The 144179-nt window shown below is 40.1% G+C and overlaps 2 protein-coding genes across 3 annotated transcripts; both read left to right on the top strand.

Moving 5' to 3' along the window:
• Positions 1 to 44447: 44447 nt before the first annotated feature.
• SEMA3B (semaphorin 3B) lies at positions 44448 to 93798 on the top strand. Of its 2 annotated transcripts, none has more exons than XM_039333649.1 (18): positions 44448 to 44982; positions 60908 to 61042; positions 66561 to 66718; positions 68118 to 68180; positions 75824 to 75943; positions 76065 to 76158; positions 76497 to 76616; positions 78755 to 78900; positions 80167 to 80281; positions 81348 to 81417; positions 81737 to 81881; positions 82844 to 83063; positions 84203 to 84294; positions 86807 to 86848; positions 87407 to 87564; positions 87722 to 87777; positions 89512 to 89651; positions 91157 to 93798. In XM_039333649.1, the coding sequence occupies exons 2-18, from the start codon at positions 60952 to 60954 to the stop codon at positions 91619 to 91621; spliced, it is 2295 nt and encodes a 764-aa protein (XP_039189583.1). In that variant the 5' UTR covers positions 44448 to 44982; positions 60908 to 60951; the 3' UTR covers positions 91622 to 93798. The 2 variants fall into 2 exon arrangements, with proteins under 2 accessions (XP_039189583.1, XP_039189589.1); XM_039333655.1 differs by lacking the exon at positions 44448 to 44982 and adding an exon at positions 45016 to 45279.
• Positions 93799 to 95985: 2187 nt separating this feature from the next.
• On the top strand, positions 95986 to 143574 carry LOC120303407. Its single transcript, XM_039332914.1, is given in 14 exon segments — positions 95986 to 96208; positions 101808 to 102096; positions 105516 to 105700; positions 106639 to 106871; positions 111039 to 111189; positions 125420 to 125736; positions 128345 to 128462; positions 132938 to 133159; positions 135426 to 135447; positions 135450 to 135713; positions 137135 to 137319; positions 138513 to 138760; positions 139317 to 139467; positions 142530 to 143574. Coding segments are annotated over 14 exon segments (3051 nt in total). The 5' UTR covers positions 95986 to 96043; the 3' UTR covers positions 143031 to 143574.
• Positions 143575 to 144179: the final 605 nt, after the last annotated feature.

Here is a 144179-nt window from a genome sequence, read left to right as displayed (position 1 = left end):
TTTAAAGAAAAGCACCTTGAAATGTAATCAAATCTTACATAAACAGTTTTTTTCAAATATAAAAACACTGCAGCTTCAGTCTAAAAGTTCATTTCTAATTCAGCAGCAGATTCCAAATGTAGCTAGTCAGATGGTTATTTTTAATTGTATATAATTCTTGCTCCTGAAAGTTTCCAGAGTAGTGAATAAAAACTTTAAGTTTGATTTAAAAAAATAAATAAGATGATAAAACATGAGGAACACAACAATAGTAATGGTTCAGTTACAAAGCCAGTCATAAGAGAGTCCTGGGGCAGGTGTTGCTTTGCACATGCCAAAGTGAACAAGACAGGAGAGGGCCAGCAATTATTCCTGAGAAAGAATTGGGATGCCACCACTGAGGTCCTATGGATCAAGGATGCCTAGAACTATAGTGCAAGAGTGCCTCTTCCATAAAACATAGGACATACTTTCCAATCTGTCTTCCCGAAGCACTTTTTTTCAAAATTCCATTTTTTCTTGAGTATTTTTATGATGGTTTTTTTGGGTAATGGTAGCCTCTGTATGTTACAGAATTTGGTGTGTTTTAAGGTTTCAGTACTTTCAATTCCACTTGCAGGAAACTGCTCTAAAGAAGATCCCATTGTCTGCACCCTTTGTGACTGGGGGATTTGGGGAGCTGAAATTCACACATCTTAAAGTCACCAAGGTTGAGAAATATTGAGCTAGAAAGTAAATAAAAATCCAGGGGAGAATAGGAGGAGGGCTGTCCCACTGTTCTTTTCTTTAAAGCCTGGGGCTCAGAAATATATTAATTTCTCTTAAGGTATCTTACATCAAACATGCATGTTTATTTATGGAAGCTAAGTTAAAAACAACAGCAACAACCACTGAAGTTTGCAAAGGCACACGGTCTTTTTAACTCTTCCTATTTCTGTAGCAGTTACCATGGTAGATAGTATGCTGTATTTTTTTATTTTGTATTGAACAACAATTATGTTCTGGGAACTTTGAAAGCATCCAAATGCAAGTAGATAAATAGATAAATAGGTATCACTTCGATGGGAAGGTAACAGTGTTCTGTGTTTCACTGCATGCTCTGAACTATAACATGATGTCATGCTGGCCACATCACCTTGGAAACATCTTCAGACAGTACTGGCTTAAAGAAACAGAGATGAGCATTACTCCTTAAAGTCAAAGATACCATATACATGATGACATACTCCAAGAGAGAATTGCCTCATATAAGATATGTTGCATACATCAGGGATAGATAATTACTCAGAGCCCTTGAATTATGTTTCTCTTAGACCCTAATTATCTCCCTGGTGTGTGTTTACTTACTACTTGAAAATCCCTTTGCCCTATCAAGTATGTTTTCTTTTTACAGTAACAATCTAAAATTCTCCAGAGCTTCATACCAGCACTGGGTGATGGGTTTCCACCCTGTGGATGTGGTGTGTGCAGCTGAAGTTCCTGCTGGCCCAAAACAGGTTTCTTGAAAGCCTCAGGGAGTCTAAGCCTCCCTCTCCAAATAAGAGAAACAAAACATGCAATAGCTTTACATGCAAAAGCAGCAGGATCAAAAACTAAGTTACAAATGTTCCCTCCTTATCCCTTCATTCCAAATTCATCTTCTCCCTGATCAGAATCAGAATGTACATTGTTGCTTGCCAAATTGTGAAGTTTCAAGGAGGAAACTTATTAAGGAACTGATATTATAGGGATTGTACAAAAGGGTATTCTTATTATTAGCCTAATGACCGCCATTTTTCTGTACACTGTGCTTGCGTTAGGGACGCCATTTTGTGAAGGCAGGAAGATCATGTACACAGACCCAGAGACAGGGGAAAGAGTGGGAAAGTAATGAAAGATGATTGGTTAATATTCTGTGTGCCAACAAGTGTCACCTTGTGATTGGACCACAGTGTGGCACTTCTGAACGCAGCTGCCAGTGTTTCAGACAGTGTTCCACCCAGCAACTTCACCTGGCCAAATAAAGTTCTGTTTGACTTGGAAGTCTCCACTTGAATCTCCTGATTTGCCCTCTTGGAACCTCAAGTTCTTTGGGTAGCTGCTGACCCTTATAATATCATGAATAGCCACTTAAATGAATTGATACAGATTTCATTGTTTACAGTTTTCTTTCCTTCTGCAACTTACTGCAGTCTTTCAACAGTGCCTTCAGGATGTGCTGGACTTCGCCTCCATTATCTTCAATGAATGTGGCCAATTTGGAATTCCTCTGGAAATTCTAGTATCAGATAATTACAATTATGGCCCTTTTTATGAAGTATCAACATACAGTATTCTAGTTCAGCTTACTTCTGCTCAGTTAGTGGTTCTCTTCCCTTAAGTCTTATTAATGGAATATTAACTACTTCCATCAACTTATCAGGAAAATATCTTGCAAAAAATCTAGTTAGGATGCTGCTACCATGATTTGAAGATGCAGGAGAAAATAGGAAGGATTGTGGTAGAGGAGAAATTTCTTCAGAAAACTATAGAACCTCTCTAGACAAATGTTGTTATTTTGTGAATGACACAAGCTTGTTAGTGTTGCAAATGTGCTAGGTTTAGCCAAGGATTGTGGACGAGGCAACACAGAGATCCAATTGGCAGGTAGGAACCAGGCACATGATATTTATGGAACCTTCATACATAATTAAATAAAGCAAATGCCTGCTATAAAGACTAATGATTTGCTAATACCTATCATCCTACCTTATTTAGTTACTCATAGAGTAAACAAGCAGATTCGAAAGGAATGTTGTAAAACTGTATGAGTTGTTTGCATACCACATTGAGATACAAGCAGTTGGAACTTCCTCCCAAGTCTGGCGCCTGGAACTGTATTTTATCTTCTTTTGGATTTTGCAAAATTATCCTGCTCTTTCTGAGGCAGGACATGCCCACTGTCACAGAGGCTGCTGATTGCTTCCTGCATCCTGTACATGAGCGTGATGACATGTGCTCTGCCAGTCTGTTCATACAATCAGGTTGTCTCAAAGAAATGGTAAATAAGTAAAATAATTTTGTAAACTCTGGTTGCTGCAGAAAATGTTTATTAAATAAATTCTATCTGCTGTGTGGTTTCCACTTTTTCTTCCAGAACCCAAGTCAATATGTATAACCAGAGACACCAACAGACCTTTGGTAATTTTTCCAATGGATTAGCAAGATATAAATCAGATAATGAGTCACAATTCATCATACTCTTTCTTATTGTCATTTCATAGCTAAGCATCTTTGTATGAATACGTTGCTTTGGTTTAGCTTGCCTCTTTGCCCATAGTCTCTTTTCCTCCTCATTCCCATCTCAGCCTTTGACACACAATCATTCCATTCCCCATGGCTTGACCTGCACTTAGCACAATATCTTAGATCAGTTGAGAACTAGTGAATAAAAGATTCAACTTTTTCTCTTCCCACAATCTCTTTGCCAGTATTCAGCCATGTTCCCTCTGTGCATTTTGCTAACCAATAGGCTGTGTTTAAAATGCCTCCAACCTGGAAAACCATAACCCACCTTGCAGATCTAGACAGCAACAATAAGGAATACTACTTTGTAATCAAACAAAGCAAAAATCGGCCCAGGAAATAATAGAGTATTGCAATTGTCAGATATAGCATCATCTGTTCTTGACAGCTATTTGCTTGTTAAATGTTGACTGTTTTATACTGTTTTTAATTGTTATATATATATATATATGAAATGGATAGCTAATATTAATTAATTAATAATACTTTGGACACATTGTTGAAAGACTTAGCTCTTTGGAGAAGGTGCTAACAGTGGGAAAAGTAGAAGGAAAAAGAAATATAAGGCAACCAGCAGCAAGGTGGATAATTATAGCGGTGATGGGTGCACCACTGAAAGATATGAAAGATTGGATTAAGAACAGATTGTCATGGCGAAAATCTGTCTGTATGGTAAGTAAGAGTTGACAATGACTTGATAGCACATAATCAATCAATCAATATGAGGATTGCATCTGTTACCATGTACACAGTCAGTTTCATTATCATCATCATCATTCTAGCCATTGTCTAGCCACTGCAGGATGAAGGTCTCTTCTGCATGTTTCCAATTAACATGATCCCGAGCTTTCTTTTGCCAACTGGGTCCACAATATTTGTTAATGTCGTCAATCCATCTTGTTTTTGGTCTCTTTTGTGGAGGCTTTTTATCTAGTGGGATCCATTCTGTGACTTCCTTGGTCTACCTGCCATCAGTTCTTCTTGCTATGTGACCAGCCCATTTCTATTTCTTTTACTCTCTTGGTGATATTGTATACTTTTGTTTTTTCTCTAATGCATGTGCAGGTCTTTCCATCTTGTCTTGTCATGCCGAGCAAGTATCTTTCCATGGCTCTTTGTGCCACTCGTAGCTTTTGTATCAGTTGTAAGATTAGTGTCCATGTTTCATCAGCATATGTTAGAGCAGGCAGCACACACTGATTGAAAACTTTTCTCTTCAGGTATGGGGGGAAGATTGTTCTTGAAAATTATGCTTACCTTGCCAAATGCCTGCCAGTCACATTTAACACGCTGTTCAATTTCCTTTATTGTATCACCTACCATTGAGATTTGTTGGCCAAGGTATATGTAGTGGTCTATTATGTCTAGTTCTTCTCCAGATATATAAAAAAATCTTTCTTTGGTGAATTTATTAAAAATAACCTGGCTCTTTTTCACTTTTTTTAAAAAAGCCAAATGGTTCTCCTACTTTGTGCAGCTCTTGTATGTGTCTTTGTAGCTCTTCTGTATCTTGTGTGAAGAGAATACCATCTGTAAATCCTAAGTGGTTTAAATAGGTGCCATTGATTTTTATTCCATCCTTCCCCTGTTAAGAGGTTTTATATAGGCATGAAGTAAGGGTGAGAGTACACAGCACAGACACAAACTACTTTATTATTCATTCTCTCTCTAAACATGCTGCACATTTAAGGCAAACTATAGTTTAACCAGTTGTAGAAATAAACAATAAACTTATTTTTGTTGCATACAAATAATTCAGTCCTGAACTTCAAACTAATATTGTTAAATTTATTGTTGGCTTGAGGGTTTTGTTCAATGAAGCACTAGAAATGTATTAACAATTTACAAATAATTGGGAATATTATTTTCAAAAGTAGAGAATTTAAAAAAAACAATAGTTTTTTTCTAAATGTCTCTAGAACATTTATTTACGAGGGGAGGGGGGGGAGGACAGATCTTTGTCCAGTTTCTTACATGAAGCCATCAGTTCATTTTATGATTTTGTGGAATGTCTGAGGCCAAACTCTTTGGCTTTTGCCTTACATTCTCTGATGATGCAAGCATACTTGTTTCCTTTGGCACAAATCCATATCTCTTTCCATATCATCATGACCGGGCAAGGAACTTTCATTAAAATCTATTACTGTACCATGTCATTTGTAATTTGACTCTCTGAAAACATCCACAAATTTCTCATTGATGTTGTGGGTGGCAGGACAACAGTACTAAGAAATAAAGTTTACTGCACATAAAGAATGTTATTCTTGACATTGCTGATGAACCTGAGTCAACTCAAACAATAACACTGGCAGCTCCTTTGGCCCTCACAAAGGTCTGCTTGCTTCTCTGCTCTAACATGTCATGCTGAAATTGCATATTCCCTGGAGAGAAACATAGAAGACTTTTTTCTTTTTTTCCCCTATATTCACTGGACATCTATAATCTTCCTTCATTTAACTCAGGCAGGGTTACAATTTTGGGGTCTCTGCATTATGCCTGAGGAGAAAAAAATAACTAACATCTTTCATTGACCATTACCTAGTATTTATAGTCAATCCACAGCTACTTCATTAAGTTCTTTCGTGAGAAAAGAAAACTATATGATAAATACGATTTCCTTCAGAGCCCATTCCCATAGGAGCATAGCAATTAGGATTCAGCTAATCTTTAGGTTTCCCTATTCAGCCCCAAGCATCCCATCTTCAGAGTCCATTTCAATGCCCCTTTCATTTGCAATCTCCTGGACTTGTGGTTTTTTTAATGATAATAATAATAATAAAGTTGAAGGGACCTTAGAGGTCATCTAGTCCAACCTCCTGCTCAGGCAGAAAACCCTATATCAGGAGTGTCAAACTGCCAGCCCGCAGGCCAGATGCATCATGCCAAAACCGCACCCACCCCATTGCCGGCAATGGGGGGAAAAGTCATAATACATCGCAACATGTCACGTGACATTGCGAGTTTGACACCCCTGCCTTATATCATTTTAGACAAATGTCTATCCATTCTTTTCTTAAAAACTTCCAGCATTGGAGCATGCACAGCATGCACAGCTTCTGGAGGCAAGTTGATTAATTGTTTTAACTGTCAGGAAATTTCTCCTTAGTTCTAGGTTGCTTCTCCTTTTGGTTAGTTTCCATCTGTTGCTTCTTGTCCTACCTTCAGGTGCTTGACTCCCTCTTCTTTATGGCAACCCCTGAAATATTGAAACACAGCTATTATGTCACCCCTTGTCCTTCTCTTCATTAAACTAGACATATCCAATTCCAGCAACTGGTCCTTATATGTTTTAGCCTCCAGTCCCCTAATAATCTTTGTTGTTCTTCTCTGTACTCTTTCTAGAGTCTCAACATCTTTTTTACATCGTGATGACCAAAACTGGATACAGTATTCCAAGTGTGACCTTACCAAGGCATTGTAAAGTGCTATTAACACTTCACGTGATCTTGATTCTATCTCTCTGTTAATGCAGCCTAGCACTGTGTTGGCTTTTTTGGCAGCTGCAGCACACTGCTGGCTCATATTTAAGTGATTGTCAATTAGGACTCCAAGATCCCTCTCACAGTTACTACTATTGAGCAAGGTATCACCTATATTATACCTGTGCATTTGGTTTTTCTTGCCTAAATGTAGAACCTTACTTTTTTCACCATTGAATTTCATTTTGTTAAATAGCGCCTAATGTTCAAATTTATCAAGATCCTTCTGTATTTTAAGCCTATCTTCTAGAGTGTTGGCTATTCCTGCTAGCTTGGTGTTGTCTGCAAATCTGATGAGTTCCCCATCTATCCCCTCATCCAAATCATTGATGAAGATGTTGAAGAGCACTGGGCCCAGAACAGAGTTCTGGGGCACCCCACTACAGCAATTCTGTAATTGTAATTCTGTAATTGCTATTATGTCAGTTATTTTTCAGTGTGGGGAAACTCAACAGACTTGATCTGGATCATTTCCACATAAACCTTGTGAGAAATGGACTGAAATACTGAACATTAAAGATTTCTGTGTGAAGACTATTCCAACCAGGGTTTAACTGAAAGGGGCTTGCCTCACTGCAATCATACACAAATGCAAACTCATTTTCTACTTTGTTGTAACTGGTTATGGTATCAAGTGACAATTATCAACATATCATTTCTGAATGAAATAAGCAATATAAGTGGTCATGTATGCAGAAAATAGAAAAGGAGAATAAAAGTGATTTGATATTCAAAACCTTCTTTATAATGGGTACGTTGCAATGAGTGATGGGGAAATATTGGCTGAATTTATCTATTGTTCTAATCCTTTACATAATCAGTTTGGTTTATGGTGTGAACCAACTATGGATGTCAACCTGTGGCTTACTCAAGAAATTATAGTTAAGCAAAAGTCAACAATCATTATGTTAGAATTTTTTTTCATTTGCTGAGGAAAATCTTTCCCCCATAATATTTTTGAGCCTGAGTCAATGGCTCAGAAATCACTGGGGAATAGAAGACCATTTCCCTCAAATCTGTCAATAAGTATATGGAATCGATGTCAATGAAAAAAAAACTTCTAACTCTTGCCACTGATTTAGATCTGTAGTGAAAAAGAAATAAAATAGGACCCCCCTGTCCTGTTCCAAAGGTGCTTCTTCTAAAAGGCAACTGTACTTTCTTGGGTTTTTTCTTTGAAAATGTTTCATCTTTCATCCAAGAAGCTTCTTCAGTTCTAACTCTTGAAGCTTCTTGGATGAGAAGTGAAATTTTTTCAAAGGAAAAAACCAAGAAAATCCAGTTGCCTTTTGGAAAAGCACCTTTGGGACCATCCTGACCTGGATGATTGAGAATCTCCATAGACATTCATTTGTCCTTTGCCCGTAGAAAGCAACATGGAAAAAAAAACTATTCTGAAAAATCAGTGTTGAGGGGGAGTTCACACAAATCTACTATGTAAGTCAGATTTTTGCTAGGCTAAGGACTTTGCAGGACTGTTCACATCATTTGAGTATTCTATAACTTCATTAAAAATTGTGACTGCCTCAATAGTCATTCTTATCTCCAGAGCTGAAAATAATAGGGAACTTTAAAAAGAAGAAATCACTGAGTTTTAGATTCAGAGAAGAATGTCATTGCTTATATAGCTAAAGTGGCAATATCATACATTACAGAGCAGTATCAAAAAGCTTCAGAATTTTCTAGGGCTTGTAGAAGGGTTTGTGTGTTCAGGTACACACACACACACATACTGATATATTTTAGAAGGAAAAATCTAAGAGAAGTTCCCTCAACAATGTTATGAGGACTGGGTATGACTTAAGAACAATGATTGACTATTAAAGGGGGTTAAGTTAAAATCAAGTGAGAGAGTAAATGAATGAATGGAGCACCTTGGACATCACTAGCAGACTTAAATAGGGTGGGCTATTCAGGGTCAACAGGCATCCTTTCATCCCCATTGTTGCTTGGCACCACCAAGTTTACTGCCTGGAATTCAGCAGCAAATTTTCCATCTTTGATGACAAGGTGTGTGTGTGTGTGTGTGTTTAAGAAAATAAATGGTAAAATAAAGGGGTTAAATCGGTGCTGTTTTTCTTTAAAACAATAATAAACCCCCATCATCTTTCTGAGGAGGAGGAGGAGGAGGAGGAGAATTGTTTTCAGAAGATAGTTGTCTACTAATAATCTAAAACTACATGTTGTTGCAGACATCATTTGCCAAGTTATATAGAGTAGCAAAAAACATCAGGGGAAACTATTCCAACTAAGTATAAAAATAGGAACAACCATTAATTAAACAGATTGTATAGTTTAAGTAGTATAAGAAACAGAAAAAGAGTTACCACCAAATCTAACTCAAAAAAAAAAATAAATAAATAAAGTATCACTGTTACATGCCAAAGCAAAACCTGCACTTTTATTTTCCTTTGTAGTGGATTTTCCTAACATCCTTATTCATCCCATAAATGTCTCTGTTTAGAATATCTGTTTTAGTTTTTGTTATTTTCCTGATGACCCCAAGCCAGTTGCTCAACTAAAACAAAAGTCCCTTTCTTAGTAATAGTAATAGTAATAGTAGTAAAGTTGGAAGGGACCTTGGAGGTCATCTAGTCCAACCCCCTGCTCGGGCAGGAAACCCTACGCTATTTCGGACAAATGGCTGTCCAGTCTCTTCTTAAAAACTTCCAGTGTTGGAGCATTTACTGCTTCTGGAGGCAAGCTGTTCCACTGATTAATTGTTCTCACTGTCAGGAAGTTTCTCCTTAGTTCTAGGTTGCTTCTCTCCGTGATGAGTTTCCACCCGTTGCTTCTGGTCCTGCCTTCAGGTGCTTTGGAAAATAGCTTAATTCCCTCTTCTTTATGGCAGCCCCTGAGATATTGGAATACTGCTATCATGTCCCCCCTTGTCCTTATCTTCGTTAAACTAGACATACCCAATTCTAGCAACCGTTCCTTATATGTTTTAGCCTCCAGTCCCTAATCATCTTTGTTGCTCTTCTCTGTACTCTTTCTAGAGTCTCAACATCTTTTTTATATCGTGGTGACCAAAACTGGATGCAGTATTCCAAGTGTGGCCTTACCAAGGCATTGTAAAGTGGTATTAATACTTCATGTGATCTTGATTCTATCCGTCTGTTGATGCAGCCTAGCACTGTGTTGGCCTTTTTTGGCAGCTGCAGCACACTGCTGGCTCATATTTAAGTGATTGTCTACTAGGACTCCGAGGTCCCTCTCACAGTTACTACTATTGAGCATGGTGCCACCTATGCTGTACTTGTGCATTTGGTTTTTCTTGCCTAAATGTAGAACCTTGCTTTTTTCACCATTGAATTTCATTTTGTTAGTTAGTGCCCAGTGTTCAAGTCTGTCCAGATCCTTCTGTATCTGAAGCCTGATATTGCAGTAGCTCAATTTTGCTAATGAACAAAGCCCCTCATTTGAATGGCAAGGTTACAAATAATTAACAACCTTTTCCTAGCTTGAGTCTGGAAAAAGACCAGAGGCATGTTGTGAACTCAGAGGACAGGAAAGTCAGAAAAAAGTATGTCTGCTTACTCTGGCAGAGAATAAGAGTAGAAATAATCAACGTACTGAATACAAAGATTCCAAAGGACTTGTACATTAAGATAAGTCTTTTATTATACAGAGGAACATTTATTGACATTTTCACACAATAATGCTTTCCTATTAATCCACAGAATATATTCTGACAGGCATATGAAAGTAAGCAACTAAGAACTGTTTTAAAATGATGAGTCAAAACAATTTAGGGTCAAGATCATCTGATGACTTTGCTACATGGATAATAAAGGGTTTTTTTCTTACTAGGAAAAGAGATTCTATTCCATACTATGTGTCAAGGACAGACATCTATTTTTCTACATGTGCCCCATTCTTCGTTGATTAATATTACCTGTTACTACATTTTATACTCTGCAGGTATGCATTGCACAAGATAAGGAGAAGATTGTAAAGATAATGAAGATTTCTCTGTTGCCTTCCATAGAAATTCATCTATAAACAAAAGCTCTGCCATTTTTAGGATAATGCACATATTATAACGTGTGTTCTCATGGATGCATTTAATTGGTAATTAATTGGCAAAGATATGTTTTCAGAATGAGTGAGGGGAATCTGCAACACTTTCAGGAAAAAAAGAAATTCTTCTGTTACATCAATAATTGCCCACAAAAACCTGACAGGGAATTCTAAAATGAGACTTCAAATTCTTTTTTTAAAAGAATACAGAATAACAGAATTGGAAGGGACCTTGGAAGTCTTCTAATCCATGGGTCCCCAACCCCTGGGCCATGGCCAGTGGTGGGATTCAAATATGTAAACAACCGGTTCTCTGTGTGGATGCCACTTCCAGAAGTCCATTCTGGGCCTGGGTAACAAAAAATTAGCTACCGGTTCTGCCAAACCCTTTTTTAGGTTGATAATTGTCTACATGCAGTTAGATGTCTACCACCCAGTATCTTAAAAAGTATATTATTGCCCAGTATGACTTGTAGCTTATTAATAACCTGTTAAAGCTTGAGCTGTAGCTATGAGTGGCAACTAGTGATGTTCCACTATTCTGTTTTTATTATCTATTTTTTAATAGGGATCATTCATCCCTGGAACTGACCTGGTTCCATTGATTTTGTTATTGATCTCACTGGATGGGTGTTATAGTCTCTTGAATTCCTGGTTTAATTCCATCAGTTCAGCATTTCTGTCAAATGGGTCAGAACAAATGAAGTCCTGTCATTTGCAGGTGATTCTGCAAGGAAGCTGGAAGCATGATGATCGGCAGGTGTTCTATATACAAGAATCTGTAGTGTTTCTTGCAATCTTCATATACAGGATTAGAGATTCCAACACATGAGATATATGCAGTGGTGGGATTCAGTCGGTTCACACCACTTCAGCAGAACCAGTAACTAATTTTTTGTAGCCCAGGTCCAGAATGGACTTCTGGAAGCAGCATCCACACAGAGAACTGGTTCACTTATTTCAATCCCACCACTGGATATATGCCACCATCTGCCAGCAATGCCTCTCTGGACTCTATGTGGGACAAACAAGACAGACTTTACACAAAAGAATTAATGAACACAAGTTTGACAACAGGACTTCAGACTCTCTCAGAAAAAGATAAGGGAAATGGAAAGGTGTCCCTGCTAGTTGTAACTGACTATGGTGGGCAGTGCTCATTTCCATTTCTTAAACCAAGAGCCAACATTGCCCAGAGACATTTCCTTAGTTATGTAGCTGGCATGATATTATGCCGCAACACAAAGCATACAGCAAAACACAGAACACTGTTACCTTCCCTCATGCTTAAATGTGGTACCTATTCACCTACTTGCATTTGCATGCCTTTGAACTGCTAAGTTGGAAGGAGCTGGAACAAGTGATGGGAGCTCACTCCATCTTGAGGCTTTGGGTCTTGAACTGCCAAGCTGTAAACCTTTAATGGTCTAAGACTCAGCATCCTAACTGACTACTCCCTCAGAAGGCCTTTATAAAATCCCACAGTAGGATTTTAACACATTACAACTGTTTATTGATAAGGTACTAGTAATCTGTCTCATGTGCATTTATAAAACTACCCTGTCTTCTTCTCCTTCTGACCCTCCCATCCCAGTTTAAATCCTACATCATTTTACTCACCCTGTGCATCTGATGAAGTGAGCGATGTTTCCCAAAAGTCATGCTCTTTCATAAATTTGTTAATAAAAGGTGCTATCTTCCAATTTTAGGCTACCATGACCATAAAGAATCTGTTCATTGATGAACCCTGAGAAATGCCATTTTCTAATTTCTTCAACCAGCCTCCCCCTTTTCAGGCCTGTGTTTTAAAACCAGATGGCTCTCTGCAGTTGTGCATCATAGTTTTTCACTGAAAATTTGAGGCTCCTTTTTTATTTGCCTTAATCCTTTTGGCAGCAACTAAACATAATGTTTAAGAAAGAAAAGCTCTGTTAAATTCTCTCTAATCTCCCATCCTTGATTCAGGCATTTGTTCTGAAAATCTTCCAGCCAAGGACCATGGCATATTCCCAAGAGATAGACCCTTTTTGTGGTGGCCCCTGGATTCAGACCCCTGGACAGGTGTTAACGTGCCCTTTTTTTCTGGCATCACAGTAAGATCTTTTTGAGGATAGTTTGTGCTGTTTTTTTAAGAAAAAAGTTTTGTTGTGTTTGATATCTGTATTTATATCTGCATCTATATATGATATTTTTAAAAAGAATCCTGCTTGTACATAGTGCTTATAATGAATAAAATTGGATTAAATAAAAGGTTAACAAATCTATATGCCTGAATTGGCAAGGCTTCCATTGGTTTAAAAATTAGCTGCTGATGTCTCTTGACTGTTTAAAATTGCTTTATTGGCTGCTGGTTCACTTGAGACCACATATAAATACTATTTTTCTTCCAGTCAAATGGCTTAGAGCCTGATTATTATCTGATTTCTCCTGCAAGAATCTGGCCACATATTAAATTTGTCATTTAAGGTCTTTGAATTCTCCATGTCTTTTGCAATTAGAACGGTGATGCTTGGCACCATCTGAAGTTATTTTGGCATGACATTTAATACCTTTCTTTTTATTTGTACATTTATCCTGGCAATGTATTTCACTATTTCTGAATTGGTTTTAACTGCTGGGTTCTTTTTAAAATGGCTCTGAATTGTTTTTAGAGATCTACTGTTTGATACTTTATTGCTGCTGTTTTATAATTTTATGAGGGCTGAGGGATTGAAAAACATGGAACAAATATCACTGTTAATGAATGCTATAAACCAACAAGTAAATATGTTCTCCTCTGTCATAATGAGAATTCAGTCAGAAAGCACCTGTGACTATATCAGTTGTAGGGGTAGGACCAACAGCTGGTTTTATGAATAAAGATGACAATTTTTCCTTCTGATTCTACAAGCACATTCTGCATTTTAAGTGTGTATTTTAATTTGAAACTCTAACAGATGCACATGCTATGATAATTTTGAAAGTTTGCTATGCCAACTCATTTCTTAGCCAAATGCTCCTGCTCAGATCTGAGTTATTCTGAGTTATTCAGTAATCTACCCATTTTAGTGGACAAAAGCATAGTTTAGGGTCAGCAGCTGGAAATTCCTGGGTTAAATCTGAATGGGCCATTTCCATTATCAGCTTGCAATCAAAGCTGGAGGGAGGCATCTGTTTTAGCAGGACAGAGAAAAAGGGTATTAGGCCTTTGTTGGATGACTGCTGAGTCTCCACTTCCTTGCAGGGGTCTTCTTCAAAATCAGTTGTTGCTGACCAGGAATATACATAATAATGTTGCATTTTCAAAAACCTAAAAATATTACAAGGCATTCCAGAAAACATTCCAAGAAATGCAGCTGCTACAGTTAATCTAAACCAGTGGTGGGATTCAAGTATGTGAACAACCAGTTCTCTGTGTGGATGCCACTTCCGGAAGTTCATTCTGGGCCTGGGCAACAAAAAATTAGCTACTGGTTGTGCCGATGTGGTGTGAACTGGCTGAATCCCACCACTGATCTAAACCGTAAATCAGGGGTGTCAAACTGGCAGCCTACAGGCCACATCCACCCCAGCTCCACAATGGCAAAAATGTCACAATATGTCACGTGACGTGTTCAAGTTTGACACCCATGCTGTAAGTGGTATGAAATTCAAGATACCAACAGAGCTTTCATCTGATTAAAGAAAGCTGGCTAATCCGACTGATTTTAATTAGATTTATGTTTTCATTGGAATAAACGATGATTTTTTGGGGAAAAAATAATCCTTACACTCAGAAAGAAAAATGGTTTTTTGAAGGGCATCTCTTACCATGATAGGTTTTTTTAAAGAACTCGTATAAAAATATCCATTTAAAGTACTGTATGATTCATCAAGGATGCTTTCTTGCTGAATGAAAATCAAGCAAAATTTAATTAATTAAACATTGCAGTCCAAGATATGAAATAACATTTTTATTAGATAATTATTTTTCAGTTGTTTCAGCAGCATGAAACAATTTTGTTGTAATTCTGTAATACTTTAATTTGAGAAAATCTGTTAGATCTGGTTTTAATTTCTTCAAGAAATACATGAAGAACCAGATGTTGAGAACAATTATTACTCAGGCTAGGCCCGAAGTCTAGAACATTAGAAATGACTGAGTGATAATGGACCATACTATATGATAGAAATGAGCAAGGCCCTCTACCACAAAAGCCTAGAACCTGCTGCTTGTCTAAAAGTGTTCAGTGTAAATCAATATAAATCAATATAAATTCTTTGTACTGCAATCCTTTTCATCCTTCACTTATGAAAATAATGGTTCTGACCTGAAGAACATTAAACAACCGGCACATTGGAATTTGTACACAGTGAGATTTTCTTAGATCTATGGTAATTGAGCAGCTTAAAATGGAACCCTTGACTTGATGCTCTGGATATTGAATATATAATCTGAAGATAGTCAACAAGAAGTTTGGGAGATGATGTTTTAGTTATACTGAACTCAGTTTCTCCATCTAACTGTATTTCAACATGTCACTCTGACTGGAAAAATAATCAGAGGCAAGAATTGCTATGTTTCCATTTGAAAATGGAATCTGGCAGGTGGGAGTATTTTTAAGTATGTTCTCTTCCTTTTTTCCTTATACACTCCACACTCTTTTCTTTGTTTCTTTATTGTCTGTGTGGAAATTAGCTACATCTTTTTGTAACCTTATTATCTGCCTAACAACTTGCTATCTTCCCCTTAAAGATAACAGCCTCTCAAGCATGTGGATTGCTTTACTTTTTGTTTTTCTTTCTTCTTTCAGTCTGCTACATTTCTGCCTACATTTCTTTTGTCAGATAGATTTTTAACTTGTTGAGTGTCAGAAAGATAGGGACTTGATACTTCCACATACAGATTATGGTTTAAAGGAACTTTTTCTGCTGACTATTTAGGATTTTTCTTAATATTGTGATGCTCTGAATATCATTTAATGCATTACTGTCATTGCTCTGGAAAAATGGGTTTGGCATTCTGTATGAAATGCAGTTTATTTTATCATGAATCCATATGACTGAAATAATTATTTCAGACATGATAATGCATGCAAACTAGCTTTTAAATACTTTGGAACTGAGCCTATCAATCAAAATAATGCCTTAAGTGGTTCCAAGGGGAAACGCCTTTAAGCAGCTAGATAACTTCTCTTCCAGTTTTGGCTGGTTCCCTATTCAACTTCTTGTTGTCAGTGTTTCTTCATAGAAGAATCACAGATTCCTGGAATCCAATAATTTTGTAGCCATTAACCCTGCCCTTTGCTAACAAATGGAGATAAAATGAAGGTGAAGACCAGATACTGTACAAACAGACAAAGGTCATTTATGAAATGGCCCATCTATTATTTTCTCTTCCTGCATAAAAGGAAGAGACAAAATATCTTGAAGCTGAATGGCAAAAATATCCTCCCCCCCCCCATTAATCCTACTAGCAGTTCTTTTTCAGAAGTCAGCGGTATAATCCCAAGAAAGATAGCTAGTTAGCAGCACCTAGTGCCACTTCAGTGGGAAGTTAACAGCATTTGGTGTATAGTCATGCTGGCCACATGACCACAGATACATCTTCAGACAATGCTAGCTCCCTCATTTAGGAAACGGAGGTGAGCGCTGCTCCCTAGAGTCAGACTCGATTGGACAGGGGAAGCCTTTACCTTTACCTTTCTTTTATATAACATCAGCTGATCTTCAAAAGCTAAGGCAGGTCAAACTTTGTTAGATGGAAAACTACGAAGAAATCTCAAGGCTGTAGCCTAAACTGGGGTTTGGAAGAAAGTGATATCTAACAAGCCCCTTCCGTGCTTCTGCCAATTGAACTGCCTGGATCTGTCTACCAAGGAGGTGACCATGACTCCAAGGTCTCCCAAGCTGCTGACTGTGGCATGAAAATGTGCTCTGTGGTGTTCCTTTGCTACTCCGACAAAGAAACCCTTAACCCTTAAATAAAAGCAAGCTCATCCTCCACAGGTATATTTATAGGGTAGATTCCCTCTTCATGAAATATCAAGAGAACACATAAAGTAAATCAGACCTTTTGGTTTAATAGTCGCAACAGCAGGGACAAAGAGAACGTGCAGTCAAAACTTTTTCCCAAAAGCTATTAATAATCAAGATGAGCCAATGGCAATTGGAAGCTGTGCGCCCTGAGTGCTGTGTTGTTGAACATGTCCTGAGTGATATTGTGTTCATTCTTATTAAGATGGTAACAAACTAGGATTGGTTGAGGGCATCTCAAACTGTAGATCATGGCTCCTATATTGAAACTCTGTTCCCCAAAGCGTTCTCAGTATCTTAAAAATTGCATTGTCAAAAGGGGGCCTGGTTAGAGACTTTCTTCCTGATATCTAATTTTATATAGTGGAGCTTTCAATCACTGAGCCTTTGATCCTGAGATAAAATTGACTGGGTGAAGGCAGGCTTTTTTTTATAAAGTTGAATTTGCTTTGAAATTAAATATCCACAGGAATTGGAGAAAACTCCTCCCCTGGAATAATTTAATAGGACAGTTCCGAATCCAGATTTGAAAGGCAGAATGTAATTTAGAGCTGTATAGCCATGCATGGACCGTCTCTCAGAGACTTAAGACTTAAACCAAATGTATCTTTTCCAGGGAACATGCATCAGCTGCAGAGGTCAGCAACCTGAAATAAGGAAAATACAGAGCAGGTGTAAAGAATTCCAGACAAGTACTATGTGTCTGTCTGGATGTAGCCAATGGTGTTTCCAGCACACCAGGATCAAGTAAGTCAGAGGGGGAAATATCTGCTAATTATGGTTCTGCAGCAGAATTGATGATCCGTTATGGAATCTAAATAAATGTTTTTCAAACTGGGCAAACTTGGCAACTTTAAGATGAGTGGACTCAAAACCTTTTCCCTCTGATATCCCTTCATGTATCAGAAGATTGCTGTCATGTCTCTCCTTAGCCTTCTCTTCTTTAAGCTAAACATACCAAGTCCCTTTAACAACTCTTTATACAGTTGTACAGTTAGCATCTTCGGGGCTCTTTTCTGCACTCTTTTCAGTACTTTAGAAGCCCTTTTGTATTGTGGCAAGCTTAACTTATCATGGTATTCCAGATGTGAACTGACCACTGCAGCATGAAGCAATACTATCAATTTTCACAGGCAAAAAAAAAATGTTGATTTCAACATTTTTCTTTGTTCAGACAGACCCTGTGCTCAGGATACTCTTCATTTCAGTAATCTACCATGTCAGCCCATTATACTTTTGTACACTATTTCCCATTACAGTCACATTGTTACACTATTTCATCATGATTATGCGATTTCAAGCTAAAGGGTAAAATAGTTCTAGGGATAAGATGTTTGTAATATCATAGGGACGTGATGGAAAAAAACATTGTTCCATGATTAAGAACAAGTGGAGAAAGTAATAAGCTTCGTGTAAGTCCAGAAGCTCTTTGGAATAAAGCTCAGAAAAACAACAGCCACAAACTGATGTATTATTTGAAGCAGAAAAAGTTATCCAGATGATCTGTGCAAACTCAATCAACTCTTCACTTTACATCCCAGCTTCAACTCACCAACCTGTCAGCCACACTGTTTTTCTAGCTTACTGTTCTTCCAGAAGACTCTTAGACCCATATTCAGAAATTTCTGAGAGGTATGAAACATCCCCATACTGTGAAATTTCTCAAGCAATTTGAAAAGAGGCTAGAGGCTCCATCCCAGGCACCTTCCTCACATGCTTGTCCAAGAGTGCTTTGTTGCATGTTAAGAAGAGAAGTTGATGGGTGTTTTTTCCTCATCTTATAGTCTAGACAAATGAAGAAATAAAGGTAACAGGATTTAACAGCTATTTACCTTAAATTGTCCTGCAGTTTGGTATAGTGATTAAGGCACCAGACTTAGAAACCCTGGGACAGTGAGTTCTAGTTCTGCTTTAGTTACAAGGCCATTTGGGTGACCCTAGACCACTCACACCTTCTCAACCCTAGGGAGCAGGCAATGGCAAACAACTTCTAAAAAGCTTTGCCAAGAAAATTGTAGGGATTTGTCCAGATAGTTGTCAGGAGTCAACACTGACTTGGAGGCACACACACACAAGCTCTATGAACAGGACCACTTTCAAGTGTAATTTTGACTTTCAGGGCAGCACAGTATATGCCAGCATACTGTTCTGCTGACTCAAGGACTGGAAAAACACTCACATTAACAGGGCCATAAGAATAAAGCTCTGAATCTCGAGCTTTAATCCCCCTTGCTTTCTATTTGGAAATACGTGACATACACAAGCTAAATACATGCAAGCAAGCCAAACTCATATGGAACTAATTACTTTTTAAAAAGCATGAATAAGGCTGAGTTCACTCTCAACTCTGGGTGAATCCATCCATGTGGCTTGCAAACGAGTTTTATTTTAGTGTGTTGTGTAATGCTCGGCATACCATGACTCCTAGTCCTTACAATGCAGTCTCTGGGGATTAAGAAAGAGGATGGATGCATGGATGGATAGATAGATGGATGGATGGATGGATGGATGGATGGATGGATGGATGGATGGATGGATAGATATTATGATAGAGGAGAGAGACCATGAAAGATAGAGAGAGTTTATTATGAGAGAGAGAGAGAGAGAGAGAGAGTCCTATGCAAACAGAGTCAGAATAGATATCCTACAAATAAAAGACTATACATCTTAGAGGCCCCTACTTTGAGAAACATTGTCCTAAAGCATTTGCCATCAACCAAGTAAGCAAGAATAGCAGCTTTTGCCTTGAGACAGTGATGTCAGACTATGCAGTGTGAACTAACTGTGAAGTCATAACTGCAACAGATCAGCAGTGAAGTTCCCATTCTGCCCTCCATCCCAAATGAAACATCAAACTGGGAAGAAATAAAACTCACACACAGTAGCCTCTTACATCCCCACTCTGGCAAGGGCTCTTCCAGAAGGCTGAGATTTCACTCAAGCAGAATAATTTTCATTCTTCAATCTATACTGGTTTAATGTTGTGGCTTGTGGCACCACAGTGCTTCACTGCATAGCTGGTGTGCAGAATCTGCTATTTCACCAGTCAATTTAAGAAGAGGATTAGATGAGTTCTTAAAGGATAAGTCTACCTAGGACCAATAATGTCAGAAAGTCCCTGGGGAACACAAGCATTAGTGTGCTTTTGGCTCCAGGATTGCAGGATTCCCAGGGGCTTCTGGTTGACAAGTGTGGGAATACAATACTGGACAAGAGAAGCCTTCAGTCTGATCTAATGTTTATTATGTGCTTCGCATGCCATAAAGAGGAAGAAAGAGGATTCTGGGTCACAGATACATGACTGGAGAAATATATAGGAGGTTATTTTTCTGCTGTCACCACGTTTGTATTAATGAAAACTGCAACAGTTGAATTTTCACTTTGTTCAGCTACTAAGAGAACGGTAGTTCCAAAGATGCTGCTGCTGCCGAGCAGAGATCGTTTTTCAGAATGAGCCAAGTGCAATAGGTGGACCAAATCCTGCAAGAACAGAAATACGGGACTTAAATCATAGTCTGGCAGAGTTCACACACTGCAGTAAAGCCATGCTCTATTGTGTCTGGTTTCACTTAAGATATTTGTATATCACTGTACACGGCCATAAAGAAATAAAGAAGAATCTGCTTAGAAGAATCACCCAGTGTCCTTTTTGAAATTTTTTTGGGGCCTGACATCATTTCAATGAAGGATTACTGCAGTGAGATTATTATTTGCACAGAGATGGGAAGATTTGAGATTATTCACTATTTTTTATTTATTATTTACTATGAAATGTATTTGCCACCCATCTCGTATCCAGCTCTTGGCCTCTGTGGAGGAATGGCTGGTGAAATTGATAAATTTTGCTCAGATGGATAAATTAACTTCTTCAATTAGAGAAAAGAAAAGAGAAACTTATGGATGTCAAAATGGAAACATGGACTTGTCATTTATGGCTTTGATGATTAGGATTATAGAAACAAGAGTATCATGCTGTAACCTTCGAGAAAGAGTTTGAATTTATAACTGTTGTGAAGAATATCAGAAGTCACTTTTTGTATCTTTTTCTTTTTTTGTTTTTCTTTAAAAAAATTTCTTGCACTTTTTTCTTTCTCTTTTCCCTTTCTTATTTTTATCTATTTGTTATTTGTTTTATTTACATCCAAGTGTGCTCTGCTACATGTCAAGAAGAAAAATTGATGGTGTTTTCTTCTCACCTTAGGGTGTTGCTAGACAAATGGGGCAATAAAGGTAGGAGGATTTACCTTAAATTGTCCTGCAGTTTGGTGCAGTGATTAACATTAAGCACCAGGCTAGAAACCCTGAGACAGTGAGCTATGATCCTGCCTTAGGTACAAAGCCAGTTGGGTGACTCTAGGCCAGCCACATCTTCTCAGCCTTAGGGAGTAAGCAATGACAATTTCTAAAAAGCCTTGCCAAGAAATCTGGCTTTCAGGCTGGACCTGAATTTGTAGTATCTAGCTTTCTAGTCTAATGCCTTAACCACTAGACCAAACTGGCTCTCCTTACTTTAAATTCCTTATTTTATATTAGTTTGCATTAGATTTTATCTTTCTCTTAAAAAGTTTTAATAAACTCTCTCTCTCTCTCCCTCTCTCTATCTATCTATCTATCTATCTATCTATCTATCTATATATATATATATATATATATGTATATAAAATTAAGCTAAAAATCAAAGAATGTCGATTCCTGGGTACATACATGTTTGAAGAATAAAAGACGATCACCAGGAAGTAAAAAAAAAATCAAGTTTTTAATAAATAAACGAGCTTTCGATGGCTATACTACTGCCATCATCGTCAGGGTGTAAAAGCCAGAGGGTGGGGAAGTTCGCTTATGAGCGCAGCCGTGCCCGCATTCGGCTCATAGACCTCGTGACGGGTCCTGGCTGGCTGATCCTTGCATCACTCATGGTATCGTACGGTGCATCTTTGAATTTTACGCTCCTATGGCTAACTCCTTTTTTGTTGTTCATGGTTCCTAAATCAGGGGGAGAGCATCCCGTACTACCTTGCATTGAGGTAACCTGCATAGTGTTAGATCGATCATCTGGCAGAGCCTCAGAGAACTCATTGACAACAGTAGCCCATCCCTAGGTGTCCTAGATGCTCCGGATACCCCCCCTCAACATCGTGCCGAATATTTGGTGTGTACTCCTCTCGTTACGAAGCAGGACTGTTCTTCTTACGATCACATTGACTCACACGCTCCCAAGGATGCCCTTGTCATGACTTGTTTGGGCACTCGTTTGAACACTAATGCTCCCGGAACACACAATGGTTGCAGCCACCCATTGAGGGCGTGGTTACGCGCTCCCGGAAGGCAGCACGACGAATGCAGGGGAGCGAAAGTGTGGCAATCGGACTTGAAGCTCCTTTGAAACACGCTCGGGGGGGGGGAGTATTAAATGTCATTCGGATGCCAAACCGACACAGACATTGACCGCAACGAAACATCGCGAATCCCATACACAGTTATGTGGTGCATTGAGGGTTGCGGGAGGGAATGAAAATGAGGACGCAGGTTTGGCCATGCATCCCCAGAAAGTAGTACGACGAATGCGGGGAAGAGAGGTGGCCGGACCTGAGGCTCTGCCAGATGATCAATCTAACACTGTGCAGGTTACCTCAGTGCAAGGTAGTACGGGACGCTCTCCCCCCGATTTAAGAACCATGAACAACAAAAAAGGAGTTAGCCATAGAAGCGTAAAATTCAAAGATGCACCGTACGATATCATGAGTGATGCAAGGATCAGCCGGCCGGGACCCGTCACGAGGTCTATGAACCAAATGCGGGCGCGGCTGCGCTCATAAGTGAACTTCCCCACCCTCTGGCTTTTACACCCTGACGATGATGGCAGTAGTATAGCCATCGAAAGCTCGGTTATTTATTAAAAACTTGATTGTTTTTTACTTCCTGGTGATCGTCTTTTATTCTTCAAACACACACACACACACACACACACACACACACACACACACATATAATATAAATATGATATTGCCAATGGAGAAACAGCTATGTGCATTGCAGCATGAGGCAAGGTTTGCAACACATCACAAAATATATTTCCTCCTTTTGGTCAACCCTTAAATTCAGTGGATCACTCTCAGTTATATAAACCATGATTTATAAACCACAATGGCTGGTTCAAATACAATGCTAAGCTCAAGCCAAACGAATGCCTTATAGTGCAGCATGATATGTGAACTCAGAATGTTTCTGCTCCTTGTGGATGGTGCTTATAGTCAGCTCTCATATATGGGCATGCAGAGGACAGAGTTTTCAGAAAAGTATTTCCTTATAAAATACATCCTCGGGATGCTTTACTTAATAAGGTCAGGCGCACAATTAACAGGGAAGGTTCCAAAAGGAGCTAACGTTAATGTATAAACCAGGATTTTTCAGGCAAGGCTGGAACAGGCCAGAGCTTGTAGGAGAGCCAACTTGCATTCCTAGGCAACAAACAAGAAATTAAATCAACAGAAATCTAGGCTTGTTGGCACAGAATCGCCCTCCTTTGCATTCCTCTCTCCCTAACTCCCCTCTGGCTGAGTGTTCTAATCATTGTCCTCCATCCACCTTGCTACTTTTTTTTTATTTAGGTCACCTCCAATACTCCATTTAGCAATAGCAATAGCACTTAGACTTATATACGCTTCACAGTGTTTTACACCCTCCCTAAGCGATCTCCAGAGTCAGCATATTGCACCCAACAATCTGGGTCCTTATTATACGCGGAAGGATGGAAGGCTGAGTCAGCCTCAAGCCCAGTCAGGATCAAACTCCTGGCTGTGGGCAGTGTTTGACTGAATACTGCATTCTAACCACTGTACCACCACGACTCCTCCATTTCCCCTTCTTCCACCTATGAAATCAAAATGTGTTGAATAATCCTGATTAAAAAAAAACAAAGCTGGATAGCTTAAAGAGCCCATTTTCAGCAGGTTGTATCCTGCCTTGGTCAGTGCCAAGAGAAAAGTGGTGGAAGGCGACTTTAAACCTCTGGATTAAATTTGTTTTTCCCTTTGCTAGGCCATGGTACACGTACGTGGAACTCCATCTGTGTACGTCACCACTAACCATTCCCTGTACATTCTTTGTAAAGATCAGTACGTGCCATGAATGCTGCTAATGCATCATCCTACTTGGAATCCACAAAGCTGATGAAAGCCAAGCAGGAAAAGAAGCAATAAAATCTGGAGCTCAGAGTTTAGAGAATTAAGAATGTTTCCACATATGAAGCTAAAACAGCTAGGAAGTCTTGACCACTCACTCATTGTGTGTAGCTGTCTGTATGGCTAAAAATCTATAGAAAGTGGATTCATGTGAAATTAAGTGGTTTAATCTCCTTCAGATGTGATCAGTGTCACACAGTAGTTATTGGAGAGACTTCCCCATATGTGGCATGCACTAGATAGGGGAAGGCAGTGCTAGCCAAAAATCTTGGACTTTGGATTCTCATCCCAGCTGTGAATACAACCTAATAGCTAAAGCAGGGCAGTCAGACTCTAGAGTAAAGAATCCTTGATTCTGTGCTAGATGACAAACAGGCTCTTATGCTTTTTACATTGTCCTGTATTGGCTGTAAATTGATTCCATTTCTTCATCATTTAGGTACATTCTCCCATATCTTTAAGACAACCTTGCCTGTTATAAAGCAACTTGCATTCTTTGACCAAGTGACAAAATTAGTGGACCAGAGGAATGCTGTGGATATAATTTACTTGGACTTCAGTAAGGCATTTGACAAAGTAGATCACAACCTACTACTTGATAAGGAAAACATATAAGGAACGGTTGCTGGAATTGGGTATATTTAGTTTAATGAAAAGAAGGGCTAGGGGTGACATGATAGGAGTATTCCAATATCTCAGGGGTTGCCACAAAGAAGAGGGAGTCAAACTATTCTCCAAAGCACTGAAGGCAGGACAAGAAGTAATGGATGGAAACTAATCAAAGAGAGAAGCAATCTAGAACTAAGGAGAAACTTCCTGACAGTGAGAACAATTAACCAGTGGAATGACCTGCCTCCAGAAACCTTGAATGCTCCAACACTGGATGTTTTTAAGAAGAGACTGGACATCCATTTGTCTGTAATAGTGTAGGGGGTTGGATTAGATGACCTCCAAGATACCTTCCAACTTTATTATTATTATTATTATTATTATCATTCATTGCACAGTCAGCCAGATGTTCAGACTGGATTTGGCATTTTGTCTACCTATCGAGTCCTTACCCAGGACCTGGGATAGGCAGATGTGGATGTTTGATGGTATTACAGGTATCGTCGCAGGATGGAAGCAGTTCCTAATAAGGCCGCCTTTTGCAATTGACTAATAGCAAATTTGTCAATGCCAATGGTGTTCAAGTGGTGCTCCAGTTGTTTTGGGATTGCACCCAAGGAGCCTATGACTATTGGTACTACCCTTGCTTGCTTTTGCCACAGTCTTTCTATTTCTATTTGTAGGTCTTTGTATTTTGTTATCTTCTCCAGTTCTTTCTCTTCTATTCTGCTATCTCCAGGCACTGCCACGTCCACTATCCAGACTTTTTTGTCTTTCTTATCGACAATTGTTAAGTCTGGGGTGTTATGTTGCAGGTGCTTGTCTGTTTGAATTCTGAAGTCCCAGAGCAGTTTAATTTTATCATTTTCTATGACTTTCTCTATTTTATGATCCCACCAGTTTTTGCTTACAGGCAAATGATATTTTTTGCAGATCTTCCAATGCACCATTGTTGCTACTTTGTCATGCCGCTGCTTGTAATCAGTCTGTGCAATCTTCTTGCAACAGCTTACCAAGTGGTCCACTGTTTCTTCAGCTTCTTTGCATAGGCGGCACTTACTGTCTGTTGCTGTCTTCTCAATTTTGACTTTGTATGCATTTGTCCTTAAGGCTTGGTCTTGTGCAGCCAGAATTAGTCCCTCGGTCTCTTTCTTCAATTTTCCTGCTCTTAGCCATTGCCAGGTTTTATTATTATCTGCTTTCCCAGCTATTTTTTTCATGTATTGGCCATGTAGTGCTTTGTCTTCCCATGCCTCTATTCTGTTCTTCATTTGGTCTTTCTTGTAGGCCAGTTTGGTCTCTCCAGTAGTTAGTAAGCCTTCCTGATATACTAATTTCAGTGCATCTTCATCATTGTTCTTCAGATATTCTTCCAAAGCCATTTTTTCTTCTTCAACCATCTGATGTACTTGTAGCATTCCACGCCCACCTATTTGCCTTGGTAGATAAAGTCTATCAATGTCACTGCGTGGATGAAGGGCATGATTCATTGTCATTATTTTTCTGGTCTGCCTATCCATTGCTTTTAGTTCTGCTTGAGTCCAGTCCACTATTCCAGCTGTGTACCTAATGACTGGGATTGCCCAGGTGTTGATTGCCTTTATGGTATTTCCTCCATTGAGTTTGGACTTTAAGATCTTCTTCACTCTCTTGATGTATTCACCTCTAATCTTTTTCTTGACTTCAGTGTGCTTGATGTTGTCAGCTTGAAGGATACCCAAGTATTTGTAGTATTCTTCCTCATCCAGACTCTTAATGTTATTTTCGTGGGGCATCTTGATTCCTTCAGTTTTCACTATTTTTCCTTGTTTGATAGTAAGTGTGGCACATTTGTCCAAGCCAAACTCCATTACAATATCTTGGCTATATATACGGACAGTGTTGAGCAGCGATTCTATTTCAGATGATGTTTTTCCATACAGCTTCAGATCATCCATGTAAAGGAGGTGGGATAGTCTGGCAGATGTTTTTGATGTTTGATAACCATGTCCTGAGTTATTCAGTATTGTTGACAGAGGAAACAGTGCAATAACAAATAGTAATGGTGATAATGAATCTCCTTGAAATATTCCTCTCTTGATATTAACCTCTCCCAGCCTCTCACCATTGATCTGCAACTGTGTCTTCCATTGTGCCATCGATTTTTGCACAAATTTTCTGATGTTTCTACTTACTCCTGTTATTTCTAGGCACTTGATTATCCAATCATGTGGCAGAGAGTCAAATGCCTTTTTGTAGTCAATCCATGCCACATTCAGGTTGGTCTTCCTTCTCTTGCAGTTTTCCAAGATCATTTTGTCTATTAGGAGTTGATCTTTTGTTCCTCTGCTATTGGGGCGGTTTCCTTTCTGCTCAGGTGGAAAGAGATTGTTTTCAACTAGATGCTGTTGTACTGCATCAGCTACCACACCAGTTAGTAATTTGAATGTTGTTGGCAAGCAGGTAATTGGCCTGTAGTTACCTGGTGTTGCCCCTTTTGCTGGATTTTTCATTATTAGGTAGGTTTTCCCAGTTGTTAGCCACTTTTCAATTTCTCCTCCTTGTAGTATATTGTTGAATTGCTTGGCAATGAGTGGGTGTATAACAGTTAGATGTTTCAACCAAAACCCATGCAGTTCATCTTCACCTGGTGCTGACCAATTTTTGATTTTCTTTGCTCTTTTTTCTACCATTTTTGTTGTTATTACTAGTTCTTTCATTTCAACTTCTGTTTTATTTGCATCCACCTCTTTTAACCAAGCCGCATCCTTGTTGTATTTCTTTGGGTTATCCCATATCTGCTTCCAGAACTGCACTGTTTCTTCCTTGTCAGGTACTGACTGATTCCTTGCAGTTTCTCCATTGATGGATTGGTAGAAACGTTTCTGATTGGATTGAAATTGGAGGTTCTGCCTATAGTTTGCAATTCGAGCTTCATATCTACTGATTTTCCTGGCTATAGCTGTTATTTGTTGCTTTATTATTTCCAGTGCTTCCTTGATCTTCCTTGTTTCTAAGTGGTATTTCTTGATTAGGTATTCTTTGGTCTTCTTGTTCTTCAGCTTCTTTTCTTTCATCTGTTCTAGCTTGCTTGCATGTGATCTTAACTTGCTGATCTTATTTTCTAGTCTAACCTTCCATTTTTCTGGTGCACTGTTTGTTTGTTTTTCTTTTTGTTGATTTTGCATCCCAGGTATTCTGTTATAACTGCAGCTGTGCTGTACATTAGTTGGTTTGTTTCTTGCAGTGAATTGGTGCTTATACTTGCTATTGCAGTATTTGCATCTTTTAATGCTTGTGCTAGCTGTTTCTTTGGAACAAGCTTCAATGCAGGCAGCCTTATTCTGTTGTTTTTGTGCTGTTCTAGATGCTCAGTTATTCTTTGTTTCAATTCTTTTATTTCTTTAGTTAGAGGGTTTTGTTCTTCCTGAGGAAGAGGTGCCTGGTTTCCAAATGAGAACAGTTGTATATCTCTGCTGGATTCCTTCACTGCCAACTCCCCCTGGTTTGCCTCTACATTCTGAATTACTTCTGGTAAGGCTTTGATTTCTTTGCCCTGGGTAAACCTTTGCAGTTCGTCCAATTCTGTTTCTGTGAATACTTTATTTCGTGTTATAAATCGGCGTTGATCTGCTAGTCTCTGTTCTGTTATTTCTGATTCTGGATGTTGTTCTTTCCAGAACTGGTGCATTCGTTTTAGATATCCTCTTCTTGTTGGACTTGATCTGTAGTAACAGATCATTATTTCTTTGTTTTCCATCACTGTGTATCTGCGACGGGTAAACACCTTTTCTTCCAGTAGTTCTGCAGCTGCTGGCCCTGGTTGCTCAGCCAACAGTCCTGAGTCCTGTAACCCATTTTTCACCAGATATCCAGGAACTCCAATATCTAGCGGACCTTGTTAACCCGGGCGACGTCCGAGCCGGTATGGCATTCTGAAATTTACGTCTCACCATATTTTTTATGGGAGAGACACTCTTTGTCTGACTCCTCTGATGAGACCTGTCCAGTATGGTTGAACCTCTGGCATAGCTCTCATCTTCCTCAGAGTACACAAGCCCCACAACCACGTCAAGGTAGTGCCTCACTGGGGGGGTAGTGCCTCACTGGGGGATTATTATTATTATTATTATTATTATTATTATTTATATTATTATTTATATTATTATTATTATTATTATTATTATTATTATTATTTCTGTGGTGTTGCAGCAACAAAAAAGAGGTAGCTTTAGTCTCCTCTTCTGCCCAGTGAGTTGAAAAATATCAACCTATATACATCAACAAACCACATTTATACAACCATCTGGAAAGTTTTGCTGTGGAAACCAAAGTTCTCAGAGTCATGTAGAGATAGATGGAAATAAAGCATACAAAGATAATACAGGTGGAGCTGCTTTGAAGTTTCATGTACAATTGATGTTAATCCTTTGATAATAAACTATGAGAATCCTGGTCTGACATTTAATCCCATTTGATGTTTTTCGGTCAGCCAAGACTCCCTGTATTGCTTAGTGTAGACATAGGAGAAACCTGAGGGATGAAATAACCCAGGAAATTATCTTATTTCCTCTATAGAAGTCTGTTCAGATATGACCAAATTCAGTGGGACTTTCTTCTGGATAACTTTGTTAGTTGTAGCCTAAAAGAAGCAATTCAAATATATGCTGCTAGTTTCCAAGTTTTAGACTGGAACTAAAGACATGGTCAAAAATGGAAAATAAGCATAAAGCATGAAGTGTAAAATAATGTAGCCACAGTTCCTGAGCAATTCAAAATTGTATACATTAAATCAGAGAAGTGAAGGCTTGTAGTTTTATTGACATATTACATTACTTTGTATGCCTCATGGAAAAAAAATCTATGTGGTCACCAGGAGTCCAAAATGACTTGATGGTGGCATAGTCAGTCAATTTGTATGTCAGCTACTCGTTGGATTACATGGTTTTACAATATTAAAATATTAAAACAACACTATATCATTAAAATATATAGATCACCACCTCTCAATTAAAATTCTTCCCATGCAAAAACTCTGTGTGAGAGAACTCTTTTTACCTTTTTTTCCCTAAAGAAGTAAATCTGACCTCTCAGGAAGCAAGACTCTGCAGCAGGATCTTCTCCCAGCTAGGCCCAAGGTAGACTAATAACAAGGGTCAAAGCCATAAATAGCTTTACAGGTATCCATCCTGTTCCTTGAATTAGGCTTGGAAGCATACAACAACCAGTGCAGTCCCCCAAAATTAGGGATTAGCTCTGGTTAACTAGTGGCACCTACATTCTAGAGAATCTGCAGCTTTTGAGACTGCTCATTGGACAATCTTTCTCTGGCCTGCCTTCTTGGATAAATAACAGACTCTGGAATTAAGGAGGGGGGAGAAACAAAGAGGGAGGATAAGTTGAAATTTTCCAGAAGTAGCCTGGAACCCATTAGACCATCATTCATTTTCTAGTACATTCCTGCCCTTTGGAATCTCGAAGACTATGGCAGGAAAGAATAATACTGTGCACAGTAGAAATTTACACTGATACTTATTAACCAGAATTGGCTCATGTAGGTTCATATTAAAACTGCCTCTCTCAAGACAGCTGAATGGAAAAAGATTAGATGATGGCACGTTAGCATTGATTTGTACCAGATTTTTATTATTTTAATGTTTTATATTTTAACTGGTTGAATTTTACAGTTTTTAAAATGATTTTATATGTTTTTCAATTTTTAATTGTTAGCTGCCCAGAGTTAGTTAGAAGATGGGTGGCTACATAAATGTTATAAGTGAATAAAAGTTATAAATATTTTTTTCTGTAATCCCTTAATTCAGGGAAGAGTCGGGGTGACTGAATGGAGCTGAGCATTTAGTGGCTGGATGCCCTTCCTGACGCCTATGTGGAGCTTGCAGCAGATATGTTCTCTTTGTGCACGGAGAGAAAAACATCTGCCACTACCTAGGATTGAATCTCAACCTTCCAAGTGGGAGGCAAATGTATTCACCACTAGGCTACCACGCTCTCCAAAATGTTATAAATAACTAAGAAATTCTTCCTTAAAGAAGCGTTCTTTCATATAAGTACTGATCCAAGCTCAACCTTTGATTCATTAGCCTGTGCAAAATGTAAATAACAACCCTGAGAGCACTGCGTTGATGTCATAAACACCAGATTGTAAAAACACTTGCACTGGAAAGGTATCTTCCAAATCCCAGGTCTGATCATTACTCTGTGGCAAATCTGGTTTTAATAATAATAATAATAATAATAATAATAATAATAATAATAATAATATGCACAGACTGACTACAAGCAGCGGCATGACAAAGTAGCAACAATGGTGCATTGGAAGATCTGCAAAAAATATCATTTGCCTGTAAGCAAAAACTGGTGGGATCATAAAATAGAGAAAGTCATAGAAAATGATAAAATTAAACTGTTCTGGGACTTCAGAATTCAAATAGACAAGCACCTGGAACATAACACCCCAGACTTAACAATTGTCGATAAGAAAGACAAAAAAGTCTGGATAGTGGACATGGCAGTGCCTGGAAACGAGAAAGAACTGGAGAAGATAACAAAATACAAAGACCTACAAATAGAAATAGAAAGACTGTGGCAAAAGTAAGCAAGGGTAGTACCAATAGTAATAGGCTCCTTGGGTACAATCCCAAAACAACTGGAGCACCACTTGAACACCATTGGCATTGACAAATTCGCTATTAGTCAATTGCAAAAGGCAGCCTTACTAGGAACTGCTTCCATCCTGCGACGATATCTGTAATACCATCAAACATCCACATCTGCCTATCCCAGGTCCTGGGTAAGGACTCGATAGGTAGACAAAATGCCAAATCCAGTCTGAACATCTGGCTGACTGTGCGATGATCATAATAATAATAATAATAATAATAATAATAATAATAATAATAATAATAATAATAAAATAAGAAAGAAAGATAACAAAATACAAAGACCTACAAATAGAAATAGAAAGACTGTGGCAAAAGCAAGCAAGGGTAGTACCAATAGTCATAGGCTCCTTGGGTGCAATCCCAAAACAACTGGAGCACCACTTGAACACCATTGGCATTGACAAATTCACTATTAGTCAATTGCAAAAGGCGGCCTTATTAGGAACTGCTTCCATCCTGCGACGATATCTGTAATACCATCAAACATCCACATCTGCCTATCCCAGGTCCTGGGTAAGGACTCGATAGGTAGACAAAATGCCAAATCCAGTCTGAACATCTGGCTGACTGTGCGATGATCGATAATAATAATAATAAAAAGTTGGAAGGGACCTTGGAGGTCATCAAGTCCAACCCCCTGCTCAGGCAGGTAACCCTATACCATTTCGGACAAATGGCTGTCCAGTTTCTTCTTTAAAACTTCCAGTGTTGGAGCATTCACCGCTTCTGGAGGCAGATTGTTCCACTGGTTAATTGCTCTGTCAGGAAGTTTCTCCTTAGTTCTAGGTTGCTTCTCTCCTTGATTAGTTTCCATTCATTGCTTCTTGTCCTGCCTTCAGGTGCTTTGGAAAATAGTTTGACTCCCTCTTCTTTATGGCAACCCCTGAAATATTAGAACACTGCTATCATGTCCCCCCTCGTCCTTCTCTTCATTAAACTAGACATACCCAATTCTATCAACCTTTCCTTATATGTTTTAACCTCCAGCCCCTTAATCATCTTTGCTGCTCTTCTCTGTACTCTTTCTAGAGTCTCAACATCTTTTTTACATCATGGTGACCAAAACTGGATGCAGTATTCCAAGTGTGGCCTTACCAAGGCATTGTAGAGTGGTAGTAATACTTCGCGTGTTCTTGATTCTATCCCTCTGTTAATGCAGCCTAGCACTGTGTTGGCTTTTTTGGCAGTTGCAGCACACTGCTGGCTCATATTTAATGATTGTCCACTAGGACTCCGAGATCCCTCTCACAGTTACTACTATTGAGCAAGGTACCCGCTATACTCTACGTATACATTTGGTTTTTCTTGCCTAAATGTAGAACCTTATTTTTTTCACCATTGAATTTCATTTGTTAGATAGCGCCCAGTGTTCAAGTCTGTCCAGATCTTCCTGTATCCTAAGCCTATCTTCTGGAGTGTTGGCTATTCCTGCCAGTTTAGTGTTGTCTGTAAATTTGATGAGTTCCCCATCTATCTCCTCGTCCAAACATTGATGAAGATGTTGAAGAGCACTGGGCCCAGAACAGAGCCCTGGGGCACCCCACTACACATTTCTCTCCATGTAGATGCGGTTCCATTGAGGACCACACACTGAGTACGGCTGATCAGCCAGCTACGGATCCATCTGGTGGTGATGCTGTCTAACCTACATTTTTCTATCTTATCAAGTAGTAGGTTGTGATCTACTTTATCAAATGCCTTACTGAAGTCCAGGTAAATTATATCCACAGCATTTCTCTGATCCACTAATTTTGTCACTTGGTCAAAGAATGTAATAAGATTTGTCTGGCATGATCTGTTTTTTGACAAACCCATGTTGGCTTTTAGTAATGACTTTATTTGCCTCTAGGTGTTTGTTGATTTGTTGCTTGATTATTTTTCCAGGATCTTCCCAGGTATTAAGGTCAGGCTGTAATTTCCTGGATCCATTTTTTCCCCTGTTTTGAAGATGGGAACTACATCAGCTCTTTTCCAGTCCTCTGGTAGTTCCCCAGTGCTCCAGGATCTTTGAAAAATATAGTTCAGTGATTCTGAGATCACATCTGCCAGTTCCTTGAGAACCTTTAGGTGTAATCCATCTGGTCCTGGTGATTTGAACTCATCTAGGCTGGACAGGTGCTCACTTACCATTTTCTTGCCTATATTAACTTGTGTTTCTAATCTGTTTTTTACGGTACTGTTTTTGATAAGTTGGACTGTTTTTTTTTTTCCTTTGTGTAAAGACAGATGCAAAAAAAAAATGAATTAAATAGTTCTGCTTTCTCCCTGTTGCTTGTCACCTTCTTGCCCCTTTCCCCCACTAATGGAGCAATCATTTCCTTAATTTTTTTCTTGTTTTTTACATGTTGAAAGAAGCTTTTTTTGTTATTTTTGACTTTGGTCGCAAGCCTTAGTTCATTTTGAGCCTTAGCTTTCCTCACATAAATATGAGTGAGGAAGCACAATGTGATCTATATGACAAGATTTAATTGTACTATGTAAATAGAAATAACACTTAGACTTCTATACCACTTCCCAGTGCTTTACAGCCCTTTCTAAGTGGTTTTCAGAGTAAGCACATGGCCCCGAACTCTCTTTCTGAGAGTTATTGGGGCCACTTGGAGGTTTATCTGTGCCCTCAGGGTCACCTGAATAGTGCAAATGGAACTCCTTTCAGTGAAACATCTTCAAGTCCAGTTGCCTTTTGAAAAAGCACCTTTGGGACAACCATGACCTGGATGACTGAGAATCTCCATAAACATTTATTCATCTAGCCCATATCCTGTTCTCCAGAACCTTATACTCAGGGACCATATCAGTTAAGGGAATAAACATCTACCTTTTCTGAAGTGGGCAGACATAGAGAGACTCTGACTATGGAAAGGTTTTGCATGCTTACTTCAGTCATGATGCAATAACAGTATTTTGGTTCGTTACAGATAATTATTACCATGCAAATAAACTTCATGGCAATTAAGATGTCAGTACTGGATCTTTTCCCTGGAGAAATGTAAAGAAATATACCATCTACCAATCTGACTTCTGACTTTTCTTAAGGAATGTGTTTGAGGGACAAACGGTGGGGAGAGAGATTCACAGTTCAGCAAAGATGTATCCAAGAAGTTCAACAGGGTGCCTTTAGCCAAGTCTTTTTCCATTTTCAAGCCACTCTGTTCAATCGCTTATTTTCTGTGCAAAAGAACAAAAGACAGCTGACACCAAAAACATTCAGAAACAAATGGTGCATGTCAGACTCCCACGGAATTCTATTGCCAGTCTCAAAAGTTGTCATTTCTTGACAAAAAGATTTCAAAGGAAATCTTATAGATTGCTTGAGTAGAATATTATCAGCAAGTTTGAATCAATTCAAATTAAATTAGGGGCAATTTTATCACAGAAACTAAATTAGCATGGGAAAATACAGAGGTACTGCACATCTTAGCTCCTTAAGTGCAATCTATGAGAATGAAGTAGTAGTAGTAATTATTCAGTATTATTTAAAACCAAGTTTCTTCTACATTCTTGTCGTTTAAAAAGAAAGGTTGATTTTGGATACTGAATGGAGGAACATATACTTGAGAGTAAATTGGGCTTATCATGTAAAAAATGGTTGTCACAGAGTCAAAATATTAAAAGTCCACTTAATAAAGTTAGGGTTCTGAATTCAAAACTGTTTTTTTCTTCGTTTCTATCTCTGGCTTTTCCAGGGTTACTATTAATACAAGATTAATACTATTAATTTTGTCTTTATACTGCTATTAAAATTGACTTATAGTATTCATACATGGTGATAAGCCCTTGTTTGTTTTTGTGATAAGCCTTTGTAATAAACCTTTGATTTTTTGAAGCCTGAAGCAAAATAATATTCAGGTGAAATTGTTAAGTATACAAAGGAATTTGCCATTTCATGGTTTGTGAGTGTGATTTCTTTATACTATCCTGGCATTGTGCCTTTTTAGTTACTCTTGATTTGTGCTCAATGGATTGGTTGAAAACTTCAGCAGAGGCAGCTTCCCAAAAGCCAGGATATTCTAAAGGAATCATGTTTCACTGGCCATACATCACACTAAGTTACAATCACAATCAAAATATTAACAAGAGATCACAGTTGCATGCAAACTGTCCTGTGTAGCTTGATCTGTTCACTGGTCTTGCTTGCACTCTGTAGCTGAGTGTGATTTATGAATTCATTGTGTTACATAAATGAGCTCAAGATACTCTACCTGCCTCACAGTGTTGGTGAAAGGAGGTGCTGTCCCACAAAAGGTGTTTTCTCTGTCCTATGAGCATGCCTAAACAGTCTTATAGACCAAGCACAATATGCTTTGTGGAAACTATCTCTCCCTTTAAGGATCTCGTACACAGAATTCATTTGGACTCGGGGTTTTCACATGGTGGTAAGTACAGTAAGGGCTGGAAAAGTTCTTGAAGAATATGTTCCCTAAGCCTTGGTCAATACCACAGAGTTATCTCTTGTCATAAGGTATCAAAAATAGGCAACACCATGTATTGTCCTTTCAACACTCAGAGGACTGAACTCATTTTACAGGGAGGCATTATCATAGCATTCCCATGGTGATATCTCTCATTTGCTAGCTCTATCTCCATCCCTCCAGCCAGTCATAGTGGTTCCCTATATGCAGAAGAAAACCCAGGAGACCTCCTGAGATGGGGCTGCTTAATCTAAACAATTCTCCAAAGCCCAAACCACCAAATGGCCAGGGGCTGGGAAATCTTGGCACTTCTCTCTTCTGGAGTGGATAAGATCACAGAGTCCTCTACATAAGAATGATAAAGTGATTGCTCTAGTTGTTGCTTGTCCTCTGCAGATGAAACGAGCTAGTGCAGAAGGTACCAGAGAAGTGTTTGAAGCTCATAGATACACAGGATTGAAATGCTTCATCCATGGTGAAGCATTTCACCACGGATAAAGATCAACCAGGAGAAAGATGAACAGATTCATGGACAATCAAAAACTCTTTTGCCTTCAGACCACAGTTCTCTCAAGCCTACCCACATCCATCGGTTTCTATGAGTCACGACATAGCTTCCATATCTCATACTGATTCCTCTTTTCCCCTTCCGAAGGGTTTATTGGAAAATCTTTAGAAATAGGTCCAATATGCTGTTGCAAGAGATGGAACATTTATTATGTTACAAAAATAAATTCACCCCAATTTTTCTGAACTCTCCCGAGCTGTTATTAAAACTTACTTCTAGGCAAGTTGTCAAAATGAACACCAGGGATAGCTGCTTCTCTTCCGTTTAGATGCTGCAGTAAACTATACTTAAATTGGCTTGGTTCTGAATTCTTTTGTTCTGTAGAACCCCACTACTATGGTTTGCAAAATATGGCTTATGGCTTATGAATTCAACCAGTTTGATTTATTCAAGAAATAATGGTTAAGCAAACAATAATTTAACTTGAGTGAGCCCAGTCATAATGGTTAGAAGGGATTTTAGTCTAGCCTCCTGCTGGTACAAGGATGTAGTATTGGAGAAAAGCTGCTAGCTGGATTCTCTATTTTATACTTCCAAATCAGTACTGTATTTAAATTTAGTTAACATATGTGACCCTCACCTTGCTCCACTTTTTAAAGCTGCACCATCTTCTCATTTGAGCACAGTCTGCTTTGGGTATAGCTTTAAGGTGAGAAGCATAGTTTAAAACTTATGGACTTCAACTCCCAGAATTTCTCAGCCAGCATGCCTGGCTGAGGAATTCTGGGAGCTGAAGTCCACAAATCATAAAAGGGCCAAGTTTGAAGACCCCTGGTTTAAAACAAGCCAATGCATATCTTGCCCTTCCTGTCTTTTAGAGTCAGAATCAGTACTAAGCCTCAGGTTGTGAGAAAGGCCAGTGTCTGTGGTAATTACTGTATAGGATTAGGACTGGAGAATGCCAAGTTCAAATTCATATTTAGCCATGGAAACTCATGGGTGACTTTAAGCTGGTCACTCTCTCTCTCTCTCTCAGCCCAAATTATCTCTCAGGGCTGCTATTATGGCAGTAAAAAGAAAACGCTGTACACTGAACCTTCAGAGAAAATTAACAAATAAATCCAGAAAAAAGGTCATTTTTTTTCCTATCTGGGGGAACATTAAGAGGCAGCATGTGAAGGTCACCCCCACAGGTCTTAAAACTGATTACTGAAATGGGACTTCAGCTCTCAAGGACTTGCAGCGCTCACTGTTCTGTGGGGCCTGATGCCAGTGGAATGTCAAGTTATTCCTATTTATGTTTATTTATAGAGCGAAAGTCATCTCTCCGTCCACTCCTTCATGTCCCCATCTCTTCCCTGCCAAGGTCACAAAAATGTCTGAATTACAGCATATCAATATTATGAGAGGCTTGCTTCTCTGCATTGGACCTCTCCAGATGGGTTGGGTTCAGCTCAGCTTATACCAATCCAGGACAGCCACTGGCCACATAAAAGCTCACATGTCACTGCAGAGCAAATGATGACAAGAGTAAAATAGTGCAGAGGTCAATCTATGAGTTGGCATCCTGTAGGTAGGTGCTGCTGATAAGAGGTAGAAAGATGGAAAAAAGCAAAGCACCAATTTGCCCTGGAGTTGGACAACACTTGCTATTTTTGGGCACAGGACTGGAAAATAGGAAGCTTCAAAGATTTTTTGTTTTCAATTCTTTGGAGGGCAGCCAGGCATCTGGGATACAGATGATTAGTGTAAGGGAGGGGGAGGGGAAATGAGCAGCTCTCTCTCCACCAATCAGCCAGGTATTGCAACATCTTAAGGAACATTTCTATGTTGCTATGTGTGAGGCTTCAAGATAACATTTGTCCATCTTCTGCATCTTAAAAACTCACATTCTTGCATGAATTGCTTTCTCTACTTGCACCTTGCATGCCTTCCCATCCATCTGCATTTATGACGTACCTTTGACATATATGATGTACCTTTGACACATATTCAAGGAACTAAGAGAAATATACACATTCCTCCTTTATTATGGACAACCTGTAAGGAAGGTTAATGCTCACAGAATGACATACTCTACTAGCTAAGACCAGTAGAACAATGTAATTCCATAAAGGAGAAACCCATTTATGCCACTCATCTGTTAGCATTTAAGGTGCCATGATATTCTCTATTGTACTCACTACTTCCTAAAATCTGAATACAAACTTTTCTAAAGTTGGCAATTCCAGAAAAACCATGTTGAAACCCTGTTTTCTCAAAGAAACGTGTGCACTGTTAGCATAATTCAAAACATGCCTGTTTATTTAATTTTGCTTGTTTTCTTATTATGTCCAGCCACTTCTAATGTGCAATTGAATTTACATATCATGCTGAAGCATATCTTCCAAGTTTATTTATTCTACTTAGGATCATACCAGTGATCAATTCCTAAAACAAAGTGAAATAAAATATGTAGATCTAAAAATGCTGACCACTGAATTAAATACACTTAAGCCTATTGTCTTCAAGACCCTTAATGCCACTTAATTCTATGCTGGACTGCGTGCAATGCTAGCTACTATGAAGGTATGCATAGCAGGATATTTTACAGGTCTCAAATTGCAATCACGTGGTATTTTAATTAGAAAGTAGGCTTTAAATAAATGGCATTTACCTTTGGGTAAGTATTCACAGGATTTAGCTATAAATCTTAAATTTAGGTACAACATTTTACAATGTAAAATAATACATATGCCTAACCTGCTATTCCAGTAAGTTCTTGAAAGCATGTACTACTAAGTTCTAAGAAGTAGCTTTCTTTCTGCTATAGTACAGTAACTACTACTTAACACAAAATGCTTTTAACTTAATTTGCCAGATGCTATGGGTTATATAGATGTGAAATTATTTCTCAGTTCTGCTGGTGCTGGCTGCTTTCTGTTAAACAGATTGGTAACCAGGGCATTTTCTAAGCAACAGCTATTCTGATTTCATGAAGACACTCCTTATTTTTTTTAACCAGCATTGCCTTGTACAACAATGACTTTTGACTCCTGAAAAGTTCCCAGTTGATAACATTTGGTTGCTTGGATTCATACAAAATGAAATACTTAATTACATACTGCACAGCTAGTTTTGGAATTTACCAACTTGGTGCATGTTGATGGGCATTAATTTACTTAACTTTAAAAGGCTTAAACAAAGTGAGTGAGGATAAGCTTATAAATGCTACCCAGTTGTGACAACTGCATGCTGAAGAACTTACTATTCTCAAACAGTCTGGACTGATTAACAGACTAGGGATGTGTGTGTGTGTTTTTAAGCATTTTTTTTTCCCACATGAAAGATGCTATGATGTAACCCACTAAGCCATCACAGGATTTTGTTTTAACATTTTGAATGATCCAGCCATTGTTACAGAAAACATGCTTAGCATGGTATGAAAACCCAGCAAATGATGATGGTTTCAGTTAATGAGGGCTGGATGATGGCTTAGTCTGATTTGTGAATTCAGTCACTACTTCAGTTCTGGGTTATTAATCTGATTTTTTGAACCAAATTCTGCAATGTGTACACACACAGAGCCAATGACATTCTTGATATATCTGTATCTGTATCTACATGCAAACATACTCAGATTCAGAAGTATTTGCATATTAATTAAATAGAAACAATATTGCAGAGCCATCGTGTTCCATGACTGGAAGAAGAGGGGTACTTGAGGAAGAGGAGAAGGGATGGTCATGTAAGACCTAGGAAAGCTCACTGAAGAAACTCCTTTTGTAGGCATCTTTGCAATTGCTTTAAAGGGCTCCCAGCCCCTGCTGGCACACTTTGTGCTGCCTCTCGCTGCTGAGTAATGAGGCCAGAGACCAGTGCCACTTGTACAGGTTGGAGGTTGATTTGTGGCTTCCCTTAGCTTTATTTTCCCTTCCACCAAACTTCATCAGCTGAAAGGAAAAATACCCACCAACAGCTCTCTCCTGAATATAGGATGGGCTGGGGCTGGGGGAGGGATTAGAAAGTGGCAAGATTTTAGGGAGTGCCAGGCTTATCAACCTTGCCCCTGTTTTGGACGTAAACTTCAAAAGGAACCCGGCTACAGGTAGTCCCTGACTTACAACCATTCATTCAGTGACTGTTCAAAGTTACAACAGGGTTGAAAGGAAGGGACTTATGACCTGTCCTTGCACTTAAGACCATTGCAATGTCCCCACAGTCACATTATCCAAAACCAGGGCAACCAGGATGTATTTATTACAGCTTTCTGGATCATTTGATGGACATTTGTGACCTTCCCAGCTGGCTTCCAACCAGCAAGATCAGTGTGGGGAACAGAATTCACTAAATGACCATGTACTTCTCTTAACAACTGCAATGTTTTGCTTAACAGTGGCAAAAAGGTTGTAAAACCAGGGACAACCCAATTAACAACCAACTTGCTCAGCAATGGAAAATCTGGTCCCGACTGAGATGTGAGTTAAGAGCGACCCATACCGGCTCTACCATATCCATTCTCCTGCAACAGCACCAAACCCAGGTCCAGAAAGAACTCATGCAGCACATACTAATCTGAATCTTGACTTTCTGTATGTTCTGTGTGTTTATGGGTAGAGAGAGTTGGATTTTCCCCTCCCCTTCCCAGATTCTATAACAAATACTTGAAGGAAACCTCACTGAAATCCACGGGGGATGGACATCAGCAATAGAAACAAGCTCCGTGCTGCAGGACCACACAAGAGCAAGAGCACTTTTTGAACAGTGCCATCCACAATGACTGCTTGCTTGGGAGAGAGCAATTTGCATCCCATAGAAGACAGGCACCAGAGTTCAATCCTGTCTCTGGCTGCAGGGTGGCAATCTGGCCAGGCACAATGTCCTAGTCAGAACAGAGCTGGAAGAAACCTTGGAGGTCTTCTAGTAGTCCAATCCCCTGCTCAAGCAGGAGACCCTGTTGCATTTCAGACAAGCGGCTGTCCAGTCTCTCCTTAGAAATCTCCAATGATGAAGCACCCACAACTTCTGGAGGCAAGCTGCTCCACTGGTTAATTGTTCTCCTTTTTAGAAAGTTTCTTCTTAATTCCTTCTTGCCTTGATCAGTTTCCATTCATTGTTTCCTTACCCCGTGAACCCTGATGCAATCCTACATTTGCTCATTTGGGAGTAAACTGAGCTTAGTGGGTTTCCTTACTGGTTTCCAAAGAAACCCTTCTGCTTCTTCCCTTCTGCTTCCATGGAAACCAGGTGTCTCATCTACCTGCACCTGGCTCAAAATGTTCACAGATGGCAGGGCTGAGAGACCAGAGAGAAGGAAGCTGGCCCGTGGAAGCCAAAAGGGGTGAACTTTGACTTGAACAATGTCATGTCATTCGTATAGCAAGATGTGTCTCAGGAGGAAAGGAAAAAGGCAGCATCTAAACTGGAACTGCTGAAGTTGAACGTATTGCCACCACTTCGGCAGGCTGGGAACAAAATAAAAATGTTATCATGAGATTTTAGGGGTCACAATAAGGCTTGATATGAATCAAAGATGGTGGCAATATTGACTTGTTCTTTTGAATCTTAGCAGGGCCTCCCATGAGCAAGATTAACATATGCAAACACACATATGATTGTACAATGGATTTGCTTTCCAAGTCTCACCTTTAATGCCTGATATTGCCAGATCTGCAATTACTTCAAGATTCCAGTAACCATAGAGAGAATGGATAAAACTTTAAGGAAATGACCAAACCAGTAATCCTAATAGGGCTAATCTCAAAGCAGTTTGTACCACTCAACTGAGAAAGTGACATTAAAAAATGCAGGACACATTGTTATCTTCTAATTAGGATTGTTTATTCATCTCCCCTTCCTCAAAAAACCTCAGAGCAGCATATATTCTTCTATTCTCCTCACCACAAGACCTTTTTGTGATGTAGACCTAACAGGTGACAGCTGAAGCATGACTTGAAAACACAAATATTCTCAATCTTGTTTCAGCACTAATCACTATATTATTCCAGCTCCCTAAAATTAGGATGTATTCTAAGCTGAAGGCAGTAGCAGAGAGGCTACACACAGAGGTGGAGAAAACCATATTTGGTTTAAACCAAAGAACACATTCTTAAAAGACAGAAATTTACTGTTACAAAAGATTCTTTATTAGTTTTGCTGTGGCAAATTAACAAAGCTACCACATGAGAAGATGTTATTAGATGAACTGATATTAAAGAACTGAAACTGATTTGAAAGAATACAATTTAACTCCTTCACCTCTAGTCTGATAAGTTTTTCAGTCTAGACTTTTTAAGAAGGGTGTGAAAGCAGGTTGCAAACATCTCTTTTTCAATCCACATTCATCTTTGAGAACAGGGTAGGGGTTTTACCTCCCCCCCCCAGAAAGACTCTGAAAAAATAGAACAATACATATATACAGATGTGTTGGGGATATTCTCTCAGAACGCTCTCTCTTCTCCCATGATGAACACAGGAGCCCATATGGCCCGTTGATTTCCCAGCAGTCAGAAAAGCCTTGTCTTGTAAAGCACAATAAATTAGGCAATTGTACTCTGATAACTAAGCAAAGGAAAGTTATAAGCCCTGCAGGGGAGCACCAGCCAGTAACCTGTTCTGCAGGATGCTGGCGTGGGGTGCGGGTGGGGGAAGAAAGACCCCGCTCGTGGGAGAGTGGGAGGAAGAGAGAATGCTTTACAGTAAGCAGCCATGAACTTTCTCAGCACCCTATGCCAAAGACTGAGCCTCTGTTAGCTGAATGCAAGGTCAGAAGGGCCCCAGCATTTGTTCCACCCCCACTGCACTCACAAAGGAGTCCCAAGAATGGACAATGGAAATCGCAAATGCTAGGGTCGTAGAGCTCTGAGCAAAAGGAGGCCCTTCTGCGAGTCATATTGCTTGGGTGGGTGCATCATCTTCTTGGCCAGCTGCCAGCCATGGGGAGGAGGACCACAAATATAAGAAAGGAAGAGGGCTGCATTTACAGAGAATGTCATGTAAAAATAGGTGGGCATCTATCTAAGTTATCCGCCTGAGCCACATCGCAAGTGGAGCTTAAGTATGATGCCAGGCATGGCAGAGAACATCATTTCACTGCTAACAACTCTGTTTCCCTCTTCAAAAAAGTTGGGCATTTGAGGCTTATGCATTACTGTGATTTCCCAAAGAACAGAAGAATGTCAGAGTAAGAATCTGCATGCACACATAAGCCCGTGCCCTCTTCCAAGGCCATCTTACAGAATCTATTTAATCTAAATGGCCTGTCCTCTCCAGTTGTCAAGCCCTTAAGGCAGAGGTCCCCAACCTTTTGGGCCGGTTCCGTGGAGAAAGGTTTTTCACAGACCAGAGGGTGTGTGGTTTTGTTTGCTGCCTGCATCTCACGGATGGGGCTTTGTTTATTTGTGCAGACCAGTTGCTGGCACGCCGCAGCCTAGTACTGGTCGGGGATTGGGGACCCCTATCTTAAGGTAAACCAGACTAGAAACCCAAAGTGATGAACACTAATACTTCTTTTATAATATGTTATAGTGACAGAATCTCACAAGTCAGAATGTTCCCCTACCTTCCCTCTCTTTATCTTCATGAGAACTAGAGAAAGTCAAGCCTGTGATGCTTTCTCAAATTACATTTCCGCTTTGGACTCAAGTTGCTGATCGTTGTCTTGGTTGCGGCTGTCCTTCCCTCACCCTCCTTTCTTCAAGCTAACTTTCAGAGCTCAGTATTCCTGGTGGGAAGAGGACCAGGACATATTGCAACATCACCTGTGACATCACCTTCAAAGTAGCCATTCGGCAACTACATTCAGCCAGTCTTCCCTGCCAGGTATTCACTAGCCGATTTATTCTTTCCATACCCAGCTCCGCTAACCTGGATTGATGAGAGAATTGGGGATCCACATATCTGGAGGATGTGCCTTTGAGAACAGCGCTGTCCTGAAAAGTTCAAGGCTGAGGTGACTGTACGTTTAATCTTTAGACTCTTTCCATCTTAAAATTGTGGAGGTTGAGAAACGCTGCTCTAGGAGCTCAATGAACTTAGCTTAGGTCCGCATTTCTCAAACTTGCACACTTTAAGATGCGTGGATCTCAATTCCCAGCTGGGAATTCCGGGAGTTGACCCCACAAACCGTAACGTTGCCAAGTGTGAGAAACCTTGAACCAGATGCCCCGCAGCATCACTTCAACTACTTCGAAACCATTCCTGGGTAAAACAACAGAATCACATAAATTGGAGTAATCTTCTTCCCCCACCCTGCCCCCCACCCTTCCTCTCTTTATCTTCATCACTTTACCTACCAGATAGAAAACTAAAGTGATGAAAATAAAGAAAAGGAAGGATGGAGGGGGGAAAAGTATTTGGTCGCTGGGAAACCAACAAGCGGGAAGCACTTTTCCCCTCTCTTCCTCGCTCTCCAGATGCCCGGAAAAACACACGCAGAGGCTTGGCCAGTACAGAGGACGGGTCCTTCGGGTTCAGCTGAGTCTGAAAGGTGGCCTCGGAAGAGTTGATGGGCTCCGCTCTCGGGCGAGGGCCCCGCGCTCCGCTCCTGCCCGACGCCTCTGCTGGCTCCCTCCAGGCGCTGAACGGAGCCCCACCCAGCCGGGGACTCTTCGGCGCTTGACGTGCGCGACAGCTACTTCGGACCCGCCGCTTAAGCCAGTTCCTCCCCTTTCGCTTTTGCCGGCGCTCAGGGTTGGGAGAGAGGCAGGCTGAGGCAAGCGGGAGGCAGAAGGGAGGGAAGCCCTTCGCGCTTCAGCCCCGCAGCCGGCCAGCCCGCCAATCCGGCTGAGGAAAGACAAAACACCAGGAGTTTTGGTGGGATCTTTCTCTGCTGACCGGCTCCCCTTCGGATTCGGAAGTGGCGCTGAGCGGCCGGCAGGGCGGCGGGATCAGGTGGGTTCTACTTCCTTGTCTCTTCGGCCAGTTTTGAAAACGGGATGGTGTTGTTGCCAGCCAGCGAACCGCGCCGACCTCTGAGCCGGGAGCGCAGCGCTGGCCGGCTTCAAGCTGTTTCTTGCCTGAAGGAGGAGAGAGCCTCTCTCTCCCGGGCCGGACGCGGCTGGGGTTTGCCGGAGATCTGGAGAGCGAAGGAGAGGGGGGGGGAAGTGCTTCCCACGTGGGTTAGTTGCCCAGCGACAAAATATCCCCTCACCAAACATTAACCGCGGGGACCTGCCTGGAAAACTCTAGGTACGTTTGAGCGGTAACTCCCAGAATTCCCGAGTAACTTTTATTCCGGGTGGGCACCGCTTTGCCCATCAAAATATTCGCTCGCGTTACTCCACGTCTGAAGGCTGAAAGCAGGGGACGCGGTGGCACTATTTCCCCAGGGTAGGGTTCAGAGCGGTACTCCCTTTGCCTTTGGCAAACCTGAGGGAGAAACAAGGTGCTGGGAAGAGACTTGGACCGTGGAATATTAACGGGAAAAGAATTTTAAGGTCACTCGGTTCTTCTCCATCTCTCCTCCCCTCCCTTTCCCCATTTCAGAGCCAGGGGGAAATCTCCCCGTCATAGTTCTGGGGGAGTAAAGGTCCCATATCAGGACGTATTGATTAGAGTTCTTAGATCCTGAAGGTCCTACGAAAAGGGTATAAAGTCTTGCATGTTGAGGGTGAAGTTGGAAGGCATACTCCCAGGATAACATATTCTAAATATTGACAAAAACCCTGGAGGAGCCAGTGCTTGGATTGAATGGCCTGTCCACTTTGAGATGAGGAGATGTGTCTCTGTAGACCAGTGGTGCTCAACCTTTTTAATGCCGCGACCCCCAACCGGTCATAAGTTGAGGACTAAATCGGTCGTAAGTCGAGGACTAAATCGGTCGTAAGTCGAGGACTTTCCCTGCCCGGGAGCGCCGCGCATGCGTGGTGCCGCCCCCTGCGCCGGCCGAGGCGTAGCTGGCAAGCGGCAGAGGCGGAGCAGGCCGACCACCGGCTGGGCCACCAGCTGGCCCAGCCCAAGGGAGGTAAGGCACCCACCGGAAAAGGGCAAAAAATGGCGGACAGCCTTGCTTGGTAACTCCCGTGAAATGGTTGATCGACCCCAAATGGGGTCACGACCCATAGGTTGAGAACCGCTGCTGTAGACCCCAAAATGGTGGTCCAGGTCACAGGAGTAAGAGAGCTGAAGCAAAGCAGATTCCTTCTTGCAAGAGATGCTTTATCAACTGCTGGCTCCCATGGTTCTGAGGAAGAGATGGGGATAGCAGGGATTTACTCTGCATTCACTGCTTAGGAATCTTGTTTTTGGAAACCAGATGAATATTCCCAGCATCAGCATTTCTCTCTTGCAAAGCCAGCCTGAGTGGAAGGAAGCCAGGCCTTTGTGGGACAGGGCATATGATTTTGGGATGGGGTGGGGGTGGGGGTGGGAGGAACATAGTCCTATTTGTCGCTTTCTTTTCCTTTGCCTTCTGCATTTAATTTTGTGTCTTATGGCATAGAGTAAGGATCTGAGATTTAAAATTTATGTGGACTGATATGCCTGAGTCAATACCAGCCTCTATAGTAGCTCTCCTGTTTTATTGCTCTCGGATGTGATTGGTGTCTAGAATTATGGGAGGAAAGATAGAATCATAGAATTGGGGGGATCTTAAAGGTCATCTAGTTCAACTCACTGTTTGATGCAAAACGTTCAGAACGAAAGCATCTCTAACAAATGACTGGACAGTCACTACTTGAAGGCCTGCTGAGAAAGAACAGAAGAAAAAAAAACCCATTATTTCTTTTTTATGGTTAGACTATGCCCATCCTGCCTCTGGTTCACATATATCCAGGTCTTTTAATTTTTGCTCATGGGACATGTTTCCAATAAATCTGACAGCCTTCACTTTCCTCTCTAATTGTATTCCTATTTCTTTGCATCTTTCTAAAAATAGAGTACCGCAAACTAACCACAAGACTCCAGTTGAGATTTGTCTTCTGCATTGGAGACAGATGCAAGTACTCTTTAGAGAGTTAAAAGGCATTTTAAAGAATAAAGATAGGCTTTGGACTATTCAAACAACCAGGTCTGACTATCTAGAAACATTTATTTATTTATTTATTTATTTATTTATTTATTTATTTATTTATTTACTTACTTACTTACTTACTTACTTACTTAGAAAACACTAGGTTTGGATTATTCAAACAGCCAGTTTCCTCAAGAACATTCTCACCATCAAATAAGATATATGTATGTATATATTGCAGCTAGGGCAGGCTAGATTGTTCTGATGATGTGAATAGATGACGGAAATTGAGGTCTTAGCTTCCTGGCATCTGAATATATTAATCCAGTTAAGGCTAATTGGTGGATGTGATTTTTTTTTCTTTTGCATTGCAGGTTAAGATTCTTTACATTAGGAGATAGTCAATTCTCTTATTTGGCTTATTATCACAGTGAAGTTGAGTCTGCGTAAAGGTTTCTTCTTGCATTACTCATATAGGACACCACCCATTTGAGCCCAGTTCCTGATGAGTGCATCCACACAGTTTTCTTGGCAATAGAAAGCAGTATTATCTCCATTTTTCTTTCTTGCTTTATTATATTTTTTCATCCCACTTTTATTTCTTTCTAAGTAGCCCATGGTGGCAAATATACTAAATACCCCTTCTATGCCTTAAGGCAGGGGTGTCAAACTGCCAGCCCGCGGGCCGGATGCATCATAGCGAAATCGCGCCCATCCCATTGCCGGCAATGGCAAAAAAGTTGCCATACATCGCGACATGTCACGTGACATTGCGAGTTTGACACCCCTGCCTTAAGGGACACCTAGAACTGACAGTCTCTGTGTTAGGATAATACTGTAGTAAACGTTATTTATGTGTTTGAGGAAGCTTTTTCAACTGTGCAATCCAGCCTACAGCCCTGAGATTCCAAGGATGGCCCCATCTATGTACTGTCCAAGGCTGACCTTGCCCAGCTTCCAAAATTGGCCGAGGTCAGTTAGATGCTGCCACCTGCTGAGAGCTCTCATTGTGTACCTCCACTTAAGCCCTTATGTGGGCCAGTTCACTGGAGCCACAACCTTTCCCTGTAAAGCAGAGCATTGCCTAATGCAGTGTTTCCCAAACTTGACAATTTTAAGGCATGTGGACTTCAACTCCCAGAATTCCACAGCCAGCCTTAAAATTGTCAAGTTTGGGAAACACTGGCCTAATAGAACTTTATGCTTCTCCTTTTCCCATCTGTTTGATCTCCTTCTCCTCTGCAGAGAGGAAGGAGGCCCAGCATGCAGGAGTACATCTTACGTCTCTTCAGTTTGTCACCCAGTCCATGTACAGTAATAAACAGGCTTCCAGCCGTTTTTCTGGCATTGCTTCTTTCCCTGGCAGCCACCACGACTGTGAATCTTTCTTTTAAAGGAACAGTGCATGTAACTTTCCAACTGAGCTGGAGAACCTTCTCAGTAGTAGCAATTATTTCAAGGATTCTGTTATCAGCAGACTCTCTCAGCCGGTAAGAAAACACAGAATTTGTTGGGCTTTTATCCAGAGTGACATCAGAGCTGTCTTTTTGCTTTTAAAGAACCGCAGAAGAAACCTCAGGGGAGGCAGAGTAGAGTGCCATATGCACTGAAGGGTGAAGTTGTCCCTGGAGAAAAATTGGCCATTAGATTCAGTAGTCAGATTTTGTTTTGTTTTTTTAATGCAAATAGAGCCTTTCTAGATAAATGACCCTTCCCTTAAGCTTCCATTTTCTTCAAAAGTCAGTGCATTTTTTTTCTTTGTTGGAAAATGAAGTCCCAAAGAGTTATTTTAATTTAAAAATTTATACACTACCCTTAAAGCTGAGTGTGTTTTTTTTCCCTAGGGTTGTCAAATACACTGAAATCACTATCTATACAATATATGAACTGTGAATCCACTAAAGCTGATATTTTAGTTTGAAGGGTTCCAGGCAACTCATACATTAAATATATTTTTTACATGTATATTTAAAAGCAAAGGCTGAGCCTGGCATCTCAGAGGCCACAGGAAAGGCTTTTCAAGGGGAAGGACAACCGCTGAGGGTCCAGCTCTAAGGCTGGGATAATTATGGTGACGATGATTTTACCTGATTAGTGTTGCTGCCTTGAATTTTAAAATGTTGATCCAGCTGATTCTTTCAAATGTTAAAGGCCAGCATCTCTCAAAATCAGTCCTGCCTAGAGAGGTTTCAAGCTCCCTGGGGCCCAGAAAATAAATGGCTTGCAAGAACAATCAGAGACTCTTTTTCTCCCCAAACATCTCCCAGTCAAAACCTGATAAAGATGAAAAAAAAAAAAAACCAAACCCTCTGGGAATATTGGGACCTGTTTGGACCATGGATTCGATTTTCCTAAATACCTACCAGAAACAGTGTGTTGCAGTCTTCCCCAAGCAGGCTTCCCCTCCAGAGAAGCTCGGTCTGCAAAGCCAGTCAGCATGATCAAAGGCTACAATTGAAAGTGATCTTGCTAAACTTTCTGGTGAATGGAGTCCTAATGCAGCTGATGAGTGCCTGTCTAGGGAAGAATATTATCAATGATATGGCCATTGTCTCCCTTGAGAGTGGAGCTTTAATTTAGAACTCCACTCTCAAGGGAGACAATGGCCATAAGGCAATATTCTCATCGTGACCTCTAGAGGGCAGTGATGAATATTAGAACTGTGAGTGAGCTGCACTAATTTTGGGCACTGGTTATTATAAAAATATAGGTCAAGAGAATGGATTGCCATCCTTAGGTGAACTATAGCAGTTGAAAACTAAAATTAAAATTGTCCAAAATTAAAGAACACGCCCCCCCCAGGAGATGACATCATTAAAAAGTTTCCAACAAATTGCATATCACACCTGACAGTCAGAATTTATTCTTTGGGATAAAGAATGGCAGCACTTCCTCGCTAGCCCCTGTTTGGTCCCCCAGGTCCATTCCAAACAATTTGAATGAATTGCAATTGTCTTTGTGGTTCCTAACATCAAAGGGCACACTGAGATCACAAAGAGAGCTCTCAGATGGTCAATTGCCCCCTCCCCTGACAAAGGTTTTGGAGAAACAGAATATCCTCCCCCTCACAGAATGCAAAAAAAAAAAAAAAAAAAGGAAATAAAACCACTGCTCTACTTCATAAATGCACACCCATGATGAAAAGCTAGGAGAAGGATGGTGATTTGCAAAGTAAGAAAAAAAGGGGGGGGGGAAATGTCCAAGTTTCCATCACTTTACTGCATTTGAAAGTGAACTTTATTGCCTTCTATTAGAAAAAGTGTGCTTTGCCAAATACTTCTAAGCATGTTTGCACGCTGCAATATTAGACCGAGAAAAAGAAATGTTAAATAATGTAGGCAGGATCCAGGAATTTCATTTCAAAAAAAACAGGTCAGGTTGGTTTAATTAATCCTACAGGTATTTCTTCCTACATAATAAACCAGACAGACAGTCAGCAGTTGGAATTTTTTCTGATTCTCCTTCTCTGCTGAGGGGGACAGAGTGCAAAGCAACAGGTTGCTTAGGGGATTTGGGGTGGGGGCTTGGGCTTAGGAAGCAAGGAGATAAGAATCCCTCCCAATGGGAAACAGAATGCCCACACATTTGAGCAGTTCAAAATTGCTTAATTTCGATTTCCAATAAACTGGCATAGGGTCAAAAACACCGCCGCCACCCCCAGTTTGATAGAGATGTTCACAAAGTTAAGAAGAAATAGGGCAATTTGATGCACGCATTTATGAAAATAGATTGTATAGATCAGGAAGTGCAACAGGGTACTCAAAAATGTTATTGTTTTAAAAAAACAGGTCCTAGATCTCTTTCTACTGTCATGTAAAGATACCAACCACGCCATCCTCTCAGTGGAATCTGAATGTCTAGGGATGTGCAAAGCAATGAAAAGGGCGAATTTGCAAACACATAAGCCCAAAGGAAGCCTCTTTCTCCAAAGCATATAAACTGGCTGCGTTCATTGCAAGGCTTTTAAAGGTGCTTAAGGAAGTCTTGTCTGGGTGTGCACATGCACAGAGATCCCCATTTGGCACGATTACCAGCAAAAGCAGCTCTGGGTGCACATAGTCCCATCTGTGAAGGCAACCAGGGACAATTTTCAAACTAGCCTCCGAGCCTTGCAAAGGACGGGGCAACATTGAAGTGTAGGAACCAAAGATAATCCTGATCTAAGAACAAATATTTTTCCCCCAAAACTACAATCAATAGATCTTAATACTGGTTCTTCCTTCCTATTTTTTTCTGAGCAGCAAGCACATCAAACTTTAATACAGTAGTAAATATCTTTTTCTCCTTTTATGAATTCTTCTGTAGATAACATTTTGTACCAAAGAAAAAATTGGTACAAATGTTTGTATTTTGCAACCCTTACAATCCCAGCAATTGTTAATGTATTTCTCGTGGTTTTGCTATTAGTAGATTATGGGAAGCAACTATGCAGAACAACAGAACTCTTCCCCTTCTTAACTGCTAATGGAGACTTATTTAGAACTTTGTTTATTCTGGGTAAATGTGTGCTAAATCAGAATTTAGCCACTTGTCTGAATACTGAGATTTCACCCCCTGCTACTGGCCCATCTCCTTCAAGCCTTCTGAATAGCCATTCAGTTCTTCGTGCCTAAGAAAGGATGGCCGTGAAGTTCCTGTTTCATATTTCATAACAATTTAGAAATTGGCGTTTGCTTACTACACTGAAAAACTGGTCACTAACTTTGGCACCCAGTAGCAGTTCATGCACTTGCATTGTACCCCTAGTTTTCTCATAGCATGGTTTGCTTCTCAGCTACAAATTGGTGCATCCAATTGTCAAAGGAAAAGCGATTGCAATTAAGTCTGCTTAAGTAGTGATTTTGAGCATTGGAGGGGAGTGTAGCTGTAGAGAAAGCTGCCTGCTTCCTTTCCATCTGCAGGGCTTTTCTGAGCTACTCTTAGATTGAAAAAGCAAAGTACTATTATCTTGGCTCTGGTAGAGGATAATCCTGATACAATAGTCACATCAGTCTTGCTTTCTGCAGAAAGAAAGAAAGAAAGAAAGAAAGAAAGAAAGAAAGAAAGAAAGAAAGAAAGAAAGAAAGAAAGAAAGAAAGAAAGAAAGAAAGAAAGAAAGAAAGAAAGAAAGAAAGAAAGAGTTCCTCTTCCCAGGATCAGTTCTAATAGCAGAACATATTATCACTTAAACCTTGTTTTCTTGCCCCTGTTTTTATGGAGCCCAAAGTGGGAAGGCAGAGGTTTGTAGAATGCTAGACAGACGTTTTGAGCACTGACATCCTCTGGTAATTTCTTTGGGATCTGAAGTCACTGAAAAATACTGCTAAGGCACAGCTGGACTCACATGGCACGTTATGTTCTGCTTTGAGATTTTATTTGCTGTGTGGTTCAGAAGGTCTGGAAAAATCCATTTACAAAATTGGCATATAAATTTATCTGTAAAATTCTTCCCAGACTGCTGTTTACCTCTGAATACAACTGTCCCTTCCAGGCACTGCCATGGTGTATACATTTCTGGATGAGTAATAAGAGAGCAGGTCAAAGAAGCAAAGGCATCCTTGTTAAAGGGAGACAACAAAGAGTGAAATCGTTAGTGGGCTGGTTGAGTGTGATCAGTTTACATGCTGCAATAAGACATATTATTATTTTTCTTTTTCCATTCAATTATATCTGGTTGTCGGAGACTGCCTGAACAATCCCTGCAGTTGGCAAGGTTTTTCAGAAGCGATTTGTCATTGCCTCTTTCCTAAAGCTAAGAGAAAATGACTAGCCCAGAGTTACCCAGCTGGCTCTGTGCCCAAGGCAGGACTAGAACTCAGGTTTCTAGCCTGATGTCTTAACCATTACACCAAACTGTCTCTTGATCATATCCTTAATCACGGACTATTGAATAAATCACATTTTGGAGGGTTCATATTGTGCTATGGCAGCAGACACTCTTCATGAACTATCATTGCTAGATTAATTCTCTAAAGAAGAAAGAGGTCTCCAACCTCGGCAATTTTAAGACTTGTGGACTTCAACTCTCTCTGCCCTCCCCCCAGCATGGCTGGCTGGGGACTTCTGGGAATTGAAGTCCACAAGTCTTAAAGTTGCCAAGGTTGGAGATCCCTGCCTAAAGCAAACTCAAAGAAACTATGTAGCACAGTGGTTCTCAACCTTTTTAATGCCGCGACCCCCAACCGGTCGTAAGTCGAGGACTACTCAACTGGTGCAGCACCGTTTGCAGAATGGGACTTTTGGCGGGCTCAGCAGGGCAGAGACAGCCTGGACAATTCCTATTGGCTTTTGAAAGCCAATAGAATTAGACTCTATTCAAGAGAGTCTATTCTATTGGCTTTCAAAAGCCAATAGAATAAAAGGGAGTAGCACAGCTAAGGAAAAGGGGGAAAAAATGGTGGACTGCGTTGTTTGGCGACCCCCATGAAATGGTCGTTCGACCCCAAATGGGATCCCGACCCACAGGTTGAGAACCACTGATGTAGCACAACCTAATGTAGGAAGCAGTCTATGTCTTGAAAAGATTGTGAACAGCTCAGACCCAGCTGGGATAATGAGAAGGGATACACTTATTTCCTCAGTAATCAAACAGTATGCATGGTGGTGGAAGGGTTGGCCCTGTAGGATGGGTGCTGACCCAACTACTAACTGTCCACAAATGGGATGCAGTGTCATCGAAAAACACTAGTAAATTTAATGTGAAAGAAGGTTTCATGAATCTTATTTACAACTCACCGACGATTAATACTTTGTTCTAAGCCCATTGTGCAGTTTGTTTGATTCTGGCATCTTGGGTAATGTGAACCCAGTTGTGATATGTGATCCTATCAATGATGGTTCATTGGACAAAAGTTATTAAACAAGCATGGCTCATCTTCTGTTCCCTGAGCTAAGGATATCACAGATAAGAAATATCCTTTTCCATTCCTTCAATATGTTTTATGTTTATCAAAAGAGATAGAAAGTTATAAGCGTTTTTGTCTGGAAAGGCATAACTAATCTTGTCTTCATCTCTTTCTGTGCTGCTCTCTGTGCTACTGCTGTCCTTTGCCTTCTCATAGAATAGTGGTCCCTTGCTAGATGAAAGGCAAATCGATCCAGTCTTTTTAAAATATCCCAGCTGGTAGTTTAAAAAAAAATACTTGTGATCTTCTGCTCACAATGACTATAAAGAACAGTGTGGGCCTTTATACTGTTCGCTTGAACCTATCACAATGATTTATCAATAATCTCATACATCTTTCAAGCTCAAGTGCTCCTGCCTTTTGCAGCCCAAAGTGTAAGTGTTCTAAATCAATGACAGAGTGTGCTTGCTCTGTAATCCTGCACAGTCACATAGCTTACAATTGCTCAACAAAGGGAGTGTTTCACCACCACCATTTTAATAAGTTGTAATAAAGCCTTTATTTGGAGGAGGAGAAGGACTCTTGTCTCCAGTGATCACGTCATACAGACCATATGGGCTGCAACTCACATGTTTTGACTTTGATTAGGAGAATTCATGAGTTCAGAAAAGGCAGTTTGCACAAGACAATTGTCAAATTCTGTCTGAACATCTACTCATCTTTATGTGTGGGTGTGGAGGCATACTTTTGAGTGAGTGTTGAGTCCTTGCAATTGGCTGGAGAAGCCCCTGTTTTCTGGGCAGGATTTTTGGAAGTGGTTTGCCATTGCATTTTTCCTATAGCTGAGAGAAAATGATTGGCACCCAGTTGGCTTCATGCCAAATTCAGAACTAGAACTCACATCTCCCAGTTTCTAGCTTGGTGCCTGGCTCTCCTATCGCATCTATTATTCCAGAATTCCTGTACTTCTTAGATTGCCAATATGAAAAGGAGAATCAACTATTTTAAGGGGAAAAAACATATTGGGGAGGGGATATAAAAAAGGAGAAATAAGAGCAGCTTAATAAGGATTGAACATGCTTTGTCTGCATGGAATGTTAACTACAGATAAGATGAGAAATGAACCATCTAGGGAAGGAGAGTACAGTGGAACAAAATGAAATTCTGACAGATACCTTCCACATTGCAACATTTATTTACAGGTGTTAACTGTAAGATCAAAGAACACCTTGCATGTTATCCAAAAAGATATCGGCAAAAATCTACAGGGCCTGCAATCAATTTGCAGGTGCGCATATCCCTTTCACAGTTGTACATTTTTCTAAAGTTAATCAAGCCACTTAGTGAGGGGAGTGTTAGTCTTTTTTTATTTCTTCGTTCTATATGGCTTAACAAGCTCCCAGAAAAGGAACTGCGTGTTCACCTGATCTCTTGGCAAGTTTCATTAGTTGACATTTCAACCATTGAAGAGTTATAAGAAAATCCTCCTGCATTACAGCTGGGCTTACCCGGCATCTCTTTAATTGCCAGAGAAAGCTGACATCATCACTTAATGGCCAGAGAGGCAAGGAAATATAACTGCAGCTCAAAGGTGGCCTTCTCAGCATGAAAAGAACTGGCTGGGTGAAGATTCGTTCAGGAACAAGGCAAAATAGGGTTGAAGTAAATAAAGACATAGGAGGAAAGGAGCTGAATTCACTGTTTTTGCCAGGAGCTTGGATGGCAGCATTTCCTTCGGCATACAGAAAGAAAATTCTGTAGTTGTGCTTTTGGCATCTACAGCGAGGCATGCATTTATACAGATTATGTGATGGATGATAGGCATTCTGCAACCCCAGATGCTGGGATTACCTAAGAAAAGAGTCAAGCCAGACCTTGGCTATAGAACTGCATCCGGATGAGTCATAAAGGCAAGCCAAAGTAGCAACAATTCTGACGTGCTACAACTGACTTTTCAATCGGCACATCGGTTGCTTTTAGAATATGAAGGGGATGGTTGGTTAAGAAATATGCAATATGAATATGATTAATTTAGAGGCAATAAAGCAAGACAGCAGAAAGGAATTGGCACTGCATTTGGGGCAAGGCAGACATAATTAGACTTCATAGATGGAAGCCCTACAATTAACACTTTCTGTTCCCATGCTAGTCTATCTTTTGTTCCTCATTGACCTCACATTTAGCACCTGATAATGTCCTTCCCAGGTCAGGCAAAAGGGCCAGTTTCATTTTTCACCTAATTTACATGCATACTCATACAGTATATGCCTTAAGGCAAGATTTAAAGGTGGAAGTGAAACTTCTTTGCCTGCTTGGACCTCTCATCAGCCTTAATAGATAGCGCTAGTGACCACCACAATACACTTTTGACCCTTCTCCAAAGGTTGATTATAGTTGGATGTATCAACTGTACAGTACCTCCAACTCTAATATGGTGGTTCCGCTCCTTCCTAAAACAAGGCAATAATTTGTGTTTACTGGGGAGGAGAGACTGGACCCTTGAGTACTCCTTTATGGAATGAGTTTGGATCTTTCATCTGTCTGATATAATATCTATATGAAGCTCTTGGAAGGATTATTTATTGGTCAGGGAGAGGTATCATCAATATGCAGATCCCCCCCCCCCCAATTTTGTATTTCCATTCTGATCCTCCTTGGATATACAGCAGAAATTCAGATCGAGTGTCTTGAGAATGTCAGGTTGGATAGTGAGAAACAAATCTCAATCCAACCAAAACAAGCTTTCTGTTGATTCTAGAACAATTCTTGATAGGACTATGCTCAACTATAGAAAATTTTACCCCAACCAACCAATCCTGAAACTGTCATAGCAAGACTCTGAGAATCCTATAGCAGATTTCTGAAGACAGAGGGGATTATCACCCCTCACAACATTGCTGCAGATATAACAACATAGATCTTCTAATGGGCTCCATGTTGAGCCTTAGCAAAGTTGGGTGTTTTTAAACTTCAAGTCCTGCTGCTTATCCAGGTCCTATGGGTATCAATCCCCCCGGCAAGTTCTACATTCTGCCTAACAGGGCATTGGGGAAAACACTGGAAAAACCAGGCACAAACTCTTCTTAGGCTTCTTGGAATTCAACAGGATCCAGTACCTTTTTCTGATGGACCTCCTAATAAGTCCACTTCCTCAACATTGATGAGACTTTTAGCTACAAATCCAGCTCAATCAAAGGAAATGATAATGGTACAGGACTAGATTGGTTACAGGTCTGACTCTGTACAGGGTAAATGTATTCTATTATGTAAATTGCTTATCATAATACAGATAGTCCTTGATCTATAACCACAATTGAGCCCAACATTTCTGTTGCTAAGTGAGACACTTGTTAAGTGAATTTTGTCCCATTTTACAACCTTTCTTGCCACAGCTGTTAAGTGAATCACTGCAGTTGTTAAGTTAGTGACAAAGTTGTTTAAGTCTGGTGTTGCATGTCGGGAGTTCTCATAAACTGATTGCATGACCCTGGGACACTGCGAGCATCATAAATATGAACCAGTTGCCAAGTGTCTGAATTTTTATCATGGGCATACTGCAATGGTCATAAGTGTGAAAAACAGTCATGAGTCACTTTTTTCAGTCACTAAATGAACTGTTGTAAGTCAAAGATTACCTGTAGGTATATATCTATAATTTTCTTTCCTGTATGGGTGACTATAGATTTCTTTAGAAGCATGAGGAAAATACGTAGTTCAGTTGCCTAACACCTGTTTTACATTCAGAAGGCTGAAGGACTGAGAAAAAGTTCTACCTCAAGAAGAGTTACTCCTAGTTAGGATCAGCTAATCACAGTTATTTGAAAATCAGTTTTGTGGTAAGTGGTGATTTGTTCTAACTTTGATTTGTAGAAAAAAATGGTTGTGAAAAATCATGCTAAGTCAGAAATCAGAGATTATAAAGCCCTACAAACAGAGATTCTTTTAAACAAAACACAGAATCCATTGTCATTTAGTATAATACACAAAACATAAGATAGGCTTTCATAATGTTTCTGAAGAGATGGCATTTGATCCCAAACCTGATATTTAACTGGGAAAAGGGGCTTTTTCCCAACTATATAAGCTCAGTGGTTCTCAAACTTAATGGTACCACAACCCCCTTAAAATCCTACATGAAATTGTGCAAACCCATAAATAAATCTAATAATTTCACTGCAGTGAAGACCAGGCAGGAAACAAATAGCCTTGTTTTTAATAATTCCGTGTATTGGAGAGGCCTCAGTTTGTGTTGCAAGATGTCAATAGGATACGATAGGATAGGATAGGATAGGATAGAATAGAATAGAACTGGAAGGGACCTTGGAGGTCTTCTAGTCCAGCCCACTGCTTGAGCAGGAGAACCTATACTATTTCAGACAAGTGACTGTCTAGTCTTTTCTTAAAAACCTCCAGTGATGGAGCACCCACGATTTCTGTAGCCAAGCTGTTCCACTGGTTAATTGTCCTCACTGTTAGGAAGTTTTCCCTTAATTCCAGGTTACTACTCTCTTTGATTAGTTTCCAACACTGTTTCTTGTCCTGCCCTCTGGTGCTTCAGAAAATAGTTTGATGCCTTCTTCTTTGTGGCAGCCCCTCAAATACTGAAATACTGCTATCATGTCACCCCGTTTCTTCTTTTCTTTAGACTAGCCAAACCCAAGTCCTGCAGCCGTTCTTCATATAGTTTAGTCTTCAGGCCTGTGATCATTTTAGTTGCTCTTCTCTGAACTTTTTCCAAGGGTACAGGGTACAGTTAAAAAAAGGCAGGATATCTATGACAGTGTGATTGAAGCTCCACCTGTTCTTTAATATTTCATGGAGCTTTGAGTCCATCATCGTGGCTGCCATCTTTATCTTTTTTTCTTTAATAGCCCTGTTTTGTGGAAGCCCCATCACAAGAATGCCCAGGCAAAGTGAGGAGCAAAGCATAGCAGGAGTTGACAGTGTTCTCAGCAATGTGGGTGCAGGCAAAGCAGGAGGGCTGTCAAAATTGCTTGGCCAAGGGCACAGCTGGTTCACCAAGCAGGGAACCAAGCCCAGAGGGAATATGGATGGTGCTTCAACTTTGCCTGGGCAAATCAGGTTTGAAAAGAATGGGCAACCCCCTCTAAATTCTTCTTGACATCTCATGGGGAGGGTCACACTCTACAGTTGACAGCCGTTCCCATGAGCCTTGACTTTTTACACAATTCTTCTCCCCTCCTCCTTTTCTCCTCCTTTTCTTGATTATTTTTCTCCCTTCCCTTCTCTAAACCTCTCTCTACTTTGTTTATGGATCTAGACATAATTTCCTTTGCCATCCTAACTATAATGTCTGACTTGAAAATTGCAGCACTGCTTGAGGATTTAGGTTACTCAGCAAGTTCCTCCTGACCTGACAATATGTACAAAGTGAAAATGACCTCTGCTTTTCTAAAGAGATCACGAAAACAAGGCATAATGATGCTGTTTGTTTTAGCAATTGACTAGAATTTTATTTTAAACTGCAATTCACGATTTTCCTTTTATATAGATCAGAAATTTTCTAAAGTGAAGTGAAAGGCCTTTGAGGGCTTTAGAATAGACTGTTTTTTACTATTTTTTAAAATGGTACAGTAGTTTTGCTTTTTAGTGGTCTTTTGATTTTACTATGTTTTATGTGTAAACTGCTAGTGTAATATTTTTTCCCCAGTAAATAAACGCATGAAATAAATAAATATATTGTAAGCCACTCAGAGTCACTTTTCAGAGTGAGATAGGCAGGATATAAATTTAATTTAAAAAAGAATAAATTCGATAGATACATTCTAGTTGTGTCCCCCCCTCCATTTTTTACTGATCATTTTCTGCTCTTACGTCTAACTCAAAATGTACCCCTGCATGCAAACTCTTCCATTATCCATGCATTTGCTCTTTTATTGTTCCTTTTGCAATCTCAATTTAACAACAGCCACAGCTAATATTTGTGGGATTCCTATGGAGGCTTTTTAGAGTCTTGAGAGTGAATTCTGAACAGTCTTTCAAGTATTATTAGTTTGTGTCTGATTTACCTGAGTAGAAAATACCTGCATTCATAAGCTTTTGTTTCACTTTCACTGCTTGGTTTCCTGATAAAGTGACTTGGAGCAATGTGAAAAGAGAATCCAGAATCTCCTGTTTGTAAATACTAAACAACACTCTGTTTGATCTCATCCATATATAATTAATTAGATTGTCTGAGAATGCTATAGGTCAGCAACATCTGTCTGGCAACAGATTTGCCATTCCTATCATACCTGGATAACTTTTTAATATCCTTAGCAATACATACTGCAGTGGTGTTAGCCTGTAGCTATGACACATTCCATATACTGTATTTAATTGCAGTTCAGTCATTCCATGTATTTGAATAAAAACATTCCTAAGAGCAGCCCACACATCACATAGTTAGATTTTAAAATGTTGCTCTGCTTTCTAGAGAATACATCTACATAATTGCAGATTTGCATAATACAGATACTGCAGAAGAATATTCTGGAAAAGTGCTTTTTAACTGTCTTGGCAGTATTTATTTTTCCTGGTCTGCTAGGCAAAGCAAATAAGTCTGCCAAGTTTTAGTCTGATCTGTTTAAATATTAATTATTAATATTAAATTAAATATTAATTATGCATTATTTTGTAACCCTTTGCACATAGCCACAACAGATTATGCATTTATTTATAACTTTTGGGTATCTGATAGAGAAGGAAATGAAAGACTTCAGGAGGCTTGGAGGAAGCTGCATTTAGTGTTGGATCTGAAGATAGCAAGAGATGCTGGCATTCTGAAACAGATTGTCCCAACAGGATATCTACTATAATTTCAGGTTTTGAGGGACTTTCCTGGAGGATGCAGAACGCTCCACATCACCTTTCGAAAATGGGAAGAAAATAGCCAGATCTAACCTTTGTTATCATTTGCACTGTGATTTATTCAAGCTTTCTGAAGTAGGATGAAAATTACATACAAAATGGAGGAGTTAACCTCTATGGGTAGCAGATAGAGTAGAGAGCATAGTCTCATTCTTGTTTTTCCATTTTTCAGCCACCCAAAGTTCAGAGTCTAGAGAAGAAGAGACAGCAGCTGCTATGATCCAGACACTGGGCTTCCTTCTGTTGCTGGCTGGGAAAGCGACTACAACTACTACTACCAATCCCCGTGTGAAGTTTTCCTTCCATGGTAAGGATGGGATGAGAGGTGGGAAGGCAAGAGAGTTTCTCTTGAATGGAAATCAAGTTTGGTTCTGTTGAATCTCTTGTATTCTGATAGAACAATCCTCTTGTCACCAGGATGGGGTGAATGGCGTTAAGGGGAAAGTCTTCTCGAGATGAGCCATGAAACAATAAGTGGAGATAGAGCTGATCTTTGTGCAAATTAAGATCTGGGACTAAATGTGACAGTTACTAATCTACAGTATAACTATATACGGACGTTTTGCCTCTTGGGAGGACTCATTTGCCCCTTTTTCTCTGTTGTACACCTGGGACACCCAAATTGTGTCCCAATACTTTAGGCTGTAATTAGGGTAAAAAAAATGCCTGACCTGTGCTTGGACAAGAAAGGTCTGTTGATCAGAATCTGGAATAACTTTATTCTTTTATTAGTAAAGTGAAACTGGGCTGTATTCCTATCTCCAAGTCCTGTGAAGCATACAGCAACTTTCCTTAATTGCATGGCATGATCTCTCAAGGGAATTGAGGTCTGTATTGAGTTCAAATCAACTATTGTGAATTTATGGTAGAGATGGATATGCCTAAGAATTTATGCCATTCTGAATATTCTGGGGAAATCCAAAATAGAAAATTGATTTGCTTCTAACATTAGTGTTTAAGTGGTGATGTTAATAATACTCCAGAGGTTTAAAATGTATGAAATGTCTTGGCAAAGGTCTGATCACAGAGAGCAGTACAATGATTATTTTTAAGTAAAACAGATTAATAGACAATAAATTGATACCTATTAATGAAAATGTTCAGAACATGTTACTGACTTAAATGTAATCCACTATGTCCTATTCATTGGATTGCTAGAAATGATTAATAGTAAGAATTACAAATCCTTGAAAATGGCCTTAAAATTAAGATAGAGTCTCTTTTGAGTCAAGCTCAACTCCTGACATCTTTACAGATATACCCTTATAGCTTCCTGGCCTTAACAATAATGTAATTTGCCATTGCCTTCTTCTAGGACGTTATTTTTGATTCACAGTCTAGTTTACAAGGTTAGAATTTCCTAGTGGGTCTCTCATCCAAACAAGCGTTAATTAGATCAGCCCTGCTGAAATTTTCAAACTTAGCTAAGGTTTAAAATAACAGGAAAAATTTCACGGAGATCAGAAAGTTCATTAATAAGGCTTGAAAAGGATATTTTTTATAAGAAACAAGATAGAAAGATATTTGGCTACATGAGAATGTGAAATAAGAAATTAACTGTCATATACCATTGTAGTAATGATTTCCTATAATATATTCAGTAATCTATTCTCATTTTGGGCTTGATTTAGGGAAAATTCCATTCACTTAAAACATTGTTGATATTATTTTTTAAAAAAAATATTAATATAAAAGGCTTATAATTATTATTCCTTTCTAAATCTAGTCTAATAAAAACTCAGTTATCCTCTCTTTCTACATATATAGAGTTAAAAATAAATTAAGATGCACCATATCTGTCCATGGACCTTTGATCATTCCCTGTTCTAGTGATAAATAAATTTAGCCGTACCCAAACTGCAATAAGTGTGTTTGGAATTAGTTTAAAATCAGTACCATATTTTGGTAGATTTTGATTTGTGTCATGCTAGGTCTCTTGTTAGATTGGCCAGTGAAGATGTGATCACAGTTGCTGCTGAACTTCATTCTTTCTCCCAAACACCAGTCCTATCAACTGGCCAAATCTGGTGACATGCTGGAATAGTTTATCTTAAACTTTAATTGTGGGCCAGAGAAAGTTGTTCAATCTTCAAATTCTTAACCTAGCCTTTCAGCTGTAAGGACTATGAATTGCGGGATGGGAAGAAATGTTGTCCACGAGGTGGAGGAAGACACCATACATGGGAAGAAGTGAGAGCAAATGGCCTTTTTGAAGGTGAAGCACTCATTCTAAGCAGGAAAGTTTGGAGGATATTCATCATTGTTCTTTTATTCCAAAAACTTGGTTTTAAGTTGATCCAAAGTCAGGTTAGATTGACCAATATGGCATTGCACTTCTCAAAGGGGAGCAGTTGTTTATTCTGGTCATTTACTGCAGTTGGAAATCAAAGAAATCAGAATTGCTGGATGGCATTGGTGTCCAGTTTAATCTACCTCAGTTTAAACTGAAGTAGGTTAACTGGGAATAAACTGGAGGCCAAAGCCCAAATAAGCTAAACTGAGTAAACTGGACTAATTTCAGTTTAACCTACTTTGTGGGGTTATTGAAAGGAAAAACAGATGCTGGGAGTGTAGCGTATGCAGCCTTTTGCTCCTAGAAAAAAAAGGCAGGATACAAATTTAATGAAATAAATAAGTTGGTGCAGCTGATCCGGCTGTGACTTCTCTGTCAGCCCTTGCAGTTGACATCGGCAACAGCTCATTAGCGGGTGGACGACTCCCCTGCCAGTCACTTTCTTTCACTTTCTCACAATGGCTTATTTGTTCCTGCTGCTGAAGGCAGATTAGGCTTCGTGTGTAAAGAAAGAGGCCTTTCTCTGAGCAGAGGCCTGTTGTGCTGGGAGATTAATGTCACGCTGGTTGAGACTGGTAACCTATTAAAATTGGTGGGACCAATCAAAGAGCGGGCTGAAAAGAGGGGAGTTAAAGGTGGGATTTGATACAGGCAGAAATTGGATTTGGAATGGGGGGCAATCAGATTATAATAGTAGTTTCCTCCACAGCCAGCTCTCTGTAAATGGCTTGTTGAATGGCTCTACGTTGGAGCAGGTTAATCACAAACTGCTGAGGTGAATCTTGGATTCAGAAATGCCATTACTTGGATTTTTCAGCACACACACACACACACACACACAGAGAGAGAGAGAGAGAGAGAGAGAGAGAGAGAGAGAGAGAGAGAGAGAGAGATACCCCTTGAGTCCAAGGCAATGCTTGGTGCAAAAAAAGGGGGGATTTTCTGCCGTCCAACAGGAGACAATGTTTGTTGGGTGAAAAAAATAAGCTGGTGTACTTGCTTGTTTCACACGGAAGACTTAGTTTCCAGGCTAGTAAGCAACAGGCCATTTAAAATGTGTAGAAATCCCTATAAATGGGTGAAATGGGTAAGTCATTTGTGAAAGAAGACAGATTTAAAGGTTATCTTCCTAATATCTTTACAACCCAAGGGCTTTTACCAGTTCAGCCTATAGGACTTTTCCATTTACTTGTTTATGATTGCTGGGTTGAATGCAGCAAAGTGACAGGAATGTTCAAGGATTTAATGATAATTTAAGACATGAGTAGTGTGAATTAAAAAAATGGAGGAGTGAATAGGGCTCAGAGGCCAGAGGATAGCTTTAGGCACCTAATATTTGTCTGTAGAGGCTTAGTTGCAGAAAAGCCTTTTGACAAAATATATTGGCAAATAGTTATTTGTAATTTTTTTCATTTGTTTTTTTTTTTTTTTTTTTTGGTTAGGAACTCTGAAAATGCATTATTTGTTTCAAATAATATTAGTGAGAACTAATGGGAATTTTAACAATGTACAGCAGGCTGTCCTCTCTCAGCTTTACTGTTTGGTTTGCATTTGGAAACTTAAGCTTGTGCAAATTGGCAGCAGGGAGATTCAGTTTGTCCTTTTCAGGGAAGGAGAACATAAAGTGCAGTACTTTGTACAGTACAGTAGAATACTCAAGTGATCAGTTAGACTTAGGGATAAAGTTCAGATTAAGGTTATATCATCACTGACAAACCTCAATCTTCCATATCAATTAAATGACGGTTTTTGACATTTTTTGATATATTATTAACTGATCTGAAACAGGATTGAAGTTTTGAAGGACCTCTCTGGACAGTTTTGAGGTGGTCAAAGATTGAATTCAACTAAAACCTCTCTCTCTCTCTCTCTCTCTCTCTCTCTCTCTCTCTCTCTCTCTCTCTCTCTGTCTCTGTGTGTGTGTGTGTGTGTGTGTGTGTGTCTTTCTCTCATGAGCATGTGTGCATCAACATATTAACACTTCTTATATATTGGAGATTGATATTCAGAAACTAGGGATTCATCCTTGCATTAGCTTCCAGCATACCAAGTCTGATTCGATCCCCTTGATCCTGCTAAATTAACCTTATGGGAAGAATTCAAAAGAGAAATTAGCAAGCCAATCCTTTTATTGAAAATCTTGGGTGATTGTGTACTATAGATTAATTAATGGGGATCAGATGATAGGGTTTTTTTGTATGTTTAAAGAGTTGCAGCAGAAATACAATGTGCCATTTTTAATTATAACTTCCTAGAAATGAGCCATAAATCATGGGTTGCGATTCTTTCTAATATTAGAGAATTTAATTGTACTTTACAAAAAACTAAAATTATAATTAGTAATAATAAACAGCCATTATAATATATTAAATTAGTTATATTAATTATATGTTATTAAGGCATAGAATTACGAACTTGAGCATCCAGTACATGAATGTCAATAGGGAACCATTTGGGAACATTTTGTCACATCACAGTTCCATAGATTTAAAATTATAATTAATTCATTAAACTCATGTCTGTTAGACACCAGTGCATATTTTCAGAACAAATGGTTGGAGATGTGGTTCTCAAAATACATAATTGGTTAATATGATGTAGTTTTGTGTCATAATTATGAATTATATTCCAATGGTTTAAAAGATAATAGGAAGTGAATACTGCAAGTGTTGATGGTTTCAAAAAACAAACAAACCAATAAATGATAAAAATTTGTTACAAGGAATTCCATTCTCAGTTATTACAGCAGTCAGAAGAACTTACGTATCTTTCTACATTTGAACAAACATTTCACCACAAAAAGTCCTGATTGGAGGATTGTTTTGAAATGTGAACTGCATTCACTACTTTATATGTTCAACTTTGCATTTTTCCTATTTCTGTATTGACTGACTTAATTTTAATAATTTGATTCTGTAATAAGGTACATGTGTATCTCTCTGTGTGTAAAAATGTCTTGCTTAAGGCACAAGAGATGTAAAACTGCAATTGTTTTCTCTCTTCAGCATACAGTAAACATAATTTTAAAGTTTCATCCTTACAGCTTTGTCTGGAAAAAGAAATCACTTAGTTCTGTTCAGTCACTATATCTGTATGCATAATTTCATTCTGATATGGACACATCTCAGTATAGCCATTCAGTCATTTTCTTAAGTCTGTTTTTATCTTTGAACACATAATTTCTTATTATTCCACATGGGCCCAATGGGCAAGTAGCAGAACGGCACTCCTACATTTTTCATAGGTCATGAACATGATTACCAGAACCATTTATACAAAATTATTCACCAGATGGACTCTTGAAATGCACAAATGGAGTTAGTCTCCTACAACAGTCTGCAGCAAGTATGATTCTTTGTTCCCTGCATAGAAAGTATACACGTACCCATAATGAAATATTTTGTTCTTTTCATTTATTTTAGCTTGCCTTACACTTGGTTCATCTGATTCTCTTCATTCTGGCCTGCAGAATATAAATAGAATTGTATATTTTTGTAGTTGTGTAACAGTCCATCCTCTATTTTCTCTCCAGACCTGAAGATGCGACATGGGCTGCGCACCTATGAGTTGGAACGCTCTTGTTGCTACAATGCGCTGCTCCTGGATGAAGAAAGGGGCCGGCTTTTTGTGGGGGGGAAAAACTACATGGCATCATTGAGCCTGGACAACATTAGCAAGCATGACAGGAAGGTAACAAGCCTATGTACTGCAGCGGGCCTGTACCTCAACCTGGCTCCTCCAGGAATGTTGGATTGCATCCATCCCCGTCAGCACAACCAATGGCTTGTGTTGCCTTGGAAAGACACAACATATTGGCTACCCTACCCAAATATTCCTTCTCTTCCCTTTTGTTATGGAGGAGGGAATGATTATCCCACAACAGGCCTGTACCTCAACCTGGCTCTTCCAGGGATGTTGGATTGCATCCATCCCCGTCAGCACAACCAATGGCTTGTGTTGCCTTGGAAAGACACAACATAGTGGCTACCCTACCCAAATATTCCTTCTCCTCCCTTTCGTTATGGAGGAGGGAATGATTATTCCACAAAAGTTTGTGGGAGGAGATTTGGCCCAGTTTATATAGGTCCCACTATCCATGAGATGGGCAGCAAATAAATATGACAAATAAAATCTATTTGGAGATTACTCAAGATCGACTAAATGCTGTAAACTGCTTGGGTCTGAGAATTTGGTGGGATACAGCTGTTTTATTAAGAATAAAGAAGAACATTAGTCAGACGTTTTAAAATGTTTGTTCTCCAATGGCCTGTTCTGGTTTGGAATTTATTGCAGCTTCTCCTCACTGAGGAAAGAGACATTCTCCTCCTCATGAAAATGAGCCTCACAAAATGTCTTGGGGAAGGTTCCCTGCTTAATGACATGGGATGGAGGGTGGGGGGAGTGTGCTGATACTCTCTACCGTGGACTATCAATACAAACTGCATTCCGGCCCAGCAGAGAAAGGCTTTGACGACACAATACAGCCAAACCACCTTTGACCCCTTTCTCCTGAAACACCAGTTTTCTGTGGCAGCACCTCAGTCTGTGGAATCTCTGCTTCAAGAGATTAGTTCATTCGCTGCTCAGTTTCTGCACATTAGCTGTTTAATTTTTAAAAATAAGAACCAAGGCTCTTATTGCTTTTTATCAGATTCTCTTTGCAATACCTATTGTCAAGCACTTTGCTGTTTTCACAGAGTTAATGTCTGAAGGGCAGCCAATAGATTGCTTGATTGCTTATTTGTTTACTGAACAAATGTGCATAACTGCCCAACTAATACACATATAAAATTCAATAAAATTAATTTGGGTGAGCTGCACTATACAAAGCATTTATGGTGATCTCAGCCTTGCAGCCCATTAGCCCACCATTGCTTTTACAGCATTCTGATAGCGCTAGGACATAAAGAGCAGGGAAATTGTAGATCAGGACTAAGGGAAGCCTTCAGCATCCCAATGAATGGCTTTAGTACCAGGGCTTTAATAACATTTGACAATGCTGTAATGAATGACTGGACTAGAAGATCACCCTCTTGGAGTGGCATTGGTAGGTTTTTGCCATTAATTTCTGCCATCTTTACTCTCACAGATTTATTGGCCCGCACCTGTGGAATGGAGGGAGGAATGCAACTGGGCAGGCAAAGATATCAATGTAAGTGATCATTGGGTGAAATATATTAATTAAGCTATATATGTCACTGGTTCTTATTTTATTGTTGCTTTATTTTACTTTAATGTTTTACCATTTTTACTTCTTCTTCTTACCATCATCATCTTTTTGGAATTTCTATTTTCTCATATCTGGTCTTTGAACATAAATAAAGTCATAAGGGAGAGAAGGAGCACTAAGAAATGTTATGCAAATCAGATGCTTCCAGAGTGAATGAACAGATAGCCACAAATACTTTCATTATATTAAGTTAACTTGAGCTTGAAGGGTCCTGATTTACCCAAGATCTTCCATTGTTGTAGATGCCTCTGAGCATCTTATAAAAATGAATTTTCTTACCTGTAAAATGTTTTCTCTCTTCAGTCTGTCAACGGGTAGCATTCTGCCCTGGCCGGGTGAGGCCCTGTAAGGGTTGGAAAGGTCATTTAGAGGGACTGGTTGGTGCACTTAGAGATTCTTCTTTTGCTTTGACCCATCCTGACCTTCCAGGAGATAACAAAAAGGTTCCCACAATTTTGGCAGGAGTGGAGATGAACCAGGACACCTTCAGATTTGTGCCTTCATAAGTGTCAGGCTCAGCAAGAAGGAGCTCAGCACCCTGGTTATAACTCATAGAGGTTGTCCAAAAAAGGAGCAGCATGAGGTCAAGTCTAGAAAAAAAAGTTAAGTGAAATGGTATTTTCTTCAAATCAGGTTCAGCCTCCCCCAAATAAATACACAATATTTACCTCATCAAAACTTACAGTAAATTTATCCATCCAATAAAGTCTCACACTTTATTCAACTCTGAAATGGCCTTTAAAAACATTTTATCTCCTTATAGAAAATCAGTAGGGGAAGATATCAGATCTATCATCATGAGCATTGTGTATCATAGAATGGGAATCTTTACAGAAAAAGATCACCTCTGAGCCCACAGGAGCTGGGCTGAACCTACAGGAGCTGGGCTATGTCTGAGGCACCCTGGTGTCAAGTCTCAAGAGGGGTGTATAAATCAAAAGTAGCCTCCTGGACTTGAAAGGTCAACTTGAATGTTTATTGATAACCAGGGCAGCAACCAAATAATAATAATTTATTTATTCATTATAGATGTTAGTCACTCTCACACGCTAACACCTCATTGCTCTGTTGTTACCAACTGGAGCCCTTTTGTTATTTTTAAAGACAATCTCATGTAAATTATTTCACAATAATTTAAATATGTAGTAATAAGGGAATGAGTAAGAGAAATGTGGGACCTAAAAGCTTCAAGACCAAGATTGTGGATATATCAGATGCTTGTAATTTTGGGACCTGAATTGCTTCAATCCATAGAGCTGATAGGATTGGTACGGAAAATATATGGTTCATGTTCCCAACAGTTGGCTTCCCTAATTCCTAAAATGGCTGCTGAAGAAGAGAGACCAACTTTGCCCCAGTGCTCTTTCTTAGCTTCCAGTGAAGTACTGGGATATTTTCTGTTTGAAAAGTACAGCATAGCATGCTGCTCTGAACTCTGTTGGCCTTTTGGCCAAGTGCAAGCAGCAGTGATGTGGTCATGATAACTTCATCAGTATAGTTAATTATTTGTGTGTTGAGCAACAGCAAGAACAAGCCAGACTGACTCCAGAGGAATGTATGAAGCATCAAAAATACAGTTATTGGCTTCTCATAATACATATGGTCTGGATTAAAAGGGCTCAGTAGTTTGTAGTTTAATATATTATGGAAAGTCAGCCATGTCTTAGCATCCTATAGGAAGCAAGCCATCCTGTTATGTCATAATGTGATTTATTTGTTCAGGCATGTCATGTTATGCAACCTGAGCAATTGTATTTTGCTAACATGTATTTAGGATTTAGTGTATTGTATAATGGCAGTGGTCTTACTGTGAATAAAGCAAAGAAGAGATATGGTCCATTTAGTGGAGTACAAATATTGACAACAGATCAACGGCTTCAAACAGGGCTTTTCCAATTGTCCCCAGTGGGACTAAATCTAGGACTTTTTGCCTATGATATAAGTGTGTTCTACCATTGAGTTACAACTTTTATTCTGCATCAGAGAAACAGACCCAGAAACAAAATCCCAGCAAGGAGGCGATCAGAGTAAAGACAGCTGGGCATTGTGCCAGCACAAGAGTTGTCCCAAGTCATGTTATTCCTGCTTAAAACTCAAATGAGTTGCCATGGCATCACTCCAAAACACAACAGAGAAGACATGTGGTGCAGGAACATCTCTTTTTCTGCTCCCGCTTTTGCTCCATTCATTGGCAGAGCAGAAAAGTCAGAGCAGCCACGAGGCACTTGTCTTCCACAGGTTTCATTCCAGATAGGAACCCAACAAATCCTGCTGGAGAACCAACCGCTCTTCTGCTCCACTGAGCCCAGTAGATAGCAAGGAGGCTTGGGAGGCAGGTGGCCAGAAAAATTAAACTGCTATTGATGGAGGAAAGGTACCTCTATCTGTGCCAGAATCCTCCCCCTTCCCCTCTCAAATAGCTCTCCACAGTTAATCTGTTTGGTCATCCTGCAAAAGGAGAAGGGGCTATTTGTCTTCTTGGGCTACTCAAAAGTGATGACAGGATGTGACAACCTCAGACCTGTTTACTTAAAATCTCCACAGTACATGGGACAAATGGTTGAGATCCATCTGTGTATGTTTGTGTCTAAGAAAGAGACACATAGACAGAGAATGAGAGAGATTCTTAGCATGTCCCTTGTTGTAATTAATTAGTACATTTAACTTTTGACAGCCGTGCCATTTAAGACAAAGCAAAGACTTCCCTGCTGTGTCCTGTTCATAAGAACGTGCTTCCTAATCAGTGATGGTTCTGTATTAGGACATCACACATATAAAGGGGAAGATCATACCAAATTGGTTTTCTTTCTATGAAAAACAGCCCAGTTCTGGGCTGAGCACAAAGCAGCAGATAGTTTCTCTCATGAGAATGGAAGTAACTCACAGGGCTGCTCTGTTTTGTTGTGGGGATGATTAAGAAACAGAACAATTATCAGTCAACAGAGCAAAACTCTCTAATGGTGACATGGGCGATGGATTTAGGACATAATATTAATTTGGATCAATGGCAACAGGTATGGATGCGAAACAATAAAATTACATTGGCGTCATCCTATAAAGAAAATTCGTATAAGATGATTTATAGATGTCATCTTCCTCCAGCAAGACTAGCCAAAATGTATAAAGGATACTCAGGCTTATGTTGGAAATGTAAAAAAGAAAGGGGCACTTTTTTTCATGTGTGGTGGTCATGTAAGGAAACACAGGGGTATTGGCGTATGGTTTGGAAATGGGTAACAGAAATGAGCATACAAAATATTCAATATAAGCCTGAGACATTTTTGTTAGGAATTGTTGAAGAAAATGTTAGTAAAGAGGATGTGTATTTATTTATTCATGTGGTTACAGCGGCAAGAATAGTATTCGCTCAGAATTGGAAAAATTCAGCTGTACCTAGTGAGGAAATTTTAATTTATAAAATTATGCATCGCGCAGAATTAGATAGGTTAACTAAAAGACTCAAAAATCAGGATGCTATGGATTTTTACCAAATATGGAATAAATTTTATAAATGGTGCGGGGGGGGGGGAATTTGGAGGTCACTGTGATGAGATAAGTTAAGATTGAGTTTAGAGTGATGTTTTTGTATAGAGTTTAATTAATTATGAATAGGAATGAACTGAGATGTTGGTCAAGTCTGATTTACCATGTTTAATGTTTCTAAACTTTTTCTTTTTTTGTTATTTAATAAAAATTTATTAAAAAAAAAACCAGAGCAAAACTCTCAATCCCCAATATCATTAACTAAGGATTATGAGTGCTATTTCCCTGTGTACAAATTTGTACAAAGTTTTGAAACAATCTTGAAAGAGATGGAGAAAAGACCTGGTCTGTTTAAACCAGGGCTCTTCAAACTTGGCCCTTTTATGAACTTGTGGATGTGCCTGACGGAGGAATTCTGGGAGTTGAAGTCCACAAAGTCATAAAAGGGCCAAATTTGAAGAGCCCTGGTTTAAACCTAGCTTTCTTTATGACTGAAGTTTGCTTGAATTCAGTGCTAACATCACAGACTAGATGAAGTATTATCAAAGTAGTAGCTACATGATCTGACTATGGCTGTCAGTATGAACATCAATATCAGTTAAGAAAGGAAATAAATTTGAATTAAACAACTAGATTCAATTATGAGATCCAGAAGCATTCAATGAAAGTAAAAGAAGAACTGTGAAGATGAGAAGTAACAGACCTGATATACTGAGATATACTTTGCCGTGGAAGTGACAATGATCTTGCTCTTGATTAGATCATACATATGGCTGCTGGTTAGTTAATGCTATGTGGTTTTTCTGTGGGAATTGGTGCATTCAATTATGGCCAGCTTATATCAGAATATTGGTCCAATTTGCTCAACAAATGACTGAGGAAGGCAAACTCTTAGAGGGCATGTAGTCTACCACTGAGCCACAATCTGGATTTAACTTGCAAACTGACCCAATTCAATTCATTTTCCGTAGCATAAAGGAAATACGCTTCCCAGCCCTGCTCTACCTGCTGTTTGCCTTGAGGGCCATTTGCCACATTGTCATATGAATGATATATCAGTGGTGTATTATGGCCAGGAGGAAAATTCCTCAGAAATTCGCTGGTGCATGTCCAGGCTTTGAGAGAGCTGATGAGACAGCAAGACCGGAACATCTGGCCCGTGCCTAATGCAATGATCTGTCACCATGGCATCTGACTCATTTCCCTTTCCTATTACCAGCAGCTAGGCATGGGAGGCCAACTGTTTTCTGTCCATTGAGCATAGTTTTTGTTCTTGGCTTATGGTTTCCCTTGGCTGCTAGCTCTCAAGTCAGTAACTTTAACCTCAAAGAGAAGGCTCAAAAAGAAGATCCAAGATTTTTTCTAGAGGGGGATATCTTGCCTGCTGAAAAACATAAATGCAAAATGGCACATAGGGGCCTTGGACTGAGATTGCAATTGTAGGTTACTGGGGTTCTATAGAAGGGAAGAAGAAGGAATGAAGAAGAACTAAGGGGTCTCAGTTATCGTAGACTTAAATGCAACTGCACTCAAATCCTTTCATGAAAACTGACAATGTTTTCACAAGAAACATTCTTTTCCCTTTTCTAGCATTTACTCTTTCTCCTGTTCTTTTTTAGTTGCTGGAACTTTAGATGTAGCTATAGATAGGAACCAGTTTGGTGTAGTGGTTAAGACACCAAGCTAGAAACTAAGAGACCATGAGTTCTAGTTCTGCTTTAGGCATAAAGCTCAGCTGAGTGGCCTTGGCCAATCACTCTCTCTCAGCCCTAGAAAACAGCCAACAGAACTGCAGGAACTTGTCCAGGCAGATGGTAGGAGGCCATGTTGATTCAAAGACACACACGCACAGAGAGTGAGAGAGAGACAGAGACAGACACAGAGACACAGACACAGATATGTTAGTTTCCCCACTTCTAATTAGTTTCTCCACTACTAGCAATGATCATTGCAATGATCCTGGATATTGTTCTGTCTTTCTGTTGGGAGACTTCCTTTCTGTCTTTTACAGAATAACTTAGTGCAGATGACTTCTTTTACTAGTGATACCTTACTAATGGGAATGAGACAACTTGCCAACGCCAACTCGCCATAGCCAACCAGACACAGCGAACTCGCTGCCGGGCAACTCGCTATGGCCAACTCACCATGGGACAATTCACTGTGGACAATTTAACAGTTCTATTTAATTATTTAAAATAAATTAAACATTATTTTAATTTTTACCATTCACATTTCATTTTGTCCTTTCTTTCGCATCCTTTCTATAATGATTCTTTTTCATCATTTCTTTGATATTAGTGTAACTTTTGTCTTACAAAGAGTTGTCCCACAGCGAGTTGGTCATGGTGAATTGTCCGACAGTGAGTTGGCATGGCAACTTGTTCTAGACCAGTGTTTCTCAACCTTGACAATTTTAAGGCATGTGGACTTCAACTCCCAGAATTCCACAGCCAGCATTGCTGGCTGTGGAATTCTGGGAGTTGAAGTCCACATGCCTTAAAATTGTCAAGGTTGAGAACACTGTTCTAGACCCTTGTTAATAGTTTCGAATTATTTCTTTTATGGCAGGTATTCCTTATAATGTTGTAAAACAGATATGGTGGGGGGGATGGAACATTTTTTATTCAGATTATTGATGGGTATTGGGAGGCCCTTTATGTGTGAAAGAGGAAGACACATGAAGTTAGAAGGGAAACACTAGAAACCGAAGAAAATGAAATATAGTCATAAACACAGCCTGTTTATACGCACTCTCTTAATACATTTTTTTCTGGTTTTAAGGTTTGTCTGTTTCAAAAGCTGAACTACTGAGCCAGTGGTAGGGCTTTAGCATGAACTCTGCCCCCACTTCGATCCCCTCCTGAGCATTGTGTTGACATTATGGGGACTCCTCTTTTCCCCTCCCCCTGCCCCCCCTTCCTTTCATCTTTGCTTGCAAATCCTTGCCATTGCACTTGTTTGCTTTGCAACTGACTAATGGCTGCATGTGAAGTGGCTCCTTTTGGCCTGTTTCATTCAGCTCTCTTCAGCCTTGGTGGCTTCAATAGGCTTGTTCTTTGTTACCTTTCAAGAACTATTCTGTAAGACAGCATTTCTCAACCTTGGCAACTTTTTAAGATGTGTGGATTGCAGCTCCCAGAATTCTCCAGCCAGCATGCTGGCTGGGGAATTCTGGGATTTGAAGTCCACACATCTTAAAGTTGTCAAGGTTGAAAAACTCTGCTGTAAGGCAGGTTCTTGAGTGCCTAGTGGTGCTGGATGAGGCCCTGGATATCTTCTCCTTTCCTCACTGTACACTTATCATTCCCCACCACCACCACCACTTCTATTTATGGCCCATTTCTTGAGAAGGAAAGGTTGCCCTTCTGCCTGAGTTATTCCAGACATTTAAATAACCTGACACTTTTTAATGAGTAAATCCTGCTTAACACTAAATCAGACAAATGTTTACCTCCTGACAGAGCCTGGGGGAGAAGGAAGTAGACCGTGTGGCAGTTGAGCAGAGTTCTCTGTATCTGCTGGTGGCAGGCACGAAATCTCCCACCCCCACCCCGTCAATCCCCAAATCTCTTTGACTTTCTGAGTGTTGCCTCAAGTTTTTGCTGCAGAACTGCTGCTCTCCCTATAGTGCCCTCTGCTGGGAAAAACAGGCAGCAAGATGTGCTGTCATCCCAATGAGTCATGGGCCTCACAGCACCACTATTCCATCTCATTTGATGTAAACGAAAGTGAAGGAAGGCTCCCACATGTGCTGGCATTCCATCAACGTCAGGGGAGGGTTCCATAATTAAGGAATGCACCGAGACAGCAAATGCCAACAAACTGTGCTTCATGTCTTGCTCTGGACTCTTTTTTCTCCATTCCCAGTTTTTTGTCAGCTCTGGAAGTTGCTCTTTTTGGCACCTGAAAAAAAGCATTTGATGGGAAGTTGGAGAAATGCTCTCTGCTTTCTGCAAGCTTTCCTGTTACTTGACCACTGCTTTCCAGCTACTCTCCTTCCTTCTCTTTCAGCCGTTTGTTTTCTACTTGGAGTCGTTTATTAGGCTTGCTCAGTTACAGAATCCACTCTTGCTTTTCAGGCTGAGTGTATGAATTTTGTTAAGATCCTACATCTCTACAACCGCACGCACCTGTACTCCTGTGGCACTGGGGCTTTTCACCCCATCTGTGGCTTTGTAGAAGTGGGCCAACGTGTGGAGGTGAGTGATGCACAAAGGTTCATAAAGTGTACATGTGTCTGGGGGGTAAAGACGAACGTAAGCAAAAGAATCACAGGAGCTCCACGCTTCTCTTGATGGACATGTTTGCTCCTTTCTCTAGGACTCTGTCTTCAAACTCGGCTTCGAGAGCCTGGAGGATGGCAAAGGCAAAAGTCCCTATGATCCAAATCACACAGCTGCCTCAGTTCTTGCAGGTAACAGGAAAGGCCCCCAAACAATGACCTAGCCCCCAAATAAAGGTGAGACAAGAAAACAAGACCCATGTAAGATCTCATGTGGGATCCTTTGAAACCCCTATCTTTCCTTCCTCCATCTGCCCTGGGAACAGATGGGATCAGCTGACACTTTACACTAAAGATGCAGCTGCTGGGATGATAGTTCATTCGCCTTAACGCAGTGCCCCCTCCTCAACTGATACCTTGGGATCTTTCCCAGGGGCCACACAAAGAAAATGTGGAACATTCTCTGAGATGTCAATGGAGATTTGGAAGCCTGAAAGCTTTTGAAACTTCTCTCCTTTTGCACTGGGCAGGTGAAGAGCTTTATTCTGGTGTGGCTACTGATCTGATGGGCCGAGACTTCACCATCTTCCGCAGCCTGGGATCGAGGCCTTCTGTCCGCACTGAGCAGCATGATTCCCGATGGCTCAATGGTCAGTGGAGGGTTTGTGAGAAGGGGACCTATAGTGCAGGAAGTGAGTCAGTCTTAGAAAGGGAGACAAACAGAGGTTGAAAGAAACAATGCCCTTTAAAGTCTCAGAGAATCCAGAATTCATTATTACTTCACAACCTGTTTTCCTTGTTACCTTCTGGGAGGTGGGCTTTGTGGTATCTGAAGCAAAACATCCGGATTCTGTCACAGTTTTGTTCCATACAGTATTAACCTTCTGAATTCTCAAGCTTCCTCTTTCCGCTATGTATTCAAAATGGACACTGATTAATAGTTATATGTAAGTGTTTAGGTAGATACATATGTTGGATATAGCATATTTGTATAATAATAATAATAATAATAATAATAATAATAATAATAAAGTTGGAAGGGACCTTGGAGGTCATCTAGTCCAACCCCCTGCTCAGGCAGGAAACCCTATACCATTTCAAAAAATGGCTGCCCAGTCTCTTCTTAAAAACTTCCAGTGTTGGAGCATTCACCACTTCTGGAGGCAGGTTGTTCCACCGGTTAATTGTTCTAACTGTCAGAAAGTTTCTCCTTAGTTCTAGGTTGCTTCTCTCCTTGATTGGTTTCCATCCGTTGCTTCTTGTCCTGCCTTCAGGCGCTTGGAGAATAGCTTGACTCCCTCTTCTTTAGGGCAGCCCCTGAGATATTGGAACATTGCTGTCATGTCCCCCCTCGTCCTTCTCTTCATTAAACTAGACATACCCAATTCCAGCAGCCTTTCCTTATATGCTTTAGCCTCCAGTTCCCTAATCATCTTTGTTACTCTTCTCTGTTCTCTTTCTAGAGTCTCAACATCTTTTTTACATCGTGGTGACCAAAACTGGATGCAGTATTTGTGATATGTATGTGTACACTTTTCAGAGCAGGCAACAGAATTTCATTTTTAATGTATGCCATTGTGCTCACAGTAAAAAAAGACAGTAAAGGCTATCTTACATATATCTTACAATTCTGGTCTGTCTTGTGGCAAGTCAAGTTGCTCACTTGTTGTTTAGTGACTTATGAATGGAAGCTGCCATCTAGTGATCAAAGCTTGTCACTGTTATGACCTGAGATTTCAGGAAGAGAAAGTGGAAGGGAAAACATTGGAATGCTCTGCAGGATGTGTGTTTTCTGTTTTGTTTGATTCGATTCATTAAAGCAGTTCTACACTGTTGTTTTCAAATTTATGGAAGTAACAATCTGGATGATTGCACTGGCTGGAAAACTGGGATTATAAATCCCAACACATCGAAAGAAAATTATTGGGGAAGGCAATCCTGTGAACTTCCTCTCTTCTAAATGTCTTAAACCAACTAGTTGTCTTTCTTCTCACTTTTTTTTCAAGGACAACAGAGAATAACTGAATTTAATGATAAAAACAAGCAGGGAATGTCCTCAGGATTTGGTCAAAAAAAGAAGTTGGCTGTGACAGTGCAATTAAAGTGCAATCTGTTTTTTTATGTGCAGCATATAATAAACAGGTGGATCTTCAGTCACACTGCCATAGCCTTAATATTGACTCTTTATTTTTTAACCACAGCTGTGGACAGTCCAAAATCACAGTCCCATGAAATTCTCTTACCTATATGAGGAAGGCCTGCAGCCTCAGAATGAAGTTTGTGTGCAAATGCCTTCAGATTTAGTTCCAGGATCTAGCTGACTTTGGTTGATCTTGAAAGTGAAGGAGAGTCAGATCTGATTCATACCTGAATGATGACTGCTAGGGAATCCTCAGGCTCTAAAAGAAACCAACCAGAAAAAGGGAGTGGACAAGCCACTTTCATATTCTTGCAATAAAAGCCACATAGGCATATCCATAAAGTTAGCTTAACTTGAAGGAGACATCATGTCTTCTGATTTTTGAGAAGGATGATCTCCCATGTCCTGCTTAATCTGTCCCTAAAAGGAGCTTTGACATAGATGTCACAGGAAAATATCTCATGGCTGAGATTTCATCTTAAGTAGAAGGAAAACCAGAATCCAGGAAGCAGGTTATCCCTGCAACATTGCCTGTCTCTAACCTTGCTTTGCTACCCTCTCTCCAAGGCAACCTTTTGCAAGCCTGAAAAGAATGTCCTGTGTTGCTTTGTCCTGTATTAACGTTCTCTTCCATTTCTTTGACTCAAGAACCCAAGTTCATTGATGTCTTCTGGATCCCAGAGAGTGAGAACCCTGATGATGATAAGATCTTCTTTTTCTTCCGGGAAACAGCAGTGGAAGGATCCCAAGGCCTGGGCAAACAGACATTTGCACGCATTGGGCAAATTTGCCGGGTAAGATTGCTGTATGGGCTCCAGTCTCAAGATGAGGATGGTCAGGAGGCTTGGGAGTTAGACAAAGTCTGGTGAAGATAGATGGCTCTGGCTTTATTGGAAGGGTGAGGATCCCTGCCCTGGAGCAGATGTTTCCAAGGGACTCTACAGCAACAACTGGCTGTTGAAGGGTTAAAAACAGGGGTCTTCAAACTTGGCTCTTTTATGACTTGTGGACTTCAACTCCCAGAATTCCTCAGCCAGGCACACTGGCTGAGAAATTCTGGGAGTTGAAGTCCACAAGTCATAAAAGGGTCAAGTTTGAAGACCCCTGGTTAAAAAGGATTCCAGCACAGCAATGCTTTGAAAGCAGTAAAAATCAACCTCTCACCAATGTCCGTGGAAATTCTCAATCACCCAGGTCATGGTTGTCCCAAAGGTGCTTTTTTTCCAAAAGGCAACTGGACTTTCTTGGGAGTTTTTTTTTTTTTTCTCAGAAAACATTTTGCCTCTCATCGAAGAGAAGTGAACTGTTCTCTAAGGAAAAAACAACAACAAGAAAGCCCAGTTGCCTTTGGGATAAAGGCACCTTTGGGACAACCTCTCACGCCCATTGTTAGGTGTGCATTAGGTTCTATGTCCAACTGAGCCCCTTTGCATTAAAAATTTGGAGCTCCTTGGGGATCCCCGAATCAGCTGGCCTCGATGTGCATAATTCTCTGTGCTCTCCAAGCAGCTTTTTTATTTTTGTCTTTTTTATTAGTTTGTAACATAAAATACAGAAATATGAAAGAAAATAATAGGAAAGACAGGGGAGGGAAAAGGGAAGGGAAAAGTGTAGAAAAAGGGGAAAAGAAAGAAAAGGCATTGACTTCCGACTCCCTTTGGTGCAGTAGAATAAGATAATAGCATCAAACCTCAACTTTTTACTTTTACATAACAAACTATCTAATGCCAGTGTTTCTCAACCTTGACAATTTTAAGGCATGTGGACTTCAACTCCCAGAATTCCACAGCCAGCAATGCTGGCTGTGGAATTCTGGGAGTTGAAGTCCACATGTCTTAAAATTGTCAAGGTTGAGAAATTATTTTCTAATCAGTAAAACTCAAAATCAAAGTTTATTTTTTTTCTACCTCAAGCACAAAGTCCAGAAACGGTTTCCAAGTGGAAACAAAAGCAACTGTGTTTTTTTCTTTAATCAGTTTAGCCATCTCTGCTAACTCTGTTAACTTTTGCAGCCAGCTCTCCAACCAGCTTTTTTGATAGGTCTCTTCTTCTCCCTTTAGAATGATATGGGTGGGCAGAGAAGCCTGGTGAACAAATGGACAACATTCCTGAAGGCCCGGCTGGTGTGTGCGGTACCGGGCAGTGATGGGAGTGACACGCATTTTGACCACCTTCGTGAGTTCAGGGTTGAAATGGTTCTAAATGAGGAAAATGTTGTCAAATTATCAAGCAGTAGAAATGAGGTTGGCATGAAGCTGACAGAAGGAATAATGTATCTATCTCACACTCTTAAGTGCTTTTCCTTCTCTTTTCTGCTGCCATTTAATTTATTTTTATGTTTCTTTATTTTTAGTATTCTTGATCTTAGAATAGGTCTTATCTCAGTTAAAAAAGCTGAGTTCAGGTTGTCCTTCCTTGGTGGTGACTGTCTCTCCTCTCACGTCTGACTATATAGTTTGTAGTACAGAAATATACTGTATGCATGATTGTACATTTTTTCTTTTTTCTTTTTAGTTTGGAAGGGCTAACATAATTGGAATTGTAATAATGATAACGGTAAGAAAACTTCCAGTAAATGATTTGGCTTCCTTAACTTATTACCATTAGCATTATTATAGTTCCAATTACCATTTCAGAACTAAAAGAAATGTTCTTTACAAGTTAACAATTATATTTTGAAATGCAGAAAAGTTTTCTCCCAGAGTTTAATAAAACAACCCACTTCCCTTGAAAAATGTCCATTTGCAATCTGGCTTTTCCGAATATTAATATAATATAACATTCTGAGCTCCATATCCTCAGAATTACAATAGTGAAACCACATAATTTCACTTTTCAGATATTACCATCTGGTATTCTTGTCTTCTCACAGAGTTGATTTTTGGCAACTTCTATTTTTAAAAATGGATTTAGTCCAGCCTTCTGCAACTTGGAGCTCTTCAGATAGTTGGACTATATTATCCCATTTTCCCTGGCCAACATGAAATTAGGCTGTGATGCTGGGGATTGTGGAAATTTTTTTTCCAAATAAATGCAGTAATCCCTAGGCTGCCAAAGACCAGTTTAGGATGTTCTAGTAGCAAGATGTACAGGAATGGGGGCTTGATTTATCCCTTCCTTGGTGAATGTTTTGATGTCTGGGTTGAAAGAAAGTTTTTCTCTCCTTTGGATAGAAGTGGTTTGTCATTCATCAGGTGTCAAGCTGCAGGCTGATGATTTCTTCCCTTCTTGTTGAACTCAGGTGATGTCTTCTTGTTGCCAACCAGGGATAAGCGTAACCCATTGTTGTACGCAGTTTTCACCACTTCCAGGTAAAAAGAAAATAGTCTTTGTTCCATCAACAATGGGCAGAGTTCAGGCTTCTTGTATCCACTTCTTGTAGCCACGTCAACCAAAGACAAATAATAATATAATAACTTTTATAATCTTCCATTGCTTTTTAAACTTTCTTCTCCACCCCACTCACCTGACAATATTGTTAAACAGGGAAATATGCTACCCAGTGCCTTTTGAGCAGATGTCAGGCAGGATCTGTAATTCACATTACTAGATGACAGTGGGATACGCATTCCTTCCGGGTTTCATTTCTTTACCCTTCCTGTAATGTTCCTTTTTTTTCTGGTGTTACAGCACAGTTTTCAAAGGTTCTGCTGTCTGCGTGTATCACATGAATGACATCCGCAGAGCTTTCCTTGGTCCTTTTGCTCACAAGGAGGGGCCTAACTATCAGTGGGTTTCCTATCAAGGGCGGGTCCCTTATCCCCGACCAGGAACGGTAAGTACATTGGATTTGAGATCTTGAAATATGAAAAAAAAAGCGTTTCTACCCAAGAAAACTCTCTAGAGTCTAGAGCTTGGGATGATTATTGAGTGATATCTGACTCATACCCAGGAAGGAGAGGACATAAGAATTTTGCTTATGTTCTAGGCCAGTGATGGTGAACCTTTTAGAGACTGAGTGCCCAAACTGCAACCTAAATCCCACTTATGTATTGCCGGGTGCTGGGTGGGCGTGGCTGTGGTGGAAATGGTAGACTGGGTGGGTGTGGCCATGATGGCCATGGCCAACTTGATGTTGCTCTGGCGGGTGGGGCAGTGGGTAGGAGGGCATCTTGCTCAGCCGGTGGGGGGACATGGGGGGAGGCTCCTGAGCCCCACAGCTCTTCTGAGGGAGGGAGAAGGGGCTGCGCTGGGGCTCCTTGTGCCTTCCGCTGCCCGCCTGCGCTCTTCTGCCGAAGATGCCGCGGCTCCACTTGCCTGGCAGGGCAGGGGCATACTCGTGCATGGGGACGCACATAGGGCTGCTGCCTCACTTTCCGTGCCTGCTTCCGCCAAAAGTTGCTCCCTTTATAACCTCTTGCCTATTCCCAGACTGCGCAAGTGCAGAGAACTATGCATGTGCACTCTGCGGAAAGCTACACATAGGAGGGAGCAGCTCGGCCAAGCAATGGCTCGCGTGCCACCAGAGACGGCTCCACCACCACGGTTCTAGGTTCTTTTGCCAAACTTGGGGTTTGGCAAACAGTGAAGCAAGAGATCAGAAGGGAGGGGCAGCAGTTGAGTTGCATGGAATGGAAAATGATTATGGGATTTGATTGAAATAGAAGGAAAGCAAATTATAGAATGAAAGCCAAGTGGGAAAAATGGAGGGCTGTGGTAGGAAACGTTTATGAGTAGACCGTTTTTCAATGTTTGGGACGTTGCCTCTCTTTGCTTTCCTTCTCTCTGAATTTCTAGTGTCCCAGCAAAACCTTTGGCACCTTTAGTTCCACCAAGGATTACCCTGATGATGTGATCCAGTTTGCTCGTAACCATCCATTAATGTATAATCCAGTACTGCCCCATGGCCAAAGGCCTGTCTTCCTGCAAACCAACGTGGACTACATCTTCACTCGCATTGCAGTAGACCGAGTGGCAGCTGCCGATGGACATTATGATGTCCTCTTCATTGGCACAGGTATGCCTGCTTCCCTCCTATTCTGATGAGTAAGTATAGAGATGCAGGCCAAGTTTTTAGTTGCTTCCCAAAACTGCATGCAAGAGGATGTCCCTTGCTCCAAGGTAATATGTTGGTGTCCTTTTTCTGATTTGTCTCATAGCTTTGAGGAAGCTTATTTATTGTAGCAGAATCAAATATAGAGCAGAGATTCGTAGTTGCCTTTAAATTGTAATTTTAATATGTTAGAAGAAAGACGTCCTTAAATTCATGCATAGAATATCTGTTAGTTGTTTTAATGAATCGAATGTTGTTTAAGTAACATCGTATATTGTGTGGGGGTTTTCTCCTGACCTCATCTGCTTCACTTTCCTTTTTTGAAACACAGCTCCTAGCACCCTCTCCAAAGTTCATTTTAAGCTTGATTTTTCTTTTTCTTCAGCCACCGCCTGCAGTTCCTTTGCTTTTTCCACTGTATTTTTCTTTCAATGTTATATATTTGCATATGAATAATACATTAATTTGAAAATGTATATGACCAAAGCAGCCATAAATAACCATGACCCCAGGAAACATACATTTACTTGTCATTCAGACTTAGGTAACCATCCCATTATTCTGGTATAAATGAAGCACAAAATGATGTTCAGTCTCCATGGTGTCATAAGGATTGGAACCAAATCCTTACTAACTCGGAACTCTATGAATTCAAGTCCTATACATGTAGACGGCAAGAAGTTGGAAAAGATTTTTGGGGATGAAAACTATAGCATAGAAAAAAAAACATACGTTATCCACATTGCAATCTTAATCAAACTTACCCCTTAATAGCTGCAAGAGCATTTTTATTTGCAAACGTTCCTGACTTCCTGCATCATAATCATTCACGTCCCAGGCTGATGGTCCAACTTCTCACTGGTTCTTTGATGCTGTGACTTTAGAAAATCAATAGATATTGAAATCAAGGCCCTTGGAAATAATAACCAAGTATATTAAAGTTGCTTTCCCAATCAGATGCACTCCATTGATGCTGAACAACTAGCAATATGTTTGCATTTTGTATGTAAATTGATTTGTCCAGCCAGAAACTTTCATATTTTCTGTTTGGCCTATAACCTCTTTTTTGTGCAAAATGGTTATACTTTCCCTTTGCCTGGCAGACATTGGCACAGTCTTGAAGGTCGTCTCTGTGCCGAAGGATTCTTGGCAAAATATGGAAGAATTGCTGCTGGAGGAACTTCAGGTGTTCAAGGTGAGCTTGAACAATTGAAGACTGCTAGTATGGCCTTGCGCAAGAATAGCTACTTTTTAAAACAATATTGAATTATAGACTTTGTTCACATAATACAATTACCATAGATGCTTCTCCCATGGTTGATGGAATTAACCCAACTGCTTACATTCTCTGAGAAGCTAAACTATCATTAGCTAGTCTGTAGTTCAGAGGGTAGTACCAATGAAAAATATTAATATGTTGAGGGAACACCAAAAGTGTTGATCCAATCATTTAACCTCCTAGAATTTAAATTTAATTTAAAACCACCTCATTTGTTAAACTTAAATTGGCTGTACCATAGGAATACCGTTTACACTTACTAGGACTCTCCTGATGCAAGGCCTCATTGGTTATCAAGCACTTCCTAGAGCAAGGGAGTCAGGACTCTGCATTCCCCAGGGTGACTTTGGTTAAATTAATGGGACTGTGCAGTGCACTGGGTTTGAAGGTTGATTCAGAATGTGTCTGTCTGTCTGCCTGCCTGCCTATCTATCTATCTATCTATCTATCTATCTATCTATCTATCTATCTATCTATCTATCTATCTATCTATCTATCTATCTATCTATCATCTATCTATCTATCATCTATCTCAGGGGTAGGCAACCCAAAACACTTAAAGAGCCACTTGGACCCGTTTCCCACCAAAAACAAAACACTGGGAGCCACAAAACCATTTTGATATCTAAAATGAAGATAACACTGCATATATCCTTTTTTACCTTTATTATGGGTGTGTGTGTGTTTGTGTGTATGTGTGTTTGTGTGTGTGTATGTGTGTGTGTGTATATGTATACATACATACACATACACAAACACACAAACACACCCACACCCATAATAAAGGTAAAAAAGGATATATGCAGTGTTATCTTCATTTTAGATGTCAAAAGGGTCTCTCTCTGTCTCTCTCTCTCCTCCCTCTCTATCTGCCCTTGGTCTGCCACTCCTCTTCCCCCGCTCTCCTTCTTTCTCTCTCTCTTTCCTCTCTCTCTCTCTCTCTCCCTCCCTCCCTCTCTCTCTTTCTCTCTCTTTCTCCCCCCCCTCCTATCTGCTGCTCACCTGGCAAGCTTCAAGCTGTTGTCCAACAACTCAGGGGTAAGCAACCTCGTCTCTTTTATGACTCATGGACTTCAACTCCCAGAATTCCTGAGTCAGCCTAGCTAGGCTAGCTAGCTCTCTCCTGCCCTTCCTGCTTCCTGCAGAGATGCAGCAAAGGGGGGAGCTCCGCCCAGTAAGCTTTTCAGCTCCTCTGAGAACACTGTGAGTGCATTCTCTTTTACACATACGCACAGACACACACACACACAAAAAAACACAAACACACACACACACAGAGAGAGAGAGAGAGAGAGAGAGAAGCAGGGAAGCGCAATTGCCTCTCTATGTCTCTGTCTCTCTCTGCAAAGGCAGAGGAGGCTGGGAGCCACAGGGGAAGGCTCAAAGAGCCGCATGCGGCTCCGGAGCCGCAGGTTGCCGACCTGTGATCTATCTATATCTATCTATCATCTATCTATCTATCATCTATTATCTACTGTATCTATCTATCTATCTATCTATCTATCTATCTATCTATCTATCTATCTATCTATCTATCTATCTTTCTATCCAGGGCTTTTTTTTGTCATAGAACGCCCAGAACGGAATTCCGGCACCTTTTTTGGATGGAACTTTGTAGGATAGGCAAGGCAGATTGTATGATATGTGTTACAGGTTGTATGGTATGTGTTTTTTGTTACAAAAAAAGCTATCTATCTATCTGCTAGGAATCAAAACACTTGATGGCACATAATCAGAGTGCCTGGGAATACTCATGTTTGCCTCTGTGTGCAACTCCTTAAACCAAAAAGATCTTTTCCTAGGACCAGGCTGCAATGGGGCAGCCAAGCAATCCTGGCAAAAGACATGATGGATGTTATCTTCCAATCTTTGTTCCTGCAGAATATTTTTTTTCTGCAATCCAAAACACTGCACAACCCTACCTGTTGACGTGATCATCTGTTACCGCTAAAACCACAATGATCAAGATTGGGATGACTGGGTTAAGTGCAGGCACTGTCCTAGCCATTTTAGGTGCTGCCACTTTTCCTGCTTCAGGCTGTGATAGTGCAAGGCCCCACCGGAAGCTGTGTTACCCTTTCAAAGTAGACTAGACACAGAAACCAAAGTCATATAGAACAATACTACTTTTATTATAAGGTTGCACTAACAGACTCTTGCAAGTCTGGATGTGCTTATCCCCTCCTTCCCTCTAACTCTCTGATAACTAGGGAGAATCCTGCCTAAGAACTTTCTCAATCTTCAATCTGGCCTGGACTCAGATTTTTTTTTTATCTGACTGTTGTCTTGCTTGTGGCTCTTCCTGTTGTTCCTAAAGATTATTCCTTCTGCCCATTACTACCAGTTACCTGGAGAACTTCTTGAAAGGATGTGGCTTTTTTATCAGCACTTCAGTACCCTCATAATTATTTCCGTTTCTCATTGACAGGACTCCTCTCCTATTACTAGCATGCAGATCTCATCCAAGCGGGTATGTAGAAAAACTTTGGGAAGCTGTCTTATGAAAACCAGGGGGCAAACTTCTCTTTAACTGCATTGATTCATAAATAATTAAAATCATTGCAGGTGGGGAGAGAAACTGGTAGTAGAAGATGATCAGAACAGGGGTGATTATATGCATGCATTTCTCCTGTCCAAGAGATTATTACGGTATTTTTTTATGATGATCATCTTTCGGGACATTGTATTGCATTCAAGTATCTTTCCCTTGGGATGTCCATGAACAAAAGAACTAAAATGTTCATGTTTGGAAAATAGTTTTCTGCTTAATCTCTTTTTGACTGCCTACCATCTTCATAGGTTATGGATACCTGCTATATACCTCGTTTTGATTTAGAAGGTTCTGATCATATCCATTCTCCATTCACCTCTCACTTATTACAGTACATTCATTAGAGCAGTGCCTGACAGCCTAGATTAAGTCTCAGAAACTGTTTCTCAAAATAGTAACTTGTTAGAAGCAGAAGGTTATTTTCCATCCAGATATTAGTGGGCCCTAAGGAGACTGTGTGGCTTTGTCTCCCAACAGCAACAGCTGTACCTGGGATCCAGGACTTCCATTTCGCAACTGCCCTTGCACCGTTGTGGGATGTATGGCAAAGCTTGTGCAGAATGTTGCCTAGCGAGGGACCCCTATTGTGCCTGGGATGGCACCACCTGCACTCGATACCTGCAGAATACCAAACGGTATAGCTAAGGATCCTGTAACCTTGGGGGCCAATCCCTACAGTATTTGTGTGGCTCCTGGATGTAATCCATGTGAATGGTGGTTATGTAGATCTGAGGCTTCAGTCCCAACCCCAGAAGAATGCTTGGCAAATCTTTTCCTACTCTTTCCCAACAGGCGATTCCGACGCCAGGATGTGAGGAATGGAGATCCCAGTATCTTGTGCTCGAGATGTGAGTGCTCTTAAATCTGCTCACCCAATTGAAGAGCCTGGGCCGAAACAAGCTTGGGGCTTTTCTGCTCAATGTCTTATGGGAAACCAATTGTCTTTACATGTTATGAGAGCCAAGGTATCACATTAAACCAAAATATAGACGGGCTCTTTGATTCAGCATAGCATGTTATATACCCACGCACGACTATTCAAATTTCAATGCATGAATCAAAAGAGTGCTAAAGTTCTTGATGTACTTACATTATAGCTGTGAGCAAGGAGGACATTTAATTCCACTGTTTCCTTTTCCCAGCTATTTCTGCACTCATTTCCCCTCCCCCAAGAAATGTATATGTAAATTATGTACTATTCTTCCAATGAATATATTTTAGCCAGTGATAAATTCTAGTGCAACACATCTTATTTGCACTTTCTTTAATACAGGTAGTCCTTCGACCACAACTGAGCCCCAAATTTCTGTTGTTGAAACATTTGTTAAGTGAGTTTTGCCCCATTTTATGACCTGTCTTGCCACAGTTAAATGAATCACCACAGCTGATAAATTAGTAACATGGTTGTTAAGTAAATCTGGCTTCCCCATTGATTTTGCTTGTGCATCGTAGGTATATAATAGGAATATTATCTCACTCACCAAAATAACTGTTAGAAGGATCTTACCTTGGAGTTAATTCAATAAAATAGACTTGGGATACTGTTGGTGCACTTTCTGCTCTGCTGCCAAACGCCTTCAATGGCTAAGTCATTGACAGGCAACCTGGGAATTTCAATACTTATTCAGTGAGATTGTTTTATAATTCCAGACCAGAATTTCATAGCCTTTATGACTGCCCTGTGTCTACCATTGGATCCCACAATAATGATTAGATCTAATCTAATAACATAACTGCCCTCCTGCAGGGATGGGGAGTCAGTTAAAATGATCCTGCCACTTAGAGTTATAGAACTGAATGGATTCTTTAAAGGAATTTCCAGCACAACAAATCCCCACGGGACTCTCTCTCATCCAAAATCTGAAGTTATGCCATCATCTATCTGATAGAAAGAGGAAGGACCAAAGGACATAGGTGGTTGAGGATGTTCCCCTCAACCACCTATGTCCTTTTGTCCACAAACAGCTTCTCTTCCCAATCTCTCACAATCTGTAATTAATGAATTGGAACAGTTCTTTGTTTTATTCTTTCCTGTCTTGCCTCTCTACCCACACACAATCCAACTTTCGCATTAAAAAAATGAGAGGGGAATAAGTAAACAATCCAAAGAGAATTGTAGGAAATTATACATCCACCAGTCCTATAAAGTGTGAAATCAAGGATAGAATCCCAAATTTTACTTAGACCATTCTTGCCTATTTCTTGCCGATATCCAGTATCTTCCCTGTTCTTGGAAAACCCAACACAAAAGAAAAATATGGCAGAGGATTGATTGGATGTCTCATCAGAATCCATCCTTTCCAGTCATTTAAATGCCCATATTAGTCATTCCGTCTGAGCAGAAGCAGTTTCTTTCCTTCACAATTCCCGTGGATTCTGGACCCACATATTCTGCCCTCTCAGATGCTTCAAGGAACCATTCCCTTTTCTCATCAGTTTCAACTGTGTTCTCTGATGCTTCTTTCCCGGTAGTTGGCTTTGCTTTTAGACTGGGCCCCATGTGTGTATGTGTTCTTCATCGTTTAACTGATAGACATATTTGATTTTTATTCCTTGTGTTATTCCTTTCTGATTTTGTGCAGATCCTCAGAAAACCAGTGTACCAGAAAAGAAAATCTATGGCGTGGAAGGCAGCAGCACTTTTCTAGAATGTCTGCCTAAATCACTGCAGGCCAAGATTGTGTGGACATATCAAAAGTCTAGAAGTGACCCCCCGAAGGAGGTAAAACCTAATTGCTGTGTGCCCACATTTTTCTACTAATGGCTAAAAGTATACCGATAGCGTCAACCAGCTATAATTGAAGCAATATAAAGGCTGTCCTCATTAGCTGTTTTTGGATAATTGGTTTTTTCTGTAAAACACTACAGGTAGTCCTTGACGTACGACCACAATTGAGCCCAAAATTTCTGTTGTTAAGTGAGACATTTGTTAAGTGACCCCATTTTGTGACCTTTCTTGCCTCAGCTGTTAAGTGAATCACTGCAGTTGACAAGTTAGTAACACAGTTGTCAAATGAATCTGGCTTCCCAATTGACTTTGCTTGTCAGAAGGTCACAAAAGGTGATCACGTGACCTTGGGACACAGCAACCATCATAAATATGAACGAATTGCCAAGCATCTGAATTTTGATCACATGATTGTGGGGCTGCTGCAAAGGACGTAACTGTGAAAAGAGGTCATAAGTCACTTTTTTCAGTGCCGTTGAAACTTTGAACGGTTACTAAATGAACTGTTGTAAATCGAGGACTTCTTGTATAAGTTATAGTGTATTTTATTTATTCAATCTTTCATTCGTGTATTCCAACTTGTATGACACTCCGGTCATAATGACTAGCTTACAATAAGGCCATACAGAGAGAAACAGGAGGGAAATAATTACAAATGATCCAATAAAAAGATGGACCTCAATTTGCTATAAGACACCTTCAGGGTAGTATAGTTTATATTCAAGGCTTTCCTAGCCAGTCATGTTTTATATGGGTCTTTTTTAGAAAATAACTAAGAGGGAATGGTCTGGATATCCAAAGGTAAGCTGTTCCATAAAAAGAGGACTATCACCATAAATGCTCACCTATTGGATCTCTGCAGATGTCATTCCTTCCGGGCGGGGGGGGGGAATCCTTAACAAGTCTTCTCTGATTTTACTAGATTTATAAATTCAACCCAAAGTAGGCCAACTGAATGATATCCAGGCACTCAGGAATATACTATAGAGCTTTAAAGATGAGAGTGTACACCTTGAATTGCATCTGAATGCCAGTGATGATCTCACTTTTACCTGAATAAATATGAAACAAGGCTAACAAATTGGGATTAAATTGTTGATATGGCTTCACCCTTCTAAATACATGTACTGTTTTCGCTAAAAAAAACAAAAAAACCAAGCCAGAATAAATCTAAAATTAAACAATACAATAATAAAGTCTCCTGAAATCATTAATTAAAACACTGAAACATGGAACAGCTAAAATTAAAAGGCATTTCGTCATCTTTTCTAGAAGTAAGCAAAGTGGAGGCAGTTGCATTATTAGAAGGAATTCTTTTCACGATTTTGGAGCAACATTAGAGAAGATGCTTCCCCAGGCACTCCAGTCACACCAATGTCCTTAAAGGATCTTTCGTACAGATTTCAGTAATAAGACAATTCCATAGTGAAACATAAAATTCCTCTGACTTTTGGATCGCTAATTCCAGTTTCATTTGTCTGTGTTTCATTAACCTCCAGGTATTGCTGGATGATCGGGTCGTCAGGATGGAGCGGGGAATCCTCTTGCGCAATGTACAGCGCAAGGATGCTGGCTTCTATTATTGCCATGCAACGGAGCATGGCTTCACCCAGGGTCTGCTGCACCTCCAGCTTGAAGTGATCTATGCACAGCAGGCTGACTCTCTCTCCCTCTCTTGGGAAGAAGAATCCACACAACCTTTCCATCGCAAACTTTGGTATCGAGATTTTTTACAATTGGTGGATCACCCCAATCTCAGCACCGTGGACCAGGTGTGCGAGCAACTATGGAGACGCAAGAGCCACCAGCCCAAGAAAAAGCCCCCTCCATTGTCCCCTTTACTTAACATCAAATCCAAAAGTCAGAAGTGGAAACATCTGGAGGAAAAGCGGAAAGCCCGCAGCCGAAGAACACATGAAGTGCCCCGTGCAGAAAGGGCTCCTCGGAGCACAGATATCTGGTGACCTATAGGAAGATGGACTTATCAAAATCTCTGTGCTGGGAAGGGCCAGGGAAGCAGGGTGGGAGTATGGGAATAGGGATGGTAGGAGAGAAAGCGCGGGATCTTTTATGACTTCTGTGTTTGGGTGGAAAGAACATCCTTCCACACCAGCCCCATACTCCTGGGTGCTGCTTCTTCTGTAGTTTGTAGGGGAACGTTGGTGTCACAGCATAGCTGCTACTCTTCAAACCCTTGACAGAGAGCAACAAAACCTGGGGAAATGGGGGAAGCTCTGTACTCCTGGCCTATATCCATAATACACAACCAAAGACGAGGGTAGCAGCCTCCGAGGACCAATGCACCAGAGGCCACATCCTAAACATCCTGGACCAGGGAGAAGAAAAACAGGCAGAGTTCACTGGGAAATACAGTCCTTTTCTGCAAGGATCCAGTGGCTACCAAACTGTTATGTAGGGATCTGTAGCGCTCTTTATTTCTGAAGCTTCCACTGATATTCTATCATCTCCTGACAAGGAGAGCACTTGGATGCCTCTCACAATGTATCTGTCTCAACCCTGCAGGAGGATGTTGACCCTCTTTCCTCTTCCTTCCTTACCCAAGCATTAACTGTGCTTAAGTAGCCACTGTGTGCTCTGCCTCCAGAAAAACAACACAACCACTGATGTATTTATTAACAGACTGTTGACTGATGAATGTAGTCCACCCTTGGGTGGCCATCAAGATTTAGCTTCTGATGGAACAAACAGGGCCATTCTTGCCCAGAGGACTTAGAGTTCATTTGTGACTGAGATTTCCTGGGCATCAGCTTGTATGAGAAGATGTTTCAAGTTGTTGTGATGGAGATCAAAAGCAAAGGAACCAAACAGCAGAAATTGCCCTCTCTCTTCTGTATTCAGTCAAGGCCCCAGAGGATTTTATACTAGCCCGAGACCCTTTCTAGAGAAAGAGCAGCCCAAAGGAGATTGTTGCTGTGAGCCACAGTTAGGAGGACACTACCTTGTTCTGGAAAACCTGCAGATATTGGACCTTGATTAGGAACTGATAGTGATCATATTGGTATGTGCAGAAAACCAGCTGCCCTGCTTTGAATTGTACAGTATGTCTCCCACTTTTCCTTCTAGACAGATTATCTTCCACCAACATTAGATTCCTAGGTAAATCTCTGGTTGGGGATGGGAGCTGCTAACCCCTCAGAGCTCAACTGTAATTCTGAAAAAAGGCTCATTTTCAAGCCTGTTTTGGAGCAATTTGTGTGGCATTCAGAAAGTTCACACCATTCTCAGCCTATTGCTTACATGGAATAATCTGCCTTTCAAAAAAAAAAAGCCCTGATCATGCTTTTGTTTGTTATCCTGTACAAAAGCAAATTTTAAGATGCAGGGACTGATGTGAAAGTGATGGCAAGCTGGATTGAGCTGAGATCTGAGGTCCAAGTCTGGAATACTCCAAGCACACTGGAATTGGGTGGACAATAAATTTTGAGGGGGGGGGAAGAGAGAGAAAAATAGGGGGGGGGGATATAAGCAGTTTCTCTGGTGTATACCAGCAAAGATTGTGGCTATTCCTACCTAATCTATATGAGACTGGAATGGACAATTTCAAGGAAGGTGTGGAGATTGAGTGAGTGTGGCACAATGCTTTGATTGGGCTATAATTGGAGATACAACAGAACTAGTAAGAAGGTATTAAATCTGCACTGTAGATGTGTAACATTGAAATGCAAATTCCTAAATCCAGTTTTTCAATTTTACATTCTTGGGTGTGTGAGCTGCCCCTAAATTGTCCCATAAGTGAGAATAATTTGAAATAATCAGGCCATCTAAGCTTTGATGAGTCCAGAGACAGTAAAATGACTTTTCATAATTATTTATTTTGCCTTTTATTTCTTTTGAGAGATTTCTGCTGCTATGTCTCAAAGCATTTCCGCTCACCTATATTGTACGTAAAATGTTTGGAAGTTGGAACAAATTTCATATATTCTACAAATTGCTGTGCTGTGTTTTCTCTTTTTCCCTTACACAGTTTCTAATTTTTAAAGTTGTTGTTTTACAATGAAATAAAGCATTTTAATAATGCTTTAAATGATGAGACACAAACTGCGAATATGACTTAAATGTGTTTTGAAAATAGAAATGATTCCAAGAATTGTTAGTTGTATTAAATGATAATATTATGTAACTGCAGTTCTTTACTGCTAATATCAAACACAACTCAGAAATACCATTTTCTAAGTGATTTGGGAAAATATCTCCTTTAGTCCTCATGGCTCCTGGATCATCTTTTAAGAAAATGCTAGTCTCGGATTCTGAATAACTATAACCCTAAAAGAGTTACATTAGTGACTAAAGTGGTTGTGAAGATGGATGAAGAGACAGAAGAAAAATAAACCTGTTTCAACCTTGTTGAAGTCCTTGTGGCCTTAGGAGGAAAAAAACTGAGTTTCCGGAATAGTGCTCCAGAAAAAAGATTAACCACTGTCCATTTCAAAATGCCATGTGAGTGCTGACTTTTTTCTACCAGTTCTTGTTCAACTTTATAAAATTAGTTATTTCATATTTTTAAAGGGAAAAAATATTTTGAAAAAATTCTCCTGGATAGATTTTTTTTTTTTGAAGTGTACCAAACTTGTTCTTGAATGTCCTGTTATTGTGTTTTTATACAACTATGATCTCTTCAAGGCTCTGCAACCCTGGTGGCTTTTTATACTTCAACTAAATTGTAAGAAAAGATGTCCCTGTTGCCCTTAAGATATTATTGGGGAAAAAATTCTCCTTCCCCAGGACCGTAATTTGGAAGGGACTTTGAAAAGTCTTTGGACCCAGCTCTAAATACTGAGGTCAGATCCTGGCACCAGGACAAATGTGGTGACCTCACCCGGCAATGGAAACTGGACTAGGGAGCAAAAAGGAAGTGTCAACCAAGATGAAGGGCTGTGTGATAAGTATTCACATAGTCTGTCATGGGTAGAGAATTTCAGTGACCCATCTGGTCAACTTTTACAAATGAAATAGAAGGAAGGAGAGTGACACCGGTTTTGCCTGGGAAACTATGTTAGGGGGAAGAGTTGTCTGACCTACATGTTGTTTTGGAATGTTAAGCTCTTTTGTGTAGTCACATTGCAACCTCACCCACAGGGTTCAGCCTCACATTTATTGCAGGGTACGTTTTGTCCAAGAGACAATTCAAAAATAGGCGAAGGCACTGCTGGAGCCAGACATAAGGAATTAAGACTTTTCCACCATTTAGCCCTGAGTGAGAATCGAAGCCTTTCTTCTCCATGCCTTTGCTGTGGAACGGATCTCAGGCTTTGATTCAATCCAAGAGACAGCCGTGGGCATCTAATTTCTAAAATGAAAACTACATCCAAGGGAAGGGAAGGGCGCACGGCTGCCGCTCTTGTTACCGCACATCATGCCACAAATGGGAACCGGCGGATCCAGCAGATTCTCAGCTGCTAAAAGTTCCCCTGGCGACGATCCGACTGCAGAGGCGAGGCTGAGCAAGTGCTTTTCTTTGAATCGGGCGGGGCGCTGCAATCTGTTCGGAGTTGTCCCGCTTTTTCTGCGGAACCTGACGGTTTCAGGCACAGGAAGCGCCCCTAATCGCGGCCCCGAGAATGCTGGCACTCCCTCAAGATATTTTTCTTTTGAGATCCCTGGTCCTTCAGCATTTCCCTCTCTGACTGTTTTGGGGGGGAGGATGGGAGCGGTAGTCCTAGCACCTGAATGCGGGGTACATGTGGGAAATCTGACAGCCGCTCTTTGAACTGGATATCCTGGGATCTAAAGCGAGAGGTTGCGTCTCCAAAGATGTTATGCCTAAGTTATTTTGAGTGTTACGCCAACCCTCGTTTGGAGTATTCCCCACCATTCGCCCCTTCGCTCTTTACTTTCGTTTCCTACATTTAAGTTTCGTTCTCGAAAAAAAGAAACATCTACGCCCCGAAATTGTCTCCACCTTCTAACTTTTAAGGTAGTCTATGAAAATACTTTTAGGACCCCCCCCCAAAAGTATATATTTAGAGTTAGAGAACTTCGATTAGTAAGAATAGTAAGTAAAACGTTATTCTGCACATTTTATTATGTTAAATGTATTCCAGTACTTTTACAATAGTTTCCATGAAAGGTGGAAGTTTTTACAACATAAACAAATATCTATTTTGTTTTACTCAAATACAAAATACTGTCTTACTGTTTTCCATGCAATAATTTCACAACATTGAATATGATTTCATTTCAATTGTTTTTATTCCAATTCAGCTTTTATATACATTATTTAAAAGTACATGTCTGAGAAATCTGACTGTTCACCGTCTAGTCCACCTTAAGAGCTTGTGTGGTGACATTAGAGAGAGGGAGGGTCAGTAAGTTAGAGTTGGGTGGCTCATCTCAGTTTAGAACAAGCGGACTACCTGAAGGAGACAATGGAGCTGTATTCCATCCCCTCTAAAAAACTTGATGGATATATTGCTAGGAACCTCCACCCCAGCAAGGAGTTTCAAGAGAATGACAGTGATGCTATCAACAGAATTTGTTCTTTCCTGAAAGAAGTCTGTGACCTGAATGCCAGAGTGATCAAGACAGTAAAGGTGAGCCTTGCTTGATCTAATAACCCAACCCTAGTAAAATGACTTCTCAGATTGAGTGGCACTGACTCTTTTAGGCCATTGCACTAACTTAGTTACAGGGTATCAAGTTCCCAGCCCTCTTTCCAGACTGTGAGTTCAAATATATATTGTCTGACTTAGTAAATGTGGGTGCTAAAGTTAGGGAATAAATGCCAGACTTCATGGCAGTGAGGCCATGTCCATGATAGACTCTCAGGAATTGACATGAATGCTGGTTCAGAGGGGAGATCTTTGGGATGGGAGCAAGAACACTACTTGCTGTAAAGAATGTGAAAGAGGTCTCCTTGTGGTGTTATGTTATATCCAGTGACCTTGAAACTGGTTATTAACCATATTCTTATGAAAGGTTTGGGCAAACTATGGATTGACTCATACACTTCTGAAGGGGAATGCTGACAGGCAGTAAGCAACAAGTAACAAATTACTCAAACCCCTGGTTTATGACTACAACCTGATACTTTATATAGCAATCTCTTGAAGAGGAGAAACTGATTAGATTTCCCTTGCTCACTTTGTATGAGCCACTAAGGATCCATAGAAAAGTTATGCTCAAAGGGTCTACTGGACAGTTAAAGTCCAGGGGGCAGATTTTTCAATTGTTTTTGTTCCTCTTGATATTTTCCTTTCCTTTCCCCATCTCACAGAATTGATAGATATTTTGGATTTTATAGTACTTAGCACTAGCACTTAGTGTCATGGTTCCAATAGATGAAACCCTTCAAAAGAACTTCAAGGCATTGTTTTCCTTAAAGAATCTTTTATTTGGGAAACAAAGTATCAGCATTACATAGTTGAACCCAAAAACTAAATTCCCCTCCCCTGGATACAATTCTCACCCCCAATAACCCAGTCATAAAGCACATTCCCCAATTAGCTTAAAGTGCGGGCTTTCTCCCCAGCTCTCCAGCCCACCAAAACGTTATCAGCTCTGGACCCAGTTTGTCCTTGGGTTCCCTCGGCAGAGTTATTATTATGGCTAACTGAGCTTGCATCTCAATCCCCCCTCCCTGCACCAATTAATTCTAAAAGCAATGGAAAGGGAATAGAGAAAATGGCTGCATTTCCATCTGTTGTCAAAACAAGAACATCCAATGTTAGCAGCATTGACATCCGCCCCTCCCTTACAAAAAGGACAAATCCTATAATGCAAACAAAATCATAAGTTAGGGGTTGCCTCTTGGTTTATTAGGGTGTTTCTTATAAAACTTATTAATGAGTCTATCAGCTTTTACATCGCTAGATTTTATCCAGGTGGCCTCAGACAACGGATACCCTTTCCATTGCACTAAGTACTGTAACTTCTCTTTAAAAAGTCTAGAATCAAGAATCGGAGGGCACCTGAGGGTATTCAGGTATTGGGCTAAACTCTTTTCCTGTGGGCACTCTGAAAGGCGTGTAGCCAGTGCTGCTGTGCACAGAATTATTGTACGCCACCTCTGCATCCACCATGTCATGCTGACATCTCTGTAATACTAATAAAGGGGTTTTAGGTTAAAAAAATGCCTGAAAGTTCTTTGACGTGTTTCGTTAATCAGACACATGAAATTGGTTTCTAGGGAGTGTGGAGGTGAACACTTACTGACTTTTGTTTAATAAATAGCCTTCACTAAAGGACCATCTATAACTATGTCAGAAATGGAGGAGGCCCACCAACAGATGTCACTTAATTACAAACTTATACTTGAAAAAATTCTTGAAGCCACCAAGATAATCAAATCTAGACTGAAAAACCAAGGTGCCAGCTTAAATCTACAAAGCAAAACCCTGATTGCAACTAAAGAACCTACAACCCAAAAGACAACAGAAGCGGAAGAAAGTAATACCAAGATGGAGGGCTTTAAAGATCAACAAGTACAGCTTACTGAAAACTTAGACAATCAAATAACAACTATAAAATTGGACATTACTTTCTACTTAAACCAGAAGAAACCTGAGGAACAAGAAGACCAGGTTGAATTGAGGACAACTATACTAGAGCGAATATGGGGATCTGAGCCACTAGGGCGACAACTTAATGATTATAAATGAGCCAGTTCCTCCAGAAAATTGACAACTAGATGGTCTCCTTCAATTCAAGTAACATGCACAAGAATGAAGGAAGATCTATCTGATGATCTAAAAGCATTGGTATGGAAGCCTGGTTGGCATAAAAAGAAAGCTAGAGTTAGGTTTAAAAAATGGGGTCTTTTGATTTATTAGAGAAGATCCTAAAGTTTTAACTAATGGGCTAAAGGGAGATTTTGATATGAGGGGAAATTTGATTATTAGATTTAAAAAATGTTGGAAAATAATAAAAAAAATAAGGGATTAATTGACTTAATATTGAGGATTTAGACTTATAAGGGAAATGAAAACTAAATATTAGGAAATAGCTTTGAATTATTGTTTAGCCCAGACAATACAGATGATGGACTTGAGATAAGAAAGGATACTCCATTATTAAGTGGTGATGTACTAGGATGAGAAATAGAAAATGTTTATGAAATAAAATAAGAATATATTTAAGTAAGTAATATGTGTATTTTAGATATTATAACTTTTGTGTAGTGAGACAAAGGAAATTTGGGTTACCCGAAATTCAAATACTATGGATATTAAAGGTTAAATTGGAGTACTGTAATTAAAAACTAAAAATTAGGTAAAACTTAAAAACAGGATATGGATATGTATAAGCAAAAACATATTGATAAATGTGATAATGAAGTTTTAACTGAGTTTGATACAATTAGAAATGTATTAGCTTAAATATGATATAGCAGTGAGGGCGAACCTTTTAGAGACCGAGTGCCCAAACTGCAACCCAAAACCCACTTATGCATCGTTGGGTGCCGGGTGGGTGGGGCCCATTGAGTGGGCATGGTTGCGGTGGTAACAGCAGACTGGGTGGGACTAAAAAGTTCAATCAATCAATACCAACTTTGCAAGATCTTTTTTTTTCCGCGAGAAATTGAAATTGACTGATTGATTGAACCTTTTTTTTTTGTACATGGCGGTGGAGGCCTAAAGCAAAAAGGTTTTTTTTTTTATTAAAAATTTTTATAAATTTTTACAAAAAGACAAAAAAAACAATACAATACAATACAATACAAAAACAAAGCAAAACAAAACAAAACAAAACACCCTTCCCCAACCCTCCCCAAAACCCCCACTCCCTCCCCCCCTGGAGCTTCCCAGAGCAGAATATAGGTTTAATTAAAAAAAGTTAAAAAAAATTATATGAAAAAAAGAATATAACACTAAAATATATGTGTATATATAAAAATAAAAGTTATAAAAAAGCTAGATGATATTTTTTTATATCCAATTTAAATTGTATAAACTTTATCCATTTATCCCAAACAACAAGAAATTTCTCTTGCGATTGTTCTTTTAAGAAAGCCGAAATCTTTGCCATTTCCGCCAAATAAGACACTTTAAGAAACCATTCCTGCAAAGTAGGCAAAGATTCCTTCTTCCAATATTGTCCTACTAACAGCCTTGCGGCTGTGATCAAGTTCAACATCAATATAACCTCCTTTGTATCACAATCAGTAACTATACCTAATAAAAATAATTGTGGAGTAAATTTTACCCTCCTTCTAAAAATTCTCTGAATATTCCACCATATCTTAATCCAAAAGGCTTTTATATTTCTGCATGACCACCAGATATGATAATAGGTGGCATCCAAACAACCACATCTCCAACATTTAGGCTGTAGGTCAGGGTACATAAAAGACATTTTTTGTGGATCAAGGTGCCATCTATAAAACATTTTATAAAAATTCTCCCTTAAATTCTGTGCTTGTGTAAATTTAACATTTCTCACCCAAATAGTTTCCCAGGTATCCAGTAGAACTGGTTCACCAAAATTCTGCGCCCATTTAATCATACAATCCTTAATTAATTCTGTTTCTGAATCCAATTCCACTAGAACCCCATAAATTCTCTTAATATGAGTTTGTCTTTGATCCTTCACTTGCTTAATAAGATTTTCATCTTCTCTGAGGAAACCCACCTTACGATCCATCTTCCATCTGTCTACTAATTGCCTATATTGAAACCAAGAATAAATAATATTTTCATGTGCTAGCTCTTCCAATAATTTTAACTGTCAGTTTTGTCCATCCCATCTAAGTAACTGTGTATAAGACACCGTATCCATTTTGACACCTCTTTTTATCCCCTCTATCGCATGCCAAGGTATATCCCCTCTATCGTATAGCCAAGGTAAAGCAAAAAGGTTTTATAAAACCCAGCTGAAGGCCTAGGACTGGGGCGATGGCATACATGCCCATAGAGAGGTCTCTTAGTGCCACCTCTGGCACCCGTGCCATAGATTCACCACCACTGTGATATAGCAAATGTTAAGGGAAATAGAGAAGAAATATTTGATGATGTAACCTGAGTTATGTACTAAAGATTTTGTTATTGAACTATTGACCAACCCAATCACCATGTTCCTTTCCAAATACTTAAATGTAAAACTGGAAAACCAATAAAATATTATATATATAAAAAAGATTTATCAAGACCTTTAATCAGTAATATCATAGCTTGAGCTAAGACCCTTGATCACAAGGCTAATCACTTGGTATAAGGAGTTAAGACTACCGTGGTGGTGCAATGGTTAGAATGCAGGAGTGTAGACTTAATTCTGCCCACTGCCAGCAGTTCGATCCTCACCCACTCAAGGTTGACACAGCCTTCCATCCCTCTGAGGTCAGTAAAATGAGGACGCAGATAGACGGGGGGGGGGGGGGTCCTAAAAGTCCTAGACCCTCTAAAGCACTAGGGGGCAGTATATAAGCCTAAATTCTTGCTATTGATATGGTCATGCACATATAAAGGAAGCTTTTTGACATGAGTAACAGAATCTGAAAAAACATTTCCTCAAAACAACAGAATTGACCTGTTAAGAGGGAAAGGAATATCTTTTTAATTCACTTCTAGAAGATGATCCTCTGTATAGACCTACTTGGGAAAAGTGCCATATACTAGCCAGAATAATCAGGGGAACAACTGCTTTTGATGAGGACAAGGGGCTTCCAACTACCAAAGGAGTATGAGGTTGTTGTTTTTTTCTATATTTATCTTCTACTGAATTTTGCCATGTGTTGTTTTGTTGCCTTGTCTATGGATATTTCTTGTCTGTGTGTCTTGTTTTGTTGCCTTGTCTATGGATATTTCTTGTCTGTGTGTCTTTATGTTTTGGAGTTAAAATTATTCTTTTGCTATGCTTTCCTTAATAAACTCTTTCAAATTTTCCCTCATCTGTGCATATACTGCTTTCAAATCCACCAGTCCAAGTTATAGTGTGGCAAAATGCCTGTTTAGGAGCAGGGGATCCATTTGATATTTTTCTTCACATGGGGCAAAAATGAGCAAAATACACTTGTTTTTCTGCCTACAAGTGAGAAACCCAACTCTACTAGTGAGCCCTATGGCATAATTCAACAATTAGGATATAAGTGTTTCTCCTCTGCCTTAGAGTTAGTGAGATATTTGCTATTTTAAGTGAACAAATGGTGAGAGAGAAGATGAGTGAACATTTTACTTTTTTATATACCGGTATATATAGGCTGGCTCTGCAGGAAAAGGAACAGCTCTGGATATGAGTTCAGATGTTGATCTGGTTATCTTCCTGAGCTGCTTCTCCAGCTTCAAGGATCAAGCAGAGCAGCGTGAACATGTCATCAAGGACATTGAAAAGAATTTGAAGAGGTATATCCAGACAATTGCTTTCAAAGTTGACATCTCGTCATCGAGGCAGAAGGGAACTCCTCCACGTTCACTCTCAGTCCTCATCCAGGCAAAAAAGAAGACTGAGTCGGTAGAGGTGGACATCCTCCCAGCATATGATGCTTTAGGTGAGAAGCTAGTCACAAGCTTTCTTATTAATTCTGCTATTAGCAAACATAGGACCCATCAGCATGACTATAGAGAACCATCATGTGTCTTTATATTCTGCATGTATCAGGAGGCCCTTCAGTGGAGACTTGTGCTTATCATCTCATAGTGAGACAGCAACAATGAGGTTTACATGGGATTATCCTAGGAAACTCAAAATTTCAACTGGTCCAAAATGTTATGAATTGATTACTAATGGCAGGAAATAGGTTTTGCAATGTCTGAAATATGCTGAGATGACTTCCTTGGTTGCCAATATGCTTCCAAGCCTAATCCAAAATCCTGCTTTTAAAGCCATACATGATTTTACTCTTTGTTGTTGCTGGATCACCTGTCCCAGGTAGAATCAACCTGCTCTAACTATGTAAAGTATATAGGATACTTCTTGGTGCCTTCATGCCTTCTTGGTAGCAGTCCAAACATTATTGAATACCTTGCACCCAAGATAGAGGAGCCCTCACTTTGCTGGCATTTCATAAAACAGTTGAGACATTCTATTTTAGTACCATAGAGAGCCAGGGAGACAATTGTGAATCAAATATTAAGAAAATATTATGTAACCAAAGATGACAGAAGCATTCCTTAAGTTCTGGAAAGAAAGATAATATTAAGAAGAGATTCTGGATAGTTCCTCCTGAATCCCTAGGGCAGGCATGTCAAACTCGCAACGTCACGTGACATCACGCAACGTATCAGGCCGATTTTGCCATTGCCAGCAATGGTGTGGGCGTGGCTTCCATGTGACGCATCCAGCCCTTGGGCCGGCAATTTGACACCCCTGCCCTAGGGTATAAAAGAGAGGGATAAGAAGCATTGGGCTTGCAAGATTCTGTTATGATAGCCTATCTCAATTAAGTGTAAAGTTGGTTTCCATGTGGAATCTGTTCTGTGAACTTGTCTTTTTTGAAGGTTTGACATCAGTCTTGCAAATCTCATTGTGCTTCAGGGAGGAATCTTCAAAGTGATATAATGATAATAATGATAACAACAACAACAACAACAATAATAATAATAATAATAATAATAAATAACATTTAAAAAAGTAGCAACAATGGTGCATTGGAAGATCTGCAAAAAATATTATTTGCCTGTAAGCAAAAACTGGTGGGATCATAAAATAGAGAAAGTCATAGAAAATGATAAAATTAAACTGCTCTGGGACTTCAGAATTCAAACAGACAAGCACCTGCAACATAACACCCCAGACTTAACAATTGTCGATAAGAAAGACAAAAAAGTCTGGATAGTGGACGTGGCAGTGCCTGGAGATAGCAGAATAGAAGAGAAAGAACTGGAGAAGATAACAAAATACAAAGACCTACAAATAGAAATAGAAAGACTGTGGCAAAAGCAAGCAAGGGTAGTACCAATAGTCATAGGCTCCTTGGGTGCAATCCCAAAACAACTGGAGCACCACTTGAACACCATTGGCATTGACAAATTCGCTATTAGTCAATTGCAAAAGGCGGCCTTACTAGGAACTGCTTCCATCCTGCGACGATATCTGTAATACCATCAAACATCCACATCTGCCTATCCCAGGTCCTGGGTAAGGACTCGATAGGTAGACAAAATGCCAAATCCAGTCTGAACATCTGGCTGACTGTGCGATGATCCATAATAATAATAATAATAATAATAATAATAATAATAATAATAATAATAATAATAATAAAGTTGGAAGGGACCTTGGAGGTCATCGAGTCCAACCCCCTGCTCGGGCAGGAAACCCTATACCATTTTGGACAAATGGCTGTCCAGTCTCTTCTTAAAAACTTCCAGTGTTGGAACATTGACTGCTTCTGGAGACAGGTTGTTCCATTGGTTAATTGTTCTAACTGTCAGGAAGTTTCTCCTTAGTTCTAGGTTGCTTCTCTCCTTGATTAGTTTCCATCCATTGCTTCTTGTCCTGCCTTCAGGCGTCTTGGAGAATAGCTTGACTCCCTCTTCTTTGTGGCAGCCCCTGCTGTCATGTCCCCCCTAGTCCTTCTCTTCGTTAAACTAGACCTACCCAATTCCAGCAACCGTTCCTTATGTTTTAGCTTCCAGTCCCCTAATAATCTTTGTTGCTCTTCTCTGTACTCTTTCTAGAGTCTCAACATCTTTTTTACATTGTGGTGACCAAAACTGGATGCAGTATTCCAAGTGTGGCCTTACCAAGGCATTGTAAAGTGGTATCAATACTTCATGTGATCTTGATTCTATCCCTCTGTTAATGCAGCCCAGCACTGTGTTGGCTTTTTTGGCAGCTGCAGCACACTGCTGGCTCATATTTAAGTGATTGTCCACTAGGACTCCAAGATCCCCGTCACAGTTGCTACTATTGAGCAAGGTACCCCCTATACTATACTGTACATTTGGTTTTTCTTGCCTAAATGTAGAACCTTATTTTTTTCACCATTGAATTTCATTTTGTTAGATAGCGCCCAGTGTTCAAGTCTGTCCAGGTCCTCCTGTATCTTAAGCCTGTCTTCTGGAGTATTGGCTATTCCTCCCATCTTGGTGTCATCTGCAAATTTGATGAATTCCCCATCTATCCCCTCATCCAAATCATTGATGAAGATGTTGAAGAGCACTGGGCCTAGAACAGAGCCCTGGGGACCCCACTACACACTTCCCTCCATGTAGATGCAGTTCCATTGAGGATCACACGCTGAATACGGCCGGTCAGCCAGCTACGAATCCATCTGATGGTGATGCTGTCTAACCCACATTTTTCTATCTTATCGAGCAGTAGATTGTGATCAAGTGCCTCACTGAAGTCCAAGTAAATTATATCCACAGCATTCCTCTGATCCACTAATTTTGTCACTTGGTCAAAGAATGTAATAAGGTTTGTCTGGCATGATCTGTTTTTGACAAACTCATGTTGGCTTTTAGTAGTGATTTTGTTTGCCTCTAGGTGTTCGCTGATTCATCATTTGATTATTTTTTCCAGAATCTTCCCAGGTATTGAGGTCAGGCTCAATAGATCCATTTTTTCCCCTTTTTTGAAGATGGGAACTACATCAGCTTTTTTCCAGTCCTCTGGTAGTTCCACAGTGCTCCAATATCTTTGAAAAATATAGTTCAGTGGTTCTGAGATCACATCTGCCAGTTCCTTGAGAACCTTGGAGTATAATCCATCTGGTCCTGGTGATTTGAACTCGTCTAGGCTGGACAGGTGCTCACTTATCATTTTCTTGCCTATCTTAACTTGTGCTTCTATACTGTTTTTTTATGGCACTATTTTTGATAGGTTGGTCTGTTTTTTCACTTTGTGTAAAGACAGATGGAAATGGGCATGATAGTTGTTGATGGCCTTAAAAATGCACAATAGGATAAATAATATTATACAAAAATCTTGTGATAATTTCCTTTGGTTCCTCTCCCATCCTAGGTCAGATAACTTCTACGTATGTGCCACCTAAGGAGGTCTATATCGAACTGATTGAAGCCAATGGAGACCCAGGGGAGTTCAATACTTCCTTCACAGAGCTGCAGAGGAATTTTGTGAAACATCGTCCAGCAAAGCTCAAGGATCTGCTACGGCTGGTTAAGCACTGGTACAAAGAAATCAAGAAGGTGAGCTGTTATGAAAGAGAGGGGGCAGGCTGGAATAGTAAGAGGAGGAAACAACCAACCAATGTTCTTTTGCATGTTAAATTACTTAATAGTTTTAAGTGATTTTTATAATGTGCTTTGATTGTAGGTTTTATTTTTCATCTCCCAGAGTCACTTTGTGTAAAGTGACTTTTTATTTTTATTTTTCATCTCCCAGAGTCACTTTATCTATCAAATATATAGGGCCCTATATATTTGATAGATAAATTTGATAGATTTGTTACATATCTCACAAACAACTGCTCAGTCCAGACTGCAAAAATCTGGCATCCTATCCCTTTGCCCAACTTTTCTGGCCTGCCACCAATTAAGTCTTAACCTCCATAATAATGGTAAGAATCAGATCTTATTGTGGTCCTCTGTTTTTCTTCCCCAAAATAGAAGTCAAGAATCAGTATTAGTTTTCCCTACTCCACCTTGGGTCTGGATGTCCTGGGAAAATATCCATAGAGATAGATACAAAGGCAATGTTACATCTGACTTTTAATTCTTTGCTAGAGCCAGTATGGGCCAGCTTGCTACGGTATTCAAAATATTGGGATAGGACCAGATAGATTCAGATTTGATTCTTTTTTTAGGAAGACATCTTGAAAAGCATCCAGCAGGAAAAGCTGGTGCAGAAAAAAAAATAATCTATCTACTGAAATTGGCTGATGGAAAAGCAGCAGCTATAACAAGAATAGGCAATTTGTGGAGTGTGTTATGTCCTAAACCTTTGTGCAGGGAACAGATTTCCCCAAATTTATTGAAATTTAGCATCAAATAATCAGCAGCAACCAAAGATCAGGACAAGATAACTGAATGTATCAAGTCTCCAATGGGCTTTATACAGTGATTTATTTTTAAAAACCTCTACATGTTCAGAAACAAAATGGCCTCATGGAAGTATTTTTTTTCAGCACTATGGCTCAATCTCCAAACTGCCCCCCAAATTTGCCCTGGAATTGCTTACCATTTATGCCTGGGAAGAAGGAACAAAAGAAGCAGAGCAATTCAACATGGCAGAAGGATTTTGCACAGTGATGAAACTGATCACTCACTACCAAGACCTCTGCTTCTATTGGACTAAATATTACAGTCTTAAGGCTTCCAGAATTGGGCTCCATGTGAAAGGAAAATTGAGGGAGTCACGGTAAGGATATTACTTCTTTCTTTTTTTTAATTTTTTTTATTGATTTTCCATCTTTACATTTAAATATTTGAAAAGCAACATGGCGGCTGGATTGGTTCATAATTCAATAACATACAAATTTCTTTAGTACAGATCACAAACTATTATATTAAATATTTCCTCTCTTTTCCCCTTAGTATTTACTGTCTCACATTTAAATTAGTACAATTCTTATTATATCAATTTAATAAAAAAAACTTTCTTACATTTATCAATACTTTTTAGTTTATACATATCTTAGTCATTTTAACATTCAATCTTTTTAGACAATCGATGTCCTGATTAATTTTTCCCAATTTTTAGTTTCCCATTAATATTTAAATTCAACATTTAATATTGATAGTTTCCAAGTTTTAAATAACCCCAATTTCCTTTATCACAATTCATCCCAAGATCTTACATCAGCTGGTTAATAATACAATATCATATTCTTATTTTCTAGTAATTTCCAAATATCTTAAATTTAATAACCAAAATTTCTCTTATTTCAACATTTAATGCTTCCTCTTTTTTCTCTCAATCTCTACTATCTCATATTTAAGCTAGTAATTTTTGTTATTACCACTAAATAAAAACATATTTGTTACATTCATCAATACATTTTTAGTTTATATATATTTTAATTGCCCTTATATTCAATATTCAAATTTAACTATTAATGTTTATATTTCCAAGTCTTGAATGACCAGAATGTCCTTTAACTCAACTCATAACAATTTCTAATATTCAAAGTATACATCTTATCTATTTGAGAATATTCTATTTTAATTCTCACTAGTAAGTCAAAAATCCCAATTTTCTTCAGTCTTATTCTAGCTTTCTTTCTTTGCCAAATTGTCTTCCATGTCCGTGCTTTTGAGTCATCAAATATATCTTCCTGTGTTGTTATGTATGTTGTTTGATGTACAAAAAACCATCTGATCGCCATTTTTTTTGAGAGGACTAACAAATTGTCTCTCTATTTTTCCATCTTGATTTAGTTGTTTTAAACTGTTTATCTTCTCTTCAGTCTGTTGTTATTCTTGATCCTCAGGTTTCTTCTGATTTATGTAAAAAATATTTTCCCTTTTCCATATTGTCAGTCCCTTTTCTGGGTTTTCCATTGATTGTATTTGTTGATCAGTTAAATCTTCTGTCATAGTATTTAATTGGTCCACTTTTTACGTTATATTCTGTATAGTTAATTTTTCAGTTGTAATCAAAATTTGAGTTTGTCTATCTGGGCTGACATCCTATTCCTTTCTGCAACCTCTTATTTCATCAGTAGCTGTAAGAATAGTTTGGTAAATTGCTTTCAGCATAAAAAGAATCTGTTCCTGATCTTCCTCCATATTCTCTTAGTAATGTATTATGTTAATAGCTTTGCAACCAGAGAATGTAAAAAAAAAATTCAGTAAGTATGGAACACAGCTGGGTTTCACAGCTCATATCTCAAGGTTATAAGTCTTATCTATTTGTCTAGGCCACGGGTTGGCAACCCGCGGCTCTGGAGCTGCATGCGGCTCTTTGAGCCATCCCCTGTGGCTCTGGAGCCTCCCCCCGCCATTTTCAGAGAGAGACAAGGAAAGAGAGAGGCACTTTCTCTCTCTCTCTCTCTCTCTCTCTCTCTCTCTTTCTCTCTCATGTGGACTTGCCCCCTTGCAGGGCTCCTGATTGGCCCTGCGCCTGGATGCCCTACCCCCTGGGAGAAGGGCAGCCAGGAAGTCCCTTTCCCGGGCTGGCCCCATCTGAGGCGCACGTGGCTGGGGAGCCATGCGGGGAAGCCCCAAGATCCCCTCTGGGAGCGGCCTGCCCGAGCCTCCGCTGAGCGAGCCAGCCCTTCCACAAAGTGCAGCCCCGAGGAAGAGCAGCCTCTCCGATGCCCAGCCGGCATGACCGTTGACCAAGCAGCAGCAGAGCCGGAGAACGAGGGTCAGTGGTGGGGGGAGGGAGGGGGCTCTGAGTCCAGGGAGCACTGCTGCGAAGCGGCCACAGGACAGGTGGCATCCTCCCAACTTACTTGTTCCAGGTGGCAGTCTCAGCTGGGGCATCACTTCTTGGGCCATCCCCAGGCCGCTCCCTGGGCAGCCGAGCCGGCCACATATCTCCCCAGGCCGGGCAGGGTGGCAGTCAGGCATGAAGCTCACCTGGCTGCCACAGGGCTCTCCACCGCCCGGCCCCATTGGTGACGCCTTCCTCGGCCGCTTTTGGGCAGCCGCCACCACCGCCGCCCTCGGTGCTGCAGGAGGAGACCTTGGGCTGTGAGGCCAACAGGGCTGGCGGTGATCAGGACACCCCCTCATTCTCACAGCGGCACTCCTCATTGCCGGCGCGGCCCCCATGGTGCACCCGGCCTTGGCGCCCTCGTCTTGCAACGGCGAGGTGGCTGAGGATGTGGCGGGGGCCGGGCCGGGGGTGGCGGGGACCCTGACCATGCTGCAGTGGCCGCCACTGGAGCCACTGCCTCCCGTCCTGCTCCCCCTCCCCGCCTGTTCAGCTGAGGATGTGGTGCGGGGGTGGCTGGGAGCTGCTGCCTCCCATCCTGCTTCCCTGCCTCTCCGTTTAGCTGAGGATACAGTGGGGGCGGCTGGGAGCTGCTGCCTCCCATCCTGCTCCCCTCCCTGTCCGTTTAGCTGAGGACGCAGCAGGGGGGTGGCTGGGAGCTGCTGCCTCCCGTCCTGCTCCCCTCCCCGTCTGTTTAGCTGAGGACACGGCAGGGGGCGGCTGGAAGCTGCTGCCTCCCATCCTGCTCCCCTCCCTGTCCGTTTAGCTGAGGACACGGCAGGGGGGCCACTGGGAGCTGCTGCCTCCCGTCCTGCTGCCTTCTCCGTCCCTTTAGCTGAGGATGCGATGGTGGGGGCGGCTGGGAACTGCTGCCTCCCGTCCTGCTCCCCTCCCCATCCGTTTAGCTGAGGACGCAGCGGGGGGTGGTGGTGGCTGGGAGCTGCTGCCTCTCGTCTTGCTCCTCCTCCCCGTCTGTTTGGTGCTGTCTGCCTTTTGCTCTCTCTCTCTTCACCTGGAGGGAGAGAGAGAGAGAGAGAAAGAGAGTTAGAAGTAGCGTATTGTAACATGTTTTTTAAAATGTCAGTTGTCCAAGTGGCTCTTTGAGTGTTTTGGGTTGCCTACCCCTGGTCTAGACTGCCAGCCAAGTCTCTTTTAAACAATAACAGGTTGTAATATCAGGTTTAGCCACAGGATGTCGCCTGTATATTTAATTTTTTCCTTTAGGTCCAAAGTTTTTATAATCTTTTCAGTTTTACTTCTTTTTTATAAGTAAAAACCCAGATCTTCAATAAAAGTAGAAAGTCTTTTAGTCCACAAACTTTAAGAAGTAAAATTCCAATTAGGATCAAGTTATTTTTGCAATGTTTTTAAACTCCCCTGGATAGTCAATTTCTGCTGTTTTTAGAGGGAGGGGTAAAATCTTCCTTCCCTCTTCACAGAGGGGAAAGTACTTAAACAGCTTATGCAGGTAAAAAAGATAGTTAGGATTTAAGAGAAATAGATCTCACCCAGTGTCTTCTGCGCTGCTTTAAAGTTGCCTGATGGTAAGTATGACTTCAGCTGACTGTAGCCTAGTGACAAGCCATATTTCTATAGCTGGTCTTTTGTCCACCAGTTTGGAGGGCTGCCCCGGATCAAACGGAAGAGCTACCACCCTTCCACGCTCACGGGGATCCCGTCCTTGCTGGTCGCCCCTACAGGGCGACTTTCGACCCTTTCCAGGGTCCCCCAGCGATGCAAAACTGGACACGGAAGATGGAGCTCGCCTCCCAACCGCCTCGGCAAACCGGAAGCCAGGATATTACTTCTTTCTTGTTGTCTTTTCTTACATAAGTTTTCATTCAGTTGTGTAAAGTGATAATCAGACTGTATTTCTCCTGAATTGTCTTATTTAGCCTACATGTTCTGGCATTCTTCCATTGTACTTGAATATTTTGGGGCAAGAAAAATATATTTATTACTCTTTCATGTTTGAAGAAAACTGCTTTTCTGATAGCTTCAAACAGAAGAGGCTGAAAGAAGCAGAAGAGTTGTACTGGAGAAACATTTTTTTTTAATTTCTTGTCTAACTAACTATGCATTTCTCCTGTGAGTTTAATGAAACACTATAGTTTTTTAAAATATATATATACATGTTTATTGCAGGCCAGTGATTATCGATCCAGCAGATCCAACAGCAAATGTGGCCAAAGCCAGTAGAGAAGCTTGGGATCTACTGGCCCTGTTTGCATCTGATTGCCTGAAGCAGTCTTGTTGCATGAAGGATGGGGAACCTATCAAATCCTGGGATGTGCAGGTAGTGTTCATTTATCATTTTCTTTGTAATAGACAACTCAGAAAAATCATAATTTTTATGTGTTGGAATACTTCAGGTACTGTATAATGTTTACAGGTGGATTATGCAAAGATTCTGAAACCTTACAAGATTCAATATTGTTAGAGAATTTTAATTTCTCTATTGGTGAAAAATAAATCAGAAGCTCTCACAGTTGACTGCATTTAGCTGATTCAAATAACTTTATATTTATATAAAAATATTTACAGTACCATTCTTCTTTACAGCAACATAGCTTAATGAAGACTTCTTACAGAGACAGACCAGAGACAAAACTTTGAGACTGGAAATCCAGCTCCTAACTCAATACTCTTTTGCACAGACTCAGTAGCACTTTCTTCACATTGGCTGACTGAGTTACCACATGACTCTTCCTGTTCATGAATATTCCAACACTCCTCCCTTCATGACAGGAAGAGACAACAGACCTATTAACTTAATACATTTTTTTAATAGTGAAAAACCTTGTACCACTAACCTGGCCTTATACTGTATATCATTATTTGGCAATACCTTTTTCTTATATACCCACTTACAACCCACAGCTTTGGTTCCCTGTGGCAAAGTCACTGATTTAAATACTCCATGGTCTCCCATGGATTTCATCTCTTTATCCATGGCCTCCTTCCATCTTTCTTGTTCAGCGTTTGGTAATGCCAACACCTCTTTATAACTTCTTGGCTCATACCACACATTGCAAACCTTTACCTTGCTGGCAGAATACCTGTCAGGCGGAATTCCTTTATTACATCGCTCTGACCTACGTGGTATTAACTGCTCCTGTGTCTCAAGTCTTTCTGGTTTCATGTCTTGTTCAGCCTCTCCTCCCTGAACATTGACATCTTCAATAATGATTTTTTCATCATTAGATGAGTTATTGTCACTAAACAGATCACCGTTATTAAGTGAGACATACCCAGAATTTGCATTAATTCTGTCCCAATTTTGTTCTGCAAAATTAGCAGAACTTCAAATTATAATTCTTTTACTTCCATCGCTAAAGTGATATTCTTTTGACCCTGGCTCATAGCCTACAACCGAGCTTTCTTGCCTTTTGCTGTCCCTTTCTTCTGATTGCTTTTGGAATATGTACCCATGCAGTGCTTCCAAAAATTCTCAAATGTGCCAGTGATGGCTTTCTCCCATATAGAATGGCATATGGAGTATTATTAATGGAGGAACTCCACAGCCTGTTAACTATATAATTAGCAGTCAATATGGCTTCTCCCCAATATGACCTGCTCAAACCAGAATCCTCCAATAATGAATCTTTCATTGTTTGCAAAACACCATTCCTTCTTTCAGCTACACCGTTCTCTGCTGCTGTGTAAGGATTTGTACGTCTGTGTCTTATCCCCAACTGCCCCAACCATTGTTGGAATTTAGTTGACATAAATTCAGTACCTCTGTCAGTTTACAACTGACACACTTGTTGTCTGTACTTTCTCTCTACAAAACTTACCCACTGTTTGAATTGTTGTAGCACCTCTGTCTTATCTCTAAGCAAGTAGCAAAACGAATACCTGCTATAATCATCAACAATTACCAGTGCATATTTTGCTCCTCCCCAACTGGCTTGCATAGGTCCCACCAGATCTGCATGGACCAGCTCTAGAACTCTTTTTGTTTGTCTTGTGCTACATTTACTAACTGGGAATGCCTTTGACTTTGATGCTTTGCATACTGCACAGTCCAAATATGTTTTGCATCCCTTCAAATTTAGCCCTTCTGCAAAATCTTGCATTTGCTGCAAAACTTTAAAGCTTGCATGGCCAAGTCTTCTATGTAGAAGATGAACACATGAATCATGCTCTGCAACATTCTTAAATATATGGGAACATTGAACCTTTTGTCCCTGCAATATATATAGATTATCTTCTTTTATGCGTTCTGCACAAATATTCCCATTCCTTTTGATGAGACATTTCCCATTTACAAAAATGACCTCAAAACCTTGTTTGTCTAAATTAGACACACTTAACAAATTATGTTCCATCTCAGGTATACAAAGCACATTGGTAAACTTTGATTCCAAATATGGAATTTTTACATCGCCTCTTCCAATGACTTTTGCTTTCTGGCCATTTGCCAAAGCCACAGTTTCTTGTGCTACTGGAACAAACCTGCAAAATAATTCAGAGTCATTAACAATTGTTTGACTTGCCCCACTATCTATTAGCCACTTGTCTCTGTTGTTGCTATAGAAAACTTTTGCAACACCAAAATATTCCTTTTGCAAAACAGTCCTTTTTCCTTGCACAAATGTCTTTTTCTGCAAATTGTTCCTCTGCAAACAGTTCCTTTGCAGATGGTTGTTTGCTCCACAAATGTAGCAAGTCTTTTCCTGCCGAGCAGCTCTCTGCTTGCAAAATCTCTCCTTTGTTGCAATTTGCATTCAAATATTGCAGAAACTGTGTCCCAGGTTTTATCTAAACTATTCAACACCAATAAAACCTTCTGGGACTCAGGGAATGTAATCCCACGTTGTTCTAAGTCCAAAAATAAACTTTGCATTTTATTTAAATGCTGTTCCACATATTCACCTGGTTGCAAACAGGCCCTGAAAAGTTTTCTTGACAATTGCACTATATTGCATGCAGAAACATTCACGTGCATAGCTCTCAACTTCAACCAAATCTCCTTTGAAGTCTTTAAATTTGCAACATTTAGAAACTGTGTGTTGTCTAAATTCAAGATGAGATAAGCCATTGCTTGATCATGGCTTTTCTGATCTGCAGCTGCAAATACTTGTGGTGGATTTTCAACAATATACCATAGTTCTTTTGCTTTCAGCAAACATTCCATTTTTGCAGCCCACACAATGTAATTCTTCTGGCCCAAACGAGGCACACAGCTTTCTTTAAATTCCATTGCAGCCATTTTGCTAATTCTGCCTTGTTCTTAAACTTTCTAAACACAGGCAATTTCTTCCAGCTTTAAATTACAATGCAGTCCTTAGTAAGCTCTGGGCCCATAACCTGTTAGAGCAGCGGTTCTCAACCTATGGGTCGCGACCCCATTTGGGGTCGATCGACCATTTCTCGGGGGTCGCCAAACAAGGCGATCCGCCATTTTCACCCTCAGGGGGTGGCACCGCGCATGCACGCCGCGCATGGGGGCGGTGCCACGCATATGCGCCGTGCATGGGAGCGGTGCTGCGCATGCGCACGGCGCCGCGCATGCATGGCGCGTTTGTGTGACGGGGGTCGCCGTCACACAAACGTTGAGAACCACTGTGTTAGAGAATTTTAATTTCTCTATTGGTGAAAAATAAATCAGAAGCTCTCACAGTTGACTGCATTTAGCTGATTCAAATAACTTTATATTTATATAAAAATATTTACAGTACCATTCTTCTTTACAGCAACATAGCTTAATGAAGACTTCTTACAGAGACAGACCAGAGACAAAACTTTGAGACTGGAAATCCAGCTCCTAACTCAATACTCTTTTGCACAGACTCAGCAGCACTTTCTTCACATTGGCTGACTGAGTTACCACATGACTTTTCCTGTTCATGAATATTCCAACAAATATCTTAAAATGAAATGGGTTTTCTGACTGGCTTTCCCTAGTTGAACCAATGAACATAATTTTAAAATGGATAACTACATCATATTAGAGTTCTGTGCTTAAATGTGGTTTGTTCAGTTAAACACAATTCAAGTGCACTAAGCCATAATGGGTGAGAGTCTCAGACGAATTAATCTAAATAGTAGCTTTCTATCAGTCAGGTTCAAGAGAAGTTCGTTAGGGTTATTCCTGCTTGCTTCCAGGTGGGGAATGAGATGTGAAGCAAAGCCCTGCATTTGAGAGGCATCTGCAACTTTATAACCAAAGTTTAACCAATGTTCTGTTCAGTGTTTGAGGGGGAAATGGCAAATAAGCAAAGGAATAATCATTACTTTAGATTTTTCCTTTAGAAAAATCAGGTAAATAATCCATTCTGGAATTATTTTTCTCTCCATAAGAAAAGAAACACAAAACACAGTTGTCAACGCTGCTAACATTGGATGTTTTTGCTTTGACAACATTTTCTTCTTATGTTTTACTCTTAGAGTTAGAGTTAGGTGATGCTGGGGGGAGGAATGTACATGAGAGTTTAGCTAGACATAATAATACTGAACCTAGTGTGTGAGCCAAGGTTATTGAAATAAGAGATGATAAGAATTAGCGGGCTGGAGAACTGGAGGGAAAGCTTGCATTTCAAACTAATTGGAGAATGTGATTTATGACTGCTAATTGGAGGAGGGAATTGTGCTTTGATACTATGTGCTCAGGGGAGGGGAATCCAGTTTTTGGCTTCAATTGTGTTAGTGCCAATGCTATGCTTCTCAAATAAAGATTCTTTAAGGTAAACAATGCCTCGAAGTTCTTTGAAGAGTTTCATCTGTCGGAACCATGACAGCAGTATCTCTGAGAATAGGCTGCTGAGAATTCATTCTCAGTCTGTGTGGACTTCACTGACTTCACTAGACTTCTAGAAGCCTAGAAAACTATTCTTTTTATCACATTAAGTTTGTTTGTATGTTGACACCATGCTTCTCAATCTTACCACCTTTAACATATATGTTACAAATGTCAATTTAAAGTTAAAAGAGTTTGGGGGGAAGGAAGAGGAGAGCAGAGGAGGGAAAATTTTAAAGGTATCAAAGGAATGCAGTTTTATTAGACAATATTTGTTGCCTCGCTCTCAAAGGAGTGAGGCAAAATTTGGTTACATCATTGGTAGTGGTCATATGATCTCCTAAAAGATAGGAAATGTATTATTGGTGGTCTCTCCCTCAGAATTCCTTTTTTTAAAATAAATATTTTATTGATTTTCTATTTTTACAATCAAGTGCCTAATTAAACAATGTGGTGACTGGGTCTATTAGTAATTTTGTGGTACATGTAAGCTTCTTCAAACATAATCCAATATTACACTCTCCAATACATCCTCTCTTCGTCTGGTAATAGACATTTTTCCACACTAAGCAAATACAATTCTTTATAATTTTTAAAGGTTTTTATTTTCCATTTATTGATACAAAATACAATTAAATTCCTAACCATTGGTACTGCCTGCCCATTCCCCCCAGGCTGCATCCACCCTCTCTAATCCTTCCTCACTTCCCTCCTCTTTCTCTCTTCCCCTCCTACTCTCTTCCCCTCCCCTTCTCCTCTAACCATCCTACTTCCTCCCTACTCCTTCCTCCCCTCTCATCCCTCTCATACACATGAACGCAGCATAGGGGAAATGCCCAAGCATTTACCATGTCTATATTATCATTACCCACCCACTCACCCACCCTCAACCCTCCTCCCCTTGCTTCCCAGAGCAGAATACAGGATTATTATTAAGAAAGTTAACAATAAGAAAAAAGAAAAAAGAAAAGAAAAAAGAAAAGAAAAAAGAAAAAGAAACATCATACTTAACCTTTAACTCCCCTTAACTTAAGTCATATAAACAAATCTCTACAACAGTTACTATAAAATTTACTCATAAAATAAATGAAACTTTATAGTCCCATATTTTTTCTGAATATAATCTATCCATCTTCTCCATACAATAATATATCTTTCTTGTGTATGATCCTTCAAATAAGCAGAAATTTTTGCCATTTCTGCAAAGTTAGAAACTTTAAATATCCATTCTTCTAAAGTAGGCAACGAGTCCTTCTTCCAATACGAGCCTACTAATAACCTTGCTGCAGTTAATAAATTCAACATTAAAGTAGTTTCTTTTTCATTTAAATCCACAAAGATACCCAATAAGAATAATTGAGGGGTGAATACAATTCTTATTGTAAATAAATATACAATTGACTATCAACATTTTTATATTTTTCTAAAGGTATCAATAATATCAGTTTAAAATATCTTTTAACCAAAGTGTATCTTAATTGCATTTACATTCATTATCCATTTATTCAATCTATATCCTATTTTCACTTTTTTCAGTTCTAATTCCTTTCTAGTAATAAACATTTTTCCAAACTAAGCAAATACAATTCTTATTATTGTAAGTAAATATAGAATTGCCTATTGATATTTATTATATTTTCTAAAAATGTCAATAATATCAGTTTAAAATACATTTTCTAACCAAAACATATCTTAATTGCATTTGCATCCAAAATCCATTTATTCAGTCTAAATCCTATTTTTGCTTTTTAATTCTCATCCATGTTCAAAATATCCCAATCATTTATAATTTCAAAACAAGTTATATTTGGGTAACCAAAGATCCCCTTTATGGATTACTGCCTTGTCGTAGTGAAGGGGCTTGCGTAACTCAATGAAGCTATAAGCTATGCCATGCAGGGCCACCCAAGATGGACAGGTTATAGCAGAGAGTTCTGACAAAATGTGACCCACTGGAGAAGGAAATGGCAAACCACTCCAGTATCTTTGCCATGAAAACCCCATGGACAGTACTAAAAGGCAAAAAGATATGACGCTGGAAGATGAGCCCCTCAGGTCGGAAGGTGTCCAATATGCTACTGGGGAAGAGCAGAGGGCTAGTACTAGTAGCGCCAGAAAGAATGAAGCGACTGGGCCAAAGCCGAAAGGACGCTCAGCTGTGGATATATCTGGTGGTGAAAGGAAAGTCCGATGCTGTAAAGATTTTTTCTCCATAGGAACCTGGAATGTAAGATCCATGAATCAAGGCAAGCTAGATGTAGTCAAAAAAGAGATGACAAGACTGAACATCGACATCTTAGGAATCAGCGAACTAAAATGGACAGGAATGGGTGAATTTAACTCAGATGACAATCAGGTATACTACTGTGGGCAAGAATCCCTCAGAAGAAATGGAGTAGCCTTCATAGTCAATAAAAGAATAGGAAAAGCAATACTGGGATACAATCCCCAAAATGACAGAATGATCTCAATTCGAATCCAAGGCAAACCATTCAATATCACAATAGTCCAAATCTATGCCCCAACCACTGGTGCTGAAGAGGATGAAATTGACCGGTTCTATGAAGCCCTACAGCACCTTATAGAATTAACATCCAAAAATGATGTCCTTATCATCATGGGGGATTGGAATGCTAAGGTAGGAAGCCAAAAGATAACCGGAATAACAGGCAAGTTTGGCCTTGGAGTACAAAATGAAGCAGGGCACAGGCTAATAGAATTTTGTCAAGAGAATACGATGGTCATAACAAACACTCTTTTCCAACAACCCAAGAGACGGCTCTACACATGGACATCACCAGACGGTCAACATAGAAATCAGATTGACTATGTGCTCTGCAGCCAAAGATGGAGAAGCTCTATACAGTCAGTAAAAACAAGACCAGGAGCTGACTGTGGCTCAGATCATGAGCTTCTCGTTGCAAAATTTAGGCTTAAATTGAAAAAAGTAGGGAAAAGCACTAGGCCACTCAGGTATGAACTAAATCATATTCCTGATGAATATACAGTAGAGGTGACAAATAGATTTAAGGAATTAGATCTGATAGACAGAGTGCCTGAAGAACTATGGATGGAAGTTCGCAACATTGTACAAGAGGTAGCAACTAAAACCATCCCAAAGAAAAGAAATGCAAGAAAGCAAAATGGCTGTCTGAGGAAACTTTGCAAATAGCTGAGGAAAGAAGGGAAGCGAAAGGCAAGGGAGAAAGAGAAAGATACACCTAATTGAATGCAGAATTCCAGAGAGTAGCTAGAAGAGATAAGAATGCCTTCTTAAATGAACAGTGCAAAGAAATAGAAGAAAACAACAGAATAGGGAGGACCAGAGATCTCTTCAAGAAAATTGGAGATATGAAGGGAACGTTTCATGCAAAGATGGGCATGATAAAGGACCAAAATGGCAGAGACCTAACAGAGGCAGAAGAGATTAAGAAGAGATGGCAAAACTACACAGAAGAACTATATAAGAATGAGCTTAACATCCCAGATAACCACAATGAGATGGCCACTGACCTCGAACCAGACATCCTAGAATGTGAAGTGAAATGGGCCTTAGAAAATCTGAGCAACAACAAAGCTAGTGGAGGTGACAGTATTCCAGCTGAGCTATTCAAAATCTTAAAAGACGATGCAGTAAAAGTGCTACACTCAATTTGCCAGCAAATTTGGAAAACTCAACAGTGGCCACAGGATTGGAAAAGGTCAGTTTACATTCCAATTCCAAAGAAAGGCAATGCCAAAGAATGTTCAAACTATCGCACCATTGCACTCATTTCACATGCTAGTAAAGTTATGCTTAAAATCCTACAAGCTAGACTCCAGCAGTATGTAGATCGAGAACTACCAGAAGTACAGGCAGGATTTCGAAGAGGCAGAGGAACTAGAGATCAAATTGCCAACATACGCTGGATCATGGAGAAAGCTAGGGAGTTCCAGAAAAACATCTACTTCTGCTTCATTGACTATGCAAAAGCCTTTGATTGTGTGGATCACAACAAATTGTGGCAAGTTCTTAAAGAGATGGGAGTACCAGACCATCTCATTTGTCTCTTGAGAAACCTATATGCGGGTCAAGAAGCAACAGTGAAAACTGGACATGGAACCACTGATTGGTTCAAAATTGGAAAAGGAGTCCGGCAAGGCTGTATACTGTTGCCCTGCCTATTTAACTTATATGCAGAGCACATCATGAGAAAGGCAGAGCTAGATGAATCAAAAGTTGGAATTAAGATTGCCGGGAGAAATATCAACAACCTAAGATATGTAGATGATACCACTCTAATGGCAGAAAGTGAAGAGGAACTAAAGAGCCTCTTGATGCGGGTGAAGAAGGAGAGTGCAAAAGTTGGCTTGAAACTCAACATTAAGAAAACCAAAATCATGGCATCCGGCCCTCTCAATTCCTGGCAAATAGATGGGGAAGAAATGGAGGTAGTGACAGATTTTATTTTTCTGGGCTCAAAGATCACCTCAGGTGGGGACTGCAGCCAAGAAATTAAAAGACGCTTGCTCCTGGGGAGGAAAGCTATGGCAAATCTAGATAGCATACTAAAAAGCAGAGACATCACCCTGCCAACAAAAGTGCGTATAGTCCAGGCCATGGTTTTCCCAGTTGCAATGTATGGCTGTGAAAGTTGGACCATAAGAAAGGCTGAGCGCAAAAGAATTGAGGCCTTTGAATTATGGTGCTGGAGAAGACTCCTGCGAGTCCCTTGGACTGCAAGGCGTTCAAACCGGTCAGTCCTAGAAGAGATCAACCCTGACTGCTCTTTAGAAGGCCAGATCCTGAAGTTGAAACTCAACTTTGGCCACCTAATGAGAAGGAAGGACTCACTGGAAAAGGGCCTAATGCTGGGAAAGATTGAGGGCAATAGAAGAAGGGAACGACAGAGAATGAGATGGCTGGATGGAGTCACTGAAGCAGTAGGTGTGTAAACTTAAATGGACTCAGAAGATGGTAGAGGACAGGAAGACCTGGTGGAACGTTGTCCATGGGGTCGCGATGGGTCGGACACGACTTCGCAATTAACAACAATAACAACCAAAGGTATCTCCTATTCAAAATTCTTAACATATTCTTCTTTCCCTTTTTTATAACAAGATATGATATTCTGATTACAAATCCTATCTATGTAATTATAATAATACTTCCATTTCTAACAATCTATTCTTAACCATATTCAATAATGTAACATCCCCTCTAACAGGTCAAAGCTTCTGTTTCTTTCAGTCTCACTCTTGCTTTCTTCCTTTGCCAACTAACTTTCCAAGTCAGTACATTTGGATCATCAAATAATTCTTCCTCTATTTTTGTATATATTATTTGAGTCAAGAGAATCAATTTAGTTAAGGTATTTTTGGAAGAATTGTCCCGTTGATATTCATTAAACAGCCTCCCTCTTTCTCCAATTCCCCACAGTTCTATTGACAGCTTTCTCTTCCATTCCATCAGTTCTCCTTCCTTATCCTCCAGTAAGTTCTGAGACTTTGATTTGTAGAATGTCTGCTCCATTTCCAATATTCTCGTTGTGTCTTCTAAGTCTTCATTTATCTGAGTCTGGTCACAATTTTCTTCCTTCAGATTCTCAATATTTGTGTCAGCATTTTCTATTTTTTCCTCTGTTTTCTGAGTTGCTGGTTCCTTCTCTGTATTTTTTTGGGGGTTTGTAGATTAAAGTTAAAAAATTGTTCTTTTATCTTCTTTGTATTTTTTTTAAACTCATCATGAACTAAAGTGATTGTTTCTTGTATTGATTTCAACATGGAGAGAATTTCTTTCTGTGATTTATCAGTATTTTCTTGGTAATATGGCAAACTGAAGCTTCTGGAGACAGGTGTTAAAGATGGTTTTTCACCATTTAGAATTAAGTAGGAAACATCCATTTTATTTTTTGTAAGTAGTCTTTATGAGTTTATCCAACCAAGTACCATTCTAAAACCTCCCCCAAGCAGATATAAATAAAGTTCAAATTTTTCTGTCCAATGAGGAAGATATCTTTTCTGTCCAGAGCAGTGGTTCTCAACCTTTCTAATGCCATGACCCCATAATACAGTTCCCCATGTTGTGGTGACCCCCAAGTGGGTGTGGCCACCAATAAGAGGGAGTAGGACAGCTAGGGAAAAGGGAAAAAAATGGCGGACAGTGTGGTTTGGCGACCCCCGTGAAATGGTCATTCGACCCCAAATGGGGTCCTGACCCACAGGTTGAGAACCACTGGTCCAGAGAGAAAAAAAGAACCATTACAAGTTGTTTAATAATCAAGATTTATAATCCAAAGTGTTCCAAAATATTCCATCATATCCGACAATAGCAGTGGTGGGATTCAGCCAGTTTGCACTGGTTCAGTAGAACCGGTAGCTAAATTTTGTTAAGTTCAGAAAACCGACTGAACCCATGCTGCTTCTGCAAGTCTGTTCTAGGCCTTGGAGGCCTGGAGGAGGTCTCCTAGGCCTAGAATGGCCCACCGGAAGTATGTTGATTTCACTTCCGGAAGTCCTTTCTAGGCCTGGTGGAGGCCTCCCAGGCCTAGAACAGCCCACCGGAAGTGCATTGATATCACTTCCAGAAGTCTGTTCTAGGCCTTGGAGAACCAGATGTTAAGGTATTTGAATCCCACTGCTGAGCAATAGTATATATTTCTTCTTTAGGAGAATAGATCCACAATACAGTTGTAGAAGTCAGTATTTTTGTTCATAGTTCAGACAGGCCAATTTTAAAATGATATTGTTGTCTCTGCCACACAGATAAGCTGTCCCAAGCCTGTTCCATTTTCTTAGCTGCAAATCTCAAAAGTCAGAGCTTCAAGGCTAGCCAAAGTCTTATCTCACTCTGGGCTTCAAGCCAGGTTACTTTTAGGCAAAAATAAATTTTAGTGCTGTACATTCACCACTAGATGTCATCAACACTGTTTTTCAGTTTTTAAAACCAAAATTTATAAGCTTTTCCAGCCTTTTTTTTTTTAAAGTCTTAGAAAACACTTTTAGTCCCCAAGTCATATATATATATATTAGTTCCAAGTTAGTCTTATGGGTTTCTCCTTTTTCCCAGGTAATTAATTTGCCGCTTTCCTGGGGGAATGGAGTGAAAATTCCCTTTCCCTTCTCTTCAGGGGAGTGCTTTGGGTAGATTTTCAGGAAACGGTCTTAAATTCATAAAGAGAGGCTTAGGTCTCACCCAGTTTCATCTACGTTGCTGTAAACTTGCTTAGTAGTGCTTGGTATCTTCTGTTGACAGCAGCTTCTGACTGGCTATGCAAATGTAGCCAGTTTTTCCCCCGCCGGTTTGGAGGGCCTCCTCGGATCAAACGTGAGAGCTGCCAGTCCCCCCAATGATCAAACAAGTGTCCCCTCCTTGCTTGCTGTCTCTGTGGGGCGGCTTTCGACCCTTTTCAGGGTCCCCAGTGGGGCGAAATCAAACATGGAAGACAAAGCTCATCTTCCAACATCTGCTTCGCCGCAACGCCATAGCCGGAAGCTTCTTCCTCAGAATTCCTTTATGAGAGGCTAAATTAATACATCATACAGGTTTAAATAGAAATTACCATATAACAGGATATGCTGAATATCCTCCATGATATGAGAGTCATAGGGGCAAAGTCATTTGTGGAATCTTTCCACAGGAGATTTACTGCCACTTCCATTTCATGTTCAGCTCAGGAGGATTTGTTTACTTCGTAAATGAAGTTATCCAACTTGCAGCATGCCATTGTGAAAAAGTAATAGCCCTCCCATTTCAATTTTAAAGGGACTTGAGCAAGTGATATGAATGCCTCATTAAACAGAGCTGATTTGAGCCAGCTCTGCCCTACATAAATCTCATAAAAGTTTCACCACAGTGAAGTTGTTACTACGTAGCACAAAATGAAATACAAGTGAATTATATACCAGGACAGTGATCTTATATATACATTTAAACTTCCATGTTTACAACAGAAGAAGTTCAGTGTTTTGGAATAGACAAATCTAGGTACAGACCTAAGCTGCACTTGGAGTAGGAGAAGGCATCCTAATCTTTTCAGGCAGCAAAATGGCTTGGACCAATCCTGTAGTTTGCATATCATTTATCTAGGATAAAATTCTAGAACATTTCTAGACCAGGGGTCCCCAACCTGTGGGCTGCGGCCCACTACCAGTCCATGGCCTATTTGCAACCAGGCCACGTGAGTGGCTGCCTGGTGTGCATGTGTATGTATTCACGCACAGCCCTACTCACATGAGTGTCACAGGCACTCACAGCCCCACTTCGTGAGCGTCTCACACATACTCATGGCCCCACTTTGTGCGAGCATTGCAGGCACTCGAGGCCTCACTGACATGACGGTCACGGGCTCTCAGACCTCACTCACACAAGCTTTGCTGGCACTTGAGGCCCCACTTGTGCAAGTGTCACAGGTGCTCTTGGTCTACTCACCCCTCCCACAAAACCATCCCCTTTTCCCCTCCCCCCCCTCTGGGCTGTCAACCTGGAAAAATTAGAGAACTCTGTTCTGGCCTATAACACAATATTATTATGGTTGGTTGCACAATCAGCTAGATGTTCAGATTGGATTTCATATTTTTATCCACCTACTGAGTCCTTCTCAGGAACCTGGGTTAAGTGGAAGTTGTTGTTTGATAGTGTTAAAAGTATTGTCACAGGATGTAAGCTGTTCCAAATAAAACTGCCTTTTTCTGTTGATGATGGTGATTTTATCAATGTCAGTGGTGTTCAAGTGGTGCTCCAGATATTTTGGGAATGCACCCAAAGTACCTATCACTATTGGTACTATTTTTGCTTTATTTGCTATAGTCAATCTATTTCTATTTGCAGGTTTTTGTATTTTGTGATTTTCTCCAGTTCTTTCTCTTCTCTTCTGTTATCTCCTTAATGCAATGTCCACTATCTAGAATTTTTTATCTTATCAATTGTTAAATCTGGGTTGTTATGTGGCAAGTACTAGTCTAATTGAATTCTAAAGTCCAGAGCAGTTTAGCTTCTTCATTTTCTATTACTTTGTCTATTTTATGGTTCCCATCAGTTCCTCCTTGCAGGCAGATGTATTATTATTATTATTGTTGTTGTTGTTGTTATCCTACCTTTTTAATATATATAACCTAAGAAGGCAAACACACCTAATACTCCTGCCACCTTGCAAAGTGGTTGGGCTGAGAAAGGGACTGGCCCAAAGTCATCCAGCCAGCTTTCATGCCTAAGGGGAGGCCTAGAATTCACAGTTGTACCTAATACTAGTCAATTATTACTTGTTGGGTGATCCTTTGAGAGATATGTAGTACAATATGATGTAAGAACAAATACAATAAACAAACTTCAATAATAAGTCAAAATTTATCTACCAAAAGAGATAAACAGAATGACCACAAGAAGCCAAACAACAGTGGCAGCGGGAGCAATTTCCAACTTCCTGCCAGCTTCCCTATTGGGAAACTGGAAGGACCATTGGAAATCACAAACATGTGACCATGGCTGTCTGTTTAGCAACTAGAACTTTGCCAATACAACTATTCTTAAGACCTTGAAATTTCAGTTTCATGGAAGTATTGGGTCCCAGATTTTATATGCATTCTGTAAGTTGGTGGATTTTCAGTACCTTGGTTCAAAAATTGTTGTGCCATGATGTACTGTTTTGCTAACTAAAGATTACAAACAGAGAAAAACTGAGAGTATTATCTGTAAATAATATATAGATATTATACATTACTGATTTATTATATGTTACTGGTAGGACAATTATGTTCATAAATGATGTTTAATGTTTTGGTCAATTGTTTCATCTTTTTCTTTTAGCCAACTCGAAACATTGAGGTGACGGTTAAACAACAGACAGGAATACCTGTAGTTATATCATGCAACCCTCTTCTACCTATCATGTACATCAAGAAGAAGATTGGGAATGAAGGACATACCTGTAAGCTATATTTGGAGGAACTTGGGCAAGAAAATGTAGCCTTGCAGAATGATAAAAGATTGGCAGATTATGGTATATTCTATGATACTACCATCCGGCTACATCTCAAGAGTATGAAAAAGAATATGATCATTTTTGTGCTCCTTTTTTCTTTCGTTCTTTTTATTTTTTACATCTATTTTGTTAGGTTTAAGTAGCTTAGATAATATATTTAATTGTGATATAAATTTACTATTGTGAAATGTTTATTTTAATTGCACAATTAACAATTATAACTTCCTGTTTCTATTGTATAAACAAGCTACTTTTTGTGTTTTATGTAGTATTATTTGTATTCTATAATAAAATAATTAATTTGGATAAAAAATGGCTGTGATTTCAAACAATCATTTCCTGAGCTACACTGATATATCCCTAACCAGATTTCAGATTTACTTTTTACAAATGAGAAGCTAATCTCAGTTTCTTCTTATGAAACATCATTATACTTACCCAGCTTTAAGAGTTACTGAAGTCTATCATAAATGTTTACTGTAATTATCTTTTTTAAAAAAAATGCTTAGGAAAATACTAATATTCATGATTTGAGCAGAATGTAAAATAAAGAACATTTGGTCTTGTCCATCTCCATTCCTCTGTGAATCTGGAAGAGAATTTTATGCGGATATTGGCAATTTGACCTACTGTGAAATATAGAGGAATTTGTTAAGTTTTTGAGTTACCTAACATAATGATAGCTATGGTATGCCACAATTCTCTCATGAAAATACAGACTATTCCATTTTATATAAGTATATTGAAATGACTGCAAATAGCCATAAGGTGGTGTAAGTATATCACTAAAATATTTTAAATGACTGAGGAGTGTAATGGCCATATTTAAATTTTGCATGTCTGAGAAAACAATTTTAGTTTCATAATAAATAACTGATACACAATAAATCACTTGAAGACTGAAAAAAAAATGAAACTACATTTTGAAATATAATTAGTAGCAGTGCTTTTTTTCTAAAAAAAAAAAAAAAAAGGTGCTGGAACTCACACACGTCAAAGAACCCGCCTTGCCTACCCTACAAGGTTCCATCCAAAAAAGGTGCCGGAACTCCATTCCAGGTGTTCTATGAGGAAAAAAAGCCCTGATTAGTAGTATATTTGGGGTTTTTAAATTCAATTTACATGGTCAGTCATAACATTGTTTAGACAAAGTAAAACTACCATTTATTTCCCCCATATAAAACTACATCCACTTTTTAAAAGAAAAGACAAGTGGCAGGTGTTTTTTTTTAAATCTTCAGATAGTTTTTTTCCCCCCTCAGGAAACTAAATCATTATAAAGCTTAAGTTAGGGATGCTGGGTCTACGAATGAAAAAAATTAAGCTGTTTTTCATATCAAATAAGGAAGACTTATTACTCTGTACAGGGCTGCAACCTGGATAGTGGCCTCTTCAGAATTCAAACCATTTGAGAAATTCATACCCCTGCAGGCAAACACACCCTGTCGTGATGCATTAGCCACTTAGCATGCCCTGTCCTCATTTTTTTTCTGGGGAGCTTCTAACTACCAGCTACATTTGATCCTTCTGCAACTCTTGGGATCCTTCAACCTGCTGATACCTACCTTTGAATGAATATATACTGCTCAAAAAAATAAAGGGAACACAAACGTATAGGATCCTATACGTTTGTGTTCCCTTTATTTTTTTGAGCAGTATGTTTTGATGGGGGCCATATAAGAGCTGTGGAATTGTGATCAGTTTGGTGTCTATAATGATGCAGGGTTATATAATCTGTTGGTAGTCTGGCATGCCTTGTTGCCTTATTCCCAAGTCAGATGCAGCCCATGTATTGCAGTCCCATGTTGAAAAGTTCTCTTCACATCAGACAACAATTGGAGATTAACTTGAATGCATTATAAGTAGTCCTCAGTGACTGATTGGAGTTACAACAGCACTGAATGAGTGATAGTTATGTCCAGTCCTTGAAATTGTAAGGATCCAGCTCAGCTAAGCCTCCCAAGAAAACAGAACTCTTGAGACAGGCATTATCTCAAAAGGAATTTTTATTAGAGACTAGTGACAGCCAAACAAAGCCAAAGAGGGAAACTGGCACCAAGTCGTAAATCATAGTCCCATGAGGTCCTTGCTTAGCAACCCACAATCTCCTCAATTTATGACAACTTGGAACTTCTTGAATTGCCATCGCTAAACAAGGGAAATTCCAGTCCCAATTACCAACATTACTCACTTACTGACCACTAATTCAGCAACTGAAGAGACAACGGTGCTGAAAAAATAAGTCTACAACCAATTTACAACCATTTATGACCCTTTCAACCTTCTCCAGTCACATGAGTGCCATTACAGTTGTTCTCTGTCCTGTTTTTCTTTCTTTCCCCCTTTGCAGAGCAGAAGAGAAAAAGAGAGGGCAAGAGAGCAAACAGGCACAGTTGCCATCACTTGAGTTCCCACTTAGCCACTGCTTTGCTTAGTGACAGAGTTGCCAATCTCAGTGGTGGTTGCTAAAGGAGGATGACCTGTAGTCGCTCAGCAAAGCATTCAGTGCTATAATACCAATGAGTGTTCTGAATAACTAGGACAGCATAAGGGTGTGATCTACTCCCCTTCCCCACATTGTGACTTTCTGAACTGGTCATGATGAAATCTGCCCTAACAACGGCCCATCCTAGATTTCTTGTCCATGCTGAAGTTGCCCAGTGAGAAGTGATTTGGGATGTCATTCCTCACATGACAACAGTGGACCTTTCCAGTTGATAATCTGATTCCATGCATGCGGTGGGGCATAGTCTGGATTTGATATTCCAGTTGGCTAGAGCTGGTGGTCAGAAATTTGAGAAGCTTTCCGTAATTCCAGGGTCACAGATCACTCCGTTGAGATTAGTAGCTGCCATAACTCTTGAAGGGGTAAGTTCTGTTACAAAAAGTCCATCCCTGTGCCTGTTAGATCCAGGTGGTTTCTGAATGTGATGGGGAATGCTCTGCCTCAGTACTTAGCAATATTATTGGAACCTTAGACACGAATGTGGTCTGGGCCCTCTTAAGAATCCTCTACCTTCTCTAAGAAAAATCTGTCACCTTGATTTACCAGAAAAAATGAGAGGAACAAAGTAGATTGATGGGTAGAGGGCTGGAGTGGGTTAAGAACTCTTTCTGGAAATCTGGCACTCTGGCAAATTAGTCATCAAAAGACACATAAACAATATATACTATTCAAAAGAGACAATCAACAAGCCCAAAAGGGAACAAAAAGACCAAAACACCTCCCCACCAGCAGTAAATATCCAAATGAGCATAGATTAACTCCAAGATTAATTTCAGACAAACAATCAAGAGACAATACCCCAACCAAAGAACTGCCAAACAAGCTAACAGGAAACATCCTGACCAAAGCACAAGCAAGACCACTCAAACCAACAATGAAAGGGCAAGCCACTAGAATATAAATTGAGAGCAAACCCCACTTCTTACTAGCACTGATAATGTTACCAAGTTTGGGTAATGAAATGTCTGGAAGAAAACAATTAAGCTCAGAGAGTACTGTGGGAAGAATCCAGAGAAAGAAATTTTTGGGGGAATATTAAATAGGCAGAATATATTTCTCCAAAGGAATAATGGAGAAGATCTTTAAAAAGGCAGAAACATCTCCCTCCCTCCAGCCACAAAACTCAGCAGAAACCAGCTTGATTAGGACCCCTAAAATCTACATACTCCACCCAAACTCTAAAAGACATGACCTTTGGGACATAATAGGATTAACCCACCACCATCAGAATACCAGAAAGGCACACCCAGACTCAGGTCAAAGTTCATGCCACAGGAACAACTCCAAACAAAAGCTCAAGAAGGTATTAAAAATCCACCACTCCCTAGTACATGTGGTCAGTTTTCCCAGAGCCATCTTTCTGTCTGGCTCTGCTTTTCAATAAACTACAACCTTCTTTCTAAAGCAGTCTCCATTTTGTTTATTCCCCACTTGGACTGGACCTCTTTTTCCCTTACAGAGTTTCTAATTTTTAAAGTTGTTGTTTTACAATGAAATAATGCTTTAAATGATGAGCACAAACTGCAAATATGACTTTATTTATTTATTTATTTATTTACAAATATTTATATGCCGCCCAATCCCAAGGACTCAGGACTTAAATGTATTTTGAAAATAGAAATGATTCCAAGAATTTTTAGTTGTATTAAATGATAATATTATGTAACTGCAATTCTTTGCTGCTCATGTCAAACACAACTCAGAAATACCAATTTCTAAGTGATTTGGGAAAATATCTCCTTTAGTCCTCATGGCTCCTGGATCATCTTTAAAAAAATGCTAGTCTCAGATTCTGAAGAACTTTAACCCTAGAAGAGTTACATTAGTGACTAAGGTGGTTGTGAAGATGAATGAAGAGACAGAAGGAAAGAAAAATAAACCTGTTTCAACACTATTGCAGTCCTTGTGGCCTTAGCAAGAAAAAACTGAGTTTCCGGAATAGTGCTCCAGAAAAAAGATTAACCACTGTCCATTTCAAAATGCCTTGTGAGTGCTGACTTTTTTCTACCAGTTCTCATTCAACTTTATAAAATTAATTGTTATTTCATCTAAAGGGAAAAAGTATTTTGAAAAAATTCTCCTGGGTAGATTTGTTTTTTAAATGTCCAAAACTGGTTCTTGAATGTCCTGTTATTGTGTTTTTATACAACCATGATCTCTTCAAGGTTCTGCAATCTTGGTGGCTTTTTATACTTCAACTAAATTGTAAGAAAAGATGTCCCAGGAGGCTTGCAATGCCCTTGCTCCTGTTGCCCTTATGATATTATTGGGGAAAAAATTCTCCTTCCCCAGGACCGTAATTTGGGAGGAATTTTGAAAAGTCTTTGGACCCAACTCTAAATACTGAGATCAGATCCTGGCACCAGGACGAATGTGGTGACCTCACCCGGCAATGGAAACTGGACTAGGGAGCAAAAAGGAAGTGTCAACCAAGATGAAGGGCTGTGTGATAAGTATTCACATAGTCTGTCATGGGTAGAGAATTTCAGTGACCCATCTGGTCAACTTTTACAAATGAAATGGAAGGAAGGAGAGTGACATCGGTTTTGCCTGGGAAACTATGTTAGGGGGAAGAGTTGTCTGACCTACATGTTGTTTTGGAATGTTAAGCTCTTTTGTGTAGTCACATTGCAACCTCACCCACAGGGTTCAGCCTCACATTTATTGCAGGGTACGTTTTGTCCAAGAGACAACTCAAAAATAGGCGAAGGCACTGCTGGAGCCAGATATAAGGAATTTCCACCATTTAGTTTTATGAGAATTATTTCATACATATTTCATTCTTTTTCCTACTACTAGGATTTGAAATAGAGAGTCTGAAGAGATAAATTATGTCTAATATCTCAGGGTATCATATCTGAGGCAGGCCTCTTGTGTTTTGTACATAGTCTACACACACCAGGACAATTAGGGCCTTACATGGGGGCTACTAGAGACCTCAGGGCTTATTCTCATGCGTGTATTTACAGAACATTGGCTGGATATAGTGCAACCTCCAGAAGATCCCAAGAATTGTATGAGGGTTTATTATATAATATCTTTAAAGTTAAGTTGATTTTGTTTATTTTGCTATTAATAACCCTGTATTCTGCTCTGGGAAGTGAGGGGGGGTGGGGGGGTAAGTAGGTTAGATAACAGGATTATTTAAGTATGATATAGATAGGGTAATTTATGAGAGAGGTGTTGCTTGGGCACTTCCCTGGTACTGTATCCGAAGAGGGATGAGAGGGGAGGAGGAAGAATAGGGAGGAAATAGGTTGGTAAGAGGAGAGGGGAAGGGGAGAGAGAGGTGAGGTGAGGAGAGAAAGAGGAGGGAAGTAAGGGAGAGTGTTAGAGAGGGTGGATGCAGTTTGGAGGGGGAGTGGACAAGCAACACCTATGGTTATGAATTTATTTTATTTTGTTAAATGTGAATTTTTATATTTATGTATTGATTGATAAATGGAAAATAAAACTTTTACTGATAAAAAAAAAAAGAATTGTATGAGGCAAGGAGCCTCCTCCGCCCCACCTGCCCGTCCAGTTCTGTTAGGTGTCCCAAAGGTGCTTTTTCAAGAGGCAACTGGACTTTCTGGGTTTTTTTCTTTGAAGACGTTTCGTTTCTCATGCAGGAAGCTTCTCCCGCTCTGTTCTGTTAGGTCTTGCTGAGGAGCGTTTCCAGCGCACTTTGGCTTCGAGGGTTTCCTCATTCCAGCCCGGGGTGAGAATCGAAGCCTTTCTTCTCCATGCCTTTGCTGTGGAACGGATCTCAGGCTTTGATTCAATCCAAGAGACAGCCGTGGGCATCTAATTTCTAAAATGAAAACTACATCCATGGGAAGGGAAGGGAAGGGAAGGGCGCACGGCTGCCGCTCTTGTTACCGCACATCATGCCGCAAATGGGAACCGGCGGATCCAGCAGATTCTCAGCTGCTAAAAGTTCCCCTGGCGACGATCCGAGTGCAGAGGCGAGGCTGAGCAAGTGCTTTTCCTTGAATCGGGCGGGGCGCTGCAATCTGTTCGGAGTTGTCCCGCTTTTTCTGCGGAACCTGACTTGGTTTCAGGCACAGGAAGCGCCCCTAATCGCGGCCCCGAGAATGCTGGCACTCCCTCATCAAGATATTTTTCTTTTGAGATCCCTGGTCCTTCAGCATTTCCCTCTCTGACTGTTTTGGGGGGGGCGAGGATGGGGGCGGTAGTCCTAGCACCTGAATGCGGGGTACATGTGGGAAATCTGACAGCCGCTCTTTGAACTGGATATCCTGGGATCTAAAGCGAGAGGTTGCGTCTCCAAAGATGTTATGCCTAAGTTATTTTGAGTGTTACGCCAACCCTCGTTTGGAGTATTCCCCACCATTCGCCCCTTCGCTCTTTACTTTCGTTTCCTACATTTAAGTTTCGTTCTCGAAAAAAAGAAACATCTACGCCCCGAAATTGTCTCCACCTTCTAACTTTTAAGGTAGTCTATGAAAATACTTTTAGGAACCCCCCCCCCCAAAGTATATATTTAGAGTTAGAGAACTTCGATTAGTAAGAATAGTAAGTAAAATATTATTCTGCACAGTACTTTTACAATAGTTTCCATGAAAGGTGGGAGTTTTTACAACATAAACATCTATTTTGTTTTATTCAGATACAAAATACTCAGTTACTGTTTTCCATACAATAATTTCACAATATTGAATATGATTTCATTTCAATTGTTTTATTTCAATTCAGCTTTTATATACATTATTTGAAAGTACATGTCTGAGAAATCTGACTATACACTGTTTAGTCCACCTTAAAAGCTTGTGTGGTGACATCAGAGAGTGAGTGAGAGAGAGAGAGAGAGAAAGAGAGGCAGTAAGATAAATAGAGCTGGGTGGCTCGTCCCAGTGTAGCGCAAGTGGACTGCCTGAAGGAGAAAATGGAGCTGTATTCCATCCCCTCTAAAAAACTTGATGGATATATTGGTACAAACCTCCACCCCAGCGAGGAGTTTCAAGAGAATGTCCGTGATGCTGTGGACAGAATTTGTTCTTTCCTGAAAGAAGACTGTGATCTGGATCAGGATGCCAACGTGATCAAGACAATAAAGGTGAGCCTTGCTTGGTCTAACTAACCCAACTCTAGTAAAATGACTTCTCAGATTGAATGGCACTGGTTCTTTGTGCCAGCTTAGTTACAGGGTATCTAGCTCCCAGCCCTTTGTCCAGACTGTGAGTTCAAATATATATTGCCTGCCTTAATAAATGTGGGTGCTGAAGTTAGGGAATAAATGCCAGACTTCATGGCAGTGAGGCCATGTCCATGATAGACTCTCAGGAATTGACATGAATGCTGGTTCACAGAGGAGATCTTTGGGATGGGAGCAAGAACACTACTTGCTGTAAAGCAGTGGCCCCCGATCTTTTGGGCACCAGGGACTGGTTCCATGGTGAGAGGTTTTTCCGTGGACTGGAATGACTGTGGTTTTGTGTGCTGCCTGCATTCCGCAGTTGGGCTTCACTTGTTTGTGTGGCCTGGTTTCTGGCATGCCATGGCCCAGTGCTGGCCCATGGACCGAGGGTTGGGCATCCTTACTGTAAAGAATATGAAAGAGGCCTCGTGGTGTTACATTATATGCAGTGACCCTGAAACTGGACATTAACCATATTCCAATAAAAGGTGTTGGCCAAACTATGGATTGACCAGTCAAATGCTAAGTCATTTTTTTATCTGGCGTGAAGGATCCAATTATCACATAAGGAAGAGAAACTGCACAACTTGTTTATTTTATATAATAAACAAAGATGCACTCTCGGATTAAAACACAAAGCCAGTTTTTTTCAATTGTTTATGTTCCTCTTGATCTTTTTTTACCTTCTCACAGAATTGATAAGTATTTTGCTATTGCTTTTATAGCAACAGCAATAGCTCTTAGACTTATATATCAGCCCACAGTGCTTTACAGCACTTTCTGGGCAATTTACAACGTCAGCATATTGCCCCCCTACAATCTGGGTCCTCATTTTACCAACCTCAGAAGGATGGAAGGCTGAGTCAACTTGAGCTCCCTCAGGATCAAACACCAGACTGTGGACAGAGTTAGCCTGCAGTACTGCATTCTAATCACTGCACCACCAGCTCCTTTTTAATCTTTATAGATTAAAGATATGTACAAAGATACAGAATTGGTTCAATGTCTTTTATTGGCTTTAGCCATCATGTGAAGTAATGCTTTTGCCTACTGTAGTGGAATTGCAGAAAAAGTTCTAGGAACTAGTGAAGGGTACTCCACTCCTACAGCCATTTTTTCAGGTGATAAATCCATATAGGTTGTAAAGCACTCTTAAAAGTATTCTTCTTATTTGTTATACTTCTGGTTGTAGCATAGCATGAAGTAAGGTTTATCAAGACATTTAATCAGTAATATCATAGCTTGAGCTAAGACCCTTCATCATAAGGGTAGTCACCTGGTATAAGAAGTTAGACTACCATAGTGGTGCAGGGATTAGAATGAAATAATAAAGGCAAACTCTACCCACAGCACTAAGTTTGATCCTGAGGAGCTCAAGGTTGACTCAGCCTTCCATCTTCGGAGGTCGGTAAAATGAGGACCCAAATTGTTGGGGGTAATATGCTGACATTGTAAACCACTTAGAGAGGGCTGTAAAGCACTATGAAATGGTATATAAGTCTAAATGCTATTGCTGTGGTTATGCATCTACAATGGAAGCTCCCAGACATGTATAATAGAATCTGAGAAGACATTTCTTCAAAAAAGCAAAACTGACCTGTTAAGGGGGAAAGAGATGTATTTTTAATCACTCCATAAACTAGCCAGAAGAATCAGGGGAACATCTGTGGCTGCCTTTGATGAGGACAAGGGGCTTCCAGCTACCAAAGGAATATGAGTTTTTTTTTTTCTATACTTATCCTCTACGTAATTTTGCCACATTTTGTTTTGTTGCCTTGCTATGGATATTTCTTGTCTATGTGTCTTCATGTTTTGGGGTTAAAATTATTCTTTTGCTGTGCTTTCCTTAATAAACTCTTTCAATGTTTTCCTTCTGTGTGTATTTATTCCTTTCAAATACATCGGTCCAAGTTATAGTATGGCAAAACGCCTATTGAAGAGCAGGGGATTAGATTTGAGGTTGTTTTTTTTCACATGGGGCAAAAATGAACCAAATACACTTGCTTTTCTGCCTACAAGTGAGAAACCCAGGTCTACCAATGAGACATATGGCATAATTCAACATTTAGGGTACAAGTGTTTCTCCTTTGTCTTAGAGTTGGTAAGATATTGGCTGTTTTAAATGAATAAATGGTGAGAGAGAAGATGAGTGAACGTTTGCTTATATATATATATATATATATAGGCTGGCTCTGCAGGAAAAGGAACACTCTGGATATGAGTTCAGATGTTGATCTGGTTATCTTCCTCAGCTGCTTTTCCAGCTTCAAGGATCAAGCAAAGCGGCGTGAACGTGTGATCAAGGACATTGAAAAGAATTTGAAGAGGTGTATCCAGACGATTGCTTTCAGAGTTGAAATCTTCCCACCAAGGCGGAAGGGAACTCCCCCACGTGCACTTTCACTCCTCATCCAGGCAAAAAAGAAGACTGAGTCGGTAGAGGTGGACATCCTCCCAGCATATGATGCTTTAGGTGAGGAATCTAGTCACAAGCTTTCTTATTAATTCCACTATTAGATGAACATAGGAACCATCATCATGACTACAGAAAACCATCATGGGTTCTCATATTTCACATGCATCAGGAGACCCTTGAAATGGAAATTTGTGCTTATCGCCTCACAGTCAAACAACAACAATAAGGTTTACATGGGACTTTCCTAGGAAACTCAAAATTTCAACTGGTCCAAAATGTAGTGAATTGACTACCAATAGTGGGAAGTAGGGTTTGTAGTGTCTGAGATATTCTGAGTTAACTCCCTTGGTTACCAATACGCTTCCAAGCCTAATCCAAGATCCTGTGTTCAAAGCTGTACATGATTTTGCCCTTATGTTCCTGCTGGAGGATCTGTCCCAGGTAGAATCAACCTGCCCTAATTATGTGAAGTATAAAGTGTACTTCTTGGATGCTTCTTGGTGCCTTCATGCCTTCTTGGTAGCAGTTCACACATTATGAAATACCTTGCCCCCCTCCCAAAGAAAGAGGAGTCGCCACTTTGCTGGCATTTCACAGAACAGTTCTAATAGAACATCTTATTCTAATAGTGTGGAAAGCAGGGAGACAAGGTTGAATATTCAGAAAATATTATGTAAACAAAGATGACAGAAGGATTCCTTAAGTTCCGAAAAGAGAGACAATATTAGGAAGAGGCTTTGGATAGTTTCTCCTGAATCTCTAGGGCAGTGGTTCTCAACCTTTTTATACGGCGACCCCGGACATAAGCAGGCGGCGCGCATGCGTGGCACTGCCCCCTGTGTGGCACGCATGCGCGGTGGCGCCCCCTGCACGGCACGCATGCACGGCACTGCCCCCTGCACGGCATGCATGCGCGGCGGCGTCCCCATGCACTGCCCCCTGCGTGGTGCGCATGCGCGGCGGCACCCCATGCGCGGCACACATGCGCGGTGCCGCCCCCATGCGCGGTGCGCATGTGTGGTGCCGTCCCCATGTGCCGCCCCTGCGTGGCACACATGCGCGGCAGCACCCCCTGCGCCGGCTGACAAAAAAATGGCGGATCGCATTGTTTCGCGACCCCCGTGAAATGGTCATTCGACCCCAAATGGGGTCGCGACCCACAAGTTGAGAACCGCTGCTCTAGGGTATGACAGAGAGGGATAAGAAGCTTCAGGCTTGCAAGATTCTGTTATGATAGCTTATCTCAATTAAGTGTAATGTTGGTTTCCAGGTGGAATCTGTTCTGTGAACTTGTCTTTTTTGAAGGGTTGACATCAGCCTTGCAAATCTCATTGTGCTTCAGGGAGGAATCATCAGAGTGAAGAGATGGGAATGGACATGTCAGTTGTTGGTGACCTTAAAATGCACAATAGGATAACAAAATATGATATCACACAAAAATCTTGTGATGGTTTCCTTTGGTTCCTCTCCCATCCTAGGTCCAATATCTTTTACGTATGTGCCATCTAAGGAGGTCTATATCGAACTGATTGAAGCCAATGGAGACCCAGGAGAGTTCAATACTTCCTTCACAGAGCTGCATAGGAATTTTGTGAAACGTTGTCCATCAAAGCTCAAGGATCTGCTACGGCTGGTCAAGCACTGGTACAAAGAAATCAAGAAGGTGAGCTGTTATGAGAGAGAGGGGGAGGCTGGAATAGTAACAGGAGGAAACAACCAACCAATGTTCTTTTGCATGTTAAATTACTTAATAGTTTTAAGTGATTTTTATAATATGCTTTGATTGTAGGTTTTATTTTTTTATCCCCCAGAGTCACTTTGCATGAAGTGGGTGGCCATATAAATTTGATAGATAAATTCAATGTATTTGTTACATATTTCATAAAAACAGCTCAGTCTAAGCTGCAAAAAGTCTGGGAAGAAGAGACTAAAACATTCAAAGAGTTTTTACCTTAATAAACTCACCAACAAATGAGGGTTGGGGGTTCCTATGGTAGTTTCCAAGATTCTGTACTTTAGTGTTTCCAAGATTCTATACTGAAGTCCCCGTGACCTTTGCTTCCTAGGTCATGTCCCACTAAACTGGCCTTGACATTGTCCAACCTCTGTACAAACAGGAGTGTGATGTGATTGTCCAGTCATTTCCTTTGCCCACTTTTCTGGTTTGCCACTTTAATCCCAGCTTTAATCCCACAATAATGGTAAGGATCAGGTCTTATTGTGGCCCTCAGTTTTTCTTCCTCAAAAGGGAAGTCAAGAATCAATACTAGTTTTTTTTCTGCCCCACCTCAATTGTGGCCCTCAGTTTTTCTTCCTCAAAAGGGAAGTCAAGAATCAATACTAGTTTTTTTTCTGCCCCACCTCACCCTGGGCCTGGATATCCTGGGAAAATATCTATAAAGATTGATGTAAAGCCAACATTACATCTGACCTTTTAGATTATTTCCTAGAGCCAGTATGGGGCAGCTTGCTATAGTATTCAAAATATCGGGATAGGACCAGATAGTTCCAGATACTCTTTTTAGGAAGAGACCTTGAAAAGCACGCAGGGGGAGAAAGCTGGTGCAGAAAGAAATTATCTACTAAAATTGGCTGATGGAAAAGCAGCAGCTACAACAAGAATGGGCAATTTGTGGAGTGTGTTATGTCCTAAACCTTTGTGCAGGGAACAGAGTTCTCCAAGTTTATTGAAATTTAGTGTCAAACAACCAGCAGCAATGCTGTTATACGCCAAAGCTCAGGACAAGATAACTGAATGTATTAAGTCTCCAATGGGCTTAATGAAATGATATATTTTGTATAAAACCCTGCCCATTCAGAAACAAAACAGTCTCATGATAGTATTTTTTTTTTCAGCAATCCAGCAGCATGTTCCCCAAATTGCCTGCCAAATTGCCCCCCAAATTTGCCCTGGAATTGCTTACTATTTATGCTTGGGAAGAAGAAAAAAAAGGAGCAGAGCAATTCAACACGGCAGAAGGATTTTGCACAGTAATGAAACTGATCACTCAGTACCAAGACCTCTGCTTCTATTGGACTAAATACTACACCCTAGAGGATTCCAAAATAGGGGTACATATGAAAGGAAAATTGAAGGAGTCACGGTAAGGATGCTTTTCTCTTGTTATACATATGCTTTCATTCAGTTGAGTAAAATGACAATCAGGCTGTATGCCATTATTATTATTATTACTTACTTACCTATTAAATCGTAAATGCTCACATTTACCTTAGCTGTTTTGGCATTCTTCCATTGCACTTGAATATTTACACTTATTACTCTTTGCCACTAGCTGGAAGTAGGAGTGAATGAAAGAAACCAAAGAGTGAAATCTCCCTTCTTCCTACTGCTAAAGACGATAGAGTTTTTGACTTAGGACTCTATAGCTGATATCCAGTAAACAAAAGGCAAATATAAAAATCACTCATATTCTCAATGCTACATTTAGGTTGCCCTGTAGTTATTATGTACAGTACAGGTATTTGAGTGGTATAAGTTAGGGAAGGAAAACACATTCAAACAATATATTGAAAAGTGAAATCTACCTGGCACACACTGCACTGGAGTAACATATTTTTTAAGTTCTTGTCATAATTGTGCATTTCTCCTGGGAGTATATAATTTGTTTTTAAATATATATGTTTGTGTGCGTGTTGCAGTCCTGTGATTATCGATCCAGTAGATCCAACAGCAAATGTTGCCAAAGCCAATGTGGAAGCTTGGGATCTATTGGCCCAGAAAGCTTCTGATTGCCTGACCCAGTCTTGCTGCATGAAGAATGAGGAGCCTATCAAACCCTGGAATGTGCAGGTAGTGTGCATAGGCCATTTTCTTCCTAACAGGAGATTCAGAAAAATAATAACTTCTAAGTCTTGAGATATTTCAGGTCTGTATAATGTTTACAGGTGGATTATGCAAAGATTCTGAAATTTTACAGGATTCAATATCTTAAAAGGAAATGGGTTTCTTCTTGGCTTTCCCCAGTTTAACCACTGAACATAGTTTTAAATTGGATAACTACATCATATTAGAGTTCTCTGTTTAACTGTGGTTTATTGAATTCCGGGAGTTGAAGTCCACAAGTCTTAAAGTTGCCAGGTTTGGAGACCCTATGCTAAGCCATAATGGCTGAGAGCCTTGGACGAATCCAGCCTCAACAGCAATTTCCTTAAGCAGCGTTCTATCAGTCAGGTCCAAGAGAAGCTCTTCAGGGTTATTCTTGGTTGCTTCCAGGTGGGGAATGAGGTGTGAAGCAAAGCTATGGATTTGAGAAGCATCTGCAACTTCTCAACCAAAGTTTAACTAGTGTTCTGTTCAGTCTTTGAGGGTGAAGGGGCAAATGATCATAGAAAAATCAGGAAAATAATCCATTCTGGAGTTACTTTTCCTTGTGTAAGAAAAGAAACAAAATGCAGAATGTATCAGAACAGACTATCAGACTTCACTGACAGCAGCACAGATAACTACTTATTTATCACATTAAGTTTTGCTTGTACCTTGGCAAGATGGGCCCTGCTTTTAGATAAAGTCACTAACTTAACGTATATGTATACACCAGTGTTTCTCAACCTTAGCACCTTTAAGGTGTCTGGACTTCAACTCCCTGGGGATTCTGGGAATTGAAGTCCAGACTTCTTAAAGTTGCCAAGGTTGAGAAACACTGGTGTATACATATACATTAAACATGCATTACATATGGCAATTTAAAGAAGTTAAAAGAATTAGAGGGAGGAAAGGAAGGGGAGAGCAGAAGAAAGAAGGTTTTAAAGGTATCTAAGCAGTGCAGTTTTATTGGACAATATTTGTTGCCTCACTCTTGAAGCAGTGAGGCAGAATTTGGCTAGTAGTGGTCTTATGAGCTCTTAAAAGATATGAAATGTCATGTTGGTTGTCTCTTCCTGGGAATTCCTTTATGAGGGGCCAAATTAAAACATCAGGTGGCGCAGCAGTTAGAGTGCAGTACTGCAGGCCACTTTAGCTGACTGTGTTCAGCAGGTCAGCGGTTCAAATCTCACCGGCTCAAGGTTGACTCAGCCTTCCATCCTTCCAGGGTAGATAAAATGAGGACCTAGATTGTTGGGGGCAATGTAAATATATATATATACATTGCTTACTGGTGTACACCGCTTAGAGAGTGCTTGCACTTAAAGCGGTATATAAGTCTCATAAATAAATAAATAAATAAATCATACAGGTTTAAATAGAAATTGCAATACAACAGGACATACTGAACATCCTCCATGGTGTGGGAGTCACAGGGGCAAAGTCATTCGCGGAATCTTCCCATGGGAGATTCGCTGCCATTTCCATTTCATGTTCAGATCAGGATTTGTTTATTTTATGAAGTCATCCAACTTGCAGCATGTCATTGTAAAAAAGTAAATCCCCACCCCATTTCAGTCAATTCGGTTAAAAGGACTTGGACCACTGATATGAATATCTCATTAAATAGAGCCAGCCCTGCGCTACATAAAAATGCATCACAGTGAAGTTGTTGCTACCTAGCATGAAACTGAATATATATATATTTCAGGCAGCAAAATATTAGGACAATCTTGTGGTTTGCATATCATTAGTCTAGGATAAACTTGTAGAATATTTCTTTACTATATATCCATAATACACATTATGATTATGGTTGGTTGCACAACAATCAGCCAGAGATGTAGACTGGATATGGTACTTTAATCCACCTGTTGAGTCTTTCGCAGGGACCTGGGATCAGCAGATGTTGTTGTTTGATAGTGTTAAAGTTATCATCGCAGGATGTAAGCTGTACCAAATCAAACCGCATTTTGCAATTGACTGATGGTGATTTTGTCAATGACAATCGTGTTTAAGTGATGCTACATATGTTTTGGGATTGCACCCACTATTAGTATTATTTTTGCTTTCTTTCGCCACAATTGTTTTACTTCTATCTACAGGTCATTTTTGTGATTTTCTCCAGTTCTTTCTCTTCTCTTCTGCTGCTCTTCTTACAGCAATGCACACTATCCAGACTTTTTTTGTCTTATCAACAATTGTTAAGTCTGGGTTGTTATGTGGCAGGTGCCTATCTGTTTGAAATCTAAAGTCCCAGAGCACTTTAGCTTCTTTATTTTCTACTACTTTGTCTATTTTATGACCCTATCAGTTCCTGCTTGCATGCAGGAATTATTATTATTTTATATAATAATATATGATTATTATTTTATTCCACCTTTTCAATAATATATCACTCAAGGAGGGAGGCGAACATACCTAATACTCCTGCCACCCTGCAAATTGGGTTGTGCTGAGAAAGGGACTGGCCCAAAGTCATCCAGCCAGCTTTCATGCCTAAGGGAGGCTCAGAATTCACAGATGTACCTAGTACTAGACAACCTACGGCCTGTTAGGTCATCCTTTGAGAGAAAGGTAGTGCAGTATTATGTAAGAATAATAATAAGTCAAAATTTACTTACCAAGAGAGAGAAACAGAATGACCACAAAGCCAAAGCAGAAGTGGCAGCGGGAGAAATTTCCACTCTCCTGCCGGATTCCCCATTGGGAAACTGGAAGGAGTGTTGGAAATCATGAATGTGTGACCATGGCTGATTGTGGCAGAGCTGCAACAGCCAGAGCTTTGCCAGTACAACTGCTCTGAAGACTGAAACACTTTCAATTCCATGGGAGTGATGGGTCCTAGATTTCATACTCATTCTGTGGATTTTAGGTACCTTGATTCAAAAATCATTGTGCTGTGATGAACTGTTTTTGCTAATTGAAGGTTACAAACAGAAAAACACTGATACTATACATTACTGATTTATTATATGTTACTGGTGGAACAGTTATGTTCATAAATAATGTTTAAGGTTTTGGTCAATTGTTTCACCTTTTTCTTTTAGCCGGCCCGAGATATTGAGGTGACAGTGAAACAACAGACAGGAGCACCTAAAGTTATATCATGCAACCCTTTTGTACCTATCAAGTGGATCAAGAAGCAGATTGGGAAAGAAGGGCGTATCTGTGAGCTATATTTGGAGGAAACAGCCTTGCAAAATGATAAAAGATTGGCAGATTACGGCATATTCTACAATACTACCTTCCGACTACTTCGTATTACATCTCAGAAGATGAACATTTTTGTGAAAGACCTCAATAACAGAACCACAAACTACACAGTGAATTCCAGTGAAACTGTGCTGGGCCTGAAAAAGATGATTGAAGCCAGCAAACATATAGCAGTAAATCAGCAACACCTGACCTACCATGATAAAGAGTTGGAAGATGGAAAGACACTTGCCTATTACAATATTAGAAGCAATGAGACTGTTTACCTGCTTTTGAGGCTTAGAGGTGGGCATTGGAATGGAATGGGATGGGATGGAATAGAAAATAATAATTAGGATAGGATAGGATAGGACAGGACAGGACAGGACAGGACAGAATAAAATCTTCATTGATTAATCATTTGACCATATTAAATATATAAAACCAATACAAATATAGAAGTACATACAAAGAAAACAATAGGACATGTTCATAGTAAATTGTCATCCCTACAGTTAACCCCAATCTGAATATTCCGTCCTCTTCAAAATGGACTTTGCATTTTAAGAACAGGAAGAAGGCCTAATGATCCAGGCACACATTTATGAGCTATTCCTATATACTGAGTGTTGGTGTTTCTCCTCCTTCTTAAACTGCAATGGATGTCAAGCTTCCAGAAATCTCATGGTGCTTCGGCCATTTCTGTTTCTTGGCTTGCCAACAAATCCAGGGGGGAGGGGGGATGAATGGAACGTGCATTTGCAGGTATGAGCTATAAAGGTAAACGTACAGATTAGGCGAGACCTGGCTCAGAAACAGTAACTGTGAGAGGGATCTTGGAGTCCTTGTGGATGATCACTTGACTATGAGCCAGCAGAGTGCAGCAGCAGTCAAAAAAGCTAATACAATCCTGGGTTGTATAAACAGAGGCATAGTATCAAGATTACATGAAGTATTAGTTCCGCTTTATAAAACCCTAGTAAGACCACACCTGGAATACTGCAGCCAATTATGGTCACCATACTACAAAAAAGATGTTGAGACCTTGGAAAAAGTTCAGAGAAGAGCAACTAAAATGACCAAAGGCCTGGAGACTAAAATATATGAAGAATGGCTGCAGGACTTGGGTTTGGCTAGTCTAAAGAAAAGAAGAAACAGGGGAGACATGATAGCAGTATTCCAGTATTTGAGTGGCTGCCAAAAAGAAGAGGGAATTAAACTATTCTCCAAAGCACCAGAGGGCAAGACAAACCAAAAGAGAAGTAACCTGGAATTAAGGAGAAACTTCCCAAAACTGAGGACAATTAATCAGTAGAACAGCCTGCCTTCAGAAACCATGGGCGCTCCATCATTGGAGGTTTTTAAGAAGAGACTAGACAGTCACTTTTCTGAAATGGTATAGGTTTGCCTGCTCAAGCAGGAGGCTGGACTAGAAGACCTCCAAGGCCCCTTCCAGCTCTATTCTATTCTAAAGTCTGGGAATGAAGGTGATTCAGATTATTTAC

This window comes from Crotalus tigris, unplaced genomic scaffold (genome assembly GCF_016545835.1).
Source record: "Crotalus tigris isolate CLP2741 ecotype Arizona unplaced genomic scaffold, ASM1654583v1 scf7180000017625.6296891, whole genome shotgun sequence".
Lineage (NCBI taxonomy): Eukaryota > Metazoa > Chordata > Lepidosauria > Squamata > Viperidae > Crotalus > Crotalus tigris.
This window is presented reverse-complemented; position numbering and strand designations above follow the sequence as displayed.

Bases quoted from the DNA above. Each gene is read 5' to 3' on its own strand.
- SEMA3B (XM_039333649.1), top strand. From the start codon at position 60,952: ATGATCCAGACACTGGGCTTCCTTCTGTTGCTGGCTGGGAAAGCGACT. The intron at 86,849-87,406 runs GTATGTAGAAAA...GTCTCCCAACAG, and splicing joins TGCAGATCTCATCCAAGCGG to CAACAGCTGTACCTGGGATC. The intron at 89,652-91,156 runs GTAAAACCTAAT...ATTAACCTCCAG, and splicing joins GAAGTGACCCCCCGAAGGAG to GTATTGCTGGATGATCGGGT.